This window comes from Saccoglossus kowalevskii, chromosome 19 (assembly GCF_978046115.1).
Source record: "Saccoglossus kowalevskii chromosome 19, keSacKowa6.1, whole genome shotgun sequence".
In the NCBI taxonomy this organism is placed as follows: Eukaryota; Metazoa; Hemichordata; class Enteropneusta; family Harrimaniidae; genus Saccoglossus; species Saccoglossus kowalevskii.
In genome coordinates, this window is record NC_140659.1 from 30,263,010 (window position 1) to 30,407,188 (window position 144,179).

Here is a 144,179-nt window from a genome sequence, read left to right on the forward strand (position 1 = left end):
TAGAAAACTGAACCCAACGCAAGTGCTGAGCGTGCTTTTTGCTCTAAAAAATTGAAAAAGATTTTTTATTATAAGAGGCCACCCATTTGAAATCATGGGGAGGCTGGAAAACTTGTTGAAATAAATTACCCAGAGAAAAAAAAATTGCATGCAAGAAGCTGCATGAGAAATTGTTGACAAAATTGAAAAACAAATGTACAGACAAGACACTGATCACACTTGTATACCCCCCCCCCATGATTTCATATGTTTGATCCCTTACTATGTAGAATAAATAAGGTACCTTAATAACCAAGCATTTTATTGTCCAATTGAATATAAGCGAAAACTATTTGCTTTGGAAATGGGGGTCTCAAATTTAGATTGTGGTTTGATCTTCAAAATACAAGAAAATCGTTAAATAAATATGTTGCCACTGAGGGCGTACAACCACTACTTGACCTTTCACCAAGCATAATCAGGTGACCATCAGTTATTCCGTTCACCCGCGGATTTGTGTGTGTGTATAAGATCGTGTGATGAATGTAAATATATGGGACTTGTCACATGTCAGCTGTTTTCGTTCTTCAACGTAGCTATTTTAATGACTACGGTTAAAAATGAGTGTCCGATTGTCGTCCATTCTGCGGTGGAACTATACAAATCGCGCACTGCCTTTTCTAGGATGTCGCCACAGTCGATGTCACCAAGTCGAACTCAGGAGCCTCCGAGATGATCTGAGATCAGTGAGTGTGCGAGGTTACTGTGCAGTCCCCAAGGAAAGACCTCCTATTCCTAAATCAGCTCGTGTTGTTGTTTGTGGTGGCGGAATATCTGGATGCTCTGTCGCTTATCATCTTGCCCAGCTTGGCTGGACTGATGTGGTGGTGCTGGAGAGGGCCAGGTATGGTAAATCGTGTATGTTTTCGTCAAAAGTGTGACCATATTCCACCGTGACAGCTTAGGTAGCTACAAAAGCGATACCCATATTTTATACCAAAGCCTCTCACGAAAACGCGTCCCCGTACACACAGCACTGTACGCAGGCTAGGGTTGATCCCATATATCTAATACTAACCCTAACCCTAAAATTCTGAACATAACACCCCTTTTATTAGCTCTCCAGTAGATCATCTACGGTATATGTAGTGCACCCCCCCCCCATTTTTTCTAGTGGTGGTTCATACCATGCTTTATTAGTCCCCGTTCGGACGTAGTCCGAAAACGGGGACTTATGTTTTGCCCTGTGTGCGTGCGTCCGTGCGTCCGTGCGTGCGTCCGTGATCACCTGTATCTCGAACATGCATGGACCGATTAAGTTCAAACTTCACTCATACATCACATATTATATGGGACATATGCACATGCATTTTTTTCATGATCCGATTAACGATAGCCGAATAGCGGCCATTTTAAGGCCGAAAATGCATCAAAATCGCACATTTTCACCATTCCGGACCCGGATCTCAGTTATGCGTGGACGGATTTTGTTCAAATTTGGTACATACATTAAACATAATAGGTCCTTGATGCACGTCGTTTTTTTTTTTGGGATCGGGTTTGAAATGGCCGACTGGCGGCCATTTTGTTTTAAAGAATTCAGTTCTGGATTCGTATCTGAGACATGCTTGGATTGATCGTGTTCAAACTTCACACACACAAGGTACATCATGTCACAAATATGTATATGCATTTGTTTCATGATCTCATTAACGATAGCCAAATGGCGGCCGCTTTAAGGTTGAAAATGCATTGAAATCGCACATTTTCACCATTCCGAACCCAGATCTCAGTTATGCATGGACGGATTTTGTTCAAATTTGGTACATACATTAAACATAATAGGACCTTGATGCACGTCATTTTTTTTTTTGGATCAAGTTCGAAATGGCCGACTGGCGGCCATTTTGTTTTAAAGAATTCAGTTCTGGATCCGTATCCAAGACATGTTTGGATTGATCAAGTTCAAACTTCATACACACATGGTACATCATGTCACAAATAGATATGTGCATTTGTTTCATGATCTGCTTAACAATAGCTGAATGATGGCCATTTTAAGGCCGAAAATGCATCAAAATCACGTATTTTCACAATTCCGGAACCGGATCTCAGTCATGCATGGATGGATTTTGTTCAGATTTAGCACAATGTGTTGTACATATGCAGGTGCATTTCGGTCATGATCTGCTTTGAATGTATATGTCACTCAAATATGAACGGAACGGGGACGTGTCATTGACAATGACTTATTGTACTTAGATCTATGTCCATTTTTAGGATACGACTTCAATAAAGACTATTACATTACATTACATTACATTACATTACAAAAAAACCTGCACATGTTTTAAACTCGCATGTTCTCACAATTTGTTTCCTCAGCATCACGTCAGGAAGTACGTGGCATGCGGCCGGTTTAATCAGAAGGTTGCGTGGTACATCAGTTGAAACACAATGTGCAAAAATAAGCTGTCAGTTATATTCGTCATTAGAAGCAATATCGGGACATGCTACAGGTAACGTCCAGCATACAAAACTTTCATTTATAATTGTTACCTATTTGTCTCATGCCTGGTGGTCTTCACAAATCGTCTCAGCACTGACTGGTTGGACGCATTTGTCTCATGCCTGGTGGTCTTCACGAATCGTCTCAGCACTGACTGGTTGGACGCATTTGTCTCATGCCTGGTGGTCTTCACGAATCGTCTCAGCACTGACTGGTTGGTCGCGGCTGCCAGTGCATTGTTCCAGCTATTCCATTTGGCTCTATCTAACTTCTTTAACATGCACTTTCATGCAGTCTTTGGCTGGCCTGTGTTAGGGCTATGATGCTTTCACTTTGTCTAATGAATTTCCTTTTCCAGTTATCTTAATAACTACAGACATGCTATAAACAATGGATTATTGTCGGCATGTTAGCTAGAAAACAGAAATTGATGAAAGTAAAACCAAGATGCAGTCATCTCTCATTATGACTTTCTGTGCAATTCATAGATCATTCACAGTTAAAAATAATTAACATAATAGCAAAATTGTCCGACATACACACTACTGTATTCACCTTTATCTGAGCTTTTAGATAATTTCTAAGATGTAGTATGCTTGGTAACTTTTAGAGAATGTCTGAATTAAACATCAATTTATAACACATTTTACTCCTGTTGCCTTCTTATCATTGACTTTATTTTTTGTAAATTTATTCATATCTTTTGTTCCCTATTATATATATGCTAAAGTCAACTTTGTGATACCAAATGAGAAAACAAGTGATATTATGTCATATGGTTCTATCGATACATGGACGTCATGACAGAGAACAATATTTCAGGAACAAAAAAACAAGACTAATGGATTTCCCTCTCTTAACAATGTCTCAGCTGCCATTTGCATCTATGGTGAATTAGAATGGGTAAAATCTCACTCAGTTGGTGCAATAGTCTTCAAAATTAAGGCGAGACATGATTACGTCATTTTCACACGATTACCTACAATGCTCTATTCATGTTGAGCGAAATCAAGACTCAGCAGTTGAAGTACTGGTTCTAGTGCGTCCATGCTAACTTAAAAAGGTCTCATTCAGAAATTCGTTGTCTTTTAAATTTGACCTAATAGGCTCATTTCACATATTGAAATCTAATGAATTGCCAAGTGATTCAAGATGTGATGCTTTAGTAAGCGTTACAGCCTCATGAAATATTATCACTGTCAAGTGCAGTATTAACAAACTTATTACTACCTGGTGTCAACTCTAGATGGTGCTGTTTGTGTAAATGTAATAAATTGTTACAAATTTGAGTCCAACAAGTCTTTAATATTAATTACAACTTCTGATGAGTCTGAACTGCAAAAAATAAAAAATAATTTTAATCTTTAAATAGCTGAATGTACCCTGTTAAAATCTGAGTTTATGTTCAACTTAGAGACAGTATTTGTTTTATCCAGGTTTCCGGGAATGTGGATCTTTACTTGTTGCACAGACTAAAGACAGAATGATATCTTACCAGAAAATTGTTACACAGTACAGGTGAGATTCAAATTACTCCTCTGTCACCTTCCTTCTATTTCCCATGTTGAAAAGTGAAAATGTGAAGTCACACAAGTTCATCAAAGTCAGTCAACTTATACCGATAAGATAAAATTTGACTGTACAGTACAGTGAAAATAATAAACAAAAGATCATTGAAAATTAAACTATAGGTGGCGATATTTTAATAGTATCTCAGGAATTATCCCTCTGAATGCCACAATTTTTGACGTAACATTTTACATATTTTTCTATAATTTCTTTGTTAACTTTAGACCAAATGAACATAATTTCATACTGGCTGAAGGTTTAGTTCTATTTTCTTTTAAAAATTATAAGAGTACTTTTGTAGTCTGTAGTTCAACAGTTCAACAATCAATTAAAAATTTTAATTAAAAAATTGTGCAAAGTGTCATAAGTTGACTAACACTATGGTTACTGGCACACACACACTATGGTTACTGGCACACACATTTTGGTTACTGGCACACACTATGGTACTGGCACACAAACACTATAATTACTGGCACACACTATGGTTACTGGCACACACTATGGTACTGGCGCACACACTATGGTTACTGGCACACACACTATGGTTACTGGCACACAAACACTATAATTACTGGCACACACACTGGTTACTGGCACACACATTTTGGTTACTGGCTCAAACCATGGTACTGGCACACACACACTATGGTACTGGCACACACACTATGGTACTGGCACACACACTATGGTACTGGCACACACTATGGTTACTGGCACATACACTATGGTTACTGGCACATACACTATGGTTACTGGCACATACACTATGGTTACTGGCACACACACACTATGGTTACTGGCACATACACTATGGTTACTGGCACACACACACTATGGTTACTGGCACACATACACTATGGTTACTGGCACATACACACTATGGTTACTGGCACATACACTATGGTTACTGGCACATACACTATGGTTACTGGCACACACACACACTATGGTTACTGGCACATACACTATGGTTACTGGCACACATACACTGTGGTTACTGGCACATACACACTATGGTTACTGGCACACACTATGGTTACTGGCACATACACTATGGTTACTGGCACATACACTATGGTTACTGGCACACACACACTATGGTTACTGGCACATACACTATGGTTACTGGCACACACACACTATGGTTACTGGCACACATACACTATGGTTACTGGCACACACACACTATGGTTACTGGCACATACACTATGGTTACTGGCACACATACACTATGGTTACTGGCACATACACACTATGGTTACTGGCACATACACTATGGTTACTGGCACATACACTATGGTTACTGGCACATACACTATGGTTACTGGCACACACACACTATGGTTACTGGCACATACACTATGGTTACTGGCACACACACACTATGGTTACTGGCACACATACACTATGGTTACTGGCACACACACACTATGGTTACTGGCACATACACTATGGTTACTGGCACACATACACTATGGTTACTGGCACACATACACTATGGTTACTGGCACACACACACTATGGTTACTGGCACACACACACTATGGTTACTGGCACACACACACACTGGTTACTGGCACACACATTTTGGTTACTGGCACGCACTATGGTTACTGGCACACACACTATGGTTACTGGCACACACACTGGTTACTGGCACACACATTTTGGTTACTGGCACACACACTATGGTTACTGGCACACACACTATGGTTACTGGCACACACACTATGGTTACTGGCACACACACTGGTTACTGGCACACACATTTTGGTTACTGGCACACACTATGGTTACTGGCACACACACTATGGTTACTGGCACACACTATGGTTACTGGCACACACACTATGGTTACTGGCACATACACTATGGTTACTGGCACACAAACACTAATTACTGGCACACACACTGGTTACTGGCACACACATTTTGGTTACTGGCTCAAACCATGGTACTGGCACACACACACACTATGGTTACTGGCACACACTATGGTACTGGCACACACACTATGGTACTGGCACACACTCTGGTACTGGCACACACACTATGGTTACTGGCACACACACACTGTGGTTACTGGCACACACTATGGTTACTGGCACACACTATGGTTACTGGCACACACACTATGGTTACTGGTACACACACTATGGTTACTGGGACACACTATGGTTACTGGCACACACTATGGTTACTGGCACACACATTTTGGTTACTGGCACACACACTTTGGTTACTGGCACACACATTTTGGTTACTGGCTCAAACCATGGTACTGGCACACACACACTATGGTTACTGGCACACACTATGGTTACTGGCACACACTATGGTTACTGGCACACACACTATGGTTACTGGCACACACACACTATGGTTACTGGCACACACACACTATGGTTACTGGCACACACTATGGTTACTGGCACACACTATGGTTACTGGCACACACACTATGGTTACTGGCACACACACACTATGGTTACTGGCACACACACTATGGTTACTGGCACACACACTGGTTATTGGCACACACACACTGTGGTTACTGGCACACACACACTATGGTTACTGGCACACACACTATGGTTACTGGCACACACACACTATGGTTACTGGCACACACACTATGGTTACTGGCACACACACTATGGTACTGGCACACACACACTATGGTTACTGGCACACACACTATGGTTACTGGCACACACACTATGGTTACTGGCACACACACTATGGTTACTGGCACACACACTATGGTTACTGGCACACACTATGGTTACTGGCACACACACTATGGTTACTGGCACACACACTATGGTTACTGGCACACACACTATGGTTACTGGCACACACACTATGGTTACTGGCACACACACTATGGTTACTGGCACACACACGCTATGGTTACTGGCACACACACTATGGTTACTGGCACACACACTATGGTTACTGGCACACACACTGGTTACTGGCACACACACTATGGTTATTGGCACACATACACTATGGTTACTGGCACACACACACTATGGTTACTGGCACATACACTATGGTTACTGGCACACACACTATGGTTATTGGCACACACTATGGTTACTGGCACACACACTGGTTATTGGCACACACACTGGTTACTGGCACACACACTATGGTTACTGGCACACACACTATGGTTACTGGCACACACACTATGGTTACTGGCACACACACTATGGTTACTGGCACACACACACTATGGTTACTGGCACACACTATGGTTACTGGCACACACTATGGTTACTGGCACACACATTTTGGTTACTGGCACACACACTTTGGTTACTGGCACACACACTTTGGTTACTGGCATAAAAACCTTTATTATACTATTAGAAGTATACTTCATTACACAATTTAGACATTCAATTTGTATTTTTAATCTCCCCATTAACAGAATTGCTGGCATGGATGCTGAACTTCTTGGAGTAAACGAACTCAAAGAGTATCACCCGCTTATATTTACAGACGATTTAGTGGGCGGTGTTTTTGTTCCGGATGATAGTTGTGCTAATCCGTCTGATGTGTGCCAGTCATTAGTGAAAGCAGCGCAACAGAAAGGTCTGTAATGAACACAATCAGCTCACTCTGTGTACTGTAATTTCATATTTTAGTCTTTGACATAATCTAATATATCATATATCAACATTGGCTGTTACTGACTTACTATAGATTCTTTTGTGATTCTGTTATCAGCATCTTAAGACATCATCAAATCTCTGAACCGCACTTCATCTGATCAATGATTTGACCTTATCACAAAATTGAAATGCTATGGAACCATTTACCATTATTCAAGATTTGTTTCTTGCTCACACCAGACTTGTGGTTAATTTCCTAAAAAGCCCTTCAGAATATACGGGTATATGATCACGTTTTTACTCATGTTGTCTGAGTGAACTTTACATACCGTACTTCATTGAGTAATTGTATCTAACTCGCTATTGAAACAGCATTGTATGGTGGAATTTAGTGAAGATTAGCCAATTCTCAGTAGGTACCTCAAAAACAAAACTGTGCGTTTTTGAAATATTTTCACTGTGTTTCGCGCATTGCATCACAGGAAAAGGTCGACATAGACATTTGCATAACACAATCAAGGAACTGATTGATGTACTGATTGATGTATCAACTTGTTAAAAGCTATCCAAAATATGTTGAAATATTAGATAAGTGCAAATGTTAATCTTATAACTTATAGTTATACCCAGTTTAGTCGCTAAAAAACATAAAATAAAAATAGGCACATCAAACTATTACACACCATAGTAGTATTGAGACATAATGAAAGTCGCATATTAAGTTAACAGTTTTTTTTTCTTTAGGAGCACAATTCTTTGAAAATATTGATGTTCAAAAGATCCTAACAATCAATGGCAGAATTTATGGTGTTCAGACAAACCAGGGGTACATTAAATGTGAATATTTTGTAAATTGTGGAGGAATGGTGAGTACAGTTAATGTAAAGCACAATCTGATCCGTCCCGATCTGATGTTGACCAAGGCTCCTGTCACTTATAATTTATGCTGCCGGAATGAGTTCTCTCAAACTACGTCTGACAAACTATCTAGGGATGCACATTCAAGCAGTCTCCCAATTAGAGCATGCTTTACAAAAAGTGGTTTGTATCACAAGCTCTGATTGGTTGTTGATTCTCTGAGGTCTGAACACTTGTTTTTGTATTACAGTGGGGTAGAGATGTTGGACTGTTAAGTCAGCCTGTTGTTAATGTGCCCCTGTATCCATGTGAACACTATTACCTTATAACACAGCCATTCAGTGAAATAAACACACGCAACTTCCCCAGTAAGTATTCAAATCTTGTTATGAAGACTAAACTAAAGCTTAGATATAAAATCAATAAATTTTCCCAAGCAATTGACAATGAAGCTATCTTTAGTGCCTAGCAAGCACTTGAATTTCACAAGAGTTGATAACTTGCAAATGTTGTACAATCTGACTATTTTTACATGTGAGTAATACATGAAATTCATCACCAATAGCCTGTTCATTACATAGAAAACAAAACCTTTGCTCTGGAGGTGTTTATTATCTAAGTTTTTCAATTGGCAATGAGTGGGCCTTGATAAACGTCACTATGTTTTGCAGGTCAAATTCAAATTGATGACCATTTTGATCACATTCCAGTTACAGCTTCTGTTTTATTATTGTTTCTTTAATACATTACTTACTTTATCTTATAGTTCATGGGCAAGTTACTCAATATTTTAACTATGTTTTATGATTTTAGCGTCATTTAATAGTTTTTTCCATCACACATTATATTTATGTCATTATTTTCAGCCTTACGAGACCAAGATGGTAACATTTATGCAAGAGAGTGGTCTGGTGGTCTTCTGGTTGGTGCCTTTGAACCAAAAGCAAAACCAGCATTCCTTGAAGGTATTCCAAAACATTTTGAATATCAGATGCTCCAAGAAAACTGGGACCATTTCCGTAAGTAAACACATGAAAATTTACTACGTTCAATTACCCGCCATAGACTCTGGTCAGTCAAAATGACTATTTTGAACTGTAGGCATTAATCAGGGATTCTGCCGGTGATGGAGAGATAGAATCTAGGTCAGGGGAAGCCCCATGACCTCGAGATTCTTTTACCTCTTACGTCACGAACCCACGTGACCGAGGCCACATGGCAGCACCATAGGTAGACGTCCATCACTCTTCATTTATCTCCGCCTCAACTGGGAATGATTCTGAGCGGCTCTGCCTGGCTCTGTTGCTTTTTCTTGTCCGGGTTTCTAGCGTGGGTCGTCACCGCAGCCGCGGCATCCGACATTCTAGCTGGTAGGATAAGTTTTTCTTGTCTTTTTACCCTCGTGTCGTTTTCCCCTTTGTGTGTTAGGCTTTCCACAACAAAGAAATTAAAACCCGGCGCCACTACATAATCACATGTTGATTTCATGGCGGCATCTTTTACAACTGTAATTCGTTTTTCCTCATGCATGTCGTCTTTTATTTTTAATGTATTTAGAAATGGATAGATGCACTGGCAATGCCAGAGGCTCACCGTCGGTATTATCTTCTCAGTTTACAGGCGGATTTGTACTCAGTGTACCCAGCAATTGCAGGAATGGAACCTGCATACAAAGTGCTATCGTTGTTTCACGTGCGTTCGGGGTTCGGGTGTCTGCCCAGAGAATATTTGTAATCGCTGGAGTTCGGAAGCCTGGGAGTCGTTCCAGCAGTATTTCAAAATAGCCGAGACTGACCGCGTTGCACGCTCGCGAAAAAGACGCGCGGCAAGTACTACCGGCATGGGTGTGAGTGAGTTGTGCGTTGGCATGAATGATAAGTCCTTGCGCTCGGCTACCGATTCTCATACTGGAATACCAAGCAAAGAGCCTGATAGTTAGAATATAAACTTTATGATGTATGTATTGTTTGGATACTGGTCATTTAAAAATTCCTCTACTATGTTATAAAATCAGTGGCCTAGTAACATTCATTCAAGTATGGAAACTTAACAGAAATTTTGACTTTAAACTAATACCCGGTAATTTTATTCTACATTTTAATATTCTTGTTATCAAACTTTGATAAAACAAGTGGAATATCTCAAAATTACCGGTATCAGGGAAAGTAATTAATAAAGATAGTCTTTACAATTTTGTTGATGTATTTTATTTTCAATTCAAAAGTCAAACTTCAGAAAATAATGTAAATCACTTAAAATTTTCATGAAAATCACAAAACTTTCGTTCCTGTGAAAATGTTTATGGGGTCTTACGACATGCAATGTTAGTGAATTTAACCAAATTTTGTCATCATGTATGCCACAACATTGTAAAAATCCCTAGGAGTGAAAATTAATGGTTTACAGTATTACCATGGTAACAGTTGTAGTTTATGTTGTCCACTTTGTGTGTCTCAAACAATTAAAATCCTTATATCTCCTAGAACCTTCTGTAAATTTCAATATTTAACTTTATTCTTGCAGAGCCAATGTTAGATAATATGTTAAAGCGTATTCCCAGACTTGGTCAAGCTGAAGTTCGTCAATTGTTCAATGGACCAGAAAGTTTCACACCAGATACCAGAGTATTGATGGGAGAGGTTCCGGAGGTTCGTTGACACTTAACATCTTTTAATTTTATCAATGTTCAATGATTTCATTGCCAATTTTTTTCTTATTTTGGAGGCAATATTTAAAACTTAACATTTTTTGCAGCTTTTGACCATAATTTGAAAAATATGAACAGAATTACTATGAAAACAAGCAGCTATCAAACAGAGACTACTTTTTGAAAGGTAGCAACAATTGACAAAAGTGGTGAAAAGTTGATGATATGCAAATTACCCTATAAATATTTCTATAAATGTAACAGAACAACTTTGTGGAAGGTTACAACCATTGACATATACATGAAACTTTCGTCTGTTTGTCCACTTATCCATCTGTTCAAAGTAATTTTTCAGACTCTACTCTGAAAATTTCATCCAAACTTAAAACAGAAACCATCTCTGTTGACTTTCATTTATGCACTTTGTTTTTCATTACCATTTGATCAAATATGGCTGATTAACGACCATTTTTCTACTCAAATTTGGTAAATTCTGATACTTAATCATGGCTGGATAACAAACTTGTGTTACATCTGCACATCATATTTTTTTTTAGAACAAAAATGGCAGACTGGCAAGCATTTGTGATTTTTTATGGTAACCATGGTAGTTTCTCTGTTTGTATGTGTGACCACATTTTGTCAGTCTATGCACTTCCAGTCATATTGCATTGAATTTGACATACAGACGATGCATAAAATCCTATATCTGTATTTGACTTGTACTGAATATTATTATCAACTATGCATTGTTAATTTATAAATTAATAACTAAACACACCTACACCTGTAGTCTGAAACAATTGTACCCTTAAAATAACTGAAATTATTTTGACGCAACACTCTTGTCTGCCATCCATAACAGATTCGTAATTATTTTGTTGCTGCCGGTTATAACTCAAGCGGTATTGGTCTTGGTGGTGGCGCTGGATCTATTATTGCTGAGTGGATTGTTAATGGCGCTCCATCATTGGACATCTCTCTTGTCGACATCAAGAGATTCTTTTATACCCAAAACAATAAAGCTTTTCTCAGGGATCGAGTCACAGAAACCGTAGGTGAGCTCTTTTATTGCCTTGCCCTTCTCGTCTTCGTCTTCGACAGCAAAGGTCTGATTATTAGGTCATCCTCGATCGCATCACTATATCATTGCTTACTATATTTAGTGAGTGCGTATTGGTAATTTCCTATATTCATTTCAACCTTTTTCACCACTAGACTTTCTCGCTTAAATTTTTCTGTACTTTTTTCTAATATTGTTCAATCTTCCTGGAAATAAAATAAAATTTGAGTAAATTTTCAATAATTAGCTAGTTTTGTCCCAATCTTCTGAAGGAAAATGTAGATTATAAATGGGACTATTTTGTAAATTTGTGATGAAAAGAGGGAACTGGTGGATGAAAGGCTAGGCCAACTCTGATTTCAGAGGCACTTCCAATCAGATCTATATATTTTACCGAGGACAAATATCTCTCAGTGGAATCATGCACATATTTGTGTGGGAGTGATGTAATGTCTACATCAAATTCACAAAACTGTATGATTCAGACAATGTGCCCAATTATATTATAGCATTATCAATACCAGTAGATTTTATGACATCATTGCAGCAGATTATTCGCAGTAATGTATTACATTATTGAGCATCAAGGCCCTGTCCCATGGATATGAATACAATGTTGTTTTTGAAAACGAATAAAGAAGAGACTATTGAAAAAGAAGAGAAATTGTTAGATTTAAGTATTTAAGGTAGAGATGCAGGTTCGTGGGCACTTTGGAGTGAAATATTTTTTTGTGCTTTATTATTCAAACAGTCTTGGCTATAGACTGTTAAAATTTTGTAGAATTATGAATAATGGAACATACTCAAAAAACGATTTTAAAATATAGATAACAGGTGCAAACATTCTCTCTTTTGAATGCTTAGCAAGATTTAGCAAGGCTGTACATAAATAATAAAAAAAACATGGTGAAAAAAAAAATGACAGGATCTCTATATTATGCACTATATTTAACTTTTAACAAAACTGTAATACATTTAAATCTGGAACTGTTACAGCCATTTTAATTATGAGCATTAGCAAACTTCTTACTGAGTGAATTGTTATGCAAATGAGCAATTATCTCACCTTCTTATTAGTGCACATTCCAGAACTTAAAAAAAAATAGCTCCTAGACGCTTTGACCTTTTGTTTTGAAATTTTCACAAATGATTGACAATGTGTTTATCTTCAAAACGCCGTCGGGGCATTGTTTTTGGTTGAACAGTGTTACAACAATCGTACAGACAACTAGCCTGGGTGTTAATTTATGCATAAACTTGAAGTAGTGAAATTTGAGCTGCTGCCCTGCAAAATTGACAACTCGTAGACAGTTTTCAAGACGGCGCTTTCTTCATAGTAAACAGATGTACCCATAAACCAATTTTGACAGGAAACAGAAGCATGGTTTAGAAGCTAATTTTTTTTAAATCACTTTTGACCAAAAAAGCTCATTTTTGTGCACATTTCAAACTACAGTGTCCATAACAAAAAAAATACTAAAAAAATGTAAAATTCATACAATAAGCTTTCCGAAAATATATAGTTTTGTGGACAAGGGAGGTCATCTTGGTTGCCTAATTAACTAATTAAAATATCTGTCAGGTAAACTGCATCTCTACCTTAATACCAAAATCGGCATCAAATAAAACGGTCCATAACCAATAACAGCGGATTTCAATATAGAAATCAGACAATATTGTGAGGGCATCATCGTCTGCTCTGTACACTAACGCATGCTCGGTCAAAGCGTTCCATGTAGTACGCGCGCTTCTAGATTCCGCGACTGATGCCGCTGTCCTGGTGGCCTCCTGATTAGTTCGCCCTATCGTGTTGATGAAGTGAGGTTAACCGAGGATAATTTATCCAAGCAAATGCGATAAATGAGATGGGGGTACAATGTATGTCTACGAGTACAGAGAGATGAATTTGTTCTGTTTTTGTAGTGAATAGTACTACAAAATTTGCGAAACGAGATTGACGAAAGACTGACGTGACTTGTATTTCCCCGGCGTCGAGGCACAGTCCGGGCACAATTTGCATAAATAAATGAAAGTATCCGTGTTCTCAGGTGTGTATCTGTTTATTTATACAGTGAGATTAAAATCACTGTTGGTTCTCCTTCTAGGATGGATAACACCCACTAGCTTTCCCGTCATGTTCGTTCGCCCGCTACGCCTGTAAGTTTCGTTCGGCTTCAAAGTATTCATCAAATCCCCGCCCTCCCATGGAATTTAAAATAACTATTACACAGACAGGACAGTTGCCATTAATATCTACCTTGATTGTTTGAAAACACTAGTGGGAATGGGGTAACGATACAACTACGGTACGTACATGTACCCCGGATACGCACCCCTACACACAGTCGATCCAGCTGGACCACGGCAGCGATGTAGTGTAGCATAGTGCAAGACCGTGGCGGACACTGGTACAGCGTACCAGTCACGTTGGGCCGTTTGCTCGGGGGATCACTGCAATGCTGGGTCGTTCATTATTGTTTAAATAATTGAAAAGTCATATTTAATAGTCATAAATGCATATTGTTGACATCATTTTCAAAGAAAACTGTTTTTCTTGTTCTTACAATAACTTGAATAATATTTATCTGATCTTCTTCAAACTTTAAGATAATTTTCAAGTTAAATTTGTTTATCATATCCTTTTCAAGATACAGATGAACATTTGGCTTCCAGAAAATCAAAATAAATAATCACACTACTAAGACCTAGAGGTCTAACTGGGATTCCAAGATCTGTGCAGTAACCTGATAGATTAATTGAATTGTGTAATATGAATCATTTTTCCAATGAATTTTGTCCTCTCAAATTTTAGTCAGTATTTTTCCTTCCCAAATTTTTACCAATGTTTTTCCTGCCAAATTTAGCTTATGTGATATAAATTACTAGTAAAAATAAATTAAAATAAAATTCTCTACTTAAACCAAATAACAACACACAATAATATTTACATGCCCAAACTGGGAGATCACCCAGGATGTATGCATCAAACAGCCGCTTTTTATATTTCTTTTCCATTTGATCCAAAGTGTATTTACTTGATTTCAATCCTATGTTATGTTTTTTAGGTCTTCATTACACAATTCGACATCCACTGCATGAATTTTCAAATGGACGAAAGCTGCACTGTTCTCCTTTGTATCCAAGACTTGAGGCTGCTGGTGCTGTGTTTGGTGAGAAAGCAGGATGGGAGAGACCATTATATGTAAAAGAAACAGAGTCAGGTATTTATGCATACCTGGTAATTCTCTTTTCAAAATGTTTTGGGGTGGACAAGGTTGTTATGACTGATTTGGCTGTGGAGTATTCATAATTGGTTTAGCATTGATATTAAACAATTATTAACTGAGGAGTGGAAGTGGTCAGTCGGGCAAATCTTCATATATGTTTACAGTTTCTATTTGTTTTATAATCTCAAATTTTGAGGTCAAATTCATGTGACACTATGATATTAGTGTTCTCAGTGACAAGCACATCACTCTCAGGACAATGGTATTGTATTTTTTTTTCAACATGTTTATTGATAAGATTGTTTTGGATATTATAATATAGTCAATTTTCGACTCGTCTAGCTTACCTGGTTGCATGTGTTTATGTGTTCATATTGTGCATTTTATTTGTGTTTAACATTTTGCATGAACATATTTGATCAGCTGTTCGTGCCACATGCAGAATCTGATCAGCTACACAAGTGAATTGTTTTGGTTTTCTGAATCCATGATGATAATAATTTTCGGATTGTTGTAGTTATTGAGTTTTGCAAAAATGTCCAAACTTTTACTTTCAAAATATTGCATTTCAACGTCCTAATTTGCTTTTGTGAAAGTGTATTTGCATAGTTCATACTACATGCTTGCATCATAATTAGAGTGGAATCTCTGTGATTTGCATAAAATGAGATTATTTTGTGATTTATTCTATTCCACATGACCATCTCTCTTCAAATCGCCTTGGCGTACTAGAATATGAGAGATGATAATATTTTAACTGATATTCTCTGTTGTAACAGATGACTTTCTTGATGATGATGGTGATCAATGCCAGTATAAAGGGCTGTTTGGTAAACCTCCCTGGCTAGAGATAGTTAAGTCAGAATACAAAGGCTGTCGAGATGGAGTTGGGGTACTGGATATGTCATCATTTGCTAAATTTGAACTCAAGGTAATTATAGTTATAGTATTTAAAGCCAAGCTGTCTTTTATGGTTTAAAAAAAAAATTTCAATGTTGAAATGGACGTTGAATGCTATTTTTGTACATTTTGTACATTATTTTATCCATTTCTCATAAAATTTTAACCTATGAAGGTTTGTGAAAAGTGACAAACGTATTTTCAAAAATTTAAAAGAAAACAATCTTTAACTACACAACAACTTAAACAATTTTACTAAATGATATTTTTTCTTTCTTGTTTATTTCTATTCTAAGTCACCAGGAAATGAAGCAACTAATTTGCTGCAGTATCTGTGTTGCAGCGATATAGATCGGCCAATTGGAAACATTGTGCACACTGGCATGTTGAACTCACATGGTTGCTATGAGAACGATTGCAGTGTTGTAAGACTAGACCACAATCAGTGAGTAAATAGGAAGTTTTCATTGTTTGTTTATACACCAAGGGTGGATGAATAAAGGTCACATTTATATAATGAAGTGAGAAAATCTAATTCATTTAAATTGAAATAATAGTGAGAGTTCAAAGACAATAATTATCACTAAAAAAAAATATTTGTAATGTTAATTTTTTTACTCCCATGTGCGAAGCACATAATGGGAGTCTTTGCAGTTAGTGTGTCTGTGTGTGTGTGTGTGTGTGTGTGTGTGTGTGTGTGTGTGTGTGTGTGTGTGTGTATGTGTGTATGTGTGTCCGACTGTTCCACTGCTATCTCAAGAACCATACATCGGTTTTTGATGAAACTTGGTGCATAGATGCTCTGGGCCAATGTGCAGATTTGATTAGGTTTTGGTAAAAATCCATGCTCGTTAATTACCTAATTTGCATGATAATTAGCTAATTTTTAGCTGTTCTATGACTGTTCCACTGATATCTAAAGAACCACTCATTGGATTTTGATGAAACTTGGTACATAGATGCTCTGAACATATACGCAGATTTGATTAGTTTTTGGTAAAAATCCGTGCATATTAATTACCTAATTTGCATGATAATTAGCTGATTTTTAGCTGTTCCATGATTGTTCCACTGATATCTAAACAACCACTCATTGGATTTTGATGAAACTTTGTACATACATGCTCTGAACTAATGCTAGGTTTTGATTAGTTTTTGGTAATAATCCGTGGATACTAATTACTTAATTTGCATAATGATTAGTCAATTTTCGAGTTTTCCACTGATATCTCAAGTACTAATCATCACATTTCAATGAAACTTGGTACATAGATATCATATGACACTGCACAGACCTGATAGTTTTTATGGTAATATCAGTACATATTAATTACCTAATTTGCATAATTAGTTAATTTTCAGCATTTGATATAAGTACTAATCATCATATTTCAATGAAACTTGGTACATAGATGTCATATGACACTGCACAGACCTGATAGTTTTCATGGTAATATCAATACATATTAATTACCTAATTTGCATAATTAATTAATTTTCAGCATTTGATATATGTAGTGAGCATTACATTTCAATGAAACTTGGTACTTACATACTCAAGGACTATGCAGAGATTGATTGTTTCCGATAAATATTTGTGCATATTAATCACCTAATTTTCAGCTTTTCCACAGCTATCTCAAGTACTAATCATCGCATTTCAATGAAACTTGGTACATAGATCCTTTAGGACTATGCAGAGACCTGATTAATTTTAGGGTAAATAATTGTGCATATTAATTACCTCATTTGCATAATTAATTTTCAGCTTTTCTACTGATATCTAAAGTACTAATCATCACATTTCAATGAATCTAGAATTATGCAGACCCAATTAGTTTCCAGTAAATATTTGTGCATATTAATTACTTAATTTGCATAATTAACCAACTTTCACTCTGATATCTCAGGTACTAAACATCACATACCAATGAATGTACATGGATCACATACCAATGAATGTACATGGATGCTGTAGGACAATAGACAGACCTGGATAATTGTGGGTTAAAATCTGTACATATTAATTACCTAATTTGCATAATTAACCAATTTTAAGCTTTCACTCTGATATCTAAAGTACTAATTATTCCATTTCAATGAAACTTAGTACAAAGATGCTCTAGGACAATGTACAAACCTAATTAGTTTGGGGTAAAAATCTGTTCATATTAATTCCCTAATAAGCATAATAATTCATAATTTTTTGGTTCTAATCACATTTCAATTAAACTTGGAAACATAGATTTTCTGTTACATTGCGCAGACCTCATTAGTTTTACACTCAAATTTGTTCATATTAATTTTCTGATTTGCATAATTAGTTTTCAGCTAAGTAATTTCGAATTATATTTAATGCGTCTCCAATACTCTCAGCACATGGGAGTTCTTTCTAAGCTTTCTTTGATTGAAACTTCAAATCAAATCAAATTCAAGAGCTCCGCATGTGGAAGAATTGTTTTGAAAAACATTGATAATTTCCAACAATCCCATTCACTGTCTCTTTGGCTAGCATGAGTTTTTAAATATCCATTTTAACTCCAAACTACTTGTTGGTTTCGTTTGATACAACTGCTTCCCCACATCCTCCACCCTGTCTGATTAAAATTTGATCCCAGTTTGGGCTTTTTTTTCTTAAATATCTTTTCAATTATTAATTTTTATCAGACACTTAGTTATTTGGTGGAATTGTTAAATGTGAGAGCCCACAAGGTGGTGATAGTTAAAGTAATACAAAATAAGATTGACATAATAATAATTAAAACAATTACAAAATAATAAAAATATATATAGTTAAAGTAAAATAAAATATATACAATTAAATTAAATTAATGCCGTACAGTAGATCAGATTTTAATCAAATTAATCCTTTTTCTTGTGTTGTGTGCTTAATCCTAACTTTGTGACATTTTATTGTTTGTAGCTACTTCATCATTTCGCCGTCATTTCAACGAACTCGTGGATATTCCTGGATATCCAATCACATCGATCCTCACAGTAAGATTACACTCACTGATGTCACACAGGACTACACAGCAATCAATATCATGGGACCTAAATCAAAAGACTTACTACAAGAACTGACGACCACATCATTGGAAAGTGGTGACTTCAAACCGTTTACAGCCCAGGTTTTTGCATAATTTTACTCATTTTTCAGTTGATGAAAAATTTGCATAATTGCGACTCGGACACATCACCAATATGCAGACATCATGAAATCCACATTTACCACCATGTCAGGATAGTCTTCATACACATCTAATTATGGATGTGTAACTTGAATCAGCATTGACCATTTTCACATTCTTGGCATGAAATAAGTTCAGTTATCTTTCTTTGAGGGTGGCTGAATGAAATATTTACTGTGTTGTACTGCTCAGCATAGTGTCGTTCATGTCTTGGTTCAAGTCTCATGTCACATACATATATGATTATCAGTCAATTGAAGTTTGAGAAATAAAACAATCATTTATCACAAGATTAAAAACAGTTTAACATTGAGATGCAATATTGGAATTTATTCCTGTTATAGGACAATACCCCCAGAAAATACCAGGATGCTTGACAGTTAGAGTACCAGGATGTGCGACCTTTAGAGGTCAGAAAGTACCAATATGTGTGACCTTTAGGGATCAGAAAGAAACCAGAATGTGTGACCTTTAGAGGTCAGAATACTGAAATATGTAACCTTTAGAGGTCAGAAAGTACCAGGATGTGTGACCTTTAGAGGTCAGAAAGTACCAGGATGTGTGACCTTTAGAGGTCATGAATAAGGCCTATCACAGTTATTATTACCATAAATACAATAGTGGAAATTTGAGATTTTGATATCATTTTTCAACTTACAGTTATACATTTACACAAACTATTGACTTTCTTCCTGCTTTAGGTTATTGATATTGGATATGCATCCGGTGTTAGAGCATTAACGATGACACACTGTGGTGAAAAGGGCTGGATGCTGTACATACCCAATGAGGTAAGTAAAGAAAGGGGTCTAAGTGGCAGAAAGGCTTTGATAATTTAGGTTTTTAAAGTTTTCAAACTTTTTGTGTGAAAAAAATATCCAGAATTCAGTAAAAAGAAAAAAAAATAACATCACATTTCCAAGACCTTCCAGGATTTTAAGTTTATCACTAATTAGTCTCCACCCAGACAAAGTCCGCCTTCGTCAGTCCATCAGTCCATCAGTCCGTTCGTCCGTTCGTTCGTCCGTCTGGAGTTATTTCTCAGAGATGGCTTGACCGATTTTTTTGAAACTTGGTACAAAGACATAGTGGTCAACCATACATTTGCACTTTATTTCCCGATTAATCAAATATGGCTGACTGGTGGCCATTTTTAATGCAAAAATTCACTCAAATTCGGTCCTTGTGTGTCCATTGTCATTTCTCGGAGATGGCTTGACCGACTTAGTTGAGACTTGTTACAAAGACAAAGGGACCACCCATACAGATGCATGTGGTTTTACTTTTTTGAAATGATCAAATATGGCCGACTGGCAGCCATTTTGATTGTTAATCATGGCTTTTGTCTGTCCATCGATATTTCTCAGAGATGCCTTGACTGATTTCAATGATACTAGGTACAAAGACACAGTGAGGAGGTATTATAATATGTATATTCACATTGAATTTATTTCCTGATTTGATAAAATATGGCTGCCTGGCGGCCATTTTGAATGCCAAAATCCTGTAAATTCCATATTTTTGGGTGTGTTCATCATCATTTCATCACATTGACCGATTTTGCTGAGACTTGGTACAAAAACCTAGTGACTACTGGTACAGATGCACATTGATTTATTTTTTCAAGAAATCAAATAATGAGCTCATTTGCATATTTAATTATTAATTTGAATTCTTGTTAATATCTTGTAAACTAATAGTCCAAATCAGAGCAAAGCAGGTATAGACTTACTTGATTTGTCAATACACGATATGTGCTATGAAATACAGTGGCCCCTCGATAAGTCGCGGTTTTTGCTTGGATCCCAACACCCGCGACTTAGCGAGGGGCCACTGTATTGAGTTTCAACTTAATTAACAAGCTCAATTGCATATGTAATTAATTTTGAATTTTTCTTAATATCTTGTGAACTAATAGTTCAGGTATTTGATATTTAATATTGACTCAATTGAATTTTTCTTAATATCTTGTGAACTAATAGTTCAGGTATTTGATATTTAATATTGACTCAATTGAATTTTTCTTAATATCTTGTGAACTAATAGTTCAGGTATTTGATATTTAATATTGACTCAATTGAATTTTTCTTAATATCTTGTGAACTAATAGTTCAGGTATTTGATATTTAATATTGACTCAATTGAATTTTTCTTAATATCTTGTGAACTAATAGTTCAGGTATTTGATATTTAATATTGACTCAATTGAATTTTTCTTAATATCTTGTGAACTAATAGTTCAGGTATTTGATATTTAATATTGACTCAATTGAATTTTTCTTAATATCTTGTGAACTAATAGTTCAGGTATTTGATATTTAATATTGACTCAATTGAATTTTTCTTAATATCTTGTGAACTAATAGTTCAGCTATTTGATATTTAATATTGACTCAATTGAATTTTTCTTAATATCTTGTGAACTAATAGTTCAGGTATTTGATATTTAATATTGACTCAATTGAATTTTTCTTAATATCTTGTGAACTAATAGTTCAGGTATTTGATATTTAATATTGACTCAATTGAATTTTTCTTAATATCTTGTGAACTAATAGTTCAGGTATTTGATATTTAATATTGACTCAATTGAATTTTTCTTAATATCTTGTGAACTAATAGTTCAGGTATTTGATATTTAATATTGACTCAATTGAATTTTTCTTAATATCTTGTGAACTAATAGTTCAGGTATTTGATATTTAATATTGACTCAATTGAATTTTTCTTAATATCTTGTGAACTAATAGTTCAGGTATTTGATATTTAATATTGACTCAATTGAATTTTTCTTAATATCTTGTGAACTAATAGTTCAGCTATTTGATATTTAATATTGACTCAATTGAATTTTTCTTAATATCTTGTGAACTAATAGTTCAGGTATTTGATATTTAATATTGACTCAATTGAATTTTTCTTAATATCTTGTGAACTAATAGTTCAGGTATTTGATATTTAATATTGACTCAATTGAATTTTTCTTAATATCTTGTGAACTAATAGTTCAGGTATTTGATATTTAATATTGACTCAATTGAATTTTTCTTAATATCTTGTGAACTAATAGTTCAGGTATTTGATATTTAATATTGACTCAATTGAATTTTTCTTAATATCTTGTGAACTAATAGTTCAGGTATTTGATATTTAATATTGACTCAATTGAATTTTTCTTAATATCTTGTGAACTAATAGTTCAGGTATTTGATATTTAATATTGACTCAATTGAATTTTTCTTAATATCTTGTGAACTAATAGTTCAGGTATTTGATATTTAATATTGACTCAATTGAATTTTTCTTAATATCTTGTGAACTAATAGTTCAGCTATTTGATATTTAATATTGACTCAATTGAATTTTTCTTAATATCTTGTGAACTAATAGTTCAGGTATTTGATATTTAATATTGACTCAATTGAATTTTTCTTAATATCTTGTGAACTAATAGTTCAGGTATTTGATATTTAATATTGACTCAATTGAATTTTTCTTAATATCTTGTGAACTAATAGTTCAGCTATTTGATATTTAATATTGACTCAATTGAATTTTTCTTAATATCTTGTGAACTAATAGTTCAGGTATTTGATATTTAATATTGACTCAATTGAATTTTTCTTAATATCTTGTGAACTAATAGTTCAGGTATTTGATATTTAATATTGACTCAATTGAATTTTTCTTAATATCTTGTGAACTAATAGTTCAGGTATTTGATATTTAATATTGACTCAATTGAATTTTTCTTAATATCTTGTGAACTAATAGTTCAGCTATTTGATATTTAATATTGACTCAATTGAATTTTTCTTAATATCTTGTGAACTAATAGTTCAGGTATTTGATATTTAATATTGACTCAATTGAATTTTTCTTAATATCTTGTGAACTAATAGTTCAGGTATTTGATATTTAATATTGACTCAATTGAATTTTTCTTAATATCTTGTGAACTAATAGTTCAGGTATTTGATATTTAATATTGACTCAATTGAATTTTTCTTAATATCTTGTGAACTAATAGTTCAGGTATTTGATATTTAATATTGACTCAATTGAATTTTTCTTAATATCTTGTGAACTAATAGTTCAGGTATTTGATATTTAATATTGACTCAATTGAATTTTTCTTAATATCTTGTGAACTAATAGTTCAGGTATTTGATATTTAATATTGACTCAATTGAATTTTTCTTAATATCTTGTGAACTAATAGTTCAGGTATTTGATATTTAATATTGACTCAATTGAATTTTTCTTAATATCTTGTGAACTAATAGTTCAGGTATTTGATATTTAATATTGACTCAATTGAATTTTTCTTAATATCTTGTGAACTAATAGTTCAGGTATTTGATATTTAATATTGACTCAATTGAATAATATCTTGTGAACTAATAGTTCAGGTATTTGATATTTAATATTGACTCAATTGAATAATATCTTGTGAACTAATAGTTCAGGTATTTGATATTTAATATTGACTCAATTGAATTTTTCTTAATATCTTGTGAACTAATAGTTCAGGTATTTGATATTTAATATTGACTCAATTGAATTTTTCTTAATATCTTGTGAACTAATAGTTCAGGTATTTGATATTTAATATTGACTCAATTGAATTTTTCTTAATATCTTGTGAACTAATAGTTCAGGTATTTGATATTTAATATTGACTCAATTGAATTTTTCTTAATATCTTGTGAACTAATAGTTCAGGTATTTGATATTTAATATTGACTCAATTGAATTTTTCTTAATATCTTGTGAACTAATAGTTCAGGTATTTGATATTTAATATTGACTCAATTGAATTTTTCTTAATATCTTGTGAACTAATAGTTCAGGTATTTGATATTTAATATTGACTCAATTGAATTTTTCTTAATATCTTGTGAACTAATAGTTCAGGTATTTGATATTTAATATTGACTCAATTGAATTTTTCTTAATATCTTGTGAACTAATAGTTCAGGTATTTGATATTTAATATTGACTCAATTGAATTTTTCTTAATATCTTGTGAACTAATACTTCAGGTATTTGATATTTAATATTGACTCAATTGAATTTTTATATTCAATTGATTGTGAATTTTTGTAAAATTGATGCAAATTTTACAAAATGTACCGTAAAATCTGTATTAGAAGCCGCATCCCTAATAGAAGTCGCATCCATTCTATTTGAATAATTGAGAACCAAAAATTCATCATTTCTCATATGTGTAGATGCTCTAATAGAAGCCGCATCCCCTCTGTTGCATTGTACCATTTTAAATAGAAGCCGCGACTTCTAATACAGATTTTACAGTAATAGAGATGTCCTAGCTGTTAACTTTGAGTAACATACTTTTGATTTTCAACTTAATCTTCCTACCCGATTTTATACATATACATTCAAACTTTATAATTCATAGCCAACTATAATCATGTCTGACAAGTGGGGGCTGTGTCATCTTAAGATGTCTTGTTTATTATAAAATTATGTGGGTTTGGTTTGTAAACCTGACAAAAGACTGACACTCAAAGTGGTAAAATGTGTCATATTGATTAAAAAACTATAAAATCACAAACTTTTGTGAAGCTGTAACTTCCGCATGATAACAAAGTCATATGTAGTGCAGTACTAGATAAAGGTCTTACAATTTTCTATGGTTAAAATAAGTTGTATTTAAATGATTCTGTACACAATGTGCTTATAATAGAGATAATTTTTCCAATGAAGAATAAAAAATGTGCTTTATTATTGAGTTCAGTAAGATTTTTTAAAAAATGTTTATTGAAAAAAATTAGGTCAGAATGACCTTTAACAAGATTGCTCAAACTTAATTCATCTTGTTTTTTTACAGATGGCTATTCCCCTTTATGACAATTTGATGGAGCATGGCAAGAATTACGGTGTTCTTAATATTGGCTACATCGCGTATCAGTATCTGAGAATTGAGAAATTCTTTACATTCCAGATCCAAGATTTTAAGTCTATACATACTCCATTTGAAGCTGGGAGAGCATTTCAAGTGAAATTGGAAAAGGTAAATGTCTACAAACCTGGAAAACTATTTCTATTTTCTCTAAATAAAGTTTGTTAAAATATAGTTCTCACTCCCGTTGGGATTGGCCAGTTCAGGTAACTGTCTTTCTTGCTGTGATGTGATTGGCCAGTTCAGGTAACTGTCTTTCCTGCTGTGACTGTTATTGGTCAATGCAGATAATCATTGTTTTTAAAGTGACTATGATTGGCCAGTTCAGGTAACTGTCTTTCTTGCTGTTATGTGATTGGTCAATGCAGATAATCATTGTTCTTAAAGTGACTATGATTGGCCAATTCATGTTGTTCTTCTCATGGATTTGATTGGACATTGGAGGAAACTAGTGTTGTTTTCATGACTGTGATTGGTCACTTACGGTATACATTGTTTTTCTACATTACTGTGATTGGCTGAGATCAATATCATATTGGTTGAATAGTATGAAGTTACAAATGTGTTGTTTTTATATAAAAAATTATTCATTATTCATTTTGTTAGAAAATAATTGATAGTGCTATATGGTTTCTATAGTTTTCAATACCAAGAATATCAAAAATGCATAAATGGAGACAGTAAATTTTTCATTTTCTCTCCTTGCTTTTACCTGTTGACAATTACTGTAGAATACTTCATTTTCGCTTTGAATTTATTTTCGCTGAAGGGATGATTCTGTGAAAATAAAATCCAGCGAATATACTATTTAGTCCCCGTTCGAACGCAGTGCATGTGTGCGTGCGTCTGTGCGTGCGTCCGGACCTGTATCTTAGAAATGCCTGAACCAATCACAATCAAACTTCACACATACATCATACATGATATTATACATATGCACGTCAATTTGTTACCTGATCTGATTCAAGATGGCCAAATGGCGGCCATTTTTGTGCTAAAAAATCCTAAAAATCAAGCATTTCTCGGCTGTTTACAGATGGATTTTGTTCAAACTTGGTATATACATTAGACATTATAGGACCTTGTTGCACATCATTTTGTTTTATGATCTGATTCAAGATGGCCGAATGGCGACCATTTTGGTGCTAAAAAATCATCAAGATCAAGCATTTCTCGGCTGTTTACAGATGGATTTTGTTCAAACTTGGTATATACATTAGACATTATGGGACCTTGATGCAAATAATTTTGTTTTTTAGATAAGATTAAAAATGGCCGACTGGCAGCCATTTTGTATTAATGAATGTGGTTCTCCTGACATATCTCTAACTTGCTTTCACTAATTATGTTCAAATTTTAAATATTCATTATACATCATGTCATGTCATAGATAGACAGATATATTGGTTTGACGATTCTATTCAAAATGGCCAAATGGTGGCCATTTTTGTGCTAAAAAACATCAAATATCAAGCATTTCTGGCATTTATGGATGGATTTCGTTCAAACTTGGTACATATATTAGACATTACAGGTTCCTGATGCACATCATTTATTTTTCAGATCGGATTCAAAATAGCTGTCTGGCGGCCATTTTGTTTTAATGAATGAGCTTCTAGACCCATATCTTCGACTTGTTTTGACTGATTATATTCAAATTTTGAATATTCATTATACATCATGTCATAGATAAACAGATATATTGGTTTGACGATCCTATTCAAAATGGCCAAATGGTGGTCATTTTTGTGCTAAAAAATCATCAAATATTAAGCATTTCTGGCATTTATGGATGGATTGCATTCAAACTTGGTACATACATTAGACATTACGGGTTCCTGATGCACGTTATTTTATTTTTCAGATTGGATTCAAAATGGCTGACTGGTGGCCATTTTGTTTTAATGATTGGGCTTTTAGAGCCATATCTCTTAAATGCTTTGACTGATTATATTCAAATTTTATATATTCGTTATACATCATGTTATATATATATACATGTATTCAAAATGGCTGATTTTGAATGCTGTTCCAGAGCAATATCTCTCAATATGGACAAGTACTTGTTTGACGATCAGATACAAATGTCAATCATTTTAATGTTAAAAAATCATATTCCTGACATGGTTCTATTCCAGCTATATTACTATAAACAAAACTATATATCTTAAATTTGATAACTAACGGGGACTGTGCCATGCATGGCTTTTTTTCCAACATTTCACATTCAACTCATCAAAAATCAGTGAAAATAAATTCCATTAAGAACGCCGAAAAAGCCTTTTCAGCGAAAATTAATTCCAGCGAAAATAAAGTATTCCACAGTAGTCTGTGAACATAGGAGTGGAAAGCATGGACCAGGGCTGACTCATGTCTATAACTGCAATCTGATATACAATAAATGTCTTCTCTTCATAGGACATTGATTTTATTGGTCGAAAAGCTCTAGCGGCTCAAAAAAACAATGGCATTACACAGCGAATTGTATTCTTTCTACTAGAAGACCACGATATAGAAAATGATTTATGGCCATGGGGTGGTGAAGCAATATATCGCAATGGTCAATTCACTGGTTTGACAACCTCCGTCGGTTGTGGATTTACTCTCAACAGGATGGTGGGTTTTGGGTGGGTTACAAATGTTGATGAGAAAACTGGTGAACATCAACTTATCAACAATGAATATGTAATGTCAGGTCATTATGAAATAGAGATTGTTGGTAAAAAGTATCCTGCCAAACCAAGACTGTACACTCCACTAATTCACTAACAGATCCAGACGAGTATACTATGCAGCCTTTGTTAATAAACTTCCCATTTAACATCTTTATGCTATTCAGTCCAAGTTTGCTGATCGTCATTGACTATTGTCACCCTAAATTTTAATATAACATTTTATAATATGACATTATAATAATTTATTAATAATTAGTCTTCCCTGTTACAACCATTGACAATTTAATTGTGATCTAAACAAAGCATATTTTTATTGTTTTGTTTCAATTATGATCAACTACTACTTGCTAGTGAGATTTCTGATTTCTTGTGCACATACGTCCATTTGTTTCACAATCTGATTCAGGATGGCCGAATAGCGGCCATTTTCATGCTTAAAATTCATCAAAAGCAAGCATTTCTGCAATTCCGGAGCCGTAACTTGGTCATATATTGATGAATTTGTTCTAACATGTACCATGGTATTTTGTATTTCTGATCAGATTTGAAATGGCCGACTGGCGGCCATGGTTTTTAGGGCCAGTGCCTTGACAAATCACGTTCATTCACATTTGCATGAGACCAAATTACATTATGTTACAGTACACTACTGTAAATGCATGTAAATTTACATTAATTGTTATAATGGCAAATCTATGTACTCTTAGGAAATATACTCAGATTAGTGAAAGTAAATACAGTAAAAATTAATGATTCAACAGTTTTCACTGAAGGAAATGTTGTATAAAATAAAACATTGACCTGAAAGTTATAAATAAATAAAATTACCGGATTCGGCTGACACCCCACCCTGGGCAATCTTATGGAGGATTTGATTTTTTTTATTAGAAATGTGTGGACCAAAAAATCGCCCGGCAGGTATTATGAAGCCCATCTTGTCTGGAAAAATAACCCTGCGAAAGAGTATACCAAGAGAAACATTTTTTGTGTCATGTTTTCTTAAACGCGTTGCGACTTCACAGTGAATTATTTTTAGCATCATATTTGAAATAGCGTGCTAGATGCAAGATGACGGACGGCAAAATTGGTGTCTGTTAAAATGTTTGTTGGTTCAGTCAGGCAATGTGTGGACTAAAACATCGCCCACTATTTTAAACACCACACATGGGCGTGGTTTAGGATGGATGGGGTATCAGCTGGATACAGTACTACTATTATTTTTCTAATTGCGAATCATTTTAAATTATTTTTACTTAAATACCTCCATGTTGTAATGCAGCTGACGTGCTCTACTTCTGTGAATAACTTTAATTTTACAGTTGTGGTGACTTTTGAGAAATTTAAATTGTCATACTAGTTGTAGTTTGGGTAGTAGTTGGGTTTCATGTAAGGAAAACATGTATTGTACATCTGTCTAAAACCACACAATTACTATCATACTTTAACATTACACAAGTGTATAATATTTGTGTATGAAACTATATTTTCTAATACTTCTTGATGAACTTAATTTCTGAGATTATGTGATATTTGTGTGTACGAGAACCAGACAGTTCTTTTTATTCAGTTTGATGTACATGTATTTATTTATTTAAACAATTATTAATTTTATTTTGTGGATAGACTTCCATGTTTTATCAATAAGTATTCGGAATAAAGTATGTAGCTGAAAGCTTAAAAAAGTCATTCTTGTAAAAAAGGTGTCATCCTGAATAAAGTTAAAAATTCAAAGTTACCCTGTTATGTGATGTTTTACCAGGTACCTCTCTGTCTTTGATTTTTTTAGTACCCGTTCGACAAAGTTTGAAACAGGAACTTATAATTCCGTCTCATTCATCCAGAGTCGTATTTAACAACCCTCTGGACCAAATCTGTTCACTCTTTGCCTAGTACTTTATGGGAGACATATGCATATGCATTGGTTTAGCGATTAAATCCAAAATGGCTGACTGCATCCATCTTTTTTTTGAACATGTTCTATCTTGGACATGCTTTGTTGGTTTTCATTCAAATTTGGTACATACATTATACATGGTTGTATACATGGCCATGAGTTAGCCATCTTGTTTGCATTTTACTTGAGTTTGGACACTGAAATACGGTAGCATAAATATGAAATACGGTAGCATAAATATGAAATACGGTAGCATAAATATGAAATACGGTAGCATAAATATAAAATACGGTAGCATAAATATAAAATACGGTAGCATAAATATGAAATACTGTAGCATAAATATGAAATACGGTAGCATAAATATGAAATACGGTAGCATAAATATAAAACACAGTAGCATAAATATGAAATACGTTAGCATAAATATGAAAAATAATATATTCTATAAAATTGTTGACCATGTGATATCAGATTGCGTGTTTAGAACAGCCGTACATTAAATCTGAGTTTTATTGACACCAGACCAGATTAGATTGCGTGTTTAGAACTGCCGTACATTAAATCTGAGTTTTATTGACACCAGACCAGATTAGATTGCGTGTTTAGAACAGCCGTACATTAAATCTGAGTTTTATTGACACCAGACCAGATTAGATTGCGTGTTTACAACAGCCGTACATTAAATCTGAGTTTTATTGACACCAGACCATATTAGATTGCGTGTTTAGAACAGCCGTACATTAAATCTGAGTTTTATTGACACCAGACCAGATTAGATTGCGTGTTTAGAACAGCCGTACATCAAATCTGAGTTTTATTGACACCAGACCAGATTAGATTGCGTGTTTAGAACAGCCATACATCAAATCTGAGTTTTATTGACACCAAACCAGATTAGATTGCGTGTTTAGAACAGCCGTACATTAAATCTGAGTTTGATTGACACCAGACCATATTAGATTGCGTGTTTAGAACAGCCATACATCAAATCTGAGTTTTATTGACACCAGACCAGATTAGATTGCGTGTTTAGAACAGCCGTACATTAAATCTGAGTTTTATTGACACCAGACCAGATTAGATTGCGTGTTTAGAACAGCCGTACATTAAATCTGAGTTTTATTGACACCAGACCAGATCAGATTGCGTGTTTAGAACAGCCATACATTAAATCTGAGTTTTATTGACACCAGACCAGATTAGATTGCGTGTTTAGAACAGCCGTACATTAAATCTGAGTTTTATTGACACCAGACCAGATTAGATTGCGTGTTTAGAACAGCCGTACATCAAATCTGAGTTTTATTGACACCAGACCAGATTAGATTGCGTGTTTAGAACAGCCATACATTAAATCTGAGTTTTATTGACACCAGACCAGATTAGATTGCGTGTTTAGAACAGCCGTACATCAAATCTGAGTTTTATTGACACCAGACCAGATTAGATTGCGTGTTTAGAACAGCCGTACATTAAATCTGAGTTTTATTGACACCAGACCAGATTAGATTGCGTGTTTAGAACAGCCATACATTAAATCTGAGTTTTATTGACACCAGACCAGATTAGATTGCGTGTTTAGAACAGCCATACATTAAATCTGAGTTTTATTGACACCAGACCAGATTAGATTGCGTGTTTAGAACAGCCGTACATTAAATCTGAGTTTTATTGACACCAGACCAGATTAAATTGCGTGTTTAGAACAGCCGTACATTAAATCTGAGTTTTATTGACACCAGACCAGATTAGATTGTGTGTTTAGAACAGCCGTACATTAAATCTGAGTTTTATTGACACCAGACCAGCATATTGTTCTCCCTTAATGACTAACTGTACACTACAAATTCATTCAGAAACAATTTAACTGATCTTATGACCAGTAATTTGCATTACCTAATTAATTGCATAACTGATACTTTATTTTGGGGATCGAATCAAAGACGACAGACTTGCGGTCAACTTGATGCTTGGCCATATTATTAGTCCCCATTCGGATATAGTCTGAAAAAAGGGACTAATAATTTCATCTTTTTTTTTTTAAGATGTTTTATTGGGTACTTAGTTTTCTAAATTACATCAGTTTTCTTACAATAAAGTTATCTCAGTTATAACAGTATAGGGCGCCACTTTTTAAGGTGCAATATCATCTTACTTGTCTTACCTTGTTTTGCAATGTAATTTTCACATTCATAAATGAGTTTACAATAAGATACAAAAGCCTCAAAATCTGGCTTTTTTTAGCTCCGCTGTCGACTTTGTCGAGCGGAGCTTATCATATGAGTGATTGTCCGGCGTCCGTCGTCCGTGTCAATGTTTTACTTATTCGACTTCTTCTTGAAAACTACAAGCCTGAATGCTTTGATACTTGGTGTATATGTACCTTGGGGAGACCTCTCTCAGATTTGTTCATTTTGTAATGATATCTTTAATTCTCTAATTTTGGTGAATATTTTTGTAATTTTTTGTAAAAAGTGATATTTTCAACTTCTTGTTAAAAACCGCAAGTCCAATTGCTTTGATATTACATATATAGGTACTACACGTGGACCTCTCTCAGATTTGTTCATTTTGTAAGGATATCTTAAATTCTCTAATTTTGGTGAATATTTTTGTCATTTTTGGTAAAAAGTGATATTTTCGACTTCTTGTTAAAAACCGCAAGTCCAATTGCTTTGATATTACATATGTAGGTACTACATGTAGACCTCTCTCAGATTTGTTCATTTTGTAATGATATCTTTAATTCTCTAATTTTGGTGAATATTTTTGTAATCTTTTGTAAAAAGTGATATTTTCAACTTATTGTTAAAAACCGCAAGTCCAATTGCTTTGATATTACATATATAGGTACTACACGTGGACCTCTCTCAGATTTGTTCATTTTGTAAGGATATCTTAAATTCTCTAATTTTGGTGAATATTTTTGTCATTTTTGGTAAAAAGTGATATTTTTGACTTCTTGTTAAAAACCACAAGTCCAATTGCTTTGATATTACATATATAGGTACTACACGTGGACCTCTCTCAGATTTGTTCATTTTGTAAGGATATCTTAAATTCTCTAATTTTGGTGAATATTTTTGTCATTTTTGGTAAAAAGTGATATTTTCGACTTCTTGTTAAAAACCGCAAGTCCAATTGCTTTGATATTACATATATAGGTACTACACGTGGACCTCTCTCAGATTTGTTCATTTTGTAAGGATATCTTAAATTCTCTAATTTTGGTGAATATTTTTGTCATTTTTGGTAAAAAGTGATATTTTCGACTTCTTGTTAAAAACCGCAAGTCCAATTGCTTTGATATTACATATGTAGGTACTACATGTAGACCTCTCTCAGATTTGTTCATTTTGTAATGATATCTTTAATTCTCTAATTTTGGTGAATATTTTTGTAATCTTTTGTAAAAAGTGATATTTTCAACTTATTGTTAAAAACCGCAAGTCCAATTGCTTTGATATTACATATATAGGTACTACACGTGGACCTCTCTCAGATTTGTTCATTTTGTAAGGATATCTTAAATTCTCTAATTTTGGTGAATATTTTTGTCATTTTTGGTAAAAAGTGATATTTTTGACTTCTTGTTAAAAACCACAAGTCCAATTGCTTTGATATTACATATATAGGTACTACATATGGACCACTCTCAAATTTGTTCATTTCATGATGATATCTTCAATTCTCCAATTTTGATGAATATTTTTGTAATTTTTGGTCAAAAGTGATATTTTCAACTTCTTGTTAAAAACCGCAAGTCCAATTGCTTTGATATTACATATATAGGTACTACATGTGGACCACTCTCAAATTTGTTCATTTCATGATGATATCTTCAATTTTTTAATTTTGGTGAATATTTTTGTCATTTTTGGTAAAAAGTGTTATTTTCAACTTCTTGGTAAAAACCGCAAGTCCAATTGCTTTGATATTACATATATAGGTACTACATGTGGACCATTTTCAATTTGTTCATTTCATGACGATATCTTTAATTTTCTAATTTTGGTGAATATTTTTGTCATTTTTGGTAAAAAGTGATATTTTCTTCTTGTTAAAAACCACAATCATTTATGGTGAAAAATGATATTTTTGAATTCTTGTTGAAAACAGCAAGTCCCATTGCATTGATACTATGCATATTGTTCATTTTCTAATGATATCTTCTGTTCTTTAATTGAAATGTGCATTGCTAACAGCGGAGCTATCTCAGCCGAGAGGCTGCTTGTTCTTTCATTTTACAGAAATTAATAATTTCATCTTTGTGCATCCATCCATCCATCTGTCCGTACGTACATCAACATCTGTATCTCAGGCATGTCTGGGCAGATTTCATTCTTTACACACACATCGCACATTAATACCATACATATGCACATTTTTTGTGATCCAATTGAAGATGACCATTTCAGTTCTAAAAATTCTTCAAATCCGAACATTTTCGCCATTCCAGAACTGTATCAGTCATATTTCATGTCGGTCATTTTGAATGGGAGAGCTGTTTTTAGAGCCATATTGCTAACATGGCTGGACTATGACTATGACATGTTCATCTGTTTCAGAATTTATGGCTGATCCTCACATTCGTGCTAAAAATGTCATGGGTAGAAGGAATTGCAATAATAAAACTGGCTGTATTTTGTTTAATGAGACTGCAAGGAATTGTTTCCTTTCTTACATATAATGCCTTCCATCCTTTTTTTTGCAATGCCTGGTGTTTAGCTCTTATAAACATGGTCACTTTTATGATAAAGGTCACTTTGAAAAAGTACCAACCCCAAGTGTGTAATTTGTTTTGCTCCTATTACAATCGTTGCGATGGGATGGGATGGGCATCATATTTTTTTTAACAAATAAAGTATTTGCTCTATTAGTATATGCACTTACGTAAATTACAAAGGTATTTCTAATTGCGTGTTTATATATACGCTTCTTTTGGAGCAAATACGTTACAAAATATTGTGCTCCTGACAACACAGCATCATGGTGTCTGCTATCAACGTAACTTCGATATCCGAGGTTTGTTTATTTTGCTACCACTCACTTGAAGCAGTAAAACCACAATTAAAAACTTACATCATGTGTCATTAAAACAAAACCAAAAAACAATAAAAACAACGAAATATATATGATGGCCGCAGAGAGCGCTCGTTACAATTTTTGTACTAGTACTTGAGAGATTAAAGGGCAGCGGTCGTCGCACAGCGCGTGTTCGAATTTCATGTAAACAATGTATTTTACACGCGTTGTATTCGTCGCTATGAGTCCCACATCGAACACAACCCGTGCGACCACCGTCGTGCGTCAGTATATTAAAAACAAAAAAAATATACATGATGGCCACAGAGGGCACTCTCTACAATTTTTTTTACTAGTACTTGAGAAATTAAAGGGCGGCACAGCGCGTGTTCGAATTTCATATTAACAATGCATTTTACACGCGTTGTATACGTCGCTATGAGTCCCATATCAAACACAACCCGTGCGACCACCGTCGTGCGTCAGTATATTAAAAACAAAATAAATATACATGATGGCCACAGAGGGCACTCTACAATTTTTTTTACTAGTACTTGAGAAATTAAAGGGCGGCACAGCGCGTGTTCGAATTGCATATTAACAATGCATTTTACACGCGTTGTATACGTCGCTATGAGTCCCATATCAAACACAACCCGTGCGACCACCGTCGTGCGTCAGTATATTAAAAACAAAAAAAATATACATGATGGCCACAGAGGGAACTCTCTACAATTTTTTTACTAGTACTTGAGAAATTAAAGGGCGGCACAGCGCGTGTTCGAATTTCATGTAAACAATGTATTTTACACGCGTTGTATACGTCGCTATGAGTCTTATATCGAACTCAACGCGGCGCGACGACCACCGTTGTTTTAAGTACGTTTCTGTGTGAGAAGTAAATACAAGTTTTTGAACTATAAATATGTTGAAACACTGGAGAATAATGGTATGAAGATGTTAACGATATTTATGACATTATCCATACTTCCAGGAAGACCTATATTGGCACACTGTGTCCTTTGTATGGGAACGCGTCCCCGGGTCACGTTACCCACTGTGCCGTACACTGTTAATAATAGAGTTGGACACTTGTTCCTGACGAAACTACGCCCACCTAAGTCCTGATAATCGGAAATAGCTTTTCTCAATTTATTACACGATATTACGCCCGTTATAACACAGCACCATGTTGTTTTGAGTTACACGATATTACGTCCGTTATAACACAGCACCATGTTGTTTTGAGTTACACGATATTACGTCTTTAACAACACGGTAGCATACCATTTTAACAATTACAAAGTGTGACTCCGTTACAACACACCATCTCCTATTCATCAATTTACGCAGTAATACGTCGGTTACAGCACAAGCCAGTACCGTAGATTTTTAACAGTTACATGATAATAGGCAGCGTGCTGTTTTGTAGTTACATACATTGCGTTCCCAACATGTTTTAACATTTGTATGTATTACGGATGTTCCAATATGGTAGCATGTCAATTCTATCAATTACGCGACATCCGTTACAATACGAAATCATCTTTTTTTGCTAATTACGCGACACTGCATAATTTTAACATGTAAGTAATATTACATATATTATAACGCGTTCATTTTTTTTAACAATTACATGTTATTACGTCCGTTACAACACATCATCATGTTTTTAACGGCACAGTAGCTAATCTTCTATAGCCAATTTGAGGAACAACTCATGCGGTCTGAAAACATGCTCATTATTATCCAAAGTTGTCGCTCACTGTGGATCTAAAGTGAACGTACCGCGAACTCCATCCAATATTTCCATCGTCTTATCGCATTTTGTCAATTAACACACACTCAGATGAAAAACATAAAATACGGGAGTGTTTTCGCGTGAAATTAACAACAAGACCATCAATCGTGGATAACCTTTACATATTTAATTGATAGCACGTAAGAAAAGGGTTACACAGGAGAATATATCTAAAAAAACAGATTTGTAGAGCACCCACTGCATCATGGGAACCATGTTCATTCGCGACGCTCTTTATAACTGTAATTTACGTAGAAATGTTGACAACTTGACCTTCTAAACTGTCATTTATCAAAAACGAAGGCAAACATAATTTAACATGAACGGTAAACGATCACTCTAACTTTGAATTACGACCGGAAAAACAACGTATTCACGCTTCCTACGTTTATTGCCTTCTAAATTTACCAGGTGCCGCCGCAGGGGGCGCAGCGGGGACGGTGATGCATTGGTACAGTCACACACTCATAAAACAACATGGAGAACACTATATGAATACTAAGCCCTGGTGTTTACTGCACTTCGTGGAAATAGTGTTTCGTGGCCACGTAAGATCTAGACAAATTGTTAGTCAAGTATATTAACAAAATGATAAAGTTGTTATTATAACACGAACATGTTCCGTTTCAAATATAAAGATAAGATGACCTATAAACTAGTTCAGGTTATTCTATGGCCAGATATCAATACATTAAGCCGATAAAAGTTTATTTGAGCGTGATTAATATTTATTTTAGTGTTACAGATTGCTAGATAATTGCTTCGTGTGTCGTGATGATATTGTTAAACATATTTAAATGTCAATTTTATATGAGAAAAAGTCTAAGTACGGGTTATATTATATGACATTCATGACCCGGAATCTGGGATCGTACGCCCGAGATCACGCAGCATTCGAAGCGAAAACTAATACGCTGGCGGGAGTGTGTAGTAAGAAAAAAATAGACTGAACATGAACGTGACTCGAATGTCTCAGAACCCCGGTTTTGTTTTGTTTTTTTATTTGTAAAAAATAAATAATATCAATCAATCTAATACAAGCAAATTTTGGCCACGAATGTCATGATTCATTTTCGAAAATATGGCCGAATTGGGGATCTTTTCTACATGAAAAGAAATAAATAGGTACTGTTGCTAAAGACCTACAAAAGAATGTCATTAAGAAAACACATTCAATGTTATCTGAATTTGCCAAAAGTGGTGTGTCAGTGGTTGTTGTTGTTGTTAGACTAATAATTTGAAGTATTTATATTTATTGTGAAATGTCTACGCAAACATACATATGTCATGACCTTTCACGTCAAAAAGGGAGATTATCGGTGCCATTTAAATAACCCACTTTATTGTGGTGACATAACTACGGAGTACATTCGAAATACTATATTTTTGCATATGATATGATTTGTATACAGTACGGTATTTCAATCCGTATGTTTTGAATCATTGATTACATTCTGACAAAACAGCTGTTGTGACTATAGATGCCAGTAACCAAAATACAATAGAATAAATATATTTACATGTATATTTTATTGATGCACAATATTTGCATGGGGACTCGTGTATGTCCGAAGCAGATGATCCCCTTTTATTTTAGAATTTGTTTGATACGCTACTCTGAAAAAAATCATTATTTTTTAATCCCACGCCACCCTTGCGTCCGCAAAAGTAGTGACAGTTACGGTAACCCAATCAATGTTTACTTTACTTGGACTGAAAATAATTGACCATTGAAGACGGAATTTAAACTGAACTCATCAGAATACCAGCAAATATTGTATTAGGTTCGTTTTGTGACAAAAGTTGACATGAAAGGGATAACTTATTTAAAAGAAAATTGATGTGACAATACCGCTATGAGTAACGCACCTAGGTGTGGGTGAAATGATAACACATCCCGTCGTTTTAGCAAACACGCTCCACCACCCACGCCTATGCCGTTGGCACAAGGACGATTATGATTCAAAACTTACGAACCGTGGCCACCCTGCCTGTATTTGCAGTCTATCAACAGATATGCGGACATAAATCGCCCTTTTTCCCATTCACCGTAATCGATTTTTAATTGCCAATGTCGTTAAACTTCCGTACGATTCATGGCTCATTTGATAACGGTGTATGGGGTTTCTTTAAACTTTGATCTCAAACTCAAAACAACTTAAAGAGGCAGACCTGAGTTTCCCATAATGTCCGAAAGGTAGTTGCTATAATAATCTAACATTTGAAAATTAAAGTAAGACTTAACCTGCACCTGTCGGCAAACTTCCAAGGTACGGCGCCATCATACACATGTTTACATGCCATGCCCTGGTGCCTCCGTAATCAAAAGTAGTTTACAAACATAATCGAGCTAAGTTTGTCCGATGTCGTGAACGTATCGACAAGAGTAAACAAAATCACTCAAAGAATTCAAAATATTACAACATTCAACTAGCAATACCCTTATTGGCATTTGTTACTAAAACACACGCAGCGCTCATCGACTGACTAGACGTACAATGACGGAGTTGTCAAGGGGAGGTTATACTTTAATGTATTTCTATAAACTACTAGTATATGCAACATTGACACGTTGGTTTATACTAGCGTGTTTTTGCTGGTTTACATAGTGGCCTATGACTGAGTGACCTCTACGTGAAATACATCAATGGTATTGTTTGTCTTCGCGCCAATTCAGTCCCAGTTTTAACACTGAAGCCACCATGGCGTACTCCAGTGAAAATACATTACGCCGTGTATATGTGTGATCCACGTCTTTTCAATCAAATTACATTTATCGCATACATCACCAACAAGATCATTTAGCTAATTTAAATATGAGATGCACCATTTCAACCACACTTAATGAGTTGCTAGGTAAGAGGCAGCGGCACAAACTTTTGCACGGGCGAGATCTACTAACCAACCCTTGCGCTGAAGGCGACCCCCCCCCAGGGCGACCCCCCCAGTACCTCCGCCGCTGTAGGTCACCAGGTAATGCAAATGAAGATAACATTTAACGACACGTCATAGCAGTGACTCACTGGTGAATCAAAATTCGTTAAAAAGAAAACAATTATTTCACAGTACCAGCATTGTATAGACGCATAAACAAAATAGTTCTCCACGTGACGTCGTTTGTCTTCATAATGTTGATTAGTTCATTTCAAACTGTTCGACAAATAAGAGCCCGGGTTTCTTGTAATAAGAATATGAGATATCAGTTTCCTCGATTACCGAATACCGACTGTCCGGGTATCAATGAGGCTACATGACTTCTGTAAACGACCGTTTAATTTAATTGGGCAGGAATCTAAGCTAAGATGTGCCTCGTGAATAACCTTCAGTATTTTTGAACATTTTAAGCTAATTTTGTTCCACATTGCGTTTTGACTTTCAGCATGCAGCGTATTTATCAGAAAGGTTGTGTGCCCGCATCCGACTGTTAACTGAGAACTATAAATCATAGCATAGTCTACTCTACCCTCCAAACATCCAGTTCTGAGTTTAGGAGAAAAAAACGTTACAGGTAAACCCAGGACGCATGCGCATTAGTTTTTTGTCTGTATTTCACTGAACGATTACTTTTTATTTTACACCATATATTATATAATGTTTTTCTCATGATACAGCCGTATCAAAATATGCTCAAACATTTTTAATAGTCTTCATTCTTGTACTTGAATTTGAACTTGGGGTGCATGTATTCATTGTTTTGAGATATGATACAAATAGACAGAAGGAACCATTTGACTAGTAATTTACATCTCTCAGACACACCCATCTACGTGGTGTATCAGCGTTCGATATTGATACAATGCACATGGTAACATGCACTGCCATCAAGTTCACTGACCTTAAATATACATCGTTAATACTTATGGAGCCATGGGATTCAGCCTGATAAATAGTCTTTGTTCGCGAATTTCTTCTTCCATATATATACGAAGCGCGTTTTTTAATTACACATCTACGGCACAAATAGAATATGGTTTTAATGAAAACCGAAGACCGTTTCGTATAGAGTCATTATCAGTGAGGTGGGTTCCACTTCATTGGGGGGGGGGTACTACTTTTTGTTTGGGAACCGACTACCATTCAGGTCCCTGACCATTCGGATAATACGTGCATGTGATCTGTCACGTGGCATGTCCGGAGATTGTTGTCGGGTTGAGGAAGGGACCAGAATTTATGGCGGGAGGTCTAGTGAGAAATTGTTTTATTAGTATAAATCACATTATAGTTCACAAATCCTGGGCAAGGTAATCAATAGTTTTACTATGTTTATTTAAAGTGAAAATAAACAAAAAAGTCAAGATTAGTCACGTGTTTTCAAATTAATGACCCTTTGCCAGTTGTTATAACATTTCACTGACCCTTGGATTACACAATATTTTTCATGTTCCCTCCCTAAGTAAATGGTGTAAATAAAAACAATTGTAACATGGTGTATATAGTATTATATTTTACGGGTATTTTCATCCTACCATATGAGGAAATGCGGATTCTAAATATAGAATGATTACGCTGGTAAGCGCCCTCTAATAATAAAAACAAACATGGCTGCCATCAGAACTCCACACAAAGAAATTTCTATTCTAAACTTTTTGGATTTCGGCATTCCTATGATGTATCCTTGGAAGAAAAAGATGTATATAATAATAAGGTTATAACGAAATTACCTCAAAATATGCACTCAGACAGTACGCCGCGCGTCGACCTCAGCTGCGCGTCGGTCGATACTCCAGCTGTACCCAGGCTGTCTTCGTGCATACTTTGAGGTATTCACGTAATAGCCTTATAGAGAAACATTTTATAATGTATTCAATTGTTTTAAATTAGTAGTTGCGTTCAAATTGGGGCAATTTGTTTTGACCCTGGGTCACACACTGACACAAAAACGCTTGCTAAGCTAATCGTCACCTTTTTTGTGTTGATGTTTTTTTTCTGTTTTTGAAAATGATAATTCTCTTTTAAATCTCCACGGTACAGGTCGTTCACAAACAATGTATTTTCCCACGTTGTTAGACGTTACGTGGGGACCCACTTGGCACAAGGCGCGGTGCTTAAGACGCAGTACGCAGTGCATAAGACGCAGTACGCAGTGTCCCCATACTTCGCATAATGTTGATGGCTTCCCCTTACTTAATTAGTTGATATTCCGCTATGTACAAAACATGTCGTCACTCAACGTGGTGTTTCCTTAATTGCTTGCAGGTCCCCCATCTATCGCAGTGTGACGACGCCGCTGGAAAGATTCCAATGCGTTTTTAGTTAGCCGCTGACGAGAAGAACTAGCTAACATCGGATACATCTCATGGAGTCAAAGAGTCGCCGCGCCCGCCATGATTGCTAACACCATCAAATGCCTACATCAGCGGATGTAGATAACAAGACGAGGCAAAATAATTCCTACAATTTCCTTTGTCGCCTCTCTATTCGGAATTGCCGGTGGCTGTTCATTCGGGTCTCCCACTTGATATGAGCATCAACAAACACACTACTAACGCATCGCCGTGACTAATGGAAATAGCGCAACCGACAGATATCACAAAGATTATGGCGTGGCACATCTTGCGTGGAGCCTCCCAGGGACTGATTACAAATTTCAGGGCACGTATTCTGGAAATCAGACAAGACTTGTCGGAAATGTTCACGCACAAAAGCAACATTCGATGTAACATATCTGATCGATACAGGCCAGTAGAATGTTAATATTTCCGGTGGATCACTCTTCATGTTAGTTGCATTTTGACTGACCTGACTGAATGCTTTTCTATAATATACCGAATGTCTAAAAAAAATTCAAAGTTCGGATATGTCAGTAAATACAAAAAACATTAACGAGAGATTTCAATTGTCGAATGGGATAACATTTCAAGCGAAGCGTGTATCTAGCCAATAGTCGCTGATTTACACGATAACGTCAGACGCGCAGTTGCTATAATTGGTCAAATACTTTCCAACTGTCTGCAGTTTTTACAAAATTATGCTGATTTATTAGGCGTGTATGACATAAATCAGATATTTATTCAATACACATGTCAATGTGTAAATATAATGGTATTAGCTAATCGGAGCTCAAACCAGGTGACGTCATTCGACAAAAAATCAATTCATGGATGGGAGATATATTTCACAACACGTAATGAACGCAATGTTTAGGTACTACAAGTATGCGGTGTTAGCGTATCACAGAACCGTCAACTTATCATAACATGAGACATGTTTTGAGATGTGTTGGTGTAGACTCTGCTTACCTCTAATTTATCATACTATAATCTCCAATCAGAAAGGAGACGGTCAAAATGTCAATATTTATATTGATATGTCGTGTACACACACCATGGTATGCGTGTGTTGTTCCAAACACATACAACTAGACCACATTAAAGATAAAGATAACCGATTAACAGACAAACAATATCTCACTTAAGTGGCCCATAAAAACATAACTACAGCAGTCATGCACACCAGACCACGGTGAGTTCCTCGCAATAGCCAGCCACCTGTTGTCTTTGTGGGACGATTTTTTGGATTTACGCCTGTTATGATTATTCACACTAATTCGCCTCTCAGTGAAAATATACACTGAAGTTAGACTGGGCATGCACGTTATACATTATTTATAAATCTAATATTTTTATAGTCTAACGAAAGATACGCATTATGTGAACTCGTGTGGCGACGTAGGCCGTTAGGTTTGATTCGGATGCGTAAGAATTTGCGGAACGGGGAGACGCCTGCCGAACCAATCGAATCGTCCTGTTTGGATTCAACGATTTTCGATTAAAAACATGTTTAATCTTTATACGTATATTTATAAGACCAAATATTATTTTACTGACTTCAAATTGAGTCAAAAAAGACATGTGGGACCAATTTTCAATATTTAAATATTGGTGAATTTTACTTAATGGCGCAAATTACGAAACTGAAACTAACTTCTTCTTCTTCTAACGAAGGGCGACTTGAGTTCGGGGACGGACGTTTTTCCCTGAATAAATTTCCTGGCGGTAAAACATCAATCATTTAGGCATTCTCTGTCCACTTATTTCACCCTTTGCATATTAAACTCCATATCAGTGGCACGTATCTATTTCAATTGTATTTTCCTTGAGCGCATGGACAGAAATTCAATTGAACCACAACCTCCGTTAGTCGGTTCCGCCTTTGCCATTCTTTTTCTGATGTCTTTTGTTGAAAGCAGTTTCGTTACCTGGACAACTAAAATAGGGTTTCCCAGACACCCGCACCGACCACTACACAGTTGCGCTATCTTTTGCATCTCAGAGTTAAACACGTGCGGCGCGTCAAAGAGCAGAGTGTTAAATGTTAACTCTCGTATTTGAGTTTTCCCTTTCTCTGAATAGTTCGCATACTTTGTTAACATTTTATGGTAACCGGGGATCTTATTATAGCGTACAATCTTTGCACAGTTTCGACTCATTGCAAGTAATTTCTAAAAAGTGCGCTGCAAAGGGGGGGGGGGTAGGAAATATCACGCTGTACGACATTCCTGAGTACGGGCCACGGATCGAGCGGTAAGGCCCGGGGTTAAGGCTGATCACAGACCACGTGTCGCGGTTCCCTAAAAGAATTTCTATGGTGTTCTCGGTAAGTTCAAAGCATATTCTACCAACTGGCGTTAAATGTTGCGTGACCTTGGGTGAAATTGTTTCATCCATCCCCGTATTATAAAACTAAACGAACCACAGTCTCCGCTATAATCTGGTGATTAACACGTCTCATTACAAACGTCGTTTGCCTCGTAATTTAATTAAAGACGACTTTGCGGGAAGTCTTTGACGATCATGTCATCACAGCTGACGCATCCAATTGCCGACACTAGAGGCACGACTTGTAATCCAACAAAGACACGATGAAATGTTCGCATACTTTAAACAAACTGCCAATGAGGACACAACCTTGGGTTTCCAAGGTAACATCGGACCAATACTACTAGTCCTGCTCACATTACCTGTAAATGGAGATTTATCTATTTATGTATTGATATATAACATTTATAATAATTTTACACTTATTATGAAATCGTGGTCCCATTAAATCTTTATCTGTATAGTAAAAGTGATTTAAAACTAACTATAAAAACAATATGACATAATAATGCCTTAGAATAATAAATATCAAGATCTTTATAAAGTAATTAATATTGTGTTTCCCGAGTTTTATGTTACACTTTTATACGTCATAGAACTGAAACTAAAAGTTTTAAATAAATTTAAATAAATAAATAAATAAATAAATAAATAAATAAATAAATAAATAAATAAATAAATAAATAAATAAATAAATAAATAAATAAATACAAATATTACCTAGACATTATTGCGATTCCTTTCTCTTTCAAAGTATAGACATACTCACAGTTACTACTGCGTGAATCTGCATTAAGTATTTGCACAGAGCCATAGTACTGATAAGTTGATATCGTACCACCAAACAGTGGATTAAGATTTAGTAATCAGTTCCGTGATCACTGACAAGTAAAGATACAAGTAAAAGTGACATATGTGTTCATTAAATGGTTCACTCGGTGAACTGCGTGATATCAAAGCTGTTATTATTGACTACCTATTGTTATAGTTTGCGTGTGAATACGAGCGGTTTCAAAAGTGCGAATGATTTTGATCACAAAAAGAACGCTATTCTAGTAACGAAGCAGCATGCTGACCTTGAATTTCTCATGGGTCATCATCTCACCGTTCTCGCGGACAATAGAGGGATTATCACGTGACAATAGATGATCGTGACACCATGAATGCCGATTATGACATCATTCTTTTGTTTTACAAAATCAGTATAGGTATGATGCACCATGGGAGTACATCCAGTGTATATAGGTGGAAATTCAGGGTTTAAGAATGGACGCTTCAAAAAAATGTCTTGACATTAACTTTCCTTAGTCGCTTTGTCTTTGTTAGTTTCAATTGAAGTTACGACTTGGTCCACATTGTAAATTTTAAAAATTGGTGTAATATCTGGCTTTTGCAAAACTCTCCGTATTTCGGGAGAGAAGTGGTTGACCCCTGGTGTGATTGGTTAGTTCAGAACGGAACCTCATACGTGTCCAATTTATTACAAATACGTGTTTGATAAATTGCGATATCAAATAAACGTAATTTGGTATGTCAGCTAAGTAGTTGTTCATAAAGTCACAACTTACCAACGATGGTGATTTATAAAACAAACTTATGCATTCCCCAAACAATATTTCAAATTTCACACGTTAGTAGTAACTTTGCGTTTATATGTTACACTGTAACTTTAAAGCAGATGGGGCGTGGCTATATTATAATGGACACGTAGTAGTTGTCACATCCCTATATCATCATGAAAATATACAAATGATAAATGAATCGTCGGTGGTTGTGAAAAGCCTTTAATCGTGAACTCAATGAACTCTCTTGCTATAAATACACCCATGGTATGCCAAACTTCAAAAACAAAAGCGCAAAACAAAATGCTGTCTCTGCTTGTGTCCGGTGATTGCGGTTGTTGGATTATGTTCGTTATGTATACGCGTACGTCCAATTACTTGTGATATATTTTTACAAAACTCGGCCAATCTTAACTCGCCAAGAACTGTATGTGGTTTAGTTTGGGGGCGGTGCTCATTGCAAACATTGTGACTATATATCTTAAATCATCGCGTTCATGGTTCTAATGTAGAAATATTTGGATTAAAGATACCGAAAATCTCAAAATTCCGTTAGTGATGCCGTTCATTTCTCGTGATTTAATCTTTCGTAGACAAGTTACTCGTTGTTCGTTCAGCTCATCGCAGTAAATAATCCCTAATACATAATCCATTTTCATGTCCACGTGGTGGTGTTCTATACTAGTACGGTTACCATGAATTCATGGTAACAGTATCGACTTTCTTGTGTAGTTGCGCAAGATAGTCTATGAATACATTCTGTTTCTTCGTATATATATACCCATTCAACGCACGCATTCTCCTTACGGTAAGTACAGTTCACTTTGTGTCGAATTCCAGTCAATTCAGCCTTCGTCTGATAAACATAATATTGTAATAACCCAAATTACCCCAGTTGACTGAACTTGAATGTATAAACAAATTAATAGATAGGTCATTGACCCCTGAAGAAAAAAAAAGAGATGTGGTCCGTGATATACCAGTAACTGTGGTAACGCTACAATATTTCTCGGTAATGGTAAATTTGGGAAGTAACCAATGGAAAGTAGGTCGGGTGTGGGAGAGCTCAGTTTTTCAGCGAGTGTCACTGAAGCTTACAGCAATGCCGTGCTAACAATTCTTTGACGTTACGTTATGTTTTTTCCCACCGCTGCCCCCACGTGTAGTAAATAAAACATACTGAAACGTGAGTTAGCAGTCCATCCCACCCCTTTGCAATTTATGACAAAAGTAATAAACTACAATCTCGGGGCTACCATCTAGTTAACTTATTTGTTGAATCACGCCCGTGTTTTTGTTCTTTACATGCAGTGTGAAAGTGAACCAGTATGTGGGAAGATTTGCATTGGTGTGAACACGTGACTCACGGTCTGGAGTGATGCAGAATGCCAACAAGTCAAGCCAATGAATGCGTTTGAGGGGAAACTTGGAACAATGCCCGGGAATATATTTAGTTTTGACTTCTTTTAATTTCGCCGACACTCCGTGGGGTGGAAAATGTATACATGACTGAACTGCGGGGACTATCCCGCTCAGAACCATAGCTGCTTATCCTGGATTGTTTCAATGGACAATGTGTCTATCGGCCCACCTATGTAGATGAATATTACTACAAGTTGTGACGTCACTGCAAACATGCTGCCTGAATTAGAAGAGTGACGTGGGTAAATTGGTTGTTTATTTAAGGTGGCTTTGTCGGCGCCTTTTTATGTGTTTGTAATCGCCAGAATGAAAGGGCGCCTAATTGCTCTTGTGTGGCGTGAAAAGGCATTTAACGCAGTTCACCAAAGCAGGTCCATTCAGTCGAGGTTTTCTCTTCCTGCGGTCGCGATCGTGTGTAAATGTGTCTTTAATACTCAAGAGGTTCTCAGCAAACCACAGTGACAACACACTCGAGTCGTCGCGCCTGATACTGATTTCCACGTATATCCGGCTTCAAGTTATAAAATCATTGTGAATCCACAGAGTCTCTCACACCGGAAGAAACGTTGAACTCTGCTCATCACCTAAATCAGTTTTATTATTCGCGTGGTTTCCGATTCAAGACACCGTAAAAAAAAAAACCGCAGAATAGTCCGACTATCATCATGGCAACACATTTATCGTCGTGGACAGCGCTAACCATTGTATGTTTCATAACACTTTGGTTGCATCTAGTGAATGCAGTGCGGCCGGAATTTGACTTTCGTCTTGAAGTGGACGACGCAAGTCGACGAGACCGATCCCATTTAAGTGGAAGCGATGGTGGCGCAATTGGAACATCAGTATTAGTGGTAGGTTGAGTTTTTTTATTACACATAATCATGTATTGCAATATTCTTATGTCGTATTTACACTGAACCAGCAGTACGGAGAATAATTCATGACACGAGGCGGGTTGAATTATATTATGTTGGCAAAATAGCAATTACTATATACATTGTACGTATCGAATAATCACCTACGGCTGCGTGTCGACAGGTGTGCGATGACATTTGGATTTCTAAGTGTCTTCTAGCGGTATTATTTGTTTCCATTTATTCCCAAGCTTGAAACCCATCGGCAAACTATATGAAAGATTTCTTCTTCTTTTGAACTCTTGTATATTTGAAATTATTATCGTGCTATTGCCAAGAAACCACGTAACGCAATGGCATGTTATGATGGGTGGGGGTTTTAGCGAAATCTCGATCAAGTGAAGCCGACGTTACGAGATGTTAAGAGGTCGTATTAAAATGACAAAAACTACCAACACTGGGATTTATTTATTTACCGACGTCTATAATTTAAGATATATCTGGTGGCGGTTGGCACTTATTGAGTAAACCGCAATGTAAACTGTTCGAAGGACTACTTTTTGTGCAACGCCCCGCCTAGTCGTGGCCAGCCCGCACGCTGAGAGTTGCGTTGTTCTGTTTTACAATAGGGGCATACACATGATTACATTCTACTCAAATCGGCCCTCCTAATTCCGACTCGCACTTCATCCACGAGTGCGCCTTAAATGCGCCCTGTGCTTTGTGGTCGCCCCCGATTCCGAAAAAAAAGAGAGTGCATATTTCCGCCGCTTTGTCGGCACGGTTTGATCGTCATCGCGACAGCATTCCAGGGATCGATGGGAGACCCATTGGGACAACGGACTGAACACTATCAAATACGACTGAACTCACAGGCATGTGAGAAATGTGTATTATGCGTTGAACATGAAATATACACGAAGTCAGGATTGGAAACATTCACATTCTCGTGCAGAGCTTAGTGTTGAGACATCACAACTGAGGCGCGTTTCTGCACAGTGTGACTTGAATGGCTTACTTTTAATAAGATAGCCCATAACTGCTTTCAGTTTGACAACATCGTCTTGGACTGGAAATGTGATAATCAAAAGTTTCTTTTCACGACACTCACCCACTATAGGCAAGCTGCTACATATTTTAAATCAAATAAAAAACTTTCAGAATCTCAGTTATTAACTAGATGGATGTTCAGTGTTGCCGAAGTCGTGAAGCGCGAATTCTAAAGCAAAATAACGAAATGTTCTTCCGTAAACGAGAATCAACAATTTACAAGTTAGGTTTAAAAACACTAAAACTGCCGTAAATTAAATTGAACAGTTAGATTGAGAACTTTACTTGTGAGCGCATATACAGTATATTAATTATCTGTAGACGTCGTCAATAGAAAGAACGATTCCTGTGAGAAATACGTATATAGTACGGCCGTCTATTGCCCGACCCTGTTTGCTGGCTAACCACAAAGAGTAAACAACATGTTTCCGCTATCACATGCAATCGATCAATGTCATCCAGTTATTTCACGAAATATTTTGTCGGATTTAGAACTTCTTTGTACGTCTCATTGTGTGGTGTGCATAGCAAGAAATTGCGCCTTACTTATTTATGTATATGCTTTAAAACATAAAAACTAAAAATATTCGCTGTGATGGAAAGCAGAACTCGATAGGTACTTCAGTTTGTGTTCTCATGGACACGCCAAATAAATCAAAACCTTGCATTATCAGAATTTCTGACTTTCTTCCGGGACCATTCTATAAATAACTAAAAGTTTGTTGATATTGGGTGACTCCGAAATTGCAACAATGTGTATTATTACACTGCTGTTTCGCTAAAAAAAGTTGACAATGTGGTGCCGCTGAACGATCGTATTCCCAAATAAACTTGTTCAAGTCAACGGGTGATTACGCCCACCACTCACGTGCACAGGGGCTACAAAAATAATAAAATGAAAAAATGCGGCATAGTTGCGGGGTGGGGTGGGGTATTTGAGTAATTAATTCACAAACCCGCGGAAATATCGACCTAATTCAAGTTTTTTTTAGTAATCATGATTTCAAACATCGCTGGAGCTTTTCGATTGTGTGTGTGGGACAGACAGTTTGGGAAGTTTTTGAAAAATTAGTTTAGTTCGTGATGTAAAATATTGTGTTTTATATTTATTCCAGTGTTTTGAATATATGCAGGACTGATAGCATAAAATCTTGTCCTTGGCTGACCCAATTATGCCGCATATACACAACACTAAATATGTTTTTTTCTTTATTTCCATGCCTTCAGATTGAATGTGTCAACGACGACTCTTGTGATCGAAACGAGTTCTGTCACGGCGCAGAAGGGCACCGACTTTGTCTGTCTTGTAGACGTAATCGACGTCGTTGCCATAGAGATGAAATGTGCTGCCCTGGTCACAAATGTAATGGGGGGATGTGTATCTCGGAACAATCAGGACGTCGTGCTTCCCGCATTTCGCAACGCACCAGAGACAACATGTTCACCGGTGAGCTAACATTCTTACTCTTATTCGGGGTGCTGGGATTCCGTAGGGGGCGATCTACGCGATCTGACATTTTGTCGCTAGGTCACGTAATACAATACCATCAATAGGAAGTGGTGAGATCGTAGTGAGACCACAGCTCCCACAATCAGGTCACTGCGAATTGCTTATCAACAATGTCGTGTATATGTATGGATGGGTGAGTGACAAATCGTCTTAAATGCCTCTTTGCGACACCAAATAGTTGTGACATACATTTGGTATTTTAACATAATAAGTTTACGAGAGCGTGTGTGACAACATATTAACGGACTACCCAAACTGAAAACTTAAAATGATTAAAATGGTTTTCTTCAATTCGTTTATTCACATCTGTATTACAAACATTTTCAAATGATGACATTTCTCGGAAGATAACCGATAGATTTCTTTTTGAGTTCCATATCGAACAGGACGCGTCACGATGACCGCCGCCCTTTAAAAATGTATAAGTGAGTAGTTTTCTTTGAGAATTAACATAATATTTTGTTTTATTCAGGTCACATAGGTTCATCGTGCCGACACGAGAATGATTGTATGGAGGGCCTCTGTTGCGCTCACCACTTTTGGGAACGACGCTGCAAGCGAATGTTGGAGGTTGATGACGTATGTACCAATGACCCAAAACCACCACGAATGCCATCATTCCAGCGGTGTCCGTGCAGCGACGGCCTAATGTGTAAAAGGGATCCCACGGGGGAAACTCAACTGCATTTGTGCCAACGCAGTAAAAATTGAAATAATAAACACGTGACCTACATAGCTGGTCGTCCGCTGCTTGCAACAGATCGTACGAAGTCCATGTTTTGAAGTTGTCTGTCGCCCTCTATTAATATTTTGTTTTTATAATGAAACAAACTCGAGAGGGCTCACTCCTGCATAAAGTCGACGGATGTCATCACGTCATTCTTCAACATTTATATATATAATCATGTGAACACTGTACATGTATCGGATTGTTTTGGTTTTATCAAAATATTAATAATATACTTTATTAAAACAGTGACACAATGGCAAAATTGTTGTTTTATCCACAGTCTCTCTGTGTTTTATCCTGTGCCAAACGTTCAGTTCTGACTTGACCATTCAACAATTTATTTTCTCATACTTATTTATTTATTATACAGGAAGTATATTTGAGTAATCTTTTAATCCAGGCAGAGATCCTGTCATGTATTGATGAAACAACAATGTACAAATTTGAACTATGACCTCTTCTGCGGGCTCTACTGTTTTGCTGAAGGCTCTCTGGGTAACTTGGATTCTAAGTCAGAGGGCGCTCTAAGCGTCAATGTCTTGTATTATATTGTATGGCTACAGTACATATGCTTGTGAAGCACCGGAATGAGTGTTTGTCAGATATTCGGAATATGTATTTGTGTAAATATTTAACATTTATTTGTAGAGTATTATTCAATAAATCGAAAATGATTTAAACGAATCTGACACCGTTGCTGACTATTTCCTGAATATAACTGTTACATTGTACACCCGGCGACTATGCTTAAAGGGTGGCGGTCGTTGCTCCACACATGTATGATATATGGGTCTCATATGAACACAAATGTCGACTTTGACTGTTGCGCAGACTAACAGTTACAAACTGATGCGTTACCCAACTTTAGCTATGTAAGTTCTTTGGTGAATGGAGGTATCGAAGGAGTCACCAGTGGTAGTTAGTGTACGCCCACGGTCACGTCCAAGTCAAAACCCGTACCCGATTTTCATTAAAATAGCGCAAATGGATTGTGAGAAAGCCAATGTTTATCAACACAAACTTCACACATGCGCGGCGCGACGAACACCGCCCACCTTCACCACAACTCGGGTCATCTAGAAATGAACAAATCTCTAAAAACAGTATTTTTTAACAGTGAATGTCTTCGTCATAGGAACACCTTGTCGCTGTGCACCTTATACAAACTATTTTTAAAGGGAGTTCCTAATTATTTGGAGATTACTTAAATCTAAGACAGAGTTGTGATTGGAGTAAAAAAACTGTCAACAACTATTTGAAGGACAGTTGTCGTCACGAAGAGTGGAAAATATAGTTTGTTTACACGACCATCGTCCGTTATATGCATCTACGCAAAAGAAGTCGAACCTTATGGTTTGCCATTTATTTGGTTCAGTCCTATTCTACCTGGTCGAGAGTTGCCATCAAACGATCATTTCCTATCTTTAATCACATGCGCAAACCGTAGATTAATATGAGGTGTTTGTGAATAACTGGGATACAAAGTATTAAAGCGGGAGGGTCGTCACCTGCGCACGCGTGGGAATTGAGTTCCAAGCGACAATAACAACACACTCTAAAAACGCAAAGGCTCATGGGTAGACGCTTGTGTGTAACCAATGACACGTATGCGCAGATGACGACCCCCCTCCCCGCTTTAATAACTTTAATAAGTTAAATAACTTATTGACATTATTCATTTTGAATAAAACATAGTCCAATCTATAACTAAATAACACTTCATAAATACATACACAAAAACATACTAATACAGTTTAACAAAAGGGCTTGGAAATATCAGGGAATTGATAATTACTGTATCACATTACCATACTTTCTTTTATATTAATACCAGGCTGTATTAATGTGGAAGTGTTGCCCATAATGTATTTAAATTTTGAATCTTCATCCATCAAATGGAAATTAACAGTTTTATTTTTAATTGAGTCAAACAATTTTCACCTAATTGTAATATGTTGTGGGCATTTCATAACATAATGGAATTCATCCTCAATTGAATTTGTGTTGCATCTTGTACAGATCCTGTGTTCAACTTTAAACTTTGGCCTTAAGTGCCTGCCTTTCTCAATCATTAAGTGATGGTCACTTATTCTTAGTTTGAATATTCTTTTTCTTATTCCACCATCCTTAACATTATTTATATACTCCTTCATTTTAAATTCTGTTTTGAATAATTTATATGTTCTTAGTTCATTCTATTCCCCTGTCCCATCTGTATTTATAATTTTTTTCAAATTTGAATCATAGTCAGTCTCTACACGTTTAAAAATTTCTTTAATGTTATTTTCATTCCCACTCCAAAAGTTACCCACTTCTTTTTTAGCAGTAATTTCTTGCATTGACTTAGCCCATGAGCAAGGCCGTAGCTAGCGGGGGGCAGGGGGCGAAGCTGCCCCCCCTGAGTTTGGGAGTTTTTTTTAAACCTTAAAATAAAAAAGTTTCGAGCAACCACGTATTTAGTTTGTACACAATTTGAAATGGAACATGGTAAGCCAGTTGCGTGTACTTTGTTTATATTTATTACTGAGCGCGTTGACACTTTGACGCGTACAGGTAAGACGCATGCACCCAGCACAGCGGGTCAAACGTTACCTTCAAGTATTTCATATTGACACGTCAGCCATGTCAGCTCTGAAGAAACGTTGCACACAACTGTCAATGTTGATTTTTTTTTACATCATTCCTTCCCCAGAGGTGATTTATTCGAGGAAAGCTAACTGGAGATAAATTTATATACTATTGCCAAAGTTGTAAACATAAACTGTGTATTGTACAACTATCAATTGTATTAATCAGTCCTGCAAATTAATATTGCTTATATATGAAGATAGAACAAAAGTGTTTCAGGTTTTAAAGTTCATACTGTAATACCCCTTGTTTTGTATATAATCATAAAATATATCAAGATGATTTTATTGTTAACAAGTCATTATTAATGACACAGTCCCCGTCCAAAATGTTGTGATCTGACATATCAATTTGATGCTGATGAAGTCATTGAGATTAGATTAAAACCATTAATAGGAGATGGATTTGTAAAAAAGTATGATTTAGTGCTTTTACACGAGAATTTGACATTGGGCAATCATATTGAATCAAATTACATAAATAATGTTTGTGTTGAGATATCTATTGGTACACTGTCTTTGTACAAAATTTAAACAGAAATGTTCTTTGCATTCATGGGACAGTAGGCATGAAAAACAAAATGGCCACTCAGTCAGCCATATTAGTTTAAATCACATAAAAATATGACATGCAACTATAACCCAATATGTATGATCATCATATCAACTTTGATACAAATCGGCCCAGTCATCTCTGAGAAACAGCTCCGGACATGTAAAAATGACGATTTAGCGCTTTTACATGAAAATTGGGCGTCGGCCAGCCATATTGAATTGAATCACAAAAATTATTTGGTGCAGATGTATCTCTTGGTATACTGTCTTTGTACAAAATTTAAACAGAAACGTTCATTTCATTCACGATAAAGTATCATGGGTACCATGAAAAACAAGATGGTCGCCAGTCGGCCATATTTGTTCGAATCACGAAAAAAAATACGTGCACCTACAACCCAATATGTATGATCATCATACCAACTTTGATCCAAATCGGCCCAGTCATCTCCGAGAAACTGCTGCGGACACGTTTAGGTGTCAGAAATAGCAAATTTTACATCCAAAATGACCGCCAGTCGGCCATTTTTCTCCGATCATAAAGTAACTTGACGCGCATATGTATTGTCTTCATGTAAAGTTTGAATGAAATCCGTCAATGGGTGTCCGAGATATAGCTCCGGTCGTACGGAACAAACCCAAATTAATAGTCTCCGTTTTCGGGGACTAAAAATAGATAGATACCCCCCCCCCCATAGCCATTAACTTATGGTGCAACTGCACAGCTCTACGCCTTTATACATTTATACGCAATTTAAAAAAATACATTTGCTGCCCCCTAGTGAAAAAAAGCTAGCTACGGCCCTGATGAGGATTAATTTTCCATCGTACTCATCATTGCCTCATGGACTAGAGTATTTTTTTGTGTGCGTGCTTGTTCTTAACCAAAATTTCAATAACATTTTCTTAATAAATATTGACAGTGGGTATCTACCTAATTCTCCTCTTACTGCTGGATTGGTGGATGATTGATTTACCTGTAATAATAACTTACATAATTTTGGATTTCATTTTTCCACAGGTGTTTTGTCAGTGTATTTTGTTCGCGTAATATTAGCACCGTCCATCGACACCGTTGAGGGACTGTGATATTAGCAACTGACAGTCATTCGTTTTGCTTAACATATACTGTGACGTTGAGGGCAGCATGCAACAACTAAAAGACACAAACCGGGCGAATATGTATACCAAGAACGAACCTCTGTAATAGTTACACAACACAAACACACCGTTTTGTTTCCTTCGTCGGACAGTAATGCAGTTTGATGTCACATGTAGTCCTACATATCAACAGATTATGTCAAAATATCGAAAACCAGCAAGATATAAACTCTAAATTTAATAGGCCAAAAAAAATTGTTTTGTTGCCCTAAGCGACCGACCGAAAAATATGAAATATTTTTTGTTTTTGTTTTTTAATGGCCCAAATATTTAAAACTCACCATTTTAAGCAGTAAAAAAGTGTTCCCTCTAAAAATTAACGATCCCGGAGCGGGGGGGGGGGGGTCAGTGGCTACTTTGAACCTCGGGCTAATCTGTATTTCTCTGACATGTTCCGAATACACGTCTTTTGCATTTCAGGCCATTTTGACATTTGCGATTCGACGGATAGTTGGTGCACTAAATTAAGTATTTTCTTACAAAACGTGACATTTTTTATTAAAACTCTTATCCGCCTACATCACAAACAAAACGACGGCTTTTGCACGTTGTTTTAGCGCTGTCAATATTCTCACTTCTGGGTTTGTCATCGTGTGTACGTACATGTGAACAGCGGTCAGTAGCAAGCATGACATGACAGCAAAAGCTGGATCTATTAAATTTTGCAAAGTCACGTCACTTAAAAATTTTCCGACTTGAGGGCAACATAAGTTGTTGTTTTTTTGGCCTTACACTGGCATTTTTCACAAACAGTTGCAATCTTATTTTGTGACATAATCCACCTTTTTTGTACATTAAATGATTTCCTCGTCTTTAATAATAATTTAATAATATAATTGTTTTGTTGCTGTTGTGCACACTACAAACGCAGATGACAGATATGTTTACCAAAGACACTTTTAGCATCATGGATGGGTCAAACATCCGTCAAAATAGCGATGTAACAGACGGTGAAAATGTCACATGTAGTTTTAAGATATATACTTATTGTTGTTAAGAATTGGTAGGAAATTTTGAAGAAATATGAAATAATGAATATCATATGTTGTATTTCCAGTTTCCGAATCTGAATGTACTCAGGAAAAAACGTTGAAACTGTCACGGTGGATGCTTAGAGGAAATTAACTGCAGTCTATAAATTAAGTTAGATATGTCAACATGCACTGAGTTATTATCACTGTTTTTCTAGGATGGTCAGTTACTTTGTATGTATGTTTGTCTAAAGAATATGAATGTCATTACTTTAAAAGTTAGTAGTAGGGGAAATTTTTTTATCAAAAAGAACATTTTTATGCACGTCGTGTTTTTATTTTGTTCAGGGAGTGATGTTATATACATTTGTAGAATGAAAATAATACGCTCATTTCGCATTTTTCCCCAAAAAATTAGCTCGTGATGAATTCTGCAAATTTATGAATCAACATTTTACACATTGTTCTCCATATTTAACCTTTGAAACGAGTCGTGTCTTGAACGGTCAGTAGCAACAGACCGAAGAACATGTATACAAAAGCAACAGTATTAACAAAATCACCGCTAGTGGCGGTATGATCTCGTTTATCTTTCTTTAATGGCAAGGTCGCAGTTTTTTCTATCCCATTGTATGCATATTACCTAGCCATCTTATAAATCCGTGGCACTGGGTGTTGACGCCAAAAGTGACCGTAATACAATAACATACTAATACACTTCACTCTTTGTAGAGGTTACCCTTGAAATACAACTCATTGGGTTAATAAAGTATATGTTATATAGATAAACAATAATTCGTTTACAATTTTCAGTATCAGCCAGAACATACTTCTAAAACTGTCGCACGTGTGACATGAATTGTTTGTTCACCTAAAATTTAATTAACCTTTGTCTGTAATTAGGCACCATATTAAATATATATCTTTCTTTATAAGTATGCATGCATTTAACAAAAAAATCAATTAAATAAAATAAGATAGTATTATAATCAATAATGGTACTACTATGAATGTTTTTCAATAAAGTGTTAGCGAATGTCTTTTTTGAAAAATGCATATTAACCATATAAATCGAAAGGGTCCAGGGTCAACTGTACAATTCCCAGGGACTCGGTGGCAACAAATTCTAACGTGACTGTCACGAGGCTTTACTCAGCTGATGTCGAGAAAACAAATGCATACATATCAACTTCATTGGTATGTTGATTTGTGTGATATAACTGAATAATGTATTAAATATTGGCTGAACCATAGACCTTAAGGTCTATGGCTGAACTTGCGTTTAGAAATGACAAATATTAAATATTTTGAATTTTCAGTTTTAAGTCCAAATTCATTATCCCCACTGTTATTTGGATCCATGCCAATTTACTTGTGTTATTTTATGTCCCCGTGGCATAAATATAGAAATAATTTGAAAATCACGTGAGTAAACACATTTAAAAGTGGTTTTTACTGGCTGTGTGATGACGTGCTTAGAAACTCGTATGCTCCGTATCCTGGTGGTTATATTTGTTTACCTGAAAGTCACGTGCCTACGGGTAATGATCTTTTTTTTTACACGAGTTCTTCGCATGACAGACGCCCGCGCATGCCGCTGTGGGCTACAACCAATCGTATTATGTGTTTCATACAATGTGAATTTCTATTGACCAATCAACGGAGTCGTTATTATCGGGATTATCGGGAGTCATATGATCAAAATGGCGCTGATGAAGAAGCTGTTCCTTCGCGACCGGAAAACTGGTCGCTCTACACGATTTGGTCTTTCAAAAAATTGCCAAAACTTTATGTAAGTATTATTTATTATTGGTGAACAGATAATTTTAATTTCATGGGAATTGGTAGATCATAGCACTTGGTATTATCCGACGAAGTGTGTGAGGTACGTTCGCTTCATGATGGAATCAATGCGACCCCCCCGTGTAAAACCCGAACTGTCATCCATGTTTGTTTACACTTTTAATGTACATGGATATATGCTCTGACGAACTTCAATTCAAGTTTGAAATATGATATTTATTTTTTACTTTATTATTCTGATTTGTATTTTGACAATGCACAAATTACAATCAAGTGTGTGCACGAATTCAGCTGTCCGGGGACCTGGGTTTGGACGGGGTGCACTGTCGACGTAGCGTTCCCCGAACTTGACATTATAAATATCATACTAAATTATTTCCAATACTAGTATGACCCGATCCGCTTCTGACTTGCGTACTTTGAATATAATTATATGTCATATTCCTTAATAGGAGTGTTTTTACTTTTTACGAGATTCCACCCGTGTTTATACCTCGTCAATTTCACAATGAGTGTGTGGATGATTCAATGTCAGTTGACAAGAACGTCTCAACCCACTCGCCGTCCTTGCCCTCGAAAACAAGATTTCTAGACATCTCGACCCAAAAATTTCTCGACCCAAGACACTTCGACCCAAATTGGACATCTCGACCCAGACACCCTGGGCATCTCGACCCACCGCATCGACCCGACCCTATCTAAGTGTGGCGACGCGAACGTCTATCTAGTTCAACGTTGATAATGTTGCTCTTTGATAACTTAAAATTCTCGCGATATTGCGTATCGTGCTGTATATGAATGCTGTGTTTGAATGAACGACATTTATTGATTCGAAACATTGAAAACAGGGAACATGATCGAACCGAACCTTAAACGCAAATCGACCGCCATCTTTGGTTCTACCATTTAACGCGGTGGGTAGGTGTATATAACGTACGGCATTTTTTATTTTGTACAGCAATAATATATATAAGGCGGCGGGTCGTCCGAAATAAGTGGGTCGAGATGTCTAGGGGTCCTGGGTCGAGTTGTCCAATGAAAAATGGGTCGAGATTTTTTTGGGTCGAGATGTCTAGCACTCGAAAACAACATCACTTTTAGGACATCACGTACATCCTTAAGTCGGACATTCCAATCATTTTCAAATTACGTAAAATCTTGTGAATTTAATGTAATGTCGTCTATTGTGCACTGTAATATTTGTCATGTATTTGTCACAATTTCTTACAAAAGAGAAGGATATTGTCACCAAAAATACAGTAAATAGATTTACTGTTGTTATACTTGAAATGGTCTTTACAGTATTTTGTATTATAATACTGTAGAATACTTTATTTTCGCTTGGAATTTATTTTCGCTATTTTCGCTGAAGGGATGATTCAGTGAAAATAAAATCCAGCAAATATACTTTTTTTCCCTATATTTCACATTAAACTCATTAAAAATCAGTGAAAATAAATTCCATACAAAACGCCCAAAAAGCATTTTCAACGAAAATTAATTCCAGCGAAAATAAAGTATTCCACAGTACATTAATTTATCTAACTGCACACTTAAAGTGAGTCATTATATTAACTGTAAATGAAAATGTTTTTTTTTTTTAGTCAGTCAGTTTGTATGTAATTGATTACTATACAAGTTATGATGATGACTATGAATATCTCAGATGAGGAAATTAAATTATGAAAACATAGAACACATTTGTTTCCAGTCACTTGTGTGTACATTCACACTGAGTGTTAAAATGATTTTCATTCTTAAGTATTGTATATTTGAGATGTTTTGGGGTTGCTGATTTCAGTTTTTTGTTTCTAGTGTGTTACTAATACTACGACTTAGTCTAATTTTGCTCATTCCTGCTGGCTTTTAAGAGTAGTTAATTACTCATTCCAAAACACATGACCATGAGTTAATTATAAACAACTGTTGACAAAACTTATCAGTGTACCAGCTTGTGTCAAGAGATAATTTGAGGGTATCTCATTGACTGCTATTGTTTACATAGCTACACATACAGGTCATTTTAAAAACAAAATGTTTGCTCACTCACCAATGTTTTTTAAAATTTATATCATTTGTTAAAGTATTACCTAAGTTGTGACCTATTTAAGGATTTGTTGTTTTAGAAAAATAACTTGCTTTAGTCTTATTTATCAATGTATGGTTTGCTTACTGAAAGGAAATAAAATATGTAATTTAATGTGAAAAGTGCCAAATTTCAACTACGGCAAATCTAATTTTTGCAAACTTCTCTCATCTTGTCCAATACTTGTTACTCAACTTTCGTAAAAATACTTCATGATGATTGGGATCATGATGGTGTAACACTTAATTTTGAATAGTACATGACATATAACAATATAAATGCACAACATGTATTGTAACAGTCTTTTATGTATTTTTGGAATTTGCTGCTTTCATAGCTTGCATTTTCGGCATCAACCAAAATTACTTATCCACTGAAATGTGTCTGAATTTAAAATAGCATTATTTTTCTTTAATTTACAAGTTTTTATTTTTTCTGCTAATAGTTGGAATGGCCCAGAGTTTGATACAAGTCAGATTAGAGCGTTGGTTTTTAAAGAAAATAGCGTAGAAGGAAGACGATTAATTTTTGATTCCAAGAGTGTTACAAAACTAAAGACAGAGGAGGTGAGTTATAATTTAAATAATTTTCAATTCACTATTTAATTTGTCTGTTATAAATGTCAATTGTTTCAACAAATTTTATATCAAAATCAGCTAAAACAAATGTACAGAAATGATTGAAAACTATATCATCGTTTATCAATTTAATTTGTTCACAAATAAAAGAAAAAATTGTTAGAAAAGTAGTAACAGTAAAACATGTGATGACTAAATGCTGTTGTCTAATCTAACTTTTTGGACACCACAATTTTCCCAGCCAATATTTTCGTACAAGATTTTGCATACTAGTATGTGTTTTCCTATAATGTTTGTGTTTTAACCAAAATTGGCAACTTTTTTCATTAGCAACAGGTCTTTATCAGATTTTTTGAAATTTTATCCAAAGTCAAGTTGATTTTGCTGTTCAAAGGCCTTAACAACAGACATATGATTGTATTTGAGCATACAGTTTTATATTATTGTTTGTATTCGACTATCGTGTCTATAGTCAAAATAATTCATATTTTTATAATAGCATACATAAACAATATATGCAGTTTTTTGTTTATGTATCATTAAAACAACTAGAGTATATCTCAACCATTTTATCTCATTTTAATTTGAAGATTTGCCAAAATTTTGTAAATGATGATGAAATTCATTTTAAATTAGGTCATGGTACAGTAATCTTTCAAATGTTATAAATCTTTTCAGTTGAATGGATGCAGACTAAAAAAGTGCAAACAAATGGGAGGGAAATCACGTTGTCCTATGGCCAACTTAGTAAAAGAAAACACACCGGTATCACCAACAAAAAATAACAGCAATATAACAAATTCACCAGAGAATCTCTCCAATAAAGTCACACCACAGTACCAGGTAAGGCAGCGGTTTGACTTTGAGATTATAACGACATATATATTGTTTGTTTTAATATTAGTACATACGCTTATGTAAATGACAGTTATGTATGTCGTCAAAAAATAATGCTTGAGCTCACAATAATGCAATTATTTTTTTTTAATATGTGTGTTTCTATTAAACATGTGATTCTAATAGAGTAAATATGGTATATAGAAAGTCAGCTATGGAAGATTGTCTAGATTATGTACCATTATGACTGTCTGTAATCAGCGCCAGAAAACGTCATTCAGTTTTGTCTTTATTTGTAGCAAACAAAGAGAAGCGGTGATGTTAAAATGTTAGAAGAAATGGTTTACGGGTCATTACCAATGTCAAGTAGAGGTACAACAGTAAAAGTACACATTATACGACAACCACTGCAGCTTATGCTAAGTAAAGTATTTCTAATGGGTGCGACAAAAGACAACCAAATGTAAGTTCTTAACCATTTCGTGACCTGTTTTGAATCCAGTTTTTCACGTTTTCTGTTATTTCTGTCAAAATCATTGTTAATAGATCTTAGATGCAAATGATTGCAGATATCTTGTTGAGAGTGAAAGAACAATGTGATTTGACCCCCCCCCCCTCCCTCTCAACAGTGTTCTATTATCTTCCATTGAACACATTCACACTGATCAACGTATCCATGATATTTGGACACCCCCCTAATAGTGTTCAACTATTGGATTGAAACAGTGGATAGGATGATGCGTGAGAATGAAACACTATTTGGGGGACATAAACAAGTCACGTGGGTCTCATGCTTTCAATGAGATCTCGGCGGCCATTTTTATCTAAAGTTTATTTGTGATTACAGAGAAACGCTAAAACTAGGTTTAAATATGTGATAACCAAATGGAAGTAACAACAATTCATACAAACTTCACTGGATCACATGACTGTTCTGTTCTAAGCGATGTATTGAATACTGTAAAACATGTCTTTTTCGCGAGCATGTCTTTATCACGAATTTAACGAGAGAACTGATTCGTTAATTTAAGATGTCGCTAATGACTTTATTATCAATTCAAATGGCCGCCAAACAAAGAAATCAACAATGACAAGAGAGATTCGCTAAATCAACATTTCGCTATTACGTCACTTTACCACAATTCGCTAAAATTGCATGCCGCTTTTTCAACATGTTTTACAGTATATAATTACACTGACTTATAGAATTGAAGGGGATTACATTTTTAACTTTTTTCTGCCAAAACTGTGTTGCAATTTTTTCAGCTTTCTTCTATAATTTCTTAGTTATTAATTTTGGACAAAATTTACATAATTTTATTTTACCTGCAAGTCTTGACTAAAAATTCAGGTAAAATGTTGACAAAGTTTGGTAGGTTTAATGCGTGATAGGAGAAAGAAGATGATTTTGGTATTTAGAGGGTTCATCTATGTGTGTGGTGTGTTTTGATTATAGGGATGCAGAGGAAGTTAGTTTATCATCCAGTAATGTCAGCGACTCCACAACACCACAGACTATTAATAACAGTACAAGCAAATTAGATGAACACATTGGTAAGTTCTTCAGCTAAGATTTTCCAGGCTGTATTTATCTGTAAATTTTACATTTATGTAGAATAATATGCTCAAAGGAACAACCAATAATTCAGTCATTTTTTCCAATTGCTGAATTGAATATTCTGTAAAACTATTCACTGGGTGTAATTTCAGCAGATTTGATGATCCAGGGATATTCACCTGGTTTGTACAGGAAACCATATATATTCTTTCGGTTTCAATAATCACAGGGTTTTATATTTAACACTTTTAACGGAATAACCGACAATAAAACACAGCTAATACTCATCCATCAGCATTAACTTTACATTTTTAAGTTTTCTTAAAAACCATCAGCTACAAATGTACCTTACCTAGACTACTTCTTAAAAATGGCTAGCCGAATTGCTTCAATATTTTATATGTAGACACCTTGGGTGGAACTCAACAGATTTGTTGATTTCATTATGATAACTTTGTTTAATTTTGGAGAATATTACTGTAACTTTTTGATTACTAGCCAAATTGCTTTGATATTGTATATGTAGGTTTCTTGGGCTGACCTCTTAGAGATTTGTTGAATTTGTAACGAAAAATCAAACAAACGAGTCTGTATCAGCAGACAAGCTACTTGCACTATACTGTTCTTAGTATGGTGTTATATGCATGTTGGTTCGAGACAGCATTTTTAGAATAATCTTATTTGTTTATTTACAGCACATAGTATGCCGATGGAAGTACCAACATCTCCTATTAAGCATCATAAAACGTATTACCATGACGACGACAGTGGAATAGCACGATCTTGTAAGGAAATTTCGCTGCTTATTAAACCTTTGTAAGACGAAATAATGTTACAACATTGGCTTATTTAGCTCCACTGTCAACAAAGTCAAGCAAAACTTTTAATATTACTGTCGTCGCCTATTTTATATTTTTTATTTCTTCTTTAAAAAACATCAACTATATTGGTTTCCTACTCACTACAAATGTACCTTGGGTGGTTCTCTCCCAGATTTGAACTTTCTGTGATGTTACCTCTAATTTTCAAGTGTAGTCAATATTTTTGTCTTTTTGGTAAAAAATATTATTATTGATTTATTATTGAAAAGGGCTAGCCAGATTTGTTTAATATTGTGACAATAACTTAAATTTTCATATTTTAGTGAATATTCCTGTCATTTTTATTAAAAAGGCTACCGGTACTAGTATTTTCAACTTCTTTTGAAAACCACCAACCCAATTTATTGGTATTTTAAATTATATGTTGGTACCGTGGATGGACCACTATCAGATTGATTTGATTCATTCCTTTATCTAATTAATTTATCTAGTGTTGATAACTTAAATTTTCTAATTTAGTGAATATTCTTATCCTGAAAATAGCTAGAATGATTGATTTGATATTTATTTCAAATTATGTATTTTAAAACCTATATCAGCCAACATGATTTATGTAATTACTCTAATATTAATTATTGTTATTTGTTATTTTTACTATACTGAAACCCCCTGATGGTTTTGGCTGTGTAATAAAGTTATTATTATTATTAATTTTGGACAAAATGAACAGAATATTCTTTATTTTTAGCTTCGCTGTCGACTTTGTCGAGCGGAGCTTATCATATGAGTGATTGTCCGTCGTCGTCGTCCGTGTCAATGTTTTACTTTTTCGACTTCTTCTTGAAAACTACAATGTATATGTACCTTGGGTAGACCTCTCTTAGGTTTGTTCATTTCATGTTGATATCTTCAATTCTCTAATTTTGGTGAATATTTTTGTCATTTTTGGTAAAAAGTGATATTTTCGACTTCTTGTTAAAAACCGCAAGTCTGATTGCTTTGATATTACATATATAGGTACTACATATGAACCTCTCTCAGATTTGTTCATTTTGTGATGATATTTTCAATTCTCTAATTTTGGTGAATATTTTTGTCATTTTTGGCAAAAAGTGATATTTTCGACTTCTTGTTGAAAACTGTAAGTCCGATTGCTTTGATATTACATATATAGGTACTACATGTGGACCTCTCTCAGATTTGTTTGTTTTGTGATGATATCTTCAATTCTCTAATTTTGGTGAATATTTTTGTCATTTTTGGTAAAAAGTGATATTTTCGACTTCTTGTTAAAAACCAATAGTTCAATTGCTTTGATATTACATATATAGATACTACATGTAGACCTTTCTCAGATTTGTTCATTTTGTGATGATATTTTCAGTTCTCTAATTTTGGTGAATATTTTTGTCATTTTTGGCAAAAAGTGATATTTTCGACTTCTTGTTGAAAACTGTAAGTCCGATTGCTTTGATATTACATATATAGGTACTACATGTGGACCTCTCTCAGATTTGTTTGTTTTGTGATGATATCTTCAATTCTCTATTTATTTTGGTGAATATTTTTGTAATTTTTGGTAAAAAGTGATATTTTCGACTTCTTGTTAAAAACTGTAAGTCCTATTGCTTTGATACTATTCATATTGTTCATTTTCTAATGATGTCTTCAGTTTTTTAATTGAAATGTGCATTGCTAACAGCGGAGCTATCTCAGCCGATAGGCTGTTTGTTTACCCTTTGGCTTGATTAAAATTTGTAAAAGAAATTAGAAAAAAGAGGCATGTGTATATGTAACTCATCTAAAATTTCTAATTTTATTTCTATCCAGCTTCTGCTAGTAGTTTCCTTACATATCCATCACCAAGTACTTCCAACTCGAGTACAAATAGTAACAGCCTGCATCGTAGATGGTTACGTCATCAGTCTACCAGCATGGATTTTGGTTATCGACGTAGGTCGATGGATTTGTCATCTCAAACATCAAGTCTTAACAGTGATGTAGTGAGTAATATAGTCTGTGTTTAGATTGTATTGAGTGAGTGTTTTTGTATATACATCAAACTTGTTGATAACATGCAGTTAGTATTTTACAATTCAATATTTTCCAAATCAGTAAGCTAAGGGGCTATGTGGCATGTCAGTATGCTGAGGAGTCTATGTGACAAATCAGTATGTTTGGATTGATGTTAAAAATCAGTATGTTGGGGGGTCCATGTAGCAGATCAACATGTCTTATACTGATTGTTTTGTTTTCATTTCAGTCGTCAATTAGTGGTGGTCAACGAAAGCACAAGATAGGATTGAGTGTGATCATATCACTTTGTAATACGAAGGACGAGAACAAGTATAAACAGTTTCAGACGTTCTTTTTCTCACATTTTCCATTGTTTGAAAGTCATTTTTATAAGCTAGGAATTGAAATTGAGAAAGCGGTGCAACAGAAGTCTTTGCAGATATCTCTGATCATGACAGTAAGTTCCTCTCTTTTGCGTATCCGTACTGTATTTTTTTTCTGGTCAGACTGTTTTTCAAAAATGAGACTAGAAAATAATAGTGCATTTTGTGGTGTGTTGTTTCAGGCTTTAGAAGAGTTTTGCAATGGAATTAGTATGTTGTATACTGCACCAAGAATACCAGACCCTGTTTGGTTGAGTATGATGACATGTGAAAACCAACATGGTCAACTGTGTGATAAATTTATGAAACAATTGGTTGTAGTATTGGATGAATATGATACTAAGAACACAAATTTGTAAGTATATTTTATTCTTGTGGTTTTATGATTAATGCACGTATAAACAAAATTAAATGACACATACTTGAATTGTGCTCAGTGTTTGATGTTGATGGTATTAGTGGTATTGCTAATCTGTAAACCAAATGTATAATCTTCACATTTTTTTTATTTTGCAGTTTTATTAGTCGTTTATTGACAGCAGTGTTGACCCACCATCTTGGTTGGGTTCCTACTGTGATACCAAGTGGTGCTAGTCCAAGTCAAACCTATTTAGCAAAACACTTTTCAAACAATGTAAGTACAGTTTTGCATTTTCAGCCCTGTGTTCTCTCTTGAATAGCCTCACATTTATAACCAATGATTCTTTTTTGACAATCTGATTAAAATAACATCCTGGTTGGCTTATTTTTGTAAATTTTATTAGCTTCGCTGTCGACTTTGTCGAGCGGAGCTTATCATATGAGTGATTGTCTGTCTCCGTCGTCGTCCGTGTCAATGTTTTACTTTTTCGACTTCACCAAGTGACTTTCACAAACAAAACAATTCTTGCAGCAAAATAATTGTAACATCAAAAAATAATTAAAATAAATAATAACTATTGTAATAATTAAAAAAAAATATTTAAAAAAATGTAAGCCAACCAGAATCTTATTTTCAGATTGTGTCTTGAAAAGCCTCACACTTCTAGCCAAGTATTCTGTCTTAAATAGCTTTACATTTTCAGCCCAGTATTCTTTGAATAGTACTAGTTTCGTAGTCCAGTCCAGCAGTTTTAAATAGCATTTTTTGTTAAATTGCCTCCCTGTGGATGTGCACCATTTGCTCTCGGTAATTAGTTGCAATTTACCCATAGCTCACATCATTTGATGAAATTAAAAATAATTTTTTTCTCTTTTGTAGTTTGATTTACTTGGCAAGACTCATCCGTACAATCCATTGTGGGCACAGCTAGGGTAAGTATATGTATTCTTTGAAGATATATGGATATGTGTTCAGCTAGGCTGGCTTGTTCCCCTAGGTCTGCTCAGACTTTAATATGCTGACCTTGCGACCTTGTAAATAATTTGACTGTGTGCTGTTTCTGAGGTGTCTGACTAGTGACCACTTGCACTATCCCCTCATGATCTGTCTTTGTAACTAGATATATCTAGGTTTCAAACATATATTTATTTAGTAGAAAGTGTGTGTTTAGCTTCCACTATATTGCTAAAAAGGATTTTGATTATAAATTATCAAATATGGGAAAATGGTGGTTTATTGAAATCTCCAGCATAGTCTAATTTGTGGGTCTGTCCACCTATTCCAGAAAGGCTAGTTTTACCTGAAATTGCTCATAGATGATGAATTTTCCCTGCAAAATTTTGGGTGCAATATTTTACATATTTTTCTATAATTTCTTTGTCAATTTTAGACCAAATGAACATAATTTCATACTGGCTACAGGTTTATTTTGTGAGCAGTGATGAGAGGTGTCTTAAGCCCTCAAATGGTGGTTAACTTAAATCTTGTGGGGAATTAACAATTTTTTTTTTCTCACAGGGATTTATACGGTGCTCTTGGAAATCCAATGAAAATGGTTAAAACAATCCTTGTTGGCAAACATTCTGAAGTGATTTGTACTTTATTGTACATTCTGAGTTATTTCATTCGATGTAGTGAAATTCATGAAAACATTGAGAAACGAAAACCAATTTTTGAAAACGACATGCTGGGGAGGGATACACCATTATTGGAAGAAAATCTTGATTTTGGCGACTCTGAGTTTGTACTTGTAACCCAAAGAAAGCCAGGTGAAGCAAACCCGTTTATGGATAGTGTGGAGTCTGTTGTAACGCAACATGAGTTTAAAGACAGTCAGGAAAGAAGCGTTGAGCAGACGGAGCCTGCACATCAAGGACTTAACAGTGATGAGCAGGACAACCAAGATCAAGTGATACAAACATGTTGCTATGACAACAATGTGAATGCTGTTTTGGAGAAAAAGGTTGAGAGCATAGGAAAAGATGCCCTTGAAGAGTATGAACAATTGAGAAAAGAATGTGATTATTCTGCAAATTCTGAACAAATCTGTGATAAGCGAACTACTATGCCTTGCAAACTGAAGGAATCCTGCTCGGTCGTTAATAGAAATCAGGGTGATGCTTGCAGTGGTGGTGTAGAAAAAAATAATTTACAAACTTATTCACCACGTAATGGGTACAAGATTCAAGAGTCTCCTGTTGAACATTTGCAATTGAAAGTGGAACAATTAATCGCTGTGGGAAAATCAGCGGTAACTGCTTCTGAGCATAGAATTACACAAGTTGTCAAAAATAAGGCAAAATGTGAGTGCAGTTCTAAAGATGAAAGGACACAAATTGTTAATCAGAGAGACTGTACAGACACATACTGTGCAAAATGCAATAATTCAGTGGATGATAAAGCTTCAAATAGCAGTAAAACAGACTCTGAAGTTAGCATTCCAGTTGCACAGCGAGCTTTTCTGCGACTCGCTTCTCAAGAAGGCAGCTCAAGTATGTTCGATGAATATTTTGATGAAAATTTGGAATGTGACGAACCTTATCCAAGTAATTTACAGAAATGCATTTCTTTAAAAACAACATCTCAGGAAGAAATGAATGAAATCTTGGAGGATATCTCATTTGACGGGAATAATGCAAATGAAGGTGTTAATAAGGAGCCGCTTAATTTGCGTGGAGAGGAAAATCGGGCAACTATAATATCTGATGGATTATCACAGTGCCAAAATCCTCCTACAGAGTCAGACAATTTGAAAAGCTGCAAAGAAACCAGCACAGACAGTCTTGATACAGGTCCAACTGAAAAGAAAACACAGGAGGACACCGTGCAATATAAAGTAACACCCATGAATCATAATATGAAAGCTAATGTTAGGCCCCGGACTCTGGATTATCACCAACCAGAATATAATGCACCCCGTAATCTGCTTAGAATGATATCTACTACATCTACCTGTACAACAGCCAGTGAGTTTGATCCATTCGGAAACCCAGAAGAGTTACCTTTGCCAGGGTAAGAGTTTGTCAAGAATACGATAACTTGTTTTAAGAAATATCTATCATTTAAGATGTTCAGTAAAAAAAAGTTGAAATACCGTAAACCGCTGTCATTTTGCAAGAGACATTTTTTTGTGAATTACACAAGTCAATGAAAAATTGTGAATTTTGTAGTAATGAAAATGTCAGTGACTTTCGTAAAATGTTGTCTTCATTAATGCTATAAAATCCTGAAATCGTAAAGATTTCTGGTAGTGAAAATTATATGGTTTGCAGTAAGGTGTGGAATTTGAGAACCTGGCTGATTTCTAACTATAATAATATTTAGGACCCTGTCAAACATAAACAAAGAGCCTAGACATATACAAAGTTTGAGGAAAGTTTTGTGTCATGTGACTTTATTGATTTGTCAAAGTTATGTTGTGAAGAATGGGAAAAAAACAATAATATCTCTCTAGTGATAAGTTTTAAGTGAAAAATAATGTGGTCTAGAGTAGAATGCATAACAGTGTGCAACAATAGTTGACTTATCTATTCCTGGAATCTTGTATCGAGATAAAAGTGCCTTATAGTCCAAAAAAAAAAAAGTTTGAGGAAAGTCAAAACAAGACTGGGTAGATTAGGTTTGGAGAATGATTGAGAAAGAAATTATGATGAAAAGAGATTTTTTGTGGTGGATGATTGTAAGAAAAACATCTTGTGGAGCATGCATGTATGAAGATGACTTATTAGAAATAAAAAAAAGAAAGATGACTTATTAGAAATTCATTAACCCTAATTGTACCAGCCCCATAGAGATGATTTAAAAGATTAGGATTAATGTTGCAGTGATGAGGATTGCATAGAGCAAAGCGATCTTCTTAGCAAGTGAAGTTTAGTGTTTCGCTAAAATTAAGAAGTATCTTCTACAGAGCTTCCCTTATTTTGGCCCGGTGTACCATGTGATTAAAATTTATTGCATTTTGCAAGAAAAATATATTGTTAATGAAAATGTGTGTGTTTTGTTTGTAGGACTGATCGGTTGGCATCAACAGTGCAAAGTCAGTCGCGATATGAGAAGAACTTTGGTCGTTCTTTGTTGGGTGGTTACTCCTCAAAATACTTGCCAGATTTTGCTTTGCATGGAACTCCAGAGATTGATAAGAAGCGAGTAATAGACGATCTTAAGATTTCAGTTCAGGTACGGGAAAGATATTGAGATATTTCCATAAATTAAAGCGCCCCAGTCATCACACTATGCAAATTCAGATATTGTTGACTTTGCATGGGACCCAGATCAAATAACGATGTTGTGAGATGACCGCACTGATTTAACAAACAGTGATTAGAGAATATTTCCTCTCTTTTGTTCATGTTAAATTGAATCTAAACATGTATTCAAAATGACTCAAATTATCACCACAAGGACATGTCTACCCTCTGTGAATCTTCTACTTAGCAATGATAAAATAAGTTTATTTTCAAAACACTTACATCACGTTTATGGCCATTGATGTGAATTCTACTTTGTTATGTGTTTTTTTCTTTGTAGAATTCAGTGCTGGATGAACCCATTTATGAAGCCCTATGCATTGTGGCTGACACCGAAAACTGGAGTGTTGAATTGCTCTCCAGTAAGAATACACAACCAAACCCTGAGAAACCCAGGAATAATTCTGTCATGATGTCTAGCCTTGTGCATCGCTTACTGAAGTCTGTTTGTAAACTCTCAGAGCTGAAAATGTCAGCAGAATTTGTAAGTATTGTTTTTGAGTGTCACCTGTAATAGTCAAATCATCATCATGTTGTAGTGGTGTCACAGGAAACAGGATGCAACGTTTGTCTTGTTTCATTCCTAGTTCCTGGTTTTGTTTTGTGTGTTTTTATCCCTGGCACTTTGCCTGCAGGGATTATAGTGGCTACCATTGTCCATCAAATCTGTTCATGCTCAGTCATATTAGGAGCACTATTGCAGATAGAGACATTCAACCAGGACTTGTAATAAAGATGTCGGGGAATCTGCCATCTCTGATAGCTTACTAACAAACAAAAATTAAAATTAGCAGCAACCTATTCTTGTTTCTCACAAATAACTGCCTTTATCTGATTTATTCTCTAGTGCATCACTCACCTTGAGGATAAGCTGCAAGAAATTTACTTCAAAAGTATCGCCTTAGCAGAATATTTACGTCTTAATCCTCATTATCAACCGAAAGAACTGTCAGCGGTTCTTGGTGTGAATGCAGAAGATATTCCACTGTTACTTGGTGTCACATGTGTCCATTCATCGTTTGCTAGTTTTGGGTTCATCAATGGCACACATTAAAAGTCAAGTGAGATCATGGTGTTATCTCAAAAGTACAGAAGAAAGTTTATGTGTTTATCAACACTAGAGGGCACTCTGTCATAGAATGGAATTGTGAACTATTTTATGTGGACTTCCACTAAAAACATTTATCAGTCAAGCAAGTCTCCAGCTCAACCATCAATGGAAAATTTTATTTCTGCCCCTATAATGTAAACTTTACAATGGTTGGACAAAATATGTTTGCAGAATTTTGAAGTGATTGATTTTTTTCACTCAATTATCAGTGAGCAGTAAGTTGGACACGTTTCATACTTCCTGGAGTCAACCATCATGTTGCACTTTGTGCACAGACTGGACTCCTTTTTGACACATACTTGAAAGATTAATTACCCTGGTACTGGTAGGGGTTATCCTGGTTACCAGTGTACGTTCATACAGAGTCATATCAAGAGCACTATAATAATTGTAGATAGAAACATTCACGCAGTGTTATATTGAAGACATTTCACACCAGATCTTAACATATTTAATGGCCATATATGGTCATGCGACCTTATTAAAAATGCAAAAATTGCTTATGTCAAAAAATGCCAAGGGATCTGCCATCTCTATGGTTTTCTTGTGTTATTATTTAAACAGTTATAAAATTAAGAAAAGTGAATTTAAATAAAACATAGTTCACTCAGGAAGCTCGTTAGTCCCTGTTAGGACACGTTTGATTTCTGTACATGTGTCCAATCACATTCAAACTTAACATACATATGCACATCCATTTGTTTCACAATCCGATTCCGGGTGATCGTTTTTATATTGAGAATTCATCAAAATCAAATCTTGATTGTGTGTGGACAGATTTTGTTCAAACTTGGTACAAATGCAAGTCATTTTGTTCCTGAGATCGGATTCAAAATGGTTTGCTGGTAGCCATCTTGTTTTAGCAAATTTGGTCCCATCGTTAAATCTCAGACAAAACATTTTCAAACTTTAGATATACATCATGTCACACATGTGCATATTTATTAATTTGGTATTATAATTCAAGATAGCCAAATTGGGGTTGTTTTTATATAATGGTAAAAATTCATAGAAATCAAGCATCTCTGCCATGCATGGACTGATTTTGGTCTAACTTGGTACAATGTACATTGAACTTTATGGCACCTTAATGTATGTCACTGTCATTTTGAACTCAAAGTGGCCGACTGGTGGCCATTTTTTTGTTGAATGCAGTTTTTGAGCCATATCTCTGACTTCAGTGTGTTGATTTACACCGTTTGATATTGGTCCCCTGTCGTCACTGCATAATGGTAAACACACAAAAGATGCATAATGCAACAGCCTCTGCCCTCAAATATTATTCTATGTCTGTTGTCACATCAATCAAGACGTTTCAGAGCATATGACTAGTAATTTTACTCTTTTAACAAACCTACTAGCGTTGATTTTGCATTAGAGGCCCATTGAAGTATTCTACAATTTGGAGTTTAAAGTATTGGTGGGGAAAGCAATCTAATCATTTTTCTGCTCCCTGAAATGATGTATTTAACACGCCATTGTTTGATTTTAGTATTTGGGTTCTGTAGGTTCTGTGCCAATTACTAATGTTTTTACATTTACTTTAGCGGGTAATTTGCATAATTAGGTTTACAATTATTCAGCAAGCAAAATGGAGTAGCTTGTATTCAACCTCAGTTGTAATTGTCATGTGATGATTATTTAACCAGAAATTTACAAAAAGAAAAGCTTCTTTTCTATTTATTTACAAGAAGAGTATTTGTCATTATGACTTTGTATGAAAAGCCGACCAGGAACTGCCAAAAAATTGGCCACAAGTGTGCATGTATAATTATATGTAGAGTATGTGTATTAGATCTCATCTACGCAATAAGACATAAACTTACGATTTTTTTGTTAAATGATTTCTCTCACAATATTTCTGCATCAGATTAGTATGGACAGGATTTTATCAACATTCACGAGTATGAATGCAAATGCTGAGAAACTATTTTATGCTTTCATTTAATGTGTTAAAGAATCAACAAGCCTCAAGAAAAATTTAATTTTACTTTGTGCGCATATTCTGTATCAGTAGAATTGCACAATCTGTTAATAGCAAAATAAATGTACTGTAGGTATATATCAATATATATAAGGAGGGTTTTAACCTAATAACTGGAACAGAAGTAAATATTTTAAGACTAATGGCATTATATGTAATTCAGTATAGACTTAGAAGTGCATGAGATTATAAAGTCAAACCCTTTAACATATATTTACCTCTAACATGTATGAATTAATTTATCTCTGTACATTAATTTCCTTGCTCATGTACTTGGGCTATGTAAATATTGTAAATAACATTTAATAAAAAACGCCAACTATTCATATTATTTGCATGTGTGTTATTTCACCAGACATCTACTATTTCAACATAACCATGAAAAAAGCCTACAGGTACTCATAATTTGTCATGTATCACATAACTGTGAATTGGGAGCCAGGTAATCTGGATGTCAAGAGGACAGTATACATTTTAAAAATCTCCACTTTATTGATCCACAGTACAAATGGTTTGAAAACAGTGAACTAAGTATGTGACCAACCAACTCACCCACAAGTAACTGGTTAATTATTTTTTTTATTCAAAATTAAGAATATTTTGCACTCAATTTAACTTCGGGGGCAAGGGCAAGAATGATTTAACCATGCACATCATAAGCACTTACATTTCTATTTTGTAAATTAAACAATGAATTCGGAAAATGAGCAAATATAATCATAAAAAGGAATAGGTATGAAATTTCTTTCATTGTATTCAAAGTTTGAAAAGTTTACTTTCTCGGATCTGAAAAAACAAAACAAGTGATTCTGGTACAATACTTAATTGCAAATACTTTTCAAGGTGTTCGAGACAAAAAAGCATGAGAGAATGCAACATATACACAGTCATAACAGAGGCTGCACCTGCAATGTTTCAAGAAGAAATTAGAAGTCCATCTTTGTCAGTTGAGGAAGAACTGTCAATCCTTTCCAGATGTTGCACCATGGCCATGTGACAAACAAACTATATTTAAAACAATGTAGTTTTACAAGATAATTTTGTATAAACAATCTACATGAAACCATGATGGTTTACAATCGTGGTGGTTCACTAACTTCCATATGAATGCAACTATAACAGTTTATAATCTGCACAAGGTATACAACTGTGGCAATCTAAACTAATTTCACAATAAACCCACCACGATAAAAACTGGGAATTGACAGCAATGAATGATGGAAGTGAATAGTGGACCACATAACCAGGAGTAGTATAAATGCATTTCTTGAGTAAAAATATTAGTGGGTACAATGCAGAAATAAAGAAAACTTAAAAACATGAAAAATCAGTTGTATAGTACGCTTCCATGCCATCAAATTTCATGTACATATCCAGGTTAAAATCAAATATCCTGTAAAAACATCACGGCAGTGCTCAGAGAACTTTGTATCTTCCTTTGTTGGTTGGTTGATATGAATGTTGCTGAAAGAATAAAAAAAATAATTAGTGAAATGAGCAATGCATGCATAAAAATAAATTAATTTATCACAGTAGCGGTTAAAACATATCCAGACTTCACTCAAGATCTGTACCAGAATATAAAGAGTCTTGATTCACTTTTAAACATGTGTCATTCAAGCAGCATTCTGATGAATGAACAGCTCATTTCAAATCTTTGATGAGCAATATGTTGAATAATCTGACAGTAAATTTGCTTTCCATAATTTAATGTGCACCTTAGGTGAATATAGTGGAAGAAAGAGCCAGTCAAATACACTGCAGCATTTATCAAGTGTGCAGATCAGCCGGTGGCCATTGTTGGACATTGTGAAAGGTGAACTGTATTGGGAAGATCAGATTTACAGATACAACAGCAATGATAAAACCAGATACACAGGTTCATGGAGACCAAGTTTCAGCTACACCAACATGTTGAGTGTCCTAACATGCAATAATTACAATAGATTTGTATATAATTTCCATTATTATAATTACCAATCTTATTAATTCTTCTTTGATTAACCTTGTAATTTCCTTTTTTGATTTTTGTACTGCCATTTCAGATGTACCTGAAATTAACGGAAGAAATTCATTCAGTAAACAATAAGCAGCAATAGACAATTTTCTGTTTGCAACAAGATCCTGCATTTCTTGTGAAATCAAACATAAAAACAGACAGACAGACAAAGGTCATTGCGATGTAGTAGCGACAAAGTAGTTTTTGGATATTTCTACACTCAATGTGGAATATCACTGCAAAAAAATTTTTTTCTAGTGTTCCTCGATTGTAATTTTTACTTGTTTTTCTGTGATTTGAGAGAAGCATGAAAGGCTAACCTCAAATTTTACAAAGTGGATTTTTTTTTTATATTTTATTTTATTTCTACGTATATAAATACATCAAATCATTCCATAAAAAAAGTTAAATTTCTACACAAAAACTATGGCAACGAGATACTGTAATTATAAGAATACGAATATAAAGTAAAAAGAAAAGAAAAGGGGTGAAGTGGAGTTTGTTTAATAAATTACAAGAGAAAAGAAACCATGCGATGTAATTAGTACAGTTGGTAACACTAACTATGCCACTTACTTTCAATTGCCAGGTACAATTTTCTATCACCTTCTTTAGGTTCTTTACCGGGAGGGAAGTAGGTACCTCGGATTGTGATGCCAGCTTCACTGTACTCTTGGATCTGTGCAAGATTTTCCTGTATAGTAAAATAAATTAAACAGATTATGAATTTGATGGTTATTCATACGATATGCATATTGTCACATTAAGACTAGTTTCTCACCTTTGATGTGACTTTCCATCGTGCTGTCTGTGGAAAATCATTGATTTCCAACTCCTCTTCGTATCTACGGAATGTTTCAGTCGGTGGTTCATTTGAATTACTGTCTTCATTTTCTGGTGATGGTCGGTAATTTAATTTAGCGTTGATCTTCTCAGCCATCTGATCGGCTATTGTTTTAGCCTACAAAATAAATGATCAACATAGGATGATTTTAAATGTTACTATTCTCAAACAGTATAACTTCATCCTTGGTTAAAAAAAAAATCAATTTACGATGTATCAATGTATAAATCAGCTTGATTCATTGTTGTTACTTGAGGGGTGGCTGCTCACGAACATGAAATGTTTGAGTGTCAAACTAGTTCTTGGTCAAAAACAGTATGATGCACTAATTCTATCAAATCAAAATACATAAGCACATGTCATAGTCACTCCTGATGTTTTAACTGACAGAATGATTTTTTTTTTATTTACTACCATAAAATCTCTAAATTAGAATCTAATTTTAGGTTTTTTGTAGTCACTGACACCTATTCAAGAGTAAAATGTTTATCATGGCGATGTTGAATGGGTAAACTTCATTTCAGCAATGAGCTATCATCACGGTAAAAAGTGTAAAATTTCTCCTCAATGCTCAATCTCCTCAATTTTTTGAAAACTACTAATTTATTGATTTAAAAAAAAATTGTTGCCGTTTTCCCACCAAAATCAAGGCCAAAACATCATACTACGATCTGATTGGTCAATAAGTGACTTGACCTATCAGGTCAAAGAACATAGTTTCAGGTCAACTTGTGTATGGAAAAAAAATATCTTATCGCATAACATTTGTATGCGATCGAAACTAAGTTCAATTTTACTTGCATTTTGACCAAAAACTTAAATTTTGCCAATGCACAATCTGCATAGTAGTTATAACTACAATACTCACAGACACAGCAGGAGCTGCAAGCATTCCACCTTTCATAACAGTCTGTGCTGCTTGTTGCATGATGTCTTTAGAACCTTCAAGGTTTCGATTGATTCGCTCTGCCATCATCTTAGCTAATTCCAGTTTCTCTGTGTTCACACCTACAGTAGGAGCAACTCCAGCGATAGGTGCGCCAGGAACAAGAGCTGGATTACCACCAACAGGAACGGTTACGTCTTTAACACTCTTCTTTGATGCAAACATGTTTTCTATTTGTTGATCAATCTGAGAAAATAAACAATGAATAGCACTCGTTATGTTCCACCTAAATAGAAGTGATGTAATTATAGAACATGTGACAGTACATGAGCAGATTTTAAGTGGTTTATTGAATCACAATGATGTTTATTGCCTACACGGAAATTATTTTAAAGCCAATAAAGTTATTTTCAATAATTTAGTTTCTGTTTTCTCATTTGTTTGTCTCATGAATAATTAATCAAATTACATAAAACTTGTAGTTGTCATTTGAATTAAACACTATTGATGGAATATATAATTCATTTAAGAAAGGCTGTATTTGATCTCAGTTAAATTGAATGATGTGATTTGGGCACGCCAAGGTGCTTGATCTATCAGTCAGCATTCCTGACTCTTGTGTGCTGAGAGTATTGGAGGCATAAAATTAATTAAAGATTAGCCTTTCAAAAAAAAGAACCTTGATGACTAATATTGGTCACTATTTGAGATAGACACATAAAAACAATGTGTTCACAGTATGTAAGTTTGTGATAAATTTGATTGTACATCTGTTGTTTTCAGTCTTATTTATTCCAGAGCATCTCTACCACAAGTTCAATTTAAATCTGATTTTTTTAGATATCAGAAAATTAGGTAATTAGTAAGATCAAACATCAATCAAAAACAGTTCCAGTCCCCAGGCACTTGTATACCATGTCTTATTAAAATGCAATAATCATTCTTGGAGAGATAGGTGGAAAATTGGTTTATGCAAAATACGTAATAAATATGCATGGATTTCAACCCAAAACTAATCAAATCTTTGCATATTTTACCAAGTTGCATTGGAATGTGATGATAAATTCTTAATAAAAATAAAACGATTAGTCCTCGAGTTATTATTCAAATTAGGAAATTGATATGCATGGATTTACCCAAATCTAATCAGGTCTATGAACTGTCACAGAGCATTTGTGTAGCATGATTCATTGAAATGTGATTAGTACTACTAGTAGTGATTAGTTGGATATTAGTTGGATATCGGCAGAAAAGCCGAAAATTTCTGAATTATTATGCAACGATGTATCAAGTTTCCTTGAAACCTCACAACTGTGTTTTTTTTGCGAGATCTGTGGAACATACATACATACACACAAAGACTCTTATTGAGTGTCGAGTTAAACATAAGACAGCCAGACTACTTACATCTACACCAGCATCTTCTTCATCCGAGTCTTGTAATCCCAAAGCAGCTTTCTGGAGTTTCTTTTTCTCATTCGCCAATTCTTTTTCAGTTTCATCAAACTTGAATCCTTTCCCACTGAAACCACTGCTCTTCATAATAGACTTTCCTTCCTATCATAAATATATAACAATATAAACATTAAAACCGAACCGAACAATGCATAAATCAGACACCCTGACTGAACTGAAATCCAATCAGGGACTAATACGTTTTGGTAGTTTCTAATTTAATCCTTTTAGACAGAAAGATTTCATTTCCATAAAATGAATAGAATGTTATGGGATATTGATGCTAAGCCACACAAAATTGCAACATTACTTACAGCTTTCTGTTTCTCAGTAAATTCACTCCAAAGTTGAAGCAATTCCGGTGGTGCCTTCTTATCAGCCATCTCAAATGCTTTTATAATATCACCAGCATATCTGCCTTGTTCTGGTGTAATAAACGTAAAGGCATTGCCTTTATTCCCAGCCCTTCCTGTACGTCTGCAAAAATACAATAATTCAGTCTTAATATTTTATGACAAAATCCTTCGGGATATTTTGAAAAAGCAGCTGTCATACACACAGAGAAATACTTTGTAGTATTTGTGCAAAAAATATCTCGTATATTCACCTTGACCTTCTACCCCTCTCAATAAATGTACTCACCCTACTCTATGTACATAATCTTTATAGTGATATGGACAATCATAATTAACAACCAATACCAAATGTTTCACATCCAATCATCTGACCTTTCACCCCTCTCAATAAATGTACTCACCCTACTCTATGTACATAATCTTCATAGTGATTTGGACAATCATAATTAACAACCAATACCAAATGTTTCACATCCAATCATCTGACCTTTCACCCCTCTCAATAAATGTACTCACCCTACTCTATGTACATAATCTTCATAGTGATTTGGACAATCATAATTAACAACCAATACCAAATGTTTCACATCCAACCCTCTGGCAGCAACAGACGTAGCTATAAGCAATTTAATATTGCCAGCTTTGAAATCTTGAATGGCTGAGTCCCTGTCATATTGATCAATACCACCATGAAGTGAAAGACACGAGTAAGATGCTTTCATCAGATCTTTCAACAGCTGATCAGCTCCTTCTTGCTTCTCTACAAAAACTAAAACACTTCCTTGTTCCTGGTAAACCCCTAGAAGTTCTAGTAAAGTAAGAAACTTCTGATCATCATCAACAATAGCCTGCAAAAAAACAGAATCAAGGAATTCTTAGAAAAAAATAGACTAAATACAGACTATAATCGTAATCTACAAATAATAGTGAATTGGTTTGGAGGGTTGTGAGCAGACCTTAGGTATGGGTCAGTCTGCACATGCGAGTTACTTTGCTAATTTATTGATGTCATGGATATAGCCAATCAGTGATGACACAGAATTCTGTGTAGTCTTGAGTGTACTGGGAAGGGCTGTTTATCAGGCTATGAAAAAAAAATATTGATCAGCTATTTGAGATAGACACATGAAAACAATGTGATCACAGTATTAAAGATCATAATAAATGCGATTGTACATATGTGGTTTTCAGTCTAATTTATTCCAAAGCACCTCTACCACAAATTCAATTTAAATTTGATTTTTTGAGATCTCAGAAATTGGCTAATAAATATGCAAATTAGGTAATTCGTTTGCTGGAATTTCAATCCAAACTCCATAAAAGTATGCCTTCTGTGGCAATTCAATTAAAGTATGCCCTCTGTGGCAATTCAATAAAAGTAAGCCCTCTGTGGCAAGTCAATAAAATAAGCTCTCTATGGCAAGAGCAACTGCAGTTTTTCATTTCAACAAACACCAAAAACAATATATTTTGGGTTGAGTTGAGTCTGAGAGATATCAAGCCAAGAAAATAACATAATAATCCCCCAATGTGATGTTCGACAATTGGTCACCACAACGAGATTGCCCAAATGTTATTTCAATGGAGAGAACATACAGCCAATGACTTGTCACAACATTTGAAATAGAGTACATAATATCGTAACTGAAACTGATGGTCAGACTTACAACTTTCTGTTCCACATCTGAACAAACAACACTTCGACCACCGACTTGTACTTCAAGGGGCTTGTTCAGAATACGTCTTGCTAATGCCTCCATCTGACGAGGAAACGTTGCCGAAAACATAACAGTCTGACGATCCGGCCGAATATTATCCACAATTCTCATCACCTGAAGAAGAAAACAAATTAAAAAATTTGTATGTTATTTTTATTTTTTATTTTATGCACAACAGTGGCACATTTTGAGCAGTGCTGAGAATTTTTGAAATCATGCCAACAAAACTTAAATTTATCTATCAATAGCAATGCAAGATAAAACTAATTCACGCGAGTTGCGTGAAAGACGCGAGCCGAATGTCTGCCGCAAAGATTTGTTTTGTTTGAACTTGAATTTCGTAGCTCACATCAAAAGACCGATCTTTGACAGGAGAATATTGCGTTTGAATACCCTTTCTTCATCAAAATTGACCATCATCAAATGTGTACAGCACATTATTAAGCATGGAAATATCCCCCAAAATACTTTTGTGTTTGTCGAATCCCACGTGATGTTTGTCGGCACTCAATGCTAAAACATTTGTTTGTCCTGTAACTGCAGTTACAATTGCTGATGATTTTTAAATCGGCAGAAATATTACCTCTCTTAGTAACATTTTTATGCAAAATAAATTTTTAGTGGTCATTATTATGACTTATAGTAAATGTTGTTATCCAATCTGGAATTCTCATATCGCAGCAATAAAAAAGTACAGTCTAAGTAATGCTGCATGGTTTGGTTTTCTTTACGAACTGTTCAATCACACACAGACTGAGGAAATATCGTCACATTTGAAGTGTGTCACGAGAGTGATTCATGGTCATGTGACAATGCATGTAATCTTTTGAATCATGATGAACAGTGTGTAATCTACTGAATACAAATGTATAAAACTTTATATCACAACAAACAATCATAATTCTTTTTACCTGTGGTTCAAATCCCATATCAAACATTCGGTCCGCTTCGTCCAAAACTACGTACGTACAGCGGCGCAGATTAGTAACACGACCTTCATAAAAACAGAAACAAAATATGATGAAGGTCATGATGATAAGACAAAGCAGTACCCTACATTTTTATTCAAAGATATTTGTGCAAAAAGACATCTCCACACATATTGATTAAGTATTAAAAAAAATAAGTTCAAGTCCAAGTTTTGCCTGCATCAAAAAAATCAATCGTTAATTTCCATGGTGATATTTTGGTTTGATAAATTCCTTACATTGAAATGGTCAAGTATTTTTCATGCATTCGTTCTTGGTGACACATAACAAGAAACAATTGTGTTGTCCAGTATGTTTTAAAATTACAGCAAGTTGTGAAAGGGGCAGTAAGTTGGCAAACTGGCTTGCGAATTGACTTTGGAAACTTGAATAAACAATTACTGTAGAAAGGACGTTGCTGGTTGATTGGCAGGGATCATGTTTGGGAATTTCAAAGCTATACACATGATAAACTTTTCATTATTGACTGAGGGTGTACATATTTTATGCCTGGAATGGAAGGCTAGTTTACATTTACACAACTGGCATGAAACACCCTCATTTTTACCAGCATCCATAAAGTATCCAATAATGACTTGTTCATGACCACGTCTGATTGGCTACAAGTCAAGCAGTCACCAGTTACAAGAATATATGAAAATATGACATACTAAAATACCAAGTTTGTTTACATTTTGATGTAAGAATATTTAAATACTATTTAAAAAACATTTTTTCAGTATGAAAGCGCAATAGCAAGTAGATGGCTGTATTTGTTTTCACTTCAAAATAGAGATACACATGTGTTCTAGAATCACAAGTACTCTTGTATTCAGAATGTTAGAACACTGTATCAGGCCGACAACCACATTAAAACTTGATGAGAAAGAAGAGATTGTAAGAATGAAATATTAAATTTAAATTCAGCAATGTCAGTCCTCTGTCTTGACAGGGCATGGACTACCAGATGGTGACAGATGTCCGTCCTCTGTCTGGACAGGGCATGGAATACCAGTTGGTGACAGGTATCAGTCCTCTGTCTTGACAGGGCATGGACTACCAGATGGTGACAGGTGTCAGTCCTCTGTCTGGACAGGGCATGGACTACCAGATGGTGACAGGTGTCAGTCCTCTGTCTGGACAGGGCATGGACTACCAGATGGTGACAGATGTCAGTCCTCTGTCTGGACACTGCATGGACTACCAGTTGGTGACAGATGTCAGTCTTCTGTCTGGACACGGCATGGAATACCAGTTGGTGACAGATGGCAGTCCTCTGTCTGGACACGGCATGGACTACCAGATGGTGACAGATGTCAGTCCTCTGTATGGACAGGGCATGGACTACCAGTTGGTGACAGATGTCAGTCCTCTGTCTGGACAGGGCATGGACTTCCAGTTGGTGACAGCAGTCAGTCCTCTGTCTGGACAGGGCATGGACTCCCAGTTGGTGACAGATGTCAGTCATCTGTCTGGACAGGGCATGGACTACTAGTTGGTGACAGATGTCAGTCCTCTGTCTGGACAGGGCATGGACTCCCAGTTGGTGACAGATGTCAGTCCTCTGTCTGGACACGGCATGGACTACCAGTTGGTGACAGAAGTCAGTCCTCTGTCTGGACAGGGCATGGACTATCAGTTGGTGACAGAAGTCAGTCCTCTGTCTGGACACGGCATGGACTACCAGTTGGCGACAGCAACTTTTGACCCAATGACAAGCTATCAGCCAATTTGCAAACAATTGTGCCAACTTGATGGCTCAGTACTTCCTGTAAATAATTTAACAATCTTGATATTTTGTGTGAGTATTTTCTTTGCAATATATGGCATTAGACTTGGATAAAAACTTATTTTTTTTTTGCCCCAACAAACCAAGTCATATTTTATAAATTGACAGCGAATACATGAAACACATAGAATGTCAGCACATGCAAAAATGAAATGTGAAGTGGATGTTTCACAACATTGAGTTTGTATATTCCATATTACTGTGACAAAATCACAATATTAGTTTCACAGTAAGATTCCACCAATTTTTAGACTCAATTTACCATTCTTGAATGACAGTTTTTATTTTATAACTGCAGTTATACTTGTTGAATCTCACTGTTGAGTCCACTGTTACCAGCACTATAAGAAGAAGTTTATCATTTTCTGGAGGGATATAAATGATAAATATTAAACACGGCATGTGTGGAACACAAGCGTTATGATACTTAGTATGTTTGTGTGTTGCAGTTTGTCTGGTAACTGCTACAGCATCCCTGAAATCTAAACAAAGTCAAGGATTTTAAGAGGGCGGGGACAGTTTTATGCAATTTATTTTGCAAATTCCCTTGAAATATTGTACCACAAAAGAATACTTCTCTGTTGATGTTATGATGTTCAATTTTGCACTTTAGTATAACACTGAACTTTTTATGATACCCTTGATAGTGTACTGCAAGTGTAACATTTTTTTATGCTTGTTTTGGATAATTTGTTAAAACAGCTCACAAGTCATCGTCTAATAATAATTTCAGTGGAATCTTCAAATTTTATCATTTCCCTGAATCACGAACATTTATGTGATTCAAAGATTTATGCATACTAATTTCTGATACCAGTAATATACATTTTAGTTCAAAAACCATGAAAAGGGGAATAATCAAAAATTTTAATTTTAGCAGATTTAAAGATATTCACTAGGTTTTAAATTCAGATATTTACATTTTCAAACTCAAGAAAACAATAAATTCAATTTGACATAATTACTGGGATTTAATTTCATGCTTTTAATTAGCAGAGAGACTAGTGAAATTAATGCATAAATAAACATTTTATAGTATTATTTAAATTAATAACTTCAATTTTAAAGGCACGCATTATTTTTTTATATACGTTTCTTTAGTAAAAAAGACAAATTAGCACATGAATTTACAGTATCAACAATTTAAGATTCATGAACTCCGCCCCCAATGGTGAGAATTAAGAGAGAACAGAGACATTGTTTGCAGTGATGTGACTTACCGCTGTTTGCTGTCAACATGTCAATCATTCTTCCTGGGGTGCAAACGATGATCTCAGCACCACGTTTTAATTCAGCAATCTGAAAGTATGTAATATGATTACATATGGCTTGTGTACATAACACTGACAACAAAATCTTGAAACTTTAGTGGTCTCATAGCCCTGAATGACTGATTTTCTATGGATCGGAATACATATCTCCCAAATTATAAAGGTAGAAAATATATTCATAAGAATGCAACATTCACTTCTCTCAGAATTTTTTTTTGTGCCAGTCAAAAAACTGGGAGATTAAAAATTAAGAGAGTAAAAATATTTGGTAACACTGATGGTTGCAATGGCATTTGTTGTTTATTTACTCACCTGTTCACTAATGCCTGTTCCACCATACACACAGACACCCCTAACATTAAGTGCCCGACAGAACCTCTTGCATTCTTTGTAGATCTGCATAGCTAACTCACGTGTGGGTGACATGATGACAGCTGCAAACAAAATATTCAACTGTTCATCATAAGTGTTGTACATGTTTTCACATCACAGTAAATCATGCACACATTTTTTTTCAATCTGTGATCATATCTTCATAACTTTTTGAACACATTAATTTTCAGGTGCAACATTTTGCAAACATTTATGTATATTTCTATAATTTCCAAATGCCCACAGAATTTGTCCAACATTTTTGAAAAATTATGCAGATTTATAAGACCCTAATAAAATAATAAAACATTCCCAATTAAATGCATAATGTTTGCTCTTGTTGGATAATTTATTGTTGTAAATATCAAATACCATTTAAATGAGTGTTATGATTTATGGCAATAAGAGTATTATGAATAGTACACTGCTGAGTGCCAAGTCTTGAAGGAAATTACTGTTATATCAGTCCCAGTAGTTGGCCATAAGAGGGTGCTATTGCCCAACAGTTGGCCACAGGAGAGTACTATTGCCCAGCAGTCCAGCAACAAAAGGGTACCACTGCTCCAGCAGTCTGACCAAAAGAGGGGCACTATTGCTCCAGCACTCTGGCCATGAGAAGATGCTATTGAATACACACTACTTACCGAGGGGTCCATCATCTGCCTCTAAAGGATCCTGATCCATAATATGTCTGAACATCGGTAGTAGAAATGCCAATGTCTTGCCACTACCAGTTTTGGCAATTCCAATAAGGTTCCTACCAGACATTATTGCTGGGATTGCCTGGGCTTGAATTGGAGTAGGTTTTTCATATTTGAGTCTGTGCAGGAAGAAGAAATAACAATGCCTGTCAGCTGATCCATCTCATTCAGAGCTTAGAAGTCAATAATAAAAGTAAACTATAGATACATTTTTATACATGTGTCAGTGAAAATAATAGAATTATGTATGGACATGTTCGAAAGTGCTAGACGGGTTTCATGATGTTCTTTATATGAAAAATGTGCGTTATATTTTATGTCACATTCAAACACTTTTTTTTGTTCACGATAGTCACAGCTACAAAGTAGCACGTGTTGGAAATAGAATGACATCACTGAACAACCAAGCGGGCATGAATCTCGTAAAAAGCTTTTGTGTTGGCACTTTGGGATGTCACTAAATTAAAATTTCCAGTAGGTTAAGCTATATAAATTTACATTTTTATTTACCCAGAATTCATCGGATTGAAGATGCATCACACAATCATACTATCATCTCCAGTTAACAGGCTTCGGCACATTAACAGATTTGGAAATGAGGAACAATACAACTAAAGCCTAAATATTCTTTGAGTGAAATACTTTAGTTGTCCCATGGAATCTGCTACTATTTAAGACAAGAACAACTGCTGGACTGACAGCTTCACGTATATACACGATCACAAACTGCTTTCATGAATACTTGGAATGAATATTCTCTTAATAACCTCATGCAGTTTTGACCCAAAATGAGGGAATATTCATTATCAACACATTCTCTGCTGATGCCATTTTTTCATCTTCGTATCTATGGAGATTTTCAGCAGGTGATGTATTAAAAGCAGAAAGTCAAAATCTGAGAACAATTGAGAACTTACTTTTTGAGTACATCCAATACTTTCTTTGAAACCCCACATTGCACCCATGCTTTGATTGGTTTAGGGCATCCTTTACCGCGTACTTTGACATTTTCCAACTCTGCTCGATACGATATTACATCTATATAATGACAAATAATATAAGATAAATGAACATGACAACAAATGCGTACGTTAGTGTTAACATTCTCCTAAGAGAGTTACGAGCAGCGGGGCTACCGAGATGGCCACTTGAGTACAAGATGACAAAACAACGAAAAAATGTTGAAGGTATAAATTCAAGATAAAAAAAAATCTTGTTTTCAGCTCCAGTGTACGCGAAATGGGGTGTCAATTATTGGAGAGTCTTTAAAAGTAAATAACCCAGAAACTTTCAAGTGTTATTTTCAGCAAAGATTACAGGGAAATCTCTAGTTATGTTTATTGATTGCAAGTTATACACATAAATGTACAAATTGTAAACACATGCACATTGTATTTACTCTTTTAGAAGCACATCTCCAATAGAAACATATATAAACCCAAAAACATGTTTCATGTATACTGGATGACTTCACTGTAAACTTATGTAAGTGCATGAAATACTAATAGATCAAATACTGTACATATTTGTTTTTTTCCTTTTAAGGTTGCATACGTGACTTTTTGTCATACTATAAATGAATTGTATAGATGCTTTGACTTGATTGCATTTCTGAGCCCAAGTATGAAGGGATAAATCAGTGAAAATAAAATGTTTTTACATTCAACTCATCAACTCATCAAAATTTAGTAACAAGCAGCCTGTCGGCTGAGATACCTCCGCTGTTAGCAATGCACATTTCAATTAAAGAACAGAAGATATCATTAGAAAATGAACAATATGTAGACTTGCTGTTTTCCACAAGAATTCAAAAATATCACTTTTCACCAAAAATAATCATCAAAATTAGATAATTGAAGATATCACCACAAAATTAACAAATCTGAAAGAGGTCCACATTTAGTACCTATATATGTAATATAAAAGCAATTGGACTTCCGGTTTTTAACAAGTCTAAAATATCACTTTTTACTAAAAATGCCAAAAAATATTCACCAAAATTAGAGAATTAAAGATATCATCATGAAATGAACAAATCTAGGAAAGGTCTACCCAAGGTACATATACACCAAGTATCAAAGCATTCAGGCTTATAGTTTTCAAGAAGAAGTCGAAAAAGTAAAACATTGACACGGACGACGAACAATCACTCATATGATAAGCTCCGCTCGACAAAGTCGAAAGCGGAGCTAAAAATAAATGTCAAACAAAACAGCCAAATGTTTTTTCAAAATTAGTTCTAGCCAAAAAGTATCACCAGTATATAAAGTATAAGAAGAAAATCACAGAAAATTAAAAATCAATACTCCAATATAGTGTAGCATGTCCACTGATGTCAGATAACCGAGGAACTGTTTGAAAGTGACAATGGTAGTAGACTATGAGACACACTACATACATGGGTGTGAATTGTCAAAATATTTTGGTGCTCTGTAACAACATTTGGACATGCTCTACTGACTCAAAAGTTGAAAGCCTTCAACCCTAACCTTCCTCTGTCATTTTCGCTATTTCAGGCACTTCAACGTAGAAATCCCTACGAAATGGTGGATATACTATTTTAGTGTGATCCACAGCATCAAGTTCTTTCTTTTTTTTGTTCTGAGACAATTGCGACATTGTTTCTCTCAAGTCCACTTCCTCTTCTTCTGAAGAATACTGAAAAATTAAAAACAATAATCAGCTGATTAATTTTCACATTATGCAAATTAGCTGATTAACATACAAACATTTTATGCAACTGAAGTCCACTGAAGCACTTTACTATTGCATTACAAAGCATGTTAATCAAAATACAAGTACCATATTTGCTACAGTCAAAGTCATATACTTGTATGAATCACGTGTTCATTTTGTAAGGTGGTCAAAGTTTAACATGGTTTACCAGGTTGTCGGGTTTAATTTGAAAATTTTGCATCCATCTTTGGATTATACATGGATGGGCATCAGAGATTTAGTACCAGTAGCACAACCAAAAAGGAAGATTATCAACAATAGACAACAAACTATGTCAAAGATACAACATTTTCAAAAAAACAAGATGACTGTCAATCAGGTATTTTTAATTCAATTGTAAAACAAATTGACAAGGACATAGTAGATAGTATACTATGTCTCTGTGTCAAATTGACAAGGACATAGTAGATAGTATACTATGTCTCTGTGTCAAATTGACAAGGACATAGTAGATAGTATACTATGTCTCTGTGTCAAATTGACAAGGACATAGTAGATAGTATACTATGTCTCTGTGTCAAATTGACAAGGACATAGTAGATAGTATACTATGTCTCTGTGTCAAATTGACAAGGACATAGTAGATAGTATACTATGTCTCTGTGTCAAATTGACAAGGACATAGTAGATAGTATACTATGTCTCTGTGTCAAATTGACAAGGACATAGTAGATAGTATACTATGTCTCTGTGTCAAATTGACAAGGACATAGTAGATAGTATACTATGTCTCTGTGTCAAATTGACAAGGACATAGTAGATAGTATACTATGTCTCTGTGTCAAATTGACAAGGACATAGTAGATAGTATACTATGTCTCTGTGTCAAATTGACAAGGACATAGTAGATAGTATACTATGTCTCTGTGTCAAATTGACAAGGACATAGTAGATAGTATACTATGTCTCTGTGTCAAATTGACAAGGACATAGTAGATAGTATACTATGTCTCTGTGTCAAATTGACAAGGACATAGTAGATAGTATACTATGTCTCTGTGTCAAATTGACAAGGACATAGTAGATAGTATACTATGTCTCTGTGTCAAATTGACAAGGACATAGTAGATAGTATACTATGTCTCTGTGTCAAATTGACAAGGACATAGTAGATAGTATACTATGTCTCTGTGTCAAATTGACAAGGACGTAGTAGATAGTATACTATGTCTCTGTGTCAATTTGAATGATAGACCCCAGTGATGAGAGGCTGTATGCATGCACAGACTGAAGATTAAAACCAGATTAGAGTAAAATATGTAAATGTATGTAAACATGATGCAGTCTATAATTATCACACATTATGAAAAAGAAGAATAAAGCATGATGCGATATTCATCATCAAATTATACTATGAGAAAACAAATAACAACTGGTGAGTTAAACAGTTGAATGCAGATAATGACTTTGCTTACTTCAATGGCATCTTGGTCATTTTCCATCAATTCTCCTTTGGTAACAGTGTCTTGTTGTTTAGACTTGGCCATACCAGTCATCACACTCACTTTGCTGCCAGCAAGCCTCTGAAACAGAATTAAAATGAAATTCAGACCAATCAAGGAAGTTGATGTCAGTCTTCCCCACTGAAATTTAAACCACTGTGGTGGTAAAAAAATACATTAGCATATTTATTCCAGACAGAAATTGTGATGAAGCTCATTAAAACAGGTTCATCAGCCAGTAGATTTGATTGAAATTCATTCTGTTTTTGAGATTTTGCTTATACAGGCTGAAATAATTAATATACAGATTACCGTTAAAATCCTATTATAAACCGCGGTTTATATTACAATGTATCAAATAAGAAATTGGGATCAACAGCTCAAGTTCGGGGTGCGGTTTATATTAGGTACATATTGTAATCACTAAATGGGCGTGGTAATTTTTTTCCCACATCACTTGCACAAAACAAACAATACACCGTACAATCTTTTGAATATAAGCGTAACTCCAATTTAGATGTCAGGGAAGAGTGATAAGCGTCACGTCACAAAAAAACTGTTCACATGAAAAAAACAAACAGTATATTTAATATTAATGTAATATGCATTTATTTTTTTAATTTTCTTCGTAACGGAAAGTATATTCTGACAGGAGTTTCAAATAAAAACAAACATTAATGCATTGCTTAGTAGAAAATGATTATGGTACGGCATTAAAAAAGTACGGTACCACGTGGGTACGGTAACGCAATCCGGCCATGCTTTGGCTCACAAGTGAATAACTTACTTGTTTTCGAACTGTTGAAATTGTTGATTATTACTCAGTAGTGATTATAATAACGGACGAAAAATAAATTTGTTGAATTGTTATCAAATGCAAGTAAAATTCAACTTAGTTTCACCGTAAGTGAATTATTTCGGTCACATGTAAACGATTGATGCGACACGACTTCCGCTATGTAGTTTGAATGCACACGAGACATTACTTGACCGGGTAGGTCAAGTCGCTAATTAACCAATCAAAATGCTGGATGGTGCCCACGTGTTCAAATTACCTTAGTTCATTTAAATATGTTAATGACAGGTGACCGACTGCATGGTGAACGTAACCCGGAAGCGATTTACCGATAATGTAGTGCAATATTTTGGCTTTGATTTTCATGGGAAAACGACACGACTTTTTTTTAAATCAAGAAATTAGTTGTTTTCGAAAGATAAACTGAGCATTGAAAAAGAATTTAACAGTTTTTCGGTGAGAACGGCTTATTGTCGAAAACTTGCGACACATGGACGTATTCATAAGGAGTATTGACAAAAGTTGTCACAAGACAAAAGCAGTTTCACTGCGTGTTTGACATCCTAACACTACTGAACAATAAAGAGGTGTGAATATTTTTAGGCACGTTGTCCAAACAAATGAATAGGTTTAGGAACAATGTACCAGCTGGATGAAACAAAGTCGGTCACGGTCTTGTTGAATTGGGGGTGTGGTTAGCAATAGGTACTTTTCATGTTTTCAATTTTTGTTGAGAACTCTTTAACACTGAAGCCGAAATCGGGGGTGCGGTTACTATTAGGTATGTGGTTTATAATAGGATTTTAACGGTAGCTACTTAATATGCACAGACATGGCCTCCAAACCAAGTCAAATCATGTCTGCACAGTATTCCAAAGTACCTAAATACAGATAGGATCAAAATCTGCTCATAAGTTTTGAGATTTTTGCATAAAAAAATTAGATAATTAATATGCAAATTAGCTACTTAATACACGCCAACATTTTTTTCCAGGATTTCTTACGATTTTTTAAAGAATGCGTAGGTATATACCAAGCAGATGGTGTACTCATTTGGAAATCCTTGGTCACAGTAACTTTCCAATCACACTAATACCACTGGCATTAGCACTTAATTTGGTTAATAATCCAAGAAATTGTACTTTTATAACCATAAAGATGTTGAAAAGCTTCACGTTTATAATGGCTTTTCAGTTAATTTTTTACTTACAGCAGAACCTTGTGCAGGGATAGCAATACTGCCTTTGTTACGTTTTTTGTGGTCATCCATGTTAATCTGACGGACTTCATCATTTACTCCCTGCATGAATGCATCTAGCGGATCAACATCATCATCTTCTTCTTTCTTGGTTTCCATTTTTTCATCTTCGTCTTTACCATTCTCCTCAGTTTTATCAGCCTTGAATAATAAAAACAAAAGAGTAAACATTTTTACCTGTGGGGGCATACTTATCTATGGGGGGAAAAATATTCACTGACTTGATGTTGCAAGGATATCACTAGGTTTGAAATTCACTAGTTTGTGAAATAAAAAATATATTTAATTGTTAATTATGCATATTCACTAGGTTTTAAATTATTACATTTTGCTGTCAGTGAGAATAAAACTAACAAACGAAAAATAACACAGTAATTTATATCCAGAAAAAAAACACATTCAACTTAATTTTGGATTCAAATATTATCAGCAAATGTCTCACAGTACATTTGTTATCCTATTGGTTGACTTTAATCCAAAATCTAAACAATCAAAATGGCTGACATGTCACAGGGAATCAGTTTTATTGCAAGCTTTATTTATTAATGATTGGCAAGATAGATTTTGACGCATGTAATCATAGACATCCAACACAGTATTGAAACAAAAAGCAAAGTGCAAACACACATACCCCCGGTACTTAAAATATTGATCAACAAAAAAATTTTGCCTGATTAGTTCTTCAATTGATCTATATATTTTTTTGACCCTCATTCACGCATGTTTTGAGCCGTACTGAATTGTGAGGTGTTTTTTTAAGACAAGCTCCCCAAAAAAGAGCCATTCAAATATAATATTCTTCATCAATATGCAAAAATTGATTGATAGACTATTGCACATTCACAAATCCATTTGCTTCATTTTCATGAATATTCAAAAATTACAATAGCATTTAAATCCAAATACACATTCAACAAACAAAGCGTGAAATGTTTAAATGTTATTCCATAGACCAAAAGAAATCTCTTATTTCAGTTTGAATTGAATAAATATATATATAAAAATCAAAAAACAAAATACCTTTCCTTCTTCTTCTTGCTGCTCTCCTTCATCATCATCAGACTCGTCTTCCAGACTCCACTGTTTTTTTTGCGGTTCAGGCTGCGTTGGTTGGCTTGCTTTCTTTCTCTCTAATCTCCATTTTTCGATGCGCTCCCGTCGACGTTGCATTTCTTCTTCTAGTCTCTTCTGCTCTAACTCCTGAAAAATAAAATACAGAATAATAATAATATTTTTTATTAATGGAAATACATTAAACATGGTCAATAATCATACACAAAAAAACACAATAACAAGAAATACAGATTTAAAAAATAAAATGTTTAAACGGATAGCACTAACAACTATTAGGTATTACATTGTAAAATTATGTTAATAAACTTTCCTAGACTATTGGCAATGAATCTTTTATTCCCATAATATGCTCAAATATATCTTCTTTTGGTAATTTTATAATATTATCATTGTATAATGATAGAGTATTCCAAAAGTAGCTACGTGCCTTTACAATTTCATCCAGCATGCATCTCATCACCAACAGACTGATCAGAACACAGTGTGCAAAATCTTTGCTCTGAGGGTATTTTTTGGTTTCTTAATTTTTCAATTGGTAATTTATGTGCTGAAATTCTAAATTTGGTTACACTTACTCTGTGATTTAAATTAATATAATAATATGCGTCCCACCATATCTAACCATATTTACTCTATTGGAAGCACATCTCTAATAGAACCAATACCAACAACAAAAAATGCATTTGTTGCATGCTGGATCATTGAAATATGATTTATTTTGATCAAAAACAAACCTGTGTCATTTATGTGAAGCAATTACATGACATACTACCACAAAATCAGAATCTCTGGTAAGTTCAAAGAGTTTGAATGCAATCATTCCTTCAATGACTGAAAATGGATGTGACTACCGGTATGTTCAATGGAACCACAGATACAACAGAATTTCTGTTAAATGCTTTTAATTTACATTTTTTGCAAACTCATCAATTAGAAACCAAAAAATTATGTAGTAATGAAAATTTCACTTAAAACAAGACACGAATCTCACCATCCCTGTTATTTAATTATAAAATACGCATGTTAAAATAATACATGGAACATTTGCAAACAATTGAATTAATATGTACTCTATGTGGGTACAACTAATCATAAAGTGATTTCCCTTAATCTGATAACTGAAAACTTTCATTGACCCGGATCCAAAATCTTAGAGTACACAAGCGCAACCAAACTATGTCTCATACATGCTCAAGAAACTGCATTCATAAATCTGAGTAAACCTTGATGTACCTTTAATAACAACGTGACTTCTTCGTTTGTTTCAGTATCACCACTACAATTCCCATCAAAATGTAGCCCTGACACCCCTCTACATTTTCTACTGAGATTGTCACTGATTCAGATCATGATGAGGTCATGACATCACTAAAAACCCTAGCATTACAATCTCAGCGAATTATTCATTCTGAGTATGCTCAGTTGTTCTCTCAGTACAGTAGAGAGCGATAATTTTAGATAGGATTTTCAGATCTGGAAAAAAAAATTACGTGCATATTCAACAGAGACTTGGTCATCATCCTGCCAAGTTTCATTGATATCTGCTGCATAAAGGGGGTGGTGAACAGGGACTACCGTACTCGACCGCGTTAGCGCCCATGCCCAATCTCCCACTTCTGCGCACTTTTTCTATTTGGGGTCACATTCGGCAAAGCGCCCACCCTTTCAAAATGCAACTAATTTAAAACTTGGTCTTGCACAACGAATGTAGGTAATCGTTTTATATATGATACAGCGTGGATATCGACCGCTGTGAATGCGTAGACCACGGTAACCATGTGTAAACTATGCTACAACAATGACCTGTTAATTCAAGTAAAATGCGGTAAATATTTCGATCCAACACCTTCGTCAGTGGAGATAATGATGAGAATTTTGACTTTGACTGTGTTCCAACAGACTCTAATGTTTTTAATTTCGTAAATTCTCGTGGTACGTAATATTGTAATAAAATGTGCATATTTTTTGTGATCATTTCTGTTTCTTCATTGTGAAAATCAATGAAGACGCAACTAATTTCGTAATTTGATTTTCCCTACTAATCTGTCACATAATGAATCAAAATTTTCATTTGCACTCTTTTTCGAGGGGGGGCTCGGGTAAGAGCCCACCCCTAAAAAATCATGATTTTCTGAGTTGAGGCCCCTGGGCACTAACGTGGTCGAGTACGGTAATTAGACTGAAAATTACAGTGACTGTAATCAGTGGAAGGCATTTTGCATGTAAAATCAAGTGGGAATATAACTTTAAATCACTCATACCAAGGCTGGAGATCCTGATTTGTCCTTTTTGATTTTAGTCTCTGTATTTTTCGTAGGTGTTTTTGCTCGATGCTCTCTTTCTTTTATCCTTGAAGGACTTTTCCTGTCCTGTCTTCTTTCACGACTTTTGGATCTAGATTTGCGACGCTCTTTTGATTTACTTCTTGATCTCCTCCGTTCCTGTGGTCTAGTTTCAGATCTTTTATTTTCACGGTCCCTGCTTCTGGATCGTTTGTGATCCCGTTCTCTGCTTTTTGAGCGTCTGTGAACATGTTCCTTGCTTTTCGATCGCCTGTGATCTCGTTCCTTGCTTTTCGATCGCCTGTGATCTCGTTCCTTGCTTTTCGATCGCCTGTGATCTCGTTCTCTGCTTTTTGATCGTCTGTGATCCCGTTCCCTGCTTTTCGATCGCCTCCGTTCTCGTTCCTTACGTTCTCTTGATCTTGACCTTGACCTTCTAAAACACAAAACATGCAAAAATAAAACAATTTAGTAATACCACGTATGCAATTGTTTGTGAAGAGTGATTTTTTTTAATATAGAAGTTTTAATTTGCCAATCGCCAAAGTCAAAATTTGTCACCTTATACAAAATAAAACCTGCATACTTTTTTTTCATACTTAGGCAATTTCTGGTATCTCAAAAATTCAGATTTAAATTCAAATTATTACAATGTTTACAGGTTTTACTTTGTACCATGAATTAATCAGATCTTTCTTTTATCCATTGGAAAATTTTGACCAAGATCTGTAGCCAATAAAAAATTATATTCTTTTTGTCCAAAATGTTCAAAACAATAGATAAAATACATAAAGGCGGCGTAAAACTCATCACTCCACTCGGTTTTGTCTTATTTTTATTTAGCATGTCTGTAAATGAACACCAAATGACTGTTTTAGTTGTTGTGAGACTCACTTTGCCACATGTGAAAAAAATCCCTTACCTGAACTTTCTTCTTTCCCGTTCCCGTTCCCTTTCTCTTTCCAATTCTCGTCTTTCTCGTGATCTTGATCGTCTCCGCCTTTCATATCTGTCTCTTGATCTAGATCTACGATATCTTTCACGAGATCTAGATCTGCATCGATATCTGTCCTTTTTTTCCCTGTCTCGACTTCTGGAACGTCTTTTCTTAGATCTGCCCGGACTGGGAGATCCAGACGAACTTCTTGATGATGATCGAGATCTTTTCCTGTAATGTCTGTAGGTCAAAAGAAAGACAGAATTCACATAAAATTTGCCTAATTAACCAAAAATAATTGTGATGATTAACATGCTTGACCGAGCATGGAAATCAGTGCCTACATATATTATTTAATTAAACATTGGTAATTCACTTCTGCTTTACAGGAAAATGCCATCATCAATATTCAAATACTGTAGAATACTTTATTTTCGCTTGGAATTTATTTTCGCTATTTTCGCTGAAGGGATGCTTCAGTGAATATACTTTTTTTCCTATATTTCACATATTTCACATGCAACTCATCAAAAATCAGCGAAAATAAATTCCATACAAAAACCCTGAAAACCTTTTTCAGCGAAAATTAATTCCAGCTAAAGTATTAAAGTATTTCAACACACCATTCAGGTTGTTGATTAATAACAGACTTGACCTGACAGTATACATAGCATTGTTGCAGGTCAAATTGTTTAAATAAGAAAATAAAACCTCTGATGAACAGACAGAAAAATGATGATCAATTTCAATGAATCCTTTTAAACATTTAAAGTGTAACTGAAATGGGACAATTGACTTTTTTTGTGTGCAAAATTTATTTATAAACAACATTATGAAAAAAAATCAAGTGAAAAATGTACATAAATTAAATAAACGATCAATAATAATGTTCTGGATAAGGAAACATCCACGTCCAATTTCTTGGCCGACTCAGAACGAGGCTTCAGCTAGAGAACCTAATTAGCATACAAGGGTGATTTGTGACGTCACAGGGGGAACTTGTCATCGTTTCACAATGCCCGCAATACGCATGCAGTGCTCGGAAAGCGACACGGAATATATCTTATCATAGTCTGACGAGAGTTGTGAGATCGAGGAATATGATGACAACGAGAGATGTCACGATTTTGTTTTAGAGTGCCAGGGACAAAGTGGCCCATACAGGTTTGAACCTCCGAGAAAAGTATGCGATTAACTTAGTTTTTTGTGCTGTGACAGGCTTCACAATTATTCACTGAAAAACATCGGCATATTTTGACAAACGGATGGGATTTGACCTCAGTTCAAAAAAAAAGAAAAAAAAAACAGGGCTGAGATACAAATCAGTTTTGCAAATTGCAGTGTTCTCCCCAAAGCGTTTTAGCGTAGCGGGGCCGCTACTCCATTATTTATGCCGCTACTCTGAGAGATTGCCCGCTACTCTGTGGCATTTCCTGTTACTCTTTCTTTTAGCTTGTTAATACACGTGCGAATCTGTTAGTCAGCGTCATCAGCGTCCGGTACTGTGAGCCAAATCAGGTGTGAATGAAAACATGTCAGTGATTACGCAAAGACAATGGACTAATACAGCTTCGTACTTCGACAATAAACACTTTCGCCCCATTTAATTGGGGTAATAGCGAGTATTTTCTCAGTAGCATATTTGGCTGGAAGAAGCAACGATGTCAAACAGCAGAAATATTACGTTGTGGTTCGGCGTAGAACGCCCTGCTGGGCCCCTGGTTGCGAGCGATAAACCCACCAGCAACGCGGTCACCGGTACCCCTGTTGGCAGTGGTACTAAACGTGTCCAAGATGATGTTACAACGAAAAGTGCAAAAAAATAAACTCTAGATTTGATGCACAATGGACAACAAAATATACGTCAGTCGTGGCTGAGAGAAACATCCGATGGCAAAGGTAAAAAAAGTATTTATTTGTAGCGTTTTACTTGGAAGCGAGTTTTGACCTAGTTTAGTAAATTTTTGTATGGCTTCATTTTTTGCCGATCGTCGAAACATTTTTTTGGAAACGACCTTCTTTCTGGAAGTTCAAAAATTGTTGGCTACGATTTATCAAAGTAACTAATACTAGTATTGTGTTTTGAAATAGTTGGGTAAAGTTTATCGTGGCAATTTTTAAGTTTAGCGACTTTTCAAAATGGCGGCAATTTGTTTATTTTCGTGTTGATCGTAACGATATTTTTTAAATACAAGTATTGATTCGCTCCTATTTCTTATCTTTTAGGAATGCTGTGACACATATGTGGAAAATTCAACTTAAAAACATCCAGAAATAGTTCTTTGGTATGGAATTCTATGCCATGTATAACTATTACGAAATATGCTATCGATAAACACGCACACTCGGAGATGCACAAGAAGGCCATGTCATTTAATAGAAGTGGGAAGCAAAGACAATCATGGCGTTCTCAAAAGCTGCAGATCACTGGGCTTCCATGAAAGTCCGAAGAATCAACATTACATAGAAATCACACAGCAGCAGATTCATTTAATCTTCTACATAAATTTGTTAAAAAATAAAGACACATTTTCATCCATGCAAGCCTGTCATTATTGTTTTCTTTATCTTCAGACAAATGCTAATGATATGTAAATTATATGCAAATTAGCCGCCACTCTGAAACATTTTTCTGGGGAGAACACTGAATTGGTAAATAGAGTAAACCAGACTGAGGCCACGATGATGCCACAAAATAAGCGAGGCGAGCACAGCTTCAATTTTCAATGACGCGGAGCTGATGCCACAATGATGCGATGCTGAGGCGACAATGAAGCCGTGCGTAGGCGACAATGATGCCACAAAAGCCAAAGCTTTCGCGAGAACTGTACTGTATGCTGGGTTTACTAAACGCTTGCATATGAAAAAAAGGTAAACAATCTTGTTCTACTAGCAATATCCTGCTTTATGGTCCCGTTGGTGGCGCCATTTCGGCAACACTCGTAATGCCGAAAAAACTCGAAGGTGACGAGAGAGGGGGGCGTGGCCTGGTTTTGGAATATCATTGACTGTTTACCCAATTTATATACCCTTTTCACTTGATTTTTTTTCATAATGTTGTTCATAAATAAATTTTGCACACAAAAGTCAATTGGCCCAATTCAGTTACACTTTAAAAGATACATTAAATATGCTGCCAATACAACTATAAAACAAAATGCAAACTAAATTTAAATAACATAAACAATATCATTATTCTTGATTTACTATAAGGCAATTGAGCTGGTAGTTTTTAAAACAAACTAGATAATTGCTACGTTTACACAGCATCATTTTATCAGAGTGTATACACATTCAATTCGAGCCGCATTTGACCCCAATAAACCCTCGAGGTTAAACTCTGATAGGATTGGGCCCGACATGGCTCCAACCATGTATACGCATTGGGCCCGACATGGCTCCAACCATGTATACGCATTGGGCCCGACATGGCTCCAACCATGTATACGCATTGGGCCCGACATGGCTCCAACCATGTATACGCATTGGGCCCGACATGGCTCCAACCATGTATACGCATTGGGCCCAACTATCGAGCTGAAATCACGCCCTTCAATTGTCAATTTTATTTGAGATATCTGAATCATACCACCAGTGCATTGTCTCAGACTAATGGCCGTTTCTTTTTCTCTCAGCTCAACTGGATAATACTCTGACATGCATCATACCATGCAAAGAAACAAGAACACAAGCACGACACCAAAATCTTTCTCAGCCATGTTGTTTTCATACTAAGGAATTGAGAACGCTGTTCCGTTCGTTAATCTTGTTAATCAGTGGGAGGAGCAGTAGTTCAGCTCCGACAAAATGCTGCCGTGTAAACGTAGTAAATATAATATTTTTTCATCAAAAATCTTTTGCCCCTTATATTAACATTACGGGCAAGGCAATAAAATGTGTGTATTGTTTATGAACATTTCTGTTTCTTCATTGTTAAAGTGTTGTGTAAACCACAGTCCCTCTATCTGATAGAGGGACTGTGCGTAAACCAATGACGCAACTTGTTAGGGTTAGGTTCTGGTGTACATTAAGAACTCTTCACAAAAAAACTTGCACAGGATCTGTCAGGGTACAAGGTTTCGGTAACAGATTTCAATATTTGTACACACATCATTATCATCATCTCAAATTATGGTACCACAACCATGGTAAGTTCGCTGAAGGACGAATAAGAGTCAGACCAGGTATTATGGGCCGTCAACAGTACAGTACTCAGTCACAAACAGTAATCACATCACAGCTCCGTAAACAAAAATGTCGCTTTAAATTTACCACATTGGTACGGAACAAACGGGTGCCAACGATTCGTAATAAACACTGCAATTGTTTCACGACCACCTATAACAGCATGGACAAGGTTCAACTTCCGGGCGAGTATCATTGTGCATGTGATCTGTGGCGGAAAACGATGAGATTGAATGTGATCAATAGAATATGACCATTTTTCATGATTCACTCACCTTGTTTCACGCGGCATGGTTCTTTCTAATCAAGGAAACGTACGTCCGAAAATCGTACCGAAAACAGGCAATCGAGTGAGGGCGCTGTATCCAGAATGATTTCCATCAAATATGCTGATTGGGTAAACACTGCACTAAGTGGAAACATCCAATCATGCAGCCAATCACAAAGCGTGTTTTATTTCTTTACTTTAGCTTTAGCTCCACTATTTACAGACTGTGCATTCGATTATATATTTAATCATAGACCATGTATTTAAGGTCTGTGATTTAGTGCAGGTACATATGCGTAATTGGTATCTCAAGCATCAGATTTGAATATTTTTTTGGAAGAACAAGTTTATTCAGAATTATTAAAAAATTCGCTCTTATGAAAACCGGGTTGGGAAGGATACACTACAATTTTGTTTTCACATTTGTTTCGCCTTCCAAAATAGTTGTATGCACCATCACTCCAAACACCATCATCATCACTGCCTTCAGTGAGTGTAAGCACATCTGTGTGTGGGAGGGAGGGAGGGAGGAGGGTGTTTTGAAGATTTTTTGAGGCAAGGTGAAGAGTAAAAATGATAAAATTTCATATAATCACTCTACTAGTAGAGTGACTGTGATACAATATATAATCTCAAGAACCAATTATTGCAAAAGACCTGATTAGTTGTGGATTAAAATCTGCACATATCAATTACCCTAATGACATAATTAGTCAAGTACTAATTATCACATTTCAATAAAACTTGGTACATAGATGCTCTTTATAAATGTGATGTTTTGGCCATTTTCAGAATAAAGAAACTTAAAAAATGCATAATATGCAAATTTATGTAATTAATATAGAAGGATTTGCACTAACAACTTTTGCACTACACAGTTGGAGCTAAAGACTGCAATGCCTACAATCCCTACAGACAAAGACTGCAATGCCTACAGTCCCTACAGACAAAGACTGCAATGCCTACAGCCCCTACAGACAAAGACTGCAATGCCTACAGCCCCTACAGACAAAGACTGCAATGCCTACAGCCCCTACAGACAAAGACTGCAATGCCTACAGTCCCTACAGACAAAGACTGCAATGCCTACAGCCCCTACAGACAAAGACTGCAATGCCTACAGTCCCTACAGACAAAGACTGCAATGCATACAGCCCCTACAGACAAAGACTGCAATGCCTACAGTCCCTACAGACAAAGACTGCAATGCCTACAGTCCCTACAGACAAAGACTGCAATGCCTACAGTCCCTACAGACAAAGACTGCAATGCCTACAGTCCCTACAGACAAAGACTGCAATGCCTACAGTCCCTACAGACAAAAACTGCAATGCCTACAGCCCCTACAGACAAAGACTGCAATGCCTACAGCCCCTACAGACAAAGACTGCAATGCCTACAGCCCCTACAGACAAAGACTGCAATGCCTACAGTCCCCACAGACAAAGACTGCAATGCCTACAGTCCCTACAGACAAAGACTGCAATGCCTACAGTCCCTACAGACAAAGACTGCAATGCCTACAGTCCCTACAGACAAAGACTGCAATGCCTACAGTCCCTACAGACAAAAACTGCAATGCCTACAGCCCCTACAAAGAATGCAATGCCTACAGTCCCTACAAAGACTGCAATGCCTACAGTCCCTACAGACAAAAACTGCAATGCCTACAGCCCCTACAGACAAAGACTGCAATGCCTACAGTCCCTACAGACAAAGACTGCAATGCCTACAGCCCCTACAGACAAAGACTGCAATGCCTACAGCCCCTACAGACAAAGACTACAATGCCTACAGTCCCTACAGACAAAAACTGCAATGCCTACAGTCCCTACAGACAAAGACTGCAATGCCTACAGCCCCTACAGACAAAAACTGCAATGCCTACAGTCCCTACAGACAAAGACTGCAATGCCTACAGACAAAGATACAGCCCCTACAGACAAAAACTGCAATGCCTACAGTCCCTACAGACAAAGACTGCAATGCCTACAGCCCCTACAGACAAAGACTGCAATGCCTACAGCCCCTACAGACAAAAACTGCAATGCCTACAGTCCCTACACAGACAAAGACTGCAATGCCTACAGCCCCTACAGACAAAAACTGTAATGCCTACAGTCCCTACAAAGACTGCAATGCCTACAGCCCCTACAGACAAAGACTGCAATGCCTACAGCCCCTACAAAGACTGCAATGCCTAGTCCCTACAGACAAAGACTGCAATGCCTACAGTCCCTACAGACAAAGACTGCAATGCCTACAGTCCCTACAAAGACTGCAATGCCTACAGACAAAGACTGTAATGCCTACAGTCCCTACAGACAAAGACTGCAATGCCTACAGTCCCTACAAAGACTGCAATGCCTACAGCCCCTACAAAGACTGCAATGCCTACAGTCCCTACAGACAAAGACTGCAATGCCTACAGCCCCTACAGACAAAGACTGCAATGCCTACAGACAAAGACTGCAATGCCTACAGTCCCTACAAAGACTGCAATGCCTACAGCCCCTACAGACAAAGACTGCAATGCCTACAGTCCCTACAAAGACTGCAATGCCTACAGTCCCTACAAAGACTGCAATGCCTACAGTCCCTACAGACAAAGACTGCAATGCCTACAGTCCCTACAGACAAAGACTGCAATGCCTACAGTCCTTACAAAGACTGCAATGCCTACAGTCCCTACAGACAAAGACTGCAATTCCTACAGTCCCTACAGACAAAGACTGCAATGCCTACAGTCCCTACAGACAAAGACTGCAATGCCTACAGCCCCTACAGACAAAAACTGCAATGCCTACAGTCCCTACACAGACAAAGACTGCAATGCCTACAGCCCCTACAGACAAAAACTGTAATGCCTACAGTCCCTACAGACAAAGACTGCAATGCCTACAGCCCCTACAGACAAAGACTGCAATGCCTACAGCCCCTACAAAAACTGCAATGCCTAGTCCCTACAGACAAAGACTGCAATGCCTACAGTCCCTTCAGACTGCAATGCCTACAGTCCCTACAAAGACTGCAATGCCTACAGCCCCTACAGACAAAGACTGCAATGCCTACAGTCCCTACAAAGACTGCAATGCCTACAGTCCCTACAGACAAAGACTGCAATGCCTACAGCCCCTACAGACAAAGACTGCAATGCCTACAGACAAAGACTGCAATGCCTACAGCCCCTACAAAGACTGCAATGCCTACAGCCCCCACAGACAAAGACTGCAATGCCTACAGTCCCTACAGACAAAAACTGCAATGCCTACAGCCCCTACAGACAAAAACTGCAATGCCTACAGCCCCTACAGACAAAGACTGCAATGCAGACAGACTGATTCAAGGGTTTGATATTTTTTAGCTTTGTTCATGACGCATTAGAAATTTCATTATTTACGAAAGTGAAAATTATTTAATAATTAATCTCCCATAACATTAGAGTACAAAACTAACTGTACCCTTCATTTTTGTAATTATAAATTCCAAGGTTAAGTTGAAATCAACAAGTGCAGTGCGTAATGACATTTGAAAAATGTTCCAATGCTCTTCCTCTTAAGTTTCAGTTTGAATTGTAAAGTCTATAAATACTTGGAATGGGTATGTTGTGGCAATAGTATTTCTAGTTGCCTAACTTTAACAGCAGGAGGAGGAAACTTCTAATTCACTTTTCCATAACTGAACATCTCGTTTAGTATAGTAGCAACTCCAACAGCAAGCGCCGGTCGCCGGGCATATCAAGTCCCGACAGCACATTTCCTGTTTGAATATTTCCTAACAGCTGGAAACATTCACTGCTGCCACATTATTGGTGAGAATGTGGCTCAATTAATGAATATGAATGAGATATTAGAAAGTGCAAATGATACTTTGGTCATTCATATTTTGCAACTAGTTCACTTTCTTATTATATACTACATTTATGGGCTTCAGTCTGGGTGATTAGTTTATTTTACTATGAATATAACTATCAAGTCACCTCTTATTTTTTTTTTAAAAAGAGGCTTTTGCTCATTCATGGTACGACAAACTAAACCCAATTGATGAAGAAATAATAATTTCTTGAAGAATACTATGCAACATAAGACAATACACAATTATTGTAATTTAAAAACACTTTATTTCTAGCGTGACTAAATACTTCTTTTTTCTTATCTGCCACCTCTGAAGCCACCTGAAATATATAAAGTAGAAATGTGTAAAGAAATGCAGTGCAAAGCAAATAAACATAATTCAGCAATTTTTCTCAGATATTTTAAAGATTGCTTCACAGAATATGTGAGTCATATGATATCATGACATCACACATTATGTCATCCCAAATTTACATCCCAAACAATTAATATTAAAATAAAAATGACAAATACATTGATAAAATAACAACTCAATGACACAGAGAGACAGACAGACTGGTTACGAATATGTAGAATGCTCATTCTTACCCCTTCCCCTTGGAGTAAATCCCCTTCCTCCTGGAGAGAATCCCCTTCCTCCTCCTCTGCCTCCACCGCCTCGGAAACCACCTCTTCCTCTGAAGCCCCCTCTACCTCTTGGAGTACCTGTAGTAAGAAACCATTTGTTGTAAATTAGTCATTTGAAAATATTACAAAAATTACTTCACCATCTTATCAACTTTTGTAACTTTCCATATAGTAGTCTAGTTTGTTGTACTAAGACCAGTGAAAAATTTGATGGAAATCAATTTAACTTTCCAGGATTTTGATTTTTCTAAAAATTGAATTTGAAGTAAAAAACAAAGCCAAAGCCAATATACAAAACTGGCAAGGTAAATTGGCTGAAAAAACAAAACAAATCAGTCAGGTTGACCATTAGAAGTAGACTGGCGCAGTCGGGGCGATTAATTTGTTTTTGTAGTTTAAATAAAATTAAAAATATCGCGAAATGGAGGTGTTAGCGCGAAATCACCCCAACTGGTTTATTCTGCAGGAAATTCATTGCTATTAAATATTCATGATGCACATATTATAATGAGGTGGACGTGGATATACGTGCATAATGAGGTCAACATGGTAAAGGTCACACTGCAGACCCAACGTGGCGGCACGTTGAAATTTGAGTTTGTCGTAGTCGTCGTTTCTAATTCATCACAATGTGTAAAAAAGTAACTCGTACTAGTCGTAGAACTAAAAAAATATCGGCTGATTGTAGCAGTCTTCTCGGTCAGAGATCAGTTTTGAGGTAGATTTTTTTTTGTTCATGATGTAGTAATTTTTATTGAGTAGGATTATTTTTTTATAAATAGATTATCAGTGTTCTCCACAATCTAAAATAGCTGGTGGGCGGCCTAATTAGCATAAATTTGCATATCATTTACATACAGCATTCTAGCATTTATGTCATGAACTGCAATACACACTAAGTTATTTACTATTCTCTTTTTAATTTAATTGAAACATGTTACAATTTTTTAAAATACAAACAGATTGGTCACTACTGGTATTAATATTTACGAAATGCAAAAAGTTTGAAATCGGTGATTTATACGTTCGCAAATTATTCTGCGTTCATGAAATGCAATTCGAGTAACCAAGAGCAAGTACAAAACATTAATGTAGAAAATATACAAGGTGATTTGTCCCCAACGCCCAAACGAACGATTTGTCAAAATAAAACTCATAACATTTTTTATTTGTGGCATCAGTACTCACCCGTGCCGACAGGCGGCATTTACGCATGTACGGTCACGATACGTTGCGTTTTCACACGTTGTTTTTGGAATTCAAGAAAAAATGCTAGCAATCGGCAAAATAAAAGAATCTGCTATGTTCTCGAAAGATTAGACATAAAAAATGGATAAATTGAAAAAAGTATGTGGAAAAGATAACTAAAATATTATTCAATAGACCATTTTCCGTTCACTGCGAGAATCACGCGTTATGCGTGAAATCGAATGTAAAAACAGGACAAACAAAGGTCATAGCGTCATAGTGGCGTCAAACATCGCGTGGGATTCGACAAACGCGAAGTATTTTGGGTAACATTTCCATGCTTAATAATGTGCTGTCCACATTTGATGATAGGCAATTTTGATTAAGTAAGGGTATTCGGAAGCAGTATTCCTCTGTCGAAGATCGGCCGGTCGATGTGAGTTACGAAATAAAGAAATTCTAGTTCAAAATCAAATTGTTCGATTTTTGCGGCAGACGTTCGACGCGCGTTTTTTATACATCTCGCGAGATCTCGCAATTGTACGGAAAATCCCCTATTACAAATACTCGCGGTAAACTAATCCGGCAGCCATGTTTGATATATTGAAGATAATATTTGGTAATTGTAGTCCTAAATAACTATTAAAAATAGCTAGACGTTTCGAGCAATAGCTCTTTATCGATAGCTATCCTAAAACCCCTTGAGGAGAACACTGATTATGTTTCAGTAATTTTGCCTGGAGAATATTTTTGCAAAAAAAATTCCCTGTGCAGATGTTTTATCCCACCCACCATGGTTAACCTGTTAATCAATGTTCACAGATTGATATAACACCCTTTAAAGCAGACACACAGACATTATTTCAACTTATCTTCTTATTTTATACTTTGTAGAATATATTAACTAAATTCAGAAAATATAAACTTACCACCGCGACCTCTTCCCCCTCCTCGTCCACCTCGTTTTTGAACAGATCCAGGTGGTCGAGGTAAAAATCTTTGTAATGGCAGTAATTTATTGGGATCTATGAAAAACTGAAAAAGCAAAGAATTAAAATTTTGTCTATTGCTCATTTCGGTGTTATTTGAAGCAAACTATGAAATGAAATGGTGTGCAAACCATTAACAAGAAAAACAATTACTGTAAAATACTTGAAATTTATTTTAGTTGAAGGAATCATTCAGTGAATATACCTTTTTTCTAATTTTGTAAATTCATCAGAGAACAGTAAAAATAAAGTTCATTCAAAAGACCTAAAATGTTTTTTCAGGGAAAATTACTGGCAATTAAAATTAAAATATTTTACAGTATTTATATCATTGATATTACATTACCAAGAAAAAGATTAAAGAACACACAATAACTTACCATTTGTTCTTTTTGAAATGAACCTGCCTTCATATTGTCTGATAATTTGACTGAAAAATACTGTGCAGATTATTTAAGGATAAAAATGTTCAATGAAATGGCAACTATTCAAACTTTAGTTTTCACATCGCATTTTATGTGACATTAGCTTTGTGTAGGGTCACTTACTAGTAGCCCAAGCAATTGTGTCTAAAACAATATTTCGGTAAGATTTGGGTACCTTAGGTGTTATATTTAAACAAAAAAAATGTTTGAAATCACAGCTATTACAATATAAAAACAAAACTTTCTGTGAATATTTGGGAATCTAGAGTTTTCAAGGTTGGAATAGAAAAATAAAGTTAAAATAAATTAATGCTTTTGGTTACTCATTTCTTCCTGGCACAGTGCCCTTGCATTTGAACATTGAATTTACCAAAGTCATGTGATGAGTCAGATGAGTGATATGAAGAATACTAAAAGGATACAAAATCTTTAATTGGTCCGAATATCTCGTCAATTTTACCAATCTGTTGTTTATTCTGGAGGAATATAGGTGCATTGAAATAAGGCACTTGATTTTTTAGTGTACATCTACAAACTAACTCATCTTGGCTAGGATGGAGTAGCGAACCAGCCTCTGAAAAAAAAAAAAAAAACTTTTGATTACAAAAAGTTTAACATTCAGCTTCATACACAGACACATTATTTTCAGTCGGAAAACCTACAGAAAGAAAATCACTGATAGTCGGAAAATTTTCCATTCAATACTAGATCACCTATTCCGCTTATTTCAAATTGAAGCTTGTAATTTGTTATCTGTTTCTCCATGATGGAAACTGAACTAGAGTATTTTTGCGTACCAATTTTTAAAAAAATATTATTTTTATTACACAATTTCTGGTACAAAAATGTTTAAACCTACCTGTGACAACATCTGGAGGACCGGCATCGTATCCACGACCTCCTCCATATCCACCTCTTCCTCCTCCTCGAAAACCACCACCACCTCCCCGACCTCTAAACCCACCGCCACCTCCTCTACCTCGTCCACGAAATGACATTTTCCAATTTACAATGTTTTCTGAAAAAGAAAGATTTTTTATATTTCATTAGCTTAGCTGGCAATGTTGCTATTTGTTGTTTTAAACAATATGGTGATGACAGTAACGTAACATGTCATAATTTAGCAAGTTGTTGAAATTTATAAAACATCTATAGATATTTTATATATTTGTTATGCCTTTATGAAATTTACTGTGATCTAACTATTATAATAAAATTAGTTGATTACTTGATTTTAATTATTCTAAATTTGAAATTAGTAATATTTTATCATACTCCTAGAAGTTTACTCCCCCAAAAATTGAATCACTATTTTGCATAACTTATGCATATTATTCGCATAATTATTCCAAACAGATATTGTGAAGATTAGCCTACTCAATAACACAATGGACAGAATAATTGACTTACATAAATGTATTGCTACAAATGTTACAACTACACACAAGATTTCAGTTTTCACAGCACTGTGCAGTCATAATAATGACTGTGGTATGAGGCAGACTAGTGTCTTGCTAAAACAAAGCACTGTGGCGGTACTGCCATGTTGTTTGTATCTTTGGGAGAACACTGCTCTCAGCCTCCACTTTCCTGTGGCTGTGCAAACCCAACAAATTAATCGCAAGGCAGGAAAGACTGATCTAAATTTCAAGTTAATTTCTGCATAATTCGGAAATTTATACGGGAAATTGTCAAAGAAGCCATTATAATGAATGTCTCCGATTTGGAGAAAATCCTCATTTCGTGAAAAGTACAGTGCAGTAAAAGTGTTGATTGTTGCGAATGTTGCCACACACACAGCTGGTTTTTGGTCTTTCGCAGTGGGTACTGTCAGTTGATTTGACGACTATGGTAAGATTACACTCGTCAATTAAGTAATAGTTAATTCCCCGAGACAACATGCAGCGAACTCAATGACTCAATACTTGCCACTTTATCTACCTACTTTAGATACTTCGGAAACCACGTTTTTCCAGTCAGTGGGCAGCCATCTTGTATTATATAACTGTCCCTTTTGCGACATCTCATTCACGTCAGTTACATAAATTTCTTTCTAACCGAGGTTTTACAGACATGTGCGTATATTTTGTTTAGAATTTTAAATAATGATGAAACAGATAATTAAATAATGATTAAACAGGTAAATGTTTATTTATTGAATGCAGCAAAACTATCGCGGCATTATTTTCGTCGCAAAATTATACTCATTTACGTTATTGGAATCGCTACTCGTGCTCATACATGGTCGAACTATACAAATTGTGCGTAAAACGCATGGAGATTACTGGCAGGGATACTTTCGGTGTTCTAACCGCAATAACCCTGGAAGGGAGAATAGAATACTTATCATCACTGCCAAAAGCAGATTTGCATACGACTAACTCAGTTGCATATTCCTATAGGTTCGAAATACGAGATCCTGTTGGCAATAAAGGGCGACAGTCGTCGCGCCACGCATGCGCAAGATATACGGGACTCATAAATAACAACTTTATTGATATCGTATTTCATCTGGGATGTAGATTAGAATACAATAAGGATATAAGGAACAATAAAATACATAAGGAATAATAATAATGAAAAAAAATTGAAATAACTAGTAATACTGTGAAAATATTATTATATAAATATTTTTTGATGTTATTTTGAGGCAGCTGGTAAATTGTTTTTCATGAAGTTCTCTCTTTTAGTGAAAAAGTCGCTGATAAACCTGGCAATTGCTTGGATTGTCATTATGCATTGTTTTTGTGCAGTGTTTTTCAAACATATTTTTTTAGTTTTTTTTTGTAGCTAATAGGATAATACTGTGTTTTTTTCGCAAACATCACTAATTTCTAAAAGGTTCAGTAATTTGTTGATGCCTGTGGTCCAATTACTGATGTTTTCTTTGTCCAAATGGGTGCCAAGTTTATAGGCCTTGGAGATCAGAGTGTTTTCATCTATATGTTTTATTTTCAGCCAGAAGTTAATCATACGTTTGATGCTTGAGATGATAAGTGGATATCTTCCCTCATATAAGCAAAGATGGCGACTTTGACTGTTGCGCAGATCAAGGAGTACATACTGAGACGCTACGAAGCTTTAATTAGATATTTTTAGCTGATTGGAAGGTATCGAATGAGTCACCGGTGGTAATTAGTGCAAGTTGCGCCCAGGGTGATTTCCATGAGTAGAGCGCATTGGGTTGTGGGAAATTCAGTGTTTATCAACACAAATGTTGCGCAGCGCGACGACCACTGCCCTTTAACACAGTTATATTAAAGTCGTCGTGCTATCAGTTCAACACGTTTTACGCCCTAAATCTGAATGAAATGTTCGGTTAATATGCTTGGTTTGCGTCAGAAAAATGCAGTTCTTTCAAAGTTGTCAAGGCACTAGATTATACAATTTATTTAACATCAATTGGAATGGTTGATAATGGATACAATGCGCACAAAAAAAAAAACGAAACGTGACATGAAAATACAAAAAAAAAAATCAGAAAAAGAAAACAATTGCAGAAATTCAAGAATTTGGAAAGTCATTAGGTGACAGCAATGTCTAGGCCGTGTTACGGTCTAGATTCAAAACAGACTCGTAAATATTGGCCTAAAAGGAATTAACAGGGATTTATTGCTCAAGATTAATCTGAATTTGTCGTCGTGGTTTATTTTATTTAAATTTGTGGGTATTTTCCTTGCTGTCGTAAATAGAATTTTGCGTTGAACATAGACAGGGAAGACAAAATGTTGGTCATCTTCAATCTAATATTAGTTACAGAGAAGACAATTTGTTTTCGTTTGCTGGCAACTGAGTACATGTTGTATGACGTTCTGTTCACGGTTAGTAACCGTGGTGTAAGGTTACGTACACGAAACTTATTGATTATTTCCTGGAGTCAATATTTTTAATATTTGTCAAGTAATCCACTAAACTAACATTTTTTAAGTGGTTAGGTTATTGGTTTAATTTTTTGTTACCCTTTTTTCTATTGTCATTATATATTTAATTTTTTCAGTATACTGACAATGCATTTTTTAGTTTTCCATCAATTTTGTTGATGCTATTTGATCTTGATAATCTATTACAGTAGTTCATAGTAATTAAATACGGATTTTATTTCCATGTACCAGTTTGCTCTGCATGTATACATTGGTAGGAGTTACTGGACTTCAATATTTAATTTTCTGTTTTTGCATGAAGCAATGAATTGGATATCTGCCCAATTCACTGTAAATAGCCATTTTAGGTGTATTTTTTGAAATATTCAGAAGAAAGCAACAGAATGTGAACTTTCGTCACTCCATTCACACATCTCAGAAAAAGAGTGACAATTGTAGCTGAATACTCAATTAATTTAGCCTATTTTTTTTTTCCTTTTTCTTCAGTGATTTTATTAAATTTCCATTTGGAGCTATGTCATGAATTTGTTTTCGCGTATCTGTTGACCGACTTAATTAGCTGAATATTAGCGAATTGCTGTGTTATATCTGTCATCGTTTAGGCCTATTTGAAGTTTTGGACGGAACTTGGCTCAGTGATTTGGAACTAATTACCAGATAACCGTCGCGATTCTGACAGTTGGTATCCATAGTTATTAATGTAGTGAACGATTAATCAAAAGATATGACGTATTCAGTGCTTAGTGTGATTGGCTTTATGATTGAAGGTTACGCCCTAGAGTCTTTTACTGTTTTATAATTGGTTAGAGTTTTGAAAATGAATAAAGAGAGTTTTGAGTTGGTCTTGGGGAGCACAGCACGATAGACGCAGTAGAGAGAGTGCAGTCCTGGGCAGTCGAGAGCAGTCCTGGAGAGCCTTGGGGCGAGCCTTGAGGCAGTCCAGTCTTGGGCGAGTCTTGGTTCAGCCTTGTGAGAGTCTTGGGGATATTTCCCCAGGGCGCTGTGTCTTATAGAGTGCTCGATTGACCGACTAAGACGAGAGCTGAAACGTATTTCGTTGTGTGTGTCTTATTTGACTGTAAAGCTTAAGTGACTTTCCCGATCCCGTACCTCAAGGGGACGAGATATAGAGACGAGATTTCCCCCTGGCAAGTGTGGAGAACCCGAGAGAAGAGTATTTAACCCCTGATACGTGGTGTGAGAACCCTGGGCATTGCGTCTTACGCATATTGACATCCTGTGAAGAGAAGTGAAATGGCGAAGGTGTGTCTTTCTTGCGAACCGAACTAACAGCTCCATGGCAGAGACGACTCAGAAACCGCGCTTGACGACTAACGACTTTACCAGTATGGCATCGATGTACAACGCTGAAGAGATGAAGACTTCAGAACCCCTTCGGAAGGACGAGTATCGTATAGGACAGTATAATTAAGAATTGAGCGACATTAAAGACAAGATGAAGAAAAAGAACGACCCGGACTAACGCGACGAAAGAAGAAGACGCTTATAGACTTTGATTAGAACTTTAGCTACCTGTGTATTGCTTAGAGAACCGCTCGTTGGACACTGTAACGGCACTGTAACTCAGGACGTTGAACTCTTTTCCACAATCCTAACCCTATTGCTCAGTAATGTAATGTATTGCTTGTTTTTCCTATCGTTTTTATCTTTTTTTTTGTGGTGTTGAATTGTATGTTATGTAAGCGCCCAGATCTTTGTTTCGAACTGATATTTAGTGACGTGCGAGGTCCTTTATAACGATTTAAGCGCGCCTCAGTGGACAAGTATTTGCAACACAGTGTTATGAGTTTTGTGAAGTTTTATGGAGTTTTAATGAGTTTATGAGTACGGATTATAATGGGAGGAATGATGCCCCCACGTGTTTTTTTTCAGAGTTTTGAGATTTGTCGAGTACAGAGATACCGACGTTTAAGAGTTGTTTTTGTTTACGTGTTGTTTTCCAGAATACTTCTGACGCTTTTCGAGTTGATAGCACCTTTGTAACGTTTTTTAATGTCTTTTGGGGGATGAGAGTTTGGTGCGCTTATATATGTATTGTTTGATAACGCAAGCTTTTGTTCATGATTGACAGGCTTATATGTAACTCAGTAGTTTCTATCGTTTTGTCTTTTTCCCGTCTTTTTTGCCAGAGGAGTAATGTGTTATGATAGCTTTGTCTTTGCATTCTGTTTCCACGCCGTATGACTTGTGTTTAGATTAACGACTTTTGAGTTCAGTTAAAGTTTATAAGCGTATGTGACAGGAGTTTGATTAATAGCTTGTTATTCATTGTTTATTAGTTACCGCTTTGCAATGCTTTAACCGAGAGACGCATCCCTGGTAATCACGTGATCATGCTGTCGACTGCAGCGATTGGCTGATCGCTTGGTTACACCGCCACGCCTTAGTTTTTTTGACCTTCTGATAAAGAGTTTGTAACCTTAGTAACGGAGACAGTGCAGCGATGGGTTACCTCAGCGAACCGTTTGAGAAAAGTGAGTCGTTTGATAGCCTTTCCCTTGTTTTTGATTTATAACCGTTGATATTTGAGACTTTATAACCATTGTATTTAGACTTTATAATCATTGTACTTAATTAGTGTGTTTTACTCTTTTTGATTTATACCTTTTATTAGTATTGTATTTAACCTGTATGACGATGAGTAGAGGACGGTATCTTTGATTTATGAACGTGTTATGCCGGGAGGCACAATCTCAGTTTGGGTGAAGGGATGTGTCATGAATTCGTTTTCGCGTATCTGTTGACCGACTTAATTAGCTGATTATTAGCGAATTGCTGTGTTATATCTGTCATTGTTTAGGCCTATTTGAAGTTTTGGACGAAACTTGGCTCAGTGATTTGGAACTAATTACCAGATAACCGTCGCGATTCTGACAGTTGGTATCCATAGTTATTAATGTAGTGAACGATTAATCAAAAGATATGACGTATTCAGTGCTTAGTGTGATTGGCTTTATGATTGAAGGTTACGCCCTAGAGTCTTTTACTGTTTTGTAATTGGTTAGAGTTTTGAAAATGAATAAAGAGAGTTTTGAGTTGGTCTTGGGAAGCACAGTACGGTAGACGCAGTAGAGAGAGTGCAGTCCTGGGCAGTCGAGAGCAGTCCTGGAGAGCCTTGGGGCGAGCCTTGAGGCAGTCCAGTCTTGGGCGAGTCTTGGTTCAGCCTTGTGAGAGTCTTGGGGATATTTCCCCAGGGCGCTGTGTCTTATAGAGTGCTCGATTGACCGACTAAGACGAGAGCTGAAACGTATTTCGTTGTGTGTGTCTTATTTGACTGTAAAGCTTAAGTGACTTTCCCGATCCCGTACCTCAAGGGGACGAGATATAGAGACGAGACGAGATTTCCTCCTGGCAAGTGTGGAGAACCCGAGAGAAGAGTATTTACCCCCTGATAGCTATATTGATTGAGGCCGAGATAATTAAGAATTATTTGCCTTCTAGGAAGAAAATGTGATTATTTAGAAGTTTATTTAAAGCGCGGTGGTCGTCGCGCAGCGCGTGTTCGAATTTCATGTAAATAAACAATGTATTTTACACGCGTTGTATACGTCGCTATGAGTCCCATATCGAACAGGACGCGGCCCGACGACTGCCGCCCTTTAATTTATTAAAATCATGATTTTAGTTTTTTTCAGTATTGGGTGTTAAATGCAACTTTGAGGTGTATATGGCCATAGTTTTGATTTCGATAGAATGTCGTCAAAATACATGAGACAGCTAATTGTGCAGCCTCGTTTGACACCAGATTTCGGTGGAAAATCAGTTATCAATACTGTGTTATTTTTTCTTGAGGGTCGGCAAGGATTATTTTCGTAAGCTGTAATTAATTGTTTTTATTTTCGTAATAATGTAATTTAAATAAATAGAAAACGTAAATTCGTAAACGTTGACAAGGTGTAAACTGTAATCAGCTGTTTTATTCGTCCGTAATTTGTTTTTATTTTTTGTAAGCGTATAAAGCATTTTCAACTGTATTCTAGACTGTGGAAAATTTCCTGCAACCTGGAAATCTACGATTCTTGTTCCACTACACAAATCAGGTGACAAATTAAATCTTAGTAATCATAGAGCTATTGCATTAACAAGTTGTCTCTCAAAACTATTTACTGGCATAATGAATCAAAGATTGACCACATACTTGGAAGAAAATAAATTATTTACCGACATGCAGTTTGGCTTTAGGAAAGACAGGAGAACGACAGGCGCAATTTCCTGTTAAAAACAGCAGTTGAAAAAACAATTTATAATAAAAATAAAAGCAGCAGTTCTGGAAAACGGTTATACACATGTTTTGTTGACTTTAGAAAAGCTTTCGACAGCATCTGGAGGGATGCACTCTTTCTCAAGTTACAAAACATTGGTATTACGGGGAACTTTTATGAAATAATAAAATCTATGTATAAGGATAATAAATATAAAACTAAATTGTCAGAGGGTATAACTGATAGATTTCAGTCTACCTGTGGAGTTAAGCAAGGCTGCAATTTATCACCAACTTTATTTAACATTTTTCTGAACGATCTGCCAGAATTATTTGGGGATCAGATTGATAAACCAGTTCTAATGGGCGAGAAACCTTTAAATTGCATCCAATATGCAGATGACCTTGCACTTATTTCAGAAACGGAAGACGGCCTACAAAGCTGTCTGAACAAATTAAATGACTATTGTATAAATTGGAATTTAGAAGTAAACGTAAAGAAAACTAAAGTCATGGTATTTAATTGCAGCAACAGACTGATTAAAAACATGAATTTTAAAATCAACAACCAAGACAAAACAGCTGTTAGCGAGTTTTGCTATTTAGGGGCAATATTTACTCCAAATAAGAAATTTAAAACAAACTAATCTATGTTAAAAAATAAATCAATGAAGGCTCTTTTCAGCATCAGACAAACAGTCTTAAACCACAAAATAATCTCACCAGCACTTAGTTTGAACATTTTCGACCAATTAATTTCACCTTTACTCATGTATGGTGCAGAAATCTGGGCCAATGAAATCACAACTGACAGTAACAGTTTAGAGCAAGTTTGCAGTCATGTTTACAGGTTTATCCTAGGAGTGAGTAAAATGACGCCAATTAGTGAAAGCAGAACTTGGTAGGTTACCAGTAAAATTAAAATATAATTTGGCTCAAATTAAATACTGGCATAGACTATATAGTCTGCCAGATAATCACATTTTAAAATTAGCCCTGGATGAAATGATAAAAATTAATTCAAACTGGGTAAGGAATATTAATGCTACACTGAGACATGATCTGATTAAAATAAAAAATGATCACAATATGGAGAATTGGGATCAAATACTAAAAAAAGTAAAACTCAGACTATCTGAGATTTATATTCAAAGATGGAGAGAAGAACTAAATTTCAGTGAAACCAATGAAAATAGGGGAACAAAACTGAGAACATACAAACTATTCAAAGTAAGTTATAATATGGAAAATTATTTGCAAAACATTTCAAATTTCATCCTCAGGAAAATGCTTTGTATTTATGTTCCTTGCCATACAAAAACCCTCTGAAGGTTTCTAGTAGTGTAATAAAGTTATTATTATTATTATTATTATTATTATTATTATTATTATTATTATTATTATTATTATTATTATTATTATTGTAAACTTTATTCGAATTTCGTGTTTGTTCGTTGTTATCTGTTTTTCTGAAGCCAAACTGTTTTGTAAGAATGTTTTTATTAAGTTACCAGCCTGTTATTTAAAATGCTATTGAATCGTTTTTCCATGCCGTTTGATATGGCAATTGTATTCCTTGATTCAGGTTATTTACTAGAAGTAATGCATATGTCAGGTAATCTCCACCAATTTTGAACTTACCCAGTAAACCCTGGTTATTATTTTGCTTCATTTTCTGGGATTTATTCAGATCATTTCCACCGAATTATATTGCAATTCCCATTCACGCATTTCTTAAGCTGAACGTTTGGACGATGGTTCTAAAAGTCCGATCAATGCACAAAACCAATACGAATTCGAGAATAAAATATGTCACCGCAGCACTGTAAATAGTACTGCTTTTCATTTCTGTCTGCAATGTTACTAATAACTTATTTTAGCCAAGAAAACAACATACGCATTACTTATTTGTCAGTATTGTACCGATCTACATATACCTACATATATATATCTACATATGAGATGAGATCCATTTCCTTTTAGATTGTCAAAAATATGAACAGCAGAGATCTCAACTGTTACATAAAATTAAAGTCCCGGCTGACAATAACATTTCTTGTTTCAATATTTACTTTCACATCAAGATAAATTAGTTCAACAAGAGATATCAAACTTTATTTTAGCTGCGACCAAAATTAGAGATTAGATTTCTTTAATAATTTATTTGTGTATTTATTTTTATACATATTTATTTATTTGTGAATTTTAAGTACATTCATTCAAGTTATTTTCAAAATATTGTCTTGTTAACAAAAACTCTTTATTGTTGCAAACACCCTATGTAACTTACTCTTTTTTTACACGGGAACAATAAAGTTCATTCATTCATATACCGCCCTTGGCTCATGTTGCATTTGTAACAACGCATTGAAAGTAAAAGTAATGTCGTCCCTTTGTTCAATTTCTTGTAAAAATGAGGTAATGGTCTGTCCGGTTATCGGTGTACATAATGTCGATGACCTCATTATTATTCACTCTCATTGAAAACACCTGGACTTGAAGAGTGACGTCGCCTGTCGGCACTCTTTGTTATGATGCTAATTCAACTTCCGCGTTTACCACCCACCGTCCCTGCACCACCATTCCTAACAAAACCCCTCCGATCGGTCGATCGATATATGTATGACCGTGGATACACTATACACAAATCTCAGCCATGGTTGATTTAGGAGTATTCTGCTTGAAGTACACCTTTTTCGTCTTCAATGTGATATTTTGGGTAAGTGCTATTTGAAATAGTTTGGCAGGGGAGTTTCAGTCTTTGATCACCACTTTCTGCTGGACGCACATCATGTATGTTAGCGACCTTGCGTTGTATGATGTTGACTTATTCCATTCAGACTTCACAGTAATACATTATTTTTACATCAAGTATCATATAGTGCTGAGTCACACAATCACAGTCACTTTGGTTGCAAATACAAATACGTTGGATCAGTATTATTTAATAAACTCTGTTCATAGTGTAGTTTAGAAGAAACAAAAATTATCAAATTATTTCGATTTTCGCATCTTAAATGACTTGGTCAAATTACCTGTGCACGTACTAGAATAAATACACAAATATGATTTTAGTTTTTTGATTCAACTGTTTTGTTTATGTCATAATTATAAATTGGAAATCCGAATTTTGTGACGCAAACAAGTGAATAGAAATCGTACTAGTTATAGTTACTCATACAATGTAAATCATAATCACATGATGGTTACATCATATGAATTACCGGTACACAATTGTATTGATATACCGTAACTATTAGGTATTACTATGGCAACTGAGGAGAGCCATGACTTCCTGTTTTCATTATTGTCACATTATCCATATTTTAATTGATTTCAATTTTGAAATTTCACTTTTCTTTGAAAATAAATTGACGTTTTCATTTTTTTTATCCATTTAGAATTAAAATTCCATTTTATAGTTTAAAATTTATTCATAACTGAATTTCTATATGTCTTTTGATTTGTAATCCTAGTTTGTTTTTGAATTTACACCTTGCTGTTCGATTTGCAATTTGACCTCACTTTTTGATTTACAATCCCGATACGATGGTACGACATGAAAGTACATGTATGTGTTTGTGTATCTCTGCAATAACTCTCTAATTCTTGAGAAGTTGACAAAGTTAAACTTCTAATTTCCATGAATTACATAATTCAGAAAAATTTACCATCAAATCTACATTTACATCAGATTTTATTCACAGATTCACATAACCTTTGAATATTTAAACAAAAACTGTAAGATTTAACTAATATTAATGTTGAATTATTTTACTTCCAAAACTTTCTGTTTAAAGCGAGAACACAAGAAATTTCATCCAGAGAAGCTAAAATAAATTCACCTCAAATGTTTTTTTTTAATTTTACATGTGCCAAATTATTGAAAATCACTCTGATAAATTGCCTCAGTGCTTTCAGCAAATATTTTCAATTCCAGCCAGCCATTTTCAAAAGACAATAAGCCTATACTTACTTTATCTGTATTGTATTGTAAAGTTATAAAAAGAAATAATCCCATTGCCATTTGAATAACAAATATTAAACAAAAACAGTACAAACTATTATTATTATTATAGCCATTTTCTTTGCATTACTTCTAATAAATAAATAATAGAACCCAAGATATTCAGAATTCATCTTCTGTTTCTTCTTTATAAAATAATTCACAAATCCTGTTGGCAGTTGGAGTTTTGTAAATTGTGAACTTTGCCATATTTATTTTTATTATTAAAGGATACTTACGCACATAATCGTTCTATATTTGGAATTCATGTTTCCTAATATGGTAGGATGAAAATACCCAGTGCAATATTTCAAAATTACGGCATGCTGTAACCTATGGTGGTACAGTGACAAATGTATAATAAAGTATTATATTATTCATTTATACAGATGTTCCCTCTTAAATACTAAGCCTTTCTTGGCAGTATGATTTTTAAAGCGAGGGAGTCGACACCTGCACATGCGTCATAGCGTGTCATTGTTTACAAACAAGCGTCTACCCATGAGCCTTTGCGTTTTTAGCGTGTGTTGTTATCGTTGATTGGGACTCAATTCCCGCGCGTACACAGGTGACTACCCTCCTGCTTTAAACACATGCTGATCATGCGAAGATAAACATGAGACATCGTTATATTTTGCTGTTATTTATTGTTTACTTTTTTAATAGATTATTGGTACTGTTATCATAGGTGTTGGTGTTTGGGCATACACATTGTCAAATGAAGTAAGTCATATTACGTCAAAAAAAAAAAATGTTTCTGGTCAGTGTGCACTTCAGTTAAAAAAAAGCCACTCTTGACTTTTTTTTCTGATTTTTGCCAAACTATAGTAAAAATGAAAGAAAAACAGATAAAAAAATAGCATTTACTACACAATTGTTTTCATTGTTCTCAGGACCAGAAACATTTTTTTTTTAAGCTTCACAAATTAATCAACTTGTTCTAACATCATCAACTTTATTATATGAAATAATGTTTGTTTTATAGGTCATCAATAAACATTCTGTCATGTGATTGATTATACATCAAAGCATTCAATTCGAACAAACAAATTAGTTTAACAAAAAACAAAGGCAGCATATTTATAACTTGTAATTTATCAAATGCTTTATTTAGAATTCACAACAAATCACTAAAAATCACAAGGTAACACAGTTGGTGTTGGTAATGTCGTTATCATCTGTTTAGATTGTCTTCATTTACATACTTTTCTATGATTATGTCAGTTTTATTTTTAGTAGGGTCTTATACCGGTAATTGTGACGAACGCTATTTTCTTCCTATACCCCGAATAGGGAATTTTGAAATGTTAGTTTTGCCATACGGGATCTCAATAAAAAAAATTGAAATTGGAGGAAAATAATGACAATACTGTATTTTTCTATTAGAAGTGAATCTCCAATAGTGACACATATAAAACATACTGAATCATTCAAATATTACTCATTTTGACCATAGAAATACTTTTGTAATTTACATAAACTCATACTCTACTATAATATAGCAAGTACGATACTTTCCTTATAAAACTTGCAGCCTTACCACACAGTGTTGCAGCCTCTATATTGCAGTCATGCTGCACAGTTCTTGCTGCATGGACATTTTTTTGCATACAAATTAGCACTGTAGCATGGATACGGCTACTTCCCGCACACATTTCAGAGTTCAGTTTTCAAAACTTACAGCATGTATGCGGCTACTTCCCACACAGATTGTTACAATCAAGTTTTCAAAGCTACCACCAAACCACTGGTTCACTTCACAACATTACTATCTATCACTACCTAGGTGAAGTGCTTATTTCATTGTGATAGTGAAGATATACTGAAAACTTCCACATGCAATGCTATATACAAATAAATTTGGGCATGCAGTAGTGGTAGCTGCATCTATGCTATACAGAAATATTTAAAATTATAAAAGGCATTTTTGCTTTTGATTGTCAAATAATGGTAGCTGTGTCTAAGTTGCACAAAAATGACCAGTGCATGAGAAGTTCCCCTGCCTTTGGTTATATGGTTAAGATAGTTGTGTCTATGCCACACAGAATTCATCTGTGTGATACCAGCTGCACCAAGCTGTAATGATTTATAATTATATTCCTGCACTGATTTTCTTTACAGTATCACTGCTATAACCATGCTGCATCAATGTTTTAACTATGCCGCACGGCTTTCATTTTCATAAGGGTTGTACTTGTAATGAAAATCATCATATTTTGATATTTAACATATTCTAGATTTTAACTGGAATATGCCATATTAAGCAGATTGATCTTGTATTTGACAGGGTGGTCTCAATTTTGCCCAACTGAGAGATGCTGAAGCAGATGCAATTATTGTATTTTTGTTTGCAAATTATCCACTATTAGTCATTGTTATTGGAGTGGTAATATTTGTATTGGCGCTCTCCGGTTGTGTCGGTGCCTTAAGAGAAAATATCTGCCTTTTGAAATTTGTGAGTATATATAATTGTTTTTCTATGAAGTCAGAATATTTTGATTTCATTTTCAGCACTTTCAATTGCTGTTATGATGATGTGTATTATTATTTAATTTAGAAATTTGCCAAAGCACTTTATAAAATGTTACTTGCTCCAGTGTGAGAAGCACACAACGAGAGTCTTTGCAGTTAGTGTGTGTGTGTCTGTATGTGTGTATCCGCCTGTTCCACTGATATCTCAAGAACTATATGTTGGTTTTTGGTGGGTTAATGCACAGATTTGATTAGGTTTTTGTTTAAATTCATGCATATTAATTACCTAATTTGCATGATAATTAACTAATTTGTAGCTGTTCATGACAGACTGTTCCACAGATATCACACATTGGATTTTGATGAAACTTGTTACATAGATGTTCTGGGACAATGCTCAACCCTGATCAGTTTAGTGTAAAAATCCATGCATATTAATTACCTAATTTGCATGATAATTAACTAATTTGTAGCTGTTCATGACAGACTGTTCCACTGATATCACACATTGGATTTTGATGAAACTTGTTACATAGATGTTCTGGGACAATGCTCAACCCTGATCAGTTTAGTGTAAAAATCCATGCATATTATTTACCTAATTTGTATAATTTATTTGTCAATTCCCACTGATATCTCAAGTATTAATCACCAAATTACAATGAAACTTGGCACAGACCTCATAAGTTAGGGTTAATATCTGTGCATATTAATTATCTAATTTGCATAATTAGTAAATTTTTGGCTTTTCCACTAATACATGTATTTCAGGTACTAGTCATTACATTTCAATGAAACTTGATACATAGATGCTCTAGGACAATGCACAGACCTGTTTAGTTTGCGTTTAAATCTGTGCATATTAATTACCTAATTTGCATAATAATTTATAATTTTTCGGCTTTTCCATCGGTATCTCAAGTTCTAATCACATAATTTACCTTTTGGCTTTCCATTCATTTTTTAAGAATTAATCATCACATTATAATAACTTGGTACATATGTGCCCTGGAAAAATACACAGACCTAATTTGGGGTTGAAATCTATGCATAATAATTGTTTAATTTGTGTAACAATTACCCATCTTCTTTTAAAAACCAATTATTGCATTTCAGTAAAACTTGGTATATAAGTGTCTGGAAACAATTAGTTTTGGATTGAAATTCAAGCATACTAATTACCGAATTTGCACAATATGCATAATGATCACATTTCATTGATATTTGGTTCATAGATGCTCCGGGGTAATCCACAGATGTAATTATTTTAATACTGAAAAATATGCTTATTTATTTTCTATATATTATAAGCCAATTTCTGATATCTCAAAAATCAGATTTAAATTGAACTTGTGGTAGAGGTGCTCTGGAACTAAACCACACACACAAAAAAAATGTAATTACTGTAAGTATTCTAAACTTATAAACAATAATGTTGATCACATTGTTTTCATGTTGATGTTGTGTACATCTCAAATAGGAGATGAATATTAGTTGCCAAACTTCTTGTTTGGAAGGCTAATTAATTTTTAATATGTTTCCAATACTCTCAGTACATTGGGCCATTCCAGTTTATATCTGCACCCCCCCCCCCCCCCCCCTGTTGATGAGGTCGGATTTCCAGCACTGTATGATGGGGAAAATACCCCGGATTTCCAACTGTATATGGTGAAACAGAATCTGGTAATCCAGACGAGTATGGAATAAAAATTCTGGAAATCCAGGCAGTTATGGCTACTTAATAAAATATGGCCTAGCTTATCTCACCACATACCGGTTGCTGAGGTTGGATTTCCAACACTCTATGACTAAAAAAACTTGGAATTCTGACTGTATTGGGCCAGTATGAAATAGATAATGATGGTGGAACGAATGAGCTCATCAACACCATGAATCAGGACTAGTTTGGATTTACATTATCAGATATAAAATTTTGAACTTGGTAAATTAGCATATTATGAGAGGTATATTTGGAAATCCTACTCTGTATGGTGTCACTAAGGAACTCATCAACACCATAAGTAGGACCTATAGTTTTGGATTTCCATTACTGTATGGTGAATGGTGATTTTGAAATAAAAATTTGTATGACTTATACACCCATGGAAATTATACCCTGTATGAAGTAAACACACAAACTCATCAACAGGGGGGTGCAGATATAAACTGGAATGGCCCCTTGGAGTTCCTTCTAAACTTTCTTTGATTTAATCTGTGTCCGCAGCTATTTGTAAGGATAAAATATCCCGCTGTCATTTGTTACATTAATTGTTATTTATATGGAGTTCCATTGACTTCATTGACTTGTGTTTTTCTTTTTGCTTTCCAGTTTACAATAGTATTATGTTTGATATTTGTTGTTCAAATGGCGATGGGATTATTCCTTTTTATAACTTTACAATACAATACAGAAAAAGTAAGTATAGGCTTATTATCTTTTAAAAATGGCTGGCTGGAATTGAAAATATCTGCTCAAAGCACTGAGGCAATTTATCAGAGTGATTTTCAATAATTTGGCACATTTGAGGTGAATTTATTTTAGCTGCTCTGGATGAAATTTCTTGTATTCTCGCTTTAAACAGAAAGTTTTGGAAGTAAAATAATTCAATCTTAATATAAGTTAAATCATAAAGTTTTTGTTTAAATGTTCAAAGGTTATGTGAATCTGTGAATAAAATCTGATGTAGTGGCTCCAGTAGCTTTTAATTCCAGTCCCCGGTGTACATGTATCTACATCTACTAGCTACCTATCAAGTTGTGTTTAACTCTTGTAGTAATAGCAATCAATCAGAACTCATGTTAGTATACTCTAATTGGTCAACAAATTGTGTCAAAGAAAAACAGCTTGAACGTGACTGGTAGAGTAATAGTAACTCACACATAATAGCCAAACAAGGAGATTTGAGAATTGATCTACTCTTGTCTGAAAATGGTATATGCTACGGTCTGTACGGTATGAGAACATTCTAAATTGTGATTATTCAGGAAAATGCTTGCCTGGAATACATGTCGTCATCATATAAAGTAAATCTCTATTTTTCCCACCCTATTAAAAAAACAATTAAAATAACACATTGAATATCAAGCACTAGTTGTTGACACAAGCCTCCTCATACATCAGTTTGAAGTAATGTTGAAAACTCAGACCATGTTTTAGAATTTTTATGTGAAGTCTACGATACGAATAATATAACCATGGTAACTGACTTTCTTCTATTACAGTTTTATACAAAAGTTGATGATATTATAATATCAGCAATTCAGAAATACAGAGAGGACATAAATTTACAAGAATTAATTGATGAATTACAGCAACAGGTAATGACAATTTTACCAAGACAATGTTGATCATTTTTTTATATATTTTTTATATTTTGTAGTATAATAAACAAGATACTATAAAACATTCAAATTTTTCTACTAAAAATATTTGCAGTTTCATAATTTAGTGGTAGTGTAAACAGCTTCAATTTTGTCAGAAACATCATTTCGTAAATTTGTTAGCAGTGAATGTGCGTTTTCTTTTAGATAAATAACTCATAATTTTTTTTCTTACTTAAATTCAGTTGAAGTGTTGTGGAGCAACAAGTTTTGATGATTGGGAAAACAATATTTATTTTAATTGTTCCATGGAATCAAAGGGATCTAGAGAAGCATGTGGTGTTCCATTCTCATGTTGTCGGTTAGATCCAGAGGTGAGAGAATTTGTTTTTGAAATTTACTAGTTTCTTCTTGCTTTTAATGATACCGGTAATAAAAGTCACTTTGGTAAACTATCATCATCATCTCATTAAGATTGTCTGCCATTGCATCATTTCCTTATGGTCTCAATAACCGTCCATTTACTCTTATGTCAAATAATTGATCAATATTTTCTTTGTTTTCTTTCTAGGAGACTGTAATAAACGTTCAATGTGGTTATGATATCCGCAAAGAAGGAATGGTAAGGGTTAGATAACTGAAAAGTTTTATCACAATTAGAAAAGTATTCTTAAAGAGGGGGAGTCGTCACCTGCGCATGCGTCAGATGGCCATAGCGTGTAATTGTTTACATACAAGCATCTACCCATGAGCCTTTGCATTTTTAGTGTGTGCTGTTATCATCGCTTGGGAGTCAATTCCCGTGTGTGCGCAAGTGACAACCATCGTAGTCGTCGAGCTGTGCATGTGTGAGATATATGGGTCTTATATAAACAAAGATGGCGGCTTTCACTGTTGCGCAGATCAACAAGTATGAACTGAGGTGTTTCCAAGCTTTAATTAGGTAATTTTCATGTGATTGGAAGGTACCAAGGAGTCACTGGCGGTAATCAGTGTATGTCGCGCCCAGGTCAAACCTCATACTTGTGATTTTGATTTGAAGAGCGCATTGGATTGTGGGAAAATCAATGTTTATCAACAGAGTAATATTGTTATATTAATCAGTGAGATAAATGGAATACTGAATTGTTTAAAACTGTGAAAAAAGTGTTTTACAGCAAATCCCAGAAGTATCGTCACTTATAATTTGTCAACAACTTTGATTACTCTTCAATCTGTCACCATCAATAACTACCGTTAGTAAGAAACTCTAAGAAATTTGTGACAATCATCGCCCCTAAGTTTATAGCAATATATACCCATGTCATTTTTTTCATATTTCTTTTTAATCATTTTGGTTAAGGCATGTAATGTAGCTAAAGGGAAATTTTTTTCCATTTTATCAAAGATTTTCAAATAAATTAAAAGGAAAGATACATAAAAATGTGCAAAATCTTAATTTTGGAGAGAAAAATGATGGCATTTGAAAGTTTGATGCAGTTCAAGTTTCAGATATATTGTGAGATTGTTTATGATAAATGAACAAAAAAATTAAAATATAACATTTGACTGCAGATCTGGGTTTTATTTCATCCACTTAGTTTCTTTGAAAAAAAAAATTCAAAATTTAAAATAACTTGAGACATTAGAAAGTTTGTACAAATGACAATTTTGTTTATAAGAAGGGGGTCCTGGTGCCATTTAAATTGTCGTTTGTTTTTGAGATTCTGTGAGAATGTTTGTTTGTCCTTATCGTATAATATTTATTCACAGAATGTGGAAAGAGGTGAAACAATATACGTTGTCGGATGCGTGACGGCATTTCGGCAATTTATTTCTGATAACTATTACATCATTGGTGGTGTTCCCATTGGGCTTGCTCTGTTGGAGGTAATATAATATTTAATTATATGTTTATTATGTTCAATTTTTCATATGTATGACTTTTTACTTGAATTAGTGCGAATACAAATAACAAATTTAGATAAAATGTCATGCTAGCTGAAAAGTCTGACATCATATATAAATGCATGCAAAGAATATAAAGGCAGAAAAAACAAATTTGTTTCTACGAACATGCACTTTTTTTCATTGTTTCAGCCAGCAATATTGTTAGAATAGAAATAGTTTTTAAGGATTTGAAAAAAATAATGATTTTTGTTAGCGTGTGCGCAAAAAAAAAAACAGTATGGAGCTGTGTTTTTTCACCACTGCACAGCACCCTCTGTTGAAAATGAAACCTGCAAAACCAGACCATCCATTTGGTATTTGTCTGAAGCCACTTTCCATATCTTTTTTTTATTCTAGATGTTTGGCGTGCTTTTTGCAAGAAGACTGTCAAATGAAATTGCCGCACTGAAAGCAAAGTGGAAGTACGAAAATAGATTCAAAAAGGACTTGAATGCTGCTACAAACGCTTCATATGAAACTGCCTAGTGATGATAATTGTTACTTTATTACCATATATATTCTATTAGAAGTGCAATACTAATAGAAGCGCATCAACAATTTATTTTATACTGAATCAATAAGACTTATTTGAAATATAAGAACACATATTTGCATAAGTGCAGACGCTACTACTAGAAAATACATTATTTTCACTGATTTTTGATGAGTTGAATGTAGAAAAAAAGGTATAAAAAAAGGTGGATTTATTTTTACTGAGTCATTCCATCAGCAAAAAATGTGAAAATAAAGTATTTTACAGTAATAGGGCGAATAAAATGTTACCGGTATATACATACATGATAGTTTGAATCATTTGTATAATGTCTTAGGCAGGCTCTATCTGAATTGAAGATTATAGGTCAGACTTTCATTATTATAGGTCAATGAAGTCAGCATGAAAAACAAAATTGATGTCACCAACCAATTTTTCAAGATACAAAATGTCATGGAAAATGTCAAAAGTAGCATTTTTACACTGGTTTCTATAGTGACATTATTTCTCATATTTCATCAGTGACATAGGATGAAGAAGTTTAAAAAAAATGTCATATAATTTTGTCAATTTTCAGGATGATTATAGTTTTCTATTATGTACAATAAGAAATTCTCTCCCATAATGCTTTGCATATATGTGCAGTAACATGCTCAGTAGTGTAAAATTTGAACTTGTCTCCCATAATGCATTGTGTATATGTGCAGTAACATGCTCAGTAGAACAAAATTTAAAGTTGTCTCCCATAATGCATTGTGTATATATGCAGTAACATGCTCAGTAGAACAAAATTTGAACTTGTCTTGGACTGCGCCTTATGTGTGTACAAATATGCTACATGTGTGATGTAATTCCAAATTAAGGAGTGTAAGCAATTCCATTTTAAATTTATTGTTGTACAAGAAACTTAAATTTTTTGTCTTTCACAAAAAACTTGTGTTGTATATATAATTTTCATACGATTTTAGCAAAAAGTAATATATTGATCTTTGTCATTACAACTACAACTTCCCAAACATTTTTTTTATATATTTTTGTTATTACTAAGTAGTTAAAAGTATTTTTTTCTAGTCATTGATCTATTCCCTTGTTATACCTACTGGAATATTTTTACAATACTCCACAAGGTTTTGTTACATTCCATTTAGAAGTACATGCATTTATTAGATGCGAGTATGGTACACTTATAATTCAACAAAAATTCTCACACTTGTGCCTTTTTTTATAGATGCTGTTTTACATTGTTGTCAAACTGCATTATAATTGATGAATTTCCATTATATTAATGTACCGGTACTAATAATTAATATTATTATTATGAAAAGTATAAAACTTGCAGCTTTTGACCCTTTAAAAAATGGTATAAAAAATATTGTATTACAAAAGTTTCATTATAAAAAGTATGTCAAGTATTATATTTTACTTGAAATATGGGTCATCTTGTTCAAACATAATAACATGTTTCGTCTGATGAGGAGTTATCTTTCGGGTTCATTCCATTCGTCCTTCTGACCGATGTTGTTCAAAGTTGGCAGAAGATAAATCTTAATAGGAGACATATGCACATCAATTTGTTCTTCGTTCTATTGACTTTTGGTGGGAATTTTAGTCCAAAAAAACCCCAAAAATTAACATTTGAATATAACATCAACCATTTCTCAGGCATGCTAAAAAGATTTTATTCAAATTTGGTATTACCATCACTCATTGCGAGTCATTGATGCATGTCAGTTTGTTTGCCATCTGATTCAAGTTGGCTGATTGGCTTTTGTTTGAATTTGGTACAAATTAAACACAAAACATAATTGGTTGCATAACCTTTTTAGTTATTTTTTATGAAATTTAACCACCTTGCAACCTTTTTTGTCATCAAAATAAAATGCCGGAATAACATTATTTACTTATCAACACGCAGACGATAATATAATAATATTGAACATGTTGGGTTATTGATGTACACCAATTTGTTTTACAATTACTTGTATGCCCTCCCAAAGAAAATTGTACATATATTAATGAAATGCAAGAATATATAAAGAGTGTTTATAATAAAGTATGTTATTAAATTTTACTCCGATAAAATTGTACTTTTTCTTTAGCTCAGCTGTCAAATTTGTCGAGCGGAACTTATCATATGAGTGATTGTCCGTCGTCGTCCGTGTCAATGTTTTACTTTTTCGACTTCTTCTTGAAAACTACAAGCCTGAATGCTTTGATACTTGGTGTATATGTACCTTGGGTAGACCTCTCTTAGGTTTGTTCATTTCATGTTGATATCTTCAATTCTCTAATTTTGATGAATATTTTTGTCATTTTTGGTAAAAAGTGATATTTTCGACTTCTTGTTAAAACCGCAAGTCCAATTGCTTTGATACTACATATATAGGTATTACATGTGCACCTCTCTCAGATTTGTTCATTTCATGATGATATCTTCAATTCTCTAATTTTGGTGAATATTTTTGTCATTTTTGGTAAAAAGTGATATTTTCGACTTCTTGTTAAAAACCGCAAGTCTGATTGCTTTGATATTACATATATAGGTACTACATGTGGACCTCTCTCAGATTTGTTCATTTTGTGATGATATCTTCAATTCTCTAATTTTGGTGAATATTTTTGTCATTTTTGGTAAAAAGTGATATTTTCGACTTCTTGTTAAAAACTGTAAGTCTGATTGCTTTGATATTACATATATAGGTACTACATGTGGACCTCTCTCAGGTTTGTTCATTTTGTGATGATATCTTCAATTCTCTAATTTTGGTGAATATTTTTGTCATTTTTGGTAAAAAGTGATATTTTCGACTTCTTGTTAAAAACCGCAAGCTCAATTGCTTTGATATTGCATATATAGGTACTACATGTGCACCTTTCTCAGATTTGTTCATTTCGTCATGATATCTTCAATTCTCTAAATAAAGTAGTTGTATTGAGAGCAGTCTACTATAAAGTGGTTGTATTGAGGGCTGATACTATAAAGTGGTTGTATTGAGAGCAGATACTATAAAGTGGTTGTATTGAGGGCTGATACTATAAAGTGGTTGTATTGAGGGCTGATACTATAAAGTGGTTGTATTGAGAGCAGATACTATAAAGTGAATTATTGAGGGCTGATACTATAAAGTGGTTGTATTGAGGGCAGATACTATAAAGTGGTTGTATTGAGGGCAGATACTATATAGTGGTTGTATTGAGGGCAGATAGTATAAAGTGGTTGTATTGAGGGTCAATACTATAAAGTGGTTGTATTGAGGGCAGATACTATAAAGTGGTTGTATTGAGGGCAGATACTATAAAGTGGTTGTATTGAGGGCAGATACTATAAAGTGGTTGTATTGAGGGACAATACTATAAAGTGGTTGTATTGAGGCCAGATACTATAAAGTGGTTGTATTGAAGGCTGATACTATAAAGTGATTGTATTGAGGGCAGATACAATAAAGTGGTTATATTGAGGGCAGATACTATAAAGTGGTTGTATTGAGGGCAGATACTATAAAGTGGTTGTATTGAGGGCAGATACAATAAAGTGGTTGTATTGAGGGCTGATACTATAAAGTGGTTGTATTGAGGGCCAATACTATAAAGTGGTTGTATTGAGGGCAGATACTATAAAGTGGTTGTATTGAGAGCAGATTCTATAAAGTGGTTGTATTGAGGGCAGATACTATAAAGTGGTTGTATTGAGGGCAGATACAATAAAGTGGTTGTATTGAGGGCAGATACTATAAAGTGGTTGTATTGAGGGCTGATACTATAAAGTGGTTGTATTGAGGGTCGATACTATAAAGTGGTTGTAATGAGGGCCAATACTATAAAGTGGTTATATTGAGGGTTGATACTATAAAGTGGTTATATTGAAGGCTGATACTATAAAGTGGTTGTATTGAGGGCTGATACTATAAAGTGGTTGTATTGAAGGCAGATACTATAAAGTGGTTGTATTGAGGGCAGATTCTATAAAGTGGTTGTATTGAGGGCTAATACTATAAAGTGGTTGTATTGAAGGCAGATACTATAAAGTGGTTGTATTGAGCGCAGATACTATAAAGTGGTTGTATTGAGGGCAGATACTATAAAGTGGTTGTATTGAGGGTTGATACTATAAAGTGGTTTATTCAGGGCAGATACTATAAAGTAGTTGTATTGTGGGCTGATACTATAAAGTGGTTGTATTGAGGGCTGATACTATAAAGTGGTTGTATTGAGGGTTGATACTATAAAGTGGTTGTATTGAGGGCAGATACTATAAAGTGGTTATATTGAGGGCAGATACTATAAAGTGGTTGTATTGAGGGCAGATACTATAAAGTGGTTGTATTGAGGGCTGATACTATAAAGTGGTTGTATTGAGGGCTGATACTATAAAGTGGTTGTATTGAGGGCAGATACTATAAAGTGGTTGTATTGAGGGCAGATACTATAAAATGGTTGTATTGAGGGCAGATACTATAAAGTGGTTGTATTGAGGGCTGATACTATAAAGTGGTTGTATTGAGGGCAGATACTATAAAGTGGTTGTATTGAGGGCAGACACTATAAAGTGGTTGTATTGAGGGCAGATACTATAAAGTAGTTGTATTGAGGGCAGATACTATAAAGTGGTTGTATTGAGGGCAGATACTATAAAGTGGTTGTATTGAGGGTCGATACTATAAAGTGGTTGTATTGAGGGCAGATACTATAAAGTGGTTGTATTGAGGTCAGATACTATAAAGTGGTTGTATTGAGGGCAGATACTATAAAGTGGTTGTACTGAGGGTCGATACTATAAAGTGGTTGTATTGAGGGCAGATACTATAAAGTGGTTGTATTGAGGGCAGATACTATAAAGTGGTTGTATTGAGGCCAGATACTATAAAGTGGTTGTATTGAGGGCAGATACTATAAAGTGGTTGTATTGAGGGCAGATACTATAAAGTGGTTGTATTGAGGGCAGATACTATAAAATGGTTGTATTGAGGGCAGATACTATAAAGTGGTTGTATTGAGGGCTGATACTATAAAGTGGTTGTATTGAGGGCAGATACTATAAAGTGGTTGTATTCAGGGCAGAAACTATAAAGTTGTTGTATTGAGGGCAGATACTATAAAGTGGTTGTATTGAGGGCAGATACTATAAAGTGGTTGTATTGAGGGCAGATACTATAAAGTGGTTGTATTGAGGGCAGATACTATAAAGTGGTTGTATTGAGGGCAGATACTATAAAGTGGTTGTATTGAGGGCTGATACTATAAAGTGGTTGTATTGAGGGCAGATACTATAAAGTGGTTGTATTGAGGGCAGATACTATAAAGTGGTTGTATTGAGGGTCGATACTATAAAGTGGTTGTATTGAGGGTCGATACTATAAAGTGGTTGTATTGAGGGCAGATACTATAAAGTGGTTGTATTGAGGGCAGATACTATAAAGTGGTTGTATTGAGGGCAGATACTATAAAGTGGTTGTATTGAGGGCAGATACTATAAAGTGGTTGTATTGAGGGCTGATACTATAAAGTGGTTGTATTGAGGGCAGATACTATAAAGTGGTTGTATTGAGGGCAGATACTATAAAGTGGTTGTATTGAGGGTCGATACTATAAAGTGGTTGTATTGAGGGTCGATACTATAAAGTGGTTGTATTGAGGGCAGATACTATAAAGTGGTTGTATTGAGGTCAGATACTATAAAGTGGTTGTATTGAGGGCAGATACTATAAAGTGGTTGTACTGAGGGTCGATACTATAAAGTGTTTGTATTGAGGGCTGATACTATAAAGTGGTTGTATTGAGGGCCAATACTATAAAGTGATTGTATTGAGGGCAGATACTATAAAGTGGTTGTATTGAGGGCAGATACTATAAAGTGGTTGTATTGAGGGCAGATACTATAAAGTGGTTGTATTGAGGGCAGATACTATAGAGTGGTTGTATTGAGGGCAGATACTATAAAGTGGTTGTATTGAGGGCAGATACTATACAGTGGTTGTATTGAGGGCTGATACTATAAAGTGGTTGTATTGAGGGCTGATACTATAAAGTGGTTGTATTGAGGGCAGATACTATAAAGTGTTTGTATTGAGGGCTGATACTATAAAGTGGTTGTATTGAGGGCAGATACTATAAAGTGGTTGTATTGAGGGCAGATACTATAAAGTGGTTGTATTGAGGGCAGATACTATAAAGTGGTTGTATTGAGGGCTGATACTATAAAGTGGTTGTATTGAGGGCTGATACTATAAAGTGGTTGTATTGAGGGCTGATACTATAAAGTGGTTGTATTGAGGGCAGATACTATAAAGTGGTTGTATTGAGGGCAGATACTATAAAGTGGTTGTATTGAGGGCTGATACTATAAAGTGGTTATATTGAGGGCTGATACTATAAAGTGGTTGTATTGAGGGCAGATACTATAAAGTGGTTGTATTGAGGGCAGATACTATAAAGTGGTTGTATTGAGATTCGATACTATAAAGTGGTTGTATTGAGGGCAGATACTATAAAGTGGTTGTATTGAGGGCAGATACTATAAAGTGGTTGTATTGAGGGCAGATACTATAAAGTGGTTGTATTGAGGGCTGATACTATAAAGTGGTTGTATTGAGGGCAGATACTATAAAGTGGTTGTATTGAGGGCAGATACTATAAAGTGGTTGTATTGAGGGCAGATACTATAAAGTGGTTGTATTGAGGGCAGATACTATAAAGTGGTTGTATTGAGGGCAGATACTATAAAGTGGTTGTATTGAGGGCAGATACTATAAAGTGGTTGTATTGAGGGCAGATACTATAAAGTGGTTGTATTGAGGGCAGATACTATAAAGTGGTTGTATTGAGGGCAGATACTATAAAGTGGTTGTACTGAGGGTCGATACTATAAAGTGGTTGTATTGAGGGCTGATACTATAAAGTGGTTGTATTGAGGGCAGATACTATAAAGTGGTTGTATTGAGGGTTGATACTATAAAGTGGTTGTATTGAGGGTTGATACTATAAAGTGGTTGTATTGAGGGCAGATACTATAAAGTGGTTGTATTGAGGGCAGGTACTATAAAGTGGTTATATTGAGGGCAGATACTATAAAGTGGTTGTATTGAGGGCAGATACTATAAAGTGGTTGTATTGAGGGCAGATACTATAAAGTGGTTGTATTGAGGGCAGATACTATAAAGTGGTTGTATTGAGGGTTGATACTATAAAGTGGTTGTATTGAGGGTTGATACTATAAAGTGGTTGTATTGAGGGCAGATACTATAAAGTGGTTGTATTGAGGGCAGATACTATAAAGTGGTTGTATTGAGATTCGATACTATAAAGTGGTTGTATTGAGGGCAGATACTATAAAGTGGTTGTATTGAGGGCTGATACTATAAAGTGGTTGTATTGAGGGCAGACACTATAAAGTGGTTGTATTGAGGGCCGATACTATAAAGTGGTTGTATTGAGATTCGATACTATAAAGTGGTTGTATTGAGGGCTGATACCATAAAGTGGTTGTATTGAGGGTCGATACTATAAAGTGGTTGTATTGAAGGCAGATACTATAAAGTGGTTGTATTGAGGGCAGATACTATAAAGTGGTTGTATTGAGGGCAGATACTATAAAGTGGTTATATTGAGGGCAGATACTATAAAGTGGTTGTATTGAGGGCAGATACTATAAAGTGGTTATATTGAGGGCAGATACTATAAAGTGGTTATATTGAGGGCAGATACTATAAAGTGGTTGTATTGAGGGCAGATACTATAAAGTGGTTGTATTGAGGGCAGATACTATAAAGTGGTTGTATTGAGGGCAGATACTATAAAGTGGTTGTATTGAGGGTCGATACTATAAAGTGGTTGTATTGAGGGCAGATACTATAAAGTGGTTGTATTGAGGGTCGATACTATAAAGTGGTTGTATTGAGGGCAGATACTATAAAGTGGTTGTATTGAGGGCTGATACTATAAAGTGGGTGTATTGAGGGTCGATACTATAAAGTGGTTGTATTGAGGGCAGATACTATAAAGTGGTTGTATTGAGGGCTGATACTATAAAGTGGTTGTATTGAAGGCAGATACTATAAAGTGGTTGTATTGAGGGCAGATAGTATAAAGTGGTTGTATTGAGGGTCAATACTATAAAGTGGTTGTATTGAGGGCAGATACTATAAAGTGGTTGTATTGAGGGAAGATACTATAAAGTGGTTGTATTGAGGCCAGATACTATAAAGTGGTTGTATTGAAGGCTGATACTATAAAGTGGTTGTATTGAGGGCAGATACTATAAAGTGGTTGTATTGAGGGCAGATACTATAAAGTGGTTGTATTGAGGGCAGATACTATAAAGTGGTTATATTGAGGGCAGATACTATAAAGTGGTTGTATTGAGGGCAGATACAATAAAGTGGTTGTATTGAGGGCTGATACTATAAAGTGGTTGTATTGAGGGCCAATTCTATAAAGTGGTTGTATTGAGGGCAGATACTATAAAATGGTTGTATTGAGAGCAGATACTATAAAGTGGTTGTATTGAGGGCTGATACTATAAAGTGGTTGTATTGAGGGTCGATACTATAAAGTGGTTGTATTGAGGGCCAATACTATAAAGTGGTTATATTGAGGGTTGATACTATAAAGTGGTTATATTGAAGGCTGATACTATAAAGTGGTTGTATTGAGGGCTGATACTATAAAGTGGTTGTATTGAAGGCAGATACTATAAAGTGGTTGTATTGAGGGCAGATTCTATAAAGTGGTTGCATTGAGGGCTGATACTATAAAGTGGTTGTATTGAGGGCAGATACTGTAAAGTGGTTGTATTGAGGGTTGATACTATAAAGTGGTTTATTCAGGGCAGATACTATAAAGTAGTTGTATTGTGGGCTGATACTATAAAGTGGTTGTATTGAGGGCTGATACTATAAAGTGGTTGTATTGAGGGCTGATACTATAAAGTGGTTGTATTGAGAGCAGATACTATAAAGTGGTTATATTGAGGGCAGATACTATAAAGTGGTTATATTGAGGGTCGATACTATAAAGTGGTTGTATTGAGGGCAGATACTTCAAAGTGGTTATATTGAGGGCTGATACTATAAAGTGGTTGTATTGAGGGCAGATACTATAAAGTGGTTATATTGAGGGTTGATACTATAAAGTGGTTGTATTGAGGGCTGATACTATAAAGTGGTTGTATTGAGGGCAGATACTATAAAGTGGTTGTATTGAGGGCAGATACTATAAAGTGGTTGTATTGAGAGCAGATACTATAAAGTGGTTGTATTGAGGGTCGATACTATAAAGTGGTTGTATTGAGGGCAGATACTATAAAGTGGTTGTATTGAGGGCTGATACTATAAAGTGGTTGTATTGAGGGCAGATACTATAAAGTGGTTGTTTTGAGGGCTGATACTATAAAGTGGTTGTATTGAGGGCCAATACTATAAAGTGATTGTATTGAGGGCTGATACTATAAAGTGGTTGTATTGAGGGCCAATACTATAAAGTGGTTGTATTGAGGGCTGATACTATAAAGTGGTTGTATTGAAGGCAGATACTATAAAGTGATTGTATTGAGGGCTGATACTATAAAGTGGTATATTCAGGGTCGATACTATAAAGTGCTTGTATTGAGGGCAGATACTATAAAGTGGTTGTATTGAGGGCTGATACTATAAAGTGGTTGTATTGAGGGCTGAAACTATAAAGTGGTTGTATTGAGAGTAGATACTATAAAGTGGTTGTATTGAGGGCCAATACTATAAAGTGGTTGTATTGAGAGCAGATACTATAAAGTGGTTGTATTGAAGGCTGATACTATAAACAGGTTGTATTGAGGGCTGATACTATAAAGTGGTTGTATTGAAGGCTGATACTATAAAGTGGTTTTATTGAGGGCAGATACTATAAAGTGGTTGTATTGAGGGCAGATACTATAAAGTGGTTGTATTGAGGGCTGATACTATAAAGTGGTTGTATTGAAGGCAGATACTATAAAGTGGTTGTATTGAGGGCTGATACTATAATTAAGTGGTTGTATTGAGGGCAGATACTATAAAGTGGTTGTATTGAGGGCAGATACTATAAAGTGGTTGTATTGAGGGCAGATTCTATAAAGTGGTTGTATTAAGGGCAGATACTATAAAGAGGTTGTATTGAGGGCAGATACTATAAAGTGGTTGTATTGAGGGCTGATACTATAAAGTGGTTGTTTTGAGGGCAGATACTATAAAGTGGTTGTATTGAGGGCTGGTACTATAAAGTGGTTGTATTGAGGGCAGATACTATAAAGTAGTTGTATTGAGGGCTGATACTATAAAGTGGTTGTATTGAGGGCAGATACTATAAAGTGGTTGTACTGAGGGTCGATACTATAAAGTGGTTGTATTGAGGGACAATACTATAAAGTGGTTGTATTGAGGCCAGATACTATAAAGTGGTTGTATTGAAGGCTGATACTAAAAAGTGGTTGTATTGAGGGCAGATACTATAAAGTGGTTGTATTGAGGGCAGATACTATAAAGTGGTTGTATTGAGGGCAGATACTATAAAGTGGTTATATTGAGGGCAGATACTATAAAGTGGTTGTATTGAGGGCAGATACTATAAAGTGGTTGTATTGAGGGCAGATACAATAAAGTGGTTGTATTGAGGGCTGATACTATAAAGTGGTTGTATTGAGGGCCAATACTATAAAGTGGTTGTATTGAGGGCAGATACTATAAAGTGGTTGTATTGAGAGCAGATACTATAAAGTGGTTGTATTGAGGGCTGATACTATAAAGTGGTTGTATTGAGGGTCGATACTATAAAGTGGTTGTATTGAGGGCCAATACTATAAAGTGGTTATATTGAGGGTTGATACTATAAAGTGGTTATATTGAAGGCTGATACTATAAAGTGGTTGTATTGAGGGCTGATACTATAAAGTGGTTGTATTGAAGGCAAATACTATAAAGTGGTTGTATTGAGGGCAGATTCTATAAAGTGGTTGCATTGAGGGCTGATACTATAAAGTGGTTGTATTGAGGGCAGATACTATAAAGTGGTTGTATTGAGGGTTGATACTATAAAGTGGTTTATTCAGGGCAGATACTATAAAGTAGTTGTATTGTGGGCTGATACTATAAAGTGGTTGTATTGAGGGCTGATACTATAAAGTGGTTGTATTGAGGGCTGATACTATAAAGTGGTTGTATTGAGAGCAGATACTATAAAGTGGTTATATTGAGGGCAGATACTATAAAGTGGTTATATTGAGGGTCGATACTATAAAGTGGTTGTATTGAGGGCAGATACTATAAAGTGGTTATATTGAGGGCTGATACTATAAAGTGGTTGTATTGAGGGCAGATACTATAAAGTGGTTATATTGAGGGTTGATACTATAAAGTGGTTGTATTGAGGGCTGATACTATAAAGTGGTTGTATTGAGGGCAGATACTATAAAGTGGTTGTATTGAGGGCAGATACTATAAAGTGGTTGTATTGAGAGCAGATACTATAAAGTGGTTGTATTGAGGGTCGATACTATAAAGTGGTTGTATTGAGGGCAGATACTATAAAGTGGTTGTATTGAGGGCTGATACTATAAAGTGGTTGTATTGAGGGCAGATACTATAAAGTGGTTGTTTTGAGGGCTGATACTATAAAGTGGTTGTATTGAGAGCCAATACTATAAAGTGATTGTATTGAGGGCTGATACTATAAAGTGGTTGTATTGAGGGCCAATACTATAAAGTGGTTGTATTGAGGGCTGATACTATAAAGTGGTTGTATTGAAGGCAGATACTATAAAGTGATTGTATTGAGGGCTGATACTATAAAGTGGTATATTCAGGGTCGATACTATAAAGTGCTTGTATTGAGGGCAGATACTATAAAGTGGTTGTATTGAGGGCTGATACTATAAAGTGGTTGTATTGAGGGCTGATACTATAAAGTGGTTGTATTGAGAGTAGATACTATAAAGTGGTTGTATTGAGGGCCAATACTATAAAGTGGTTGTATTGAGAGCAGATACTATAAAGTGGTTGTATTGAAGGCTGATAATATAAACAGGTTGTATTGAGGGCTGGTACTATAAAGTGGTTGTATTGAAGGCTGATACTATAAAGTGGTTTTATTGAGGGCAGATACTATAAAGTGGTTGTATTGAGGGCAGATACTATAAAGTGGTTGTATTGAGGGCTGATACTATAAAGTGGTTGTATTGAAGGCAGATACTATAAAGTGGTTGTATTGAGGGCTGATACTATAATTAAGTGGTTGTATTGAGGGCAGATACTATAAAGTGGTTGTATTGAGGGCAGATACTATAAAGTGGTTGTATTGAGGGCAGATTCTATAAAGTGGTTGTATTAAGGGCAGATACTATAAAGAGGTTGTATTGAGGGCAGATACTATAAAGTGGTTGTATTGAGGGCTAATACTATAAAGTGGTTGTTTTGAGGGCAGATACTATAAAGTGGTTGTATTGAGGGCTGGTACTATAAAGTGGTTGTATTGAGGGCAGATACTATAAAGTAGTTGTATTGAGGGCTGATACTATAAAGTGGTTGTATTGAGGGCAGATACTATAAAGTGGTTGTACTGAGGGTCGATACTATAAAGTGGTTGTATTGAGGGCTGATACTATAAAGTGGTTGTATTGAGGGCAGATACTATAAAGTGGTTGTATTGAGGGTTGATACTATAAAGTGGTTGTATTGAGGGTTGATACTATAAAGTGGTTGTATTGAGGGCAGATACTATAAAGTGGTTGTATTGAGGGCAGGTACTATAAAGTGGTTGTATTGAGGGCAGATACTATAAAGTGGTTGTATTGAGGGCAGATACTATAACGTGGTTGTATTGAGGGCAGATACTATAAAGTGGTTGTATTGAGGGCAGATACTATAAAGTGGTTGTATTGAGGGTTGATACTATAAAGTGGTTGTATTGAGGGTTGATACTATAAAGTGGTTGTATTGAGGGCAGATACTATAAAGTGGTTGTATTGAGGGCAGACACTATAAAGTGGTTGTATTGAGGGCAGAAACTATAAAGTTGTTGTATTGAGGGCAGATACTATAAAGTGGTTGTATTGAGGGCAGATACTATAAAGTGGTTGTATTGAGTGTCGATACTATAAAGTGGTTGTATTGAGGGCAGGTACTATAAAGTGGTTGTATTGAGGGCAGATACTATAAAGTGGTTGTATTGAGGGCAGATACTATAAAGTGGTTGTATTGAGGGCAGATACTATAAAGTGGTTGTATTGAGGGCAGATACTATAAAGTGGTTGTATTGAGGGCAGATACTATAAAGTGGTTGTATTGAGGGCAGATACTATAAAGTGGTTGTACTGAGGGTCGATACTATAAAGTGTTTGTATTGAGGGCTGATACTATAAAGTGGTTGTATTGAGGGCAGATACTATAAAGTGGTTGTATTGAGGGCAGATACTATAAAGTGGTTGTATTGAGGGCAGATACTATAAAGTGGTTGTATTGAGATTCGATACTATAAAGTGGTTGTAATGAGGGCAGATACTATAAAGTGGTTGTATTGAGGGCAGATACTATAAAGTGGTTGTATTGAGGGCAGATACTATAAAGTGGTTGTATTGAGGGCTGATACTATAAAGTGGTTGTATTGAGGGCAGATACTATAAAGTGGTTGTATTGAGGGCAGATACTATAAAGTAGTTGTATTGAGGGCAGATACTATAAAGTGGTTGTATTGAGGGCAGATACTATAAAGTGGTTGTATTGAGGGCAGATACTATAAAGTGGTTGTATTGAGGGCAGATACTATAAAGTGGTTGTATTGAGGGCAGATACTATAAAGTGGTTGTATTGAGGGCAGATACTATAAAGTGGTTGTATTGAGGGCAGATACTATAAAGTGGTTGTACTGAGGGTCGATACTATAAAGTGGTTGTATTGAGGGCTGATACTATAAAGTGGTTGTATTGAGGGCAGATACTATAAAGTGGTTGTATTGAGGGTTGATACTATAAAGTGGTTGTATTGAGGGTTGATACTATAAAGTGGTTGTATTGAGGGCAGATACTATAAAGTGGTTGTATTGAGGGCAGGTACTATAAAGTGGTTGTATTGAGGGCAGATACTATAAAGTGGTTGTATTGAGGGCAGATACTATAAAGTGGTTGTATTGAGGGCAGATACTATAAAGTGGTTGTATTGAGGGCAGATACTATAAAGTGGTTGTATTGAGGGTTGATACTATAAAGTGGTTGTATTGAGGGTTGATACTATAAAGTGGTTGTATTGAGGGCAGATACTATAAAGTGGTTGTATTGAGGGCAGATACTATAAAGTGGTTGTATTGAGATTCGATACTATAAAGTGGTTGTATTGAGGGCAGATACTATAAAGTGGTTGTATTGAGGGCTGATACTATAAAGTGGTTGTATTGAGGGCAGACACTATAAAGTGGTTGTATTGAGGGCAGATACTATAAAGTGGTTGTATTGAGATTCGATACTATAAAGTGGTTGTATTGAGGGCAGATACTATAAAGTGGTTGTATTGAGGGTCGATACTATAAAGTGGTTGTATTGAAGGCAGATACTATAAAGTGGTTGTATTGAGGGCAGATACTATAAAGTGGTTGTATTGAGGGCAGATACTATAAAGTGGTTGTATTGAGGGCAGATACTATAAAGTGGTTGTATTGAGGGCAGATACTATAAAGTGGTTATATTGAGGGCAGATACTATAAAGTGGTTGTATTGAGGG

General features: G+C 35.3%; 6 protein-coding genes and 1 long non-coding RNA gene across 7 annotated transcripts; 5 read left to right on the forward strand and 2 right to left on the reverse strand.

Annotated features, from left to right (window-relative positions):
- Nucleotides 1–473: 473 nt before the first annotated feature.
- Nucleotides 474–29,908, forward strand: LOC100368656 (pyruvate dehydrogenase phosphatase regulatory subunit, mitochondrial-like). The gene is made up of 16 exons (XM_085494035.1): nt 474–883; nt 2,365–2,498; nt 3,925–4,006; nt 7,503–7,666; nt 8,431–8,552; nt 8,795–8,912; nt 9,411–9,563; nt 11,068–11,192; nt 12,057–12,249; nt 15,320–15,475; nt 16,261–16,412; nt 16,678–16,826; nt 19,305–19,512; nt 20,274–20,363; nt 25,427–25,609; nt 27,917–29,908. Exons 1-16 carry the CDS (start codon nt 600–602, stop codon nt 28,265–28,267), a joined length of 2,664 nt encoding a protein of 887 aa, XP_085350161.1. The 5' UTR covers nt 474–599; the 3' UTR covers nt 28,268–29,908.
- A 17,956-nt stretch (nt 29,909–47,864) lies between these two features.
- dkk1/2 (dickkopf homolog 1/2) lies at nt 47,865–52,306 on the forward strand. The gene is given in 3 exon segments (NM_001164947.1): nt 47,865–48,329; nt 50,610–50,829; nt 51,365–52,306. Coding segments are annotated over 3 exon segments (645 nt in total). The 5' UTR covers nt 47,865–48,143; the 3' UTR covers nt 51,604–52,306.
- Nucleotides 52,307–58,606: 6,300 nt separating this feature from the next.
- On the forward strand, nt 58,607–73,351 carry LOC100368811 (folliculin-interacting protein 2-like). Its single transcript, XM_002740712.4, has 15 exons — nt 58,607–58,728; nt 61,271–61,391; nt 62,082–62,246; nt 62,540–62,703; nt 63,697–63,794; nt 64,494–64,583; nt 66,450–66,622; nt 66,883–67,092; nt 67,201–67,373; nt 67,535–67,652; nt 68,259–68,311; nt 68,898–70,391; nt 71,387–71,555; nt 71,907–72,110; nt 72,474–73,351. Exons 1-15 carry the CDS (start codon nt 58,631–58,633, stop codon nt 72,678–72,680), a joined length of 3,537 nt encoding a protein of 1,178 aa, XP_002740758.2. The 5' UTR covers nt 58,607–58,630; the 3' UTR covers nt 72,681–73,351.
- Nucleotides 73,352–75,189: 1,838 nt separating this feature from the next.
- LOC100368962 (putative ATP-dependent RNA helicase DDX46) lies at nt 75,190–102,175 on the reverse strand. Its single transcript, XM_085493592.1, has 21 exons — nt 102,066–102,175; nt 97,591–97,845; nt 96,648–97,104; nt 94,333–94,512; nt 93,265–93,453; nt 91,232–91,339; nt 89,570–89,738; nt 87,998–88,118; nt 87,024–87,199; nt 86,320–86,441; nt 85,957–86,035; nt 82,891–82,973; nt 81,929–82,093; nt 80,778–81,109; nt 80,220–80,382; nt 79,858–80,007; nt 78,433–78,696; nt 77,502–77,681; nt 77,297–77,414; nt 76,699–76,772; nt 75,190–76,185 (listed from the first exon to the last, which is right to left on the reverse strand). The coding sequence occupies exons 1-21, from the start codon at nt 102,080–102,082 to the stop codon at nt 76,138–76,140; spliced, it is 3,450 nt and encodes a 1,149-aa protein (XP_085349718.1). The 5' UTR covers nt 102,083–102,175; the 3' UTR covers nt 75,190–76,137.
- LOC146731470 (uncharacterized) lies at nt 99,473–100,147 on the forward strand. The gene is made up of 2 exons (XR_014927473.1): nt 99,473–99,504; nt 99,832–100,147. It is a non-coding gene; the product is annotated as an uncharacterized LOC146731470 (long non-coding RNA).
- Nucleotides 102,176–106,155: 3,980 nt separating the features above from the next.
- Nucleotides 106,156–111,160, reverse strand: LOC100368054 (H/ACA ribonucleoprotein complex subunit 1-like). Its single transcript, XM_002740707.3, has 7 exons — nt 111,087–111,160; nt 110,001–110,159; nt 109,564–109,715; nt 109,097–109,156; nt 108,657–108,762; nt 106,501–106,617; nt 106,156–106,232 (listed from the first exon to the last, which is right to left on the reverse strand). Exons 2-7 carry the CDS (start codon nt 110,137–110,139, stop codon nt 106,210–106,212), a joined length of 597 nt encoding a protein of 198 aa, XP_002740753.1. The 5' UTR covers nt 110,140–110,159; nt 111,087–111,160; the 3' UTR covers nt 106,156–106,209.
- An 8,646-nt stretch (nt 111,161–119,806) lies between these two features.
- On the forward strand, nt 119,807–131,536 carry LOC102806975 (tetraspanin-5-like). The gene is made up of 9 exons (XM_006823985.3): nt 119,807–119,963; nt 121,917–121,973; nt 123,538–123,705; nt 126,052–126,138; nt 126,945–127,040; nt 127,289–127,417; nt 127,615–127,665; nt 128,796–128,912; nt 129,330–131,536. Exons 1-9 carry the CDS (start codon nt 119,901–119,903, stop codon nt 129,456–129,458), a joined length of 897 nt encoding a protein of 298 aa, XP_006824048.1. The 5' UTR covers nt 119,807–119,900; the 3' UTR covers nt 129,459–131,536.
- Nucleotides 131,537–144,179: the final 12,643 nt, after the last annotated feature.

Coding starts and splice junctions, on each gene's coding strand:
- LOC100368656 (XM_085494035.1), top strand. CDS start 600: ATGAGTGTCCGATTGTCGTCCATTCTGCGGTGGAACTATACAAATCGC. Junction 8,913..9,410: donor AAACACACGCAACTTCCCCA/GTAAGTATTCAA, acceptor CATTATTTTCAG/CCTTACGAGACCAAGATGGT. Junction 12,250..15,319: donor TCGAGTCACAGAAACCGTAG/GTGAGCTCTTTT, acceptor TATGTTTTTTAG/GTCTTCATTACACAATTCGA.
- LOC100368962 (XM_085493592.1), bottom strand. Junction 82,094..82,890: donor ATATGGGATTTGAACCACAG/GTAAAAAGAATT, acceptor TTTCTTCTTCAG/GTGATGAGAATTGTGGATAA. Junction 77,415..77,501: donor GATGGAAAGTCACATCAAAG/GTGAGAAACTAG, acceptor TTTACTATACAG/GAAAATCTTGCACAGATCCA.
- LOC102806975 (XM_006823985.3), top strand. CDS start 119,901: ATGGTTGATTTAGGAGTATTCTGCTTGAAGTACACCTTTTTCGTCTTC. Junction 127,418..127,614: donor GTTGTCGGTTAGATCCAGAG/GTGAGAGAATTT, acceptor TTTTCTTTCTAG/GAGACTGTAATAAACGTTCA. Junction 128,913..129,329: donor TTGGGCTTGCTCTGTTGGAG/GTAATATAATAT, acceptor TTTTTATTCTAG/ATGTTTGGCGTGCTTTTTGC.
- LOC100368054 (XM_002740707.3), bottom strand. CDS start 110,139: ATGTCATTTCGTGGACGAGGTAGAGGAGGTGGCGGTGGGTTTAGAGGT. Junction 109,157..109,563: donor TCGGACCAATTAAAGATTTT/GTATCCTTTTAG, acceptor TAATCTGCACAG/TATTTTTCAGTCAAATTATC. Junction 106,233..106,500: donor ATTTACTCCAAGGGGAAGGG/GTAAGAATGAGC, acceptor TATATATTTCAG/GTGGCTTCAGAGGTGGCAGA.
- LOC100368811 (XM_002740712.4), top strand. CDS start 58,631: ATGATCAAAATGGCGCTGATGAAGAAGCTGTTCCTTCGCGACCGGAAA. Junction 58,729..61,270: donor AAAAATTGCCAAAACTTTAT/GTAAGTATTATT, acceptor TTCTGCTAATAG/TTGGAATGGCCCAGAGTTTG. Junction 62,704..63,696: donor GCGACAAAAGACAACCAAAT/GTAAGTTCTTAA, acceptor TTTTGATTATAG/GGATGCAGAGGAAGTTAGTT.